Consider the following 142439-nt stretch of genomic DNA (forward strand, 5'->3'; position numbering starts at 1 on the left):
ATAAGCTTCTGTGATTTGGGGATGGTTTGTTATTGCAGCATACTTTAGCTTACATAGACTGATTCTGTGGGGAAATGTAATTTGACCAAGTGCCCAAGAGGAGAGTTGGAAATGCTGATGGTCAGCGCTATTGTCTGCCACAAGGTGCCATTCGAGTGGGACAGTGGAGATGGATAGTAGCTTGCAGACTGAAGGGCGAGGGTTTCCGGCAGACGGAGAAATATCTGCAAGGATTTGGAACTGAGTGGGATGTAGTAAGTGGACAGAATTGGACTGGATAATATTCTGGGATTAGGTGTGGGTGGGAAGGGGAGACTGGTCAGGACAGAGTGCCATTTTATTCTCCCAAGATTGGCTGTTTGGCTTGGTCTCCATGAGATCTGGATTTTAGTTCATTCTTTTTTTTTTTTTTTTTAATATTCATTGTTCAGATTATTACAGATGTTCCTCTCTTCCCCCCCCACCCCCCGCCCCCCATAGCTCCCATCCACCTGGTTCCCACCCCACCCCCTCACCCCCACTTCACTGTCCTCCTCCATAGGTGTAAGATTTTTGTCCAATCTTTTCCCGCACCCCCCACACCCTCTTCCCCCTGAGAATTGTCAGTCCACTCCCTTTCCATGCCCCAGATTCTATTATATTCACCAGTTTATTCTGTTCATCAGATTTTTTATTCATTTGATTTTTAGATTCACTTGTTGATATGTATTTGTTGTCACTTTGTTGTTCATAATGTTTTATCTTTACCTTTTTCTTCTTCTTCCTCTTCTTAAAGAATACCCTTCAGCATTTCATATAATACTGGTTTGGTGGTGATGAACTCCTTTAGCTTTTTCTTGTCTGTGAAGCTCTTTATCTGACCTTCAATTCTAAACGATAGCTTTGCTGGGTAGAGTGATCTTGGTTGTAGGTTCTTGCTATTCATCACTTTGAATATTTCTTGCCACTCCCTTCTGGCCTGCATAGTTTCTGTTGAGAAATCAGCTGACAGTTGTATGGGTACTCCCTTGTAGGTAACTAACTGTTTTTCTCTTGCTGCTTTTAAGATTCTCTTTGTCTTTTGCCCTTGGCATTTTAATTATGATGTATCTTGGTGTGGTCCTCTTTGATTCCTCTTGTTTGGGGTTCTGTGCACTTCCTAGACTTGTAAGTCTATTTTTTTTCACCAGGTGGGGGAAGTTTTCTGTCATTATTTATTCAAATAGGTTTTCAGTATCTTGCTCTCTCTCTTCTGGCACCCCCATACTTTGGATGTTGGTACGCTTGAGGTTGTCCCAGAGGCTCCTTACACTATTTTCATATTTTTTGATTCTTTTTGCTTTTTGCTTTTCTGGTTGGGTGTTTTTTGCTTTCTCGTATTTCAAATCTTTGATTTGATTCTTGGGATCCTCTAGTCTACTGTGGTTTTTTTTTTGTTTGTTTTTTTACAATAGTAAGGATTTGTTTTATTGTGTTTTCCACATAGAGAGAAAGGTTTTTTTAATGAAAAATATTCATCACAAAGACAATCTATTAATTGAACAGTAACAAATTGAATTAAGTCAGTAACAAATAAAATTTCACTTTAAATGAGTCAAGTATCTGCATTTAAGATTTAATTTCACAAACATTCAAGATCAGTGGATTTTGGTAAGAAAAGAGACTAGAAAAAAGAAAAAAGACACCTATTCAACAGCAAGTTATAAAAGTTTTTTTTAAATTGTTTTGGGAAAACACAGTATTGTTACTTAAGAAAAATCTTTTAAGAAAGACTTAAGTGCTTCAAATCAAGTGGGCTTCAGACTAAAAATATTTTAAAATTTGCCAAGAAATTAAAGTTTTAAAAATAGTTTATTGCTTATTCATAGTCTACGGTTGAATCTCTTTATATTATTCTTTATTTCAGTCAGTGTATGCTTAATTTCTGATTGGTCCTTTTCCATTTTTTTGGCATTCTCACTAAGATCCTTGAAGGTCTCACTAAGTTCCTCTGAGGTCTCACTAAGTTCTTCGGAGGTTTCTAGAAGATTCTTGAGTAACCTTATAACTGGTTTTGAACTCTATATCCAGTAGTTTGCTTTCCTCCATTTCTTTAATTCTTGATATGTTTCTTTGTCTCTGCATTTTGGCTGCTTCCCTGAGTTGATAGAGTGGCTTTGTGTGCTAGGTGTCCTATAGGGCCCAGTGGCTCAGCCTCCCCAATCACCTGAGGTGGATTCTCTTGGTGCACCCCTTTGTGGGCTGTGTGCACAGTCTTGTTGTAGTTAAGCCTTGATTGCTGTTGGTATCAGTGGGAGGAATTGACCTCCAGGCCAATTGGCTGTGAGGACCAGCTATGTCTACACTGGAAGATCTGTTGTGCAGGAGACACCCTTATGGGGCAGGACTTGCTTCAGTGGGGCTTTAGTGCTCACTGAGTCTGCCCCTTAAGTGTGTCGTTTATGGATGTGAAGAGTTGTAATCCAGTATGGTCTCACACTGACCACTGGGTACACTGGCTCTTGGATCTCCAAGGAGATGCAAAGTCAGCCACTGCCTGAGGCCACCCAGTAGGAGCTACAGAGAGATCTGCAGATTCCGCCTCTTTGTTTGGGGTTTGGAAGTGCCCAGATGAGGTCCAGCTGTGAAGCAAAGCAGGCTGCTGCTGCCGGCCTTGGGCCTTCTTTTGGAAGCTCTGGGGCTCTCTGACCCAGCTGCACTTTGACAGGTTTTAAGCTGAGAAAGGACATGCCACTCATATGCAAAAGCTGCTGAGCACAGCTTGGTCAAGGTTGTAAATTGGGTGGGGCGGGGTCTCAGGAAATCACCAGGGTGGAGCAAACAGCAATGGCTGCCAGTCAGCCCTGTACTGGAGAGGTCCCCACGTCTCCACATCTGGTGCCCCCATGCAGCAACAATGATAACTGCGAGCACCTCTGAGAGAAAGCTGCCCTCGCGTTCCAGCCCGATGCCAGACAGTCTAGTTCCTCCCCAGATGAGTTTGGGTCCCCAGAGTCTCGCCCGGAACTGGAGTTCAGAGCAATCGGGAGCTTGTATCTCCCTCCCGATTGAAAAAAACAACAGCGCACCAGGTTACCAGCCCGTTCCGTGTGTGCCTCTGCATCTCCGCACCTTCACACCTCCTACCTGTCTCAAAGCACTTTTTTTCTTTCCTTCAAGTTGTAGAACTTCCACTCAGCCAGCTTTCCCGCAATTCTGGATGATAGTTGTTTTGTCTTTTAGTTGTAGTTTTGATGTGGTGGTGAGAGGCAGCAAGTACAGGTGTTTACCTATGCCGCCATCTTGGTTCTTTTCTCTTGAGTTCATTCTTGATTTGGGTGAGGTCCTGCCCCTCTCTGACCTTCAGGTTTCCATCTGACATAATAATATTCACTTTGCAGTATTCTCATGACTGTTCAGTGAGTTTTTTTAACTAGTGACAAAAGCCTGGGCTCTGGAGTCAGTCAGACCTGTGTTTGGACCCCATCTCAGCTTCTTACTGAGAACCTTGGGAATGCTTTTATTTATTTTTTCAATATCTGTGAGCCTCTGATTCCTCATCTGTAAGTAGAGATGATAATTAGCACTTCATGGGTTGTTATGAGGCTTAAAAGAAATAGTGATATTATGCAATGCATAGTAGGAGTTTCATAAATATTCATTAACCCAATCATGGGAATCATAGAAAGGTTGGGCTTGATTTCTCTTTCTTTGATTCTAGACTTGCTACAAACCAGATTGCTTTGATATATTTAAGGCAAAAGAAGGTGGGCATGATGCCTGAAGCTTCATGAACTTAACAGCACAGTCACAGAAAATCTGGGGTATCTCTGCATTTATTCACATAGCTACCCCAGGGTTTCATTCTCCTGGCATTTCTGGTGGGCTTTGAGTGCAGGGGGTGTGTCTGCCCCCATAACAGAGATGAAGATGCTGGGTAGATGCACTCTGAAATAGCAGAGCCTGAGGGCCATGGGTGCAGCTCTGACAGCTCTAAAGCGATTAGGACCCAGAGGCAGCCCCTAGTCTGTGTGGGAGTCAGTGCTCATCCGAGCCCAAGTCCTGTGTTGTGCACAGTAGTGCGGTTGCTCCTAAGGTCACCGCCCTGCGGGAAGCTGCACTTCCTGCCACTGCCACGTCCGTGGTCAGGATGGCTGGCAGCCTGGAACCCCGGGTTACAAAGCAGGAGCCCAGTCACCAGGTACCCATGGAAGCTACTGCTTCTTCTTTTTAAAAAAAATCTTTGAGAAACCGGTTTGGCTCAGTGGATGGAGCGTCGGTCTGCGGACTCAAGGTCCCGGGTTCGATTCCGTCAAGGGCATGTGCCTTGGTTGCGGGCGCATCCCCAGTGGGGGGTGTGCGGGAGGCCGCTGGTCGATGTTTCTCTCTCATCGATGTTTCCCTCTCCCTCTACCTCTCTGTAAAAAAATAAAGTTATATTTAAAAAAAAAATCCCCCTCCCCCCTCCCCATTCCCTTCCCTCTCCCTGGTTCCCATCCCACCCCAGGCTTTCACCACCCTATTGTCTGTGTCTATAAGTAATGCATATATGCATATAAGATCTTTGGTTAATCTCTTTCCATCCCCCCTCCCCTCTCAGATTCATCAGTCTGTTCCATGTTTCCATGGCTCAGATTTTATTTTATTCATCAGTTTATTTTGTTCATTAGATTTCTTGTTCATTTATTTTTGATTTTTTTACTCAATTGTTGATAGATATGTATTTATTGCCATTTTATTGTTCATATTTTTCTCTCTCTTCTTCCTCCTCTTCCTCTTCTTCTTCTTCTTAAAGAAAATCCTTTAACATTTCATGTAATACTGGTTTGATGGTGATGAACTCCTTTAGATATTTCTTGTTTGTGAAGCTCTTTATCTGACTTTCAATTCTAAATGATAACTTTGCTGGGTAGAGTAATCTTGGTTGTAGGTTCTTGCTATTCATCACTTTGAATATTTCTTGCTGGGGTAGGGTGTTAGAAATAAGGCAAGCCACCCCCCGACCCCACCACCCCCGCCCAAGTCAGGAATCCTTGTAGAACACAAAACACACTCGGGAGCCAGGCAGCAAGGCACACACCTTTACTTTTACGTAGAAGGGTACGTACACATGGTCTGGAAGCATGTGCACACCGAGCAAGTAGGCTGCTCGGCTTTATAACCCCTGACATATGTGACCTGTCCCTTACTCTTGATTGGAGCTCAGGTGCACAATCTTTCATGATTGGCTAATTCAAAGGGAGGGGTTGGCCTTTGCTATTTCAAGATGGCGGCCCCCAGGGGAGCTGCAAGCCATGTGATCAACATGGTGGCTTCCAAGTCACGCAGTAAAAAATGGCGACTGTCTAAACTGTTCTTTGACAGAAAAGATGACTTGTTTATTCTCACAAGGGTAATCTTGGTTGTAGGTCCTTGATGTTCATCACTTTGAGTATTTCTTGCCACTCCTTCTGGGCTGCAAAGTTTTTGTTGAGAAATCAGCTGACAATCGTATGGGCATTCCCTTGTAGGTAACTAACTGTTTTTCTCTTGCTGCTTTAAGATTCTCTCTTTGGCATTTTAATTATGATGTGTCTTGGCCTCTTTGTGTTCCTCTTGTTTGGGACTCTCTGCACTTCCTGGACTTGTAAGTCTATTTCTTTCCTCAGGTAGGGGAAGTTTTCTGTCATTATTTCTTCAAATAGGTTTTCAATATCTTGCTCTCTCTCTTCTCTTGGTACGCTTGAAGCTGTCCCAGAGGCTCCTTACACTATCTTCATATTTTTTAAAAAAATATATTTTATTGATTTTTTACAGAGAGGAAGAGAGAGGAATAGAGAGTTAGAAACATCGATGAGAGAGAAACTCAGCTGCCTCTTGCACACTACTGGGGATGTGCCCTCAACCAAGGTACATGCCCTTGACTGGAATTGAACCTGGGGCCCTTCAGTCCGCAGGCCGACGCTATCCACTGAGCCAAACCGGTTAGGGCTATTTTTAACTTTTTTTTAAAAATCCTTACAGAGGATATTTTCCCATTGATTTTAGAGAGTGGAAGAGAGAGGGAAGGACAGAGAGAAATATCAATGTGAGAGAAACTCATTTATTGGTTGTCTCCTGCATGCGCCCTGACCAGGGCCCGGGCTGGGGAGGAGCCTGCAACCAAGGTACATGAATCAAACCTGGGACCCTTCGGTCTGCAGGCCGATGCTCTATCCACAGAGTCAAACTTGCTAGGGCTTATCTTCATATTTTTGGATTCTTTTTTCCCCCTCTGATTGGTTGTTTTTTGCTTCCTCATATTCCAACTCATCTATTTGATTCTCAGAATCCCCTACTTTACTGTTGAATCTCTGTAAATTGTTCCTTATTTCAGTTAGTGTATGCTTAATTTATGACTGTTCCTTTTTCATGCCGTTGACATTCTCATTAAGATCTTTAAAAGTCTCTTTAAGTCCATTGATGATCTCATTAAGTCCTTTGAAGCTCTCATTAAGATCCTTAAGTGACCTTATAAGGTTTTGAACTCTGTATCTTAGTTCCCTCCTTTAAATTAAAAAAATATTTATTGATTTCAGAGAGGAAGGGAGAGGGAGAGAGAGATAGAAACATCATGATGAGAGAGAATCATCGATCTACTGCCTCCTGCATGCCTCCTCCTGGGAATGGAGCCTGCAACTTGGGCATGTGCACTGACTGGGAATCAAACCGTGACCTCCTGGTTCATGTGTTGACACTCCACTACTGAGCCACACTGGCCTGGCTGCCTATTATTTTGAAAGGCACCGGCTATACCTGGAGTCACCTGTTATGTTAAGCAGATCAGATGGGGTCTCAGTAGGCGGAACTCCTGTTGTTGTCCTAGAGAGCCCAGGGCCCACGAGCCACACTGTCCACCCCTGCAGACCTGGCCATTCTAGTTCCCCAGGACCCTGCTGTCCACTACGGTAACCACATCACCTCTGGGGGGAGTGCTGTTACTTGGCCTCTATGATGCTCCAGGACCTCATCTCATTTTTCCTGTTGAAAACAGAGTGTCCATTTCAAGGGCAGGATTTCCCTCTTTATCTCTGGCTGACAAGGTGCTTTTAGAAGATGCTGATGTTCCCTTCACTGATGTGATTCTCAATACAATTCTCAGTCTTTGGAGAAGCTGTGTTCTCTGACCTTCATGGTTAGGTGGTGAGCGAGCTGTTTGAATATTCTTTCTAAATCTCTGGGTTCCTTCCTCTAGATGTCGAGGGAATTTATGGCATTTATTTACCCATGCCGCCACTGAGTTCAGGTTCAGGTGATGGACTGAACAAACATTTAGAACCACTTCCAGATGTTTGAGCTCGTGCCTAGGGGGCAGAATGTGGGTAAGAACTCATGAATAATTTGGTCTGATCTTTTTTTTTTTTTTTTTTTTGATTTGACTTGCTTTTTATTTTTTTTATTTTTATTTTTTTTAAATTTCTTTATTGATTAAGGTGTCACATATTTGTCCTCATCCCCCCATTCCCATCCCACCCCTCTCCCCACGCATGCCCCAATCCACTGTTGAACTTAACCGTTGGATAGTCTTATATGCATGCATACAGGTCCTTTGGTTGAACTCTCCCCCTCCCCCCCCCCTCCCCCTACCCTCCCCTATCCTCCCTCTGAGGCCCGATAGTCCGATCGATGCCTCCTTGCTTCTGGTTCTGTTCTTGTTCCTCAGTCTATGTTGTTCATCATTTCCCCTAGATGAGCGAGATCATATGTCACTAGATATATACTAATAAGAACTGAATGTGAGACGAGCAATAATAGTTATGCTGACAGGCAAATGAATCAATCTGTAGCGAGCTTCCCCCTGGACCAACAGTTCTTTTGAGACCCAATTTCAATGTCCAGTAGTTCCTTATGTGTACATGTCAGCACTGACCCCTCAGCTCTGGATGGTGGACAAATGGTGGTAATGGAGGTCCGACTCCCTCTGGTTTGGTCTCGGCCGAACCCAGGGGCACGGCGTCACCCGGACTAAGGGGCACGTGGCCTCACCCATACCCAAGGGGCGCGTGGTCTCACCCGGGCCTGGGACCCAGCCTCACCCGGATGGATCCAGGGGCGCACGGCCTCACCCGGACCCAGGATCTGGCTTCACCCGTACCCAGGGACGCTTGGCCTCTCCCAGACCCAGGGGCACGTGGCCTCACCCGGGCTTAGTTGCACAAGGCCTCACCTGGATCCAGGGACACATGGTCTCTCCCGTTCCCAGGGATGCTTGGCCTCTCCCAGACCCAGGGCCACTTGGGCTCACCCGGGCCTAGGTGCACGAGGCCTCATCCGGATCCAGGGACGCATGGTCTCACCTGGACCCAGGGACGCTTGGCCTCTCCCAGACCCAGGGGCACGTGGCCTCACCCAGGCCTAGGTGCACGAGGCCTCACCCGGATCCAGGGACACATGGTCTCACCCGGACCCAGGGACGCTTAGCCTCTCCCAGACCCAGGGGCACGTGGCCTCACCCGGGCCTAGGTGCACGAGGCCTCATCCGGATCCAGGGACACATGGTCGCACCCGGACCCAGGGACGCTTGGCCTCTCCCAGACCCAGGGCCACTTGGGCTCACCCGGGCCTAGGTGCACGAGGCCTCACCCGGATCCAGGGACACATGGTCTCACCCGGACCCAGGGACGCTTGGCCTCTCCCAGACCCAGGGCCACTTGGGCTCACCCGGGCCTGGGACCCAGCCTCACCCGGATGGATCCAGGGGCGCACGGCCTCACCCGGACCCAGGGACGCTTAGCCTCTCCCAGACCCAGGGGCACGTGGCCTCACCCGGGCCTAGGTGCACGAGGCCTCATCCGGATCCAGGGACGCATGGTCTCACCTGGACCCAGGGACGCTTGGCCTCTCCCAGACCCAGGGGCACGTGGCCTCACCCGGGCCTAGGTGCACGAGGCCTCACCTGGATCCAGGGACACATGGTCTCACCCGGACCCAGGGACGCTTAGCCTCTCCCAGACCCAGGGGCACGTGGCCTCACCCGGGCCTAGGTGCACGAGGCCTCATCCGGATCCAGGGACACATGGTCGCACCCGGACCCAGGGACGCTTGGCCTCTCCCAGACCCAGGGCCACGTGGGCTCACCCGGGTCTAGGTGTACGAGGCCTCACCCGGATCCAGGGACACATGGTCTCACCCGGATCCAGGGACGCTTGGCCTCTCCCAGACCCAGGGCCACTTGGGCTCACCCGGGCCTAGGTGCACGAGGCCTCATCCGGATCCAGGGACGCATGGTCTCACCCGGACCCAGGGACGCTTGGCCTCTCCCAGACCCAGGGGCACGTGGCCTCACCCGGGCCTGGGACCCAGCCTCACCCGGATGGATCCAGGGGCGCACGGCCTCACCCGGACCCAGGATCTGGCTTCACCCGTACCCAGGGACACTTGGCCTCTCCCAGACCCAGGGGCACGTGGCCTCACCCGGGCTTAGTTGCACAAGGCCTCACCTGGATCCAGGGACACATGGTCTCTCCCGTTCCCAGGGATGCTTGGCCTCTCCCAGCCCCAGGGCCACTTGGGCTCACCCGGGCCTAGGTGCACGAGGCCTCATCCGGATCCAGGGACGCATGGTCTCACCTGGACCCAGGGACGCTTGGCCTCTCCCAGACCCAGGGGCACGTGGCCTCACCCGGGCCTAGGTGCACGAGGCCTCACCCGGATCCAGGGACACATGGTCTCACCCGGACCCAGGGACGCTTAGCCTCTCCCAGACCCAGGGGCACGTGGCCTCACCCGGGCCTAGGTGCACGAGGCCTCATCCGGATCCAGGGACACATGGTCGCACCCGGACCCAGGGACGCTTGGCCTCTCCCAGACCCAGGGCCACTTGGGCTCACCCGGGTCTAGGTGCACGAGGCCTCATCCGGATCCAGGGACGCATGGTCTCACCTGGACCCAGGGACGCTTGGCCTCTCCCAGACCCAGGGGCACGTGGCCTCACCCGGGCCTAGGTGCACGAGGCCTCACCCGGATCCAGGGACACATGGTCTCACCCGGACCCAGGGACGCTTAGCCTCTCCCAGACCCAGGGGCACGTGGCCTCACCCGGGCCTAGGTGCACGAGGCCTCATCCGGATCCAGGGACACATGGTCTCACCCGGACCCAGGGACGCTTGGCCTCTTCCAGACCCAGGGCCACTTGGGCTCACCCGGGCCTAGGTGCACGAGGCCTCACCCGGATCCAGGGACACATGGTCTCACCCGGACCCAGGGACGCTTGGCCTCTCCCAGACCCAGGGGCACGTGGCCTCACCCGGGCCTAGGTGCACGAGGCCTCATCCAGCTCCAGGGACACATGGTCGCACCCGGACCCAGGGACGCTTGGCCTCTCCCAGACCCAGGGCCACTTGGGCTCACCCGGGCCTAGGTGCATGCGACCTCACCCGGATCCAGGGACACATGGTCTCACCCGGACCCAGGGACGCTTGGCCTCTCAGACCCAAGGGCACGTGACCTCACCCAGGCCTAGGTGCACGAGGTCTCACCCGGATCCAGGGACACATGGTCTCGCCTGGACCCAGGGGTGTGTGGGCTCTCCCAGACCCAGGGGCGCTTGGCCTCGCCCGGGCACGGGATCCAGCGTCATCCGGGTCCAGGGGCACATGGCCTCACCCGGACCCGGAGTCCGGCCTCACCTGGACCCAGGGGCATGTGGCCTCACCTAGACCCAGGGACGTGAGGCCTCACTTATACCCAGAGGCGTGTGACCACACCCGAGCCCAGAGGCGCGCAACCCCGCCCGCACCCGGGTCTCAGCGGAGCCCCGTCTTCCCGATCCCAATTCCTGCCGGTCAATCCCCCCTCAGCAATTCCCCTGGCCATCCTTCCAGAGCTCCAGTATGGCTGCTGCAGAACTCGTCGGGCGGCGGCTCGGCGAAGCTCCGGTGCGCCCGGTGCAGGGTGGTGGGCCGGTCTGGCGTCGCTGCGTCGGCCCTTGGGTCTGCATCGGTGGCCGGTCGCCGAGCATGCGCACCTGGCCGCTTCCGGGGCGTTGAGATTCTTGACGGACTCAGAGGTCAGCAAGCGCGGAGTCTCCCACCCCATGTCTCATAGGGGCTCGTCTGTCCGTGCTTGGCTGCCAGTGGAGCCGTCCCCTCAGCCGGAGACCGCCGGGGGAACTGCGCCGAGCACGTTCTAGGCCGCTGTTGTATCGCCTGAGCCATAGTTCTTTTGTGTCGCCTGAGCCGTAGTTCTTAAAGTGTGGTCTTTGGGTCACCGGCATCAGCATCATCCCACATACCCCTCTTTTATTCTAGTTGTAGAGCATCTACTCAGCCAGCCCTATGGTGGTCTTGGATGGTGTCTGCTCTGCTCTCTTGTTGTAGTCTCAAAGTTGTTGTGGTAGGCAACAATCAGGCTTCCGCCCTATGCCTCCATCTTGGTCCTCCTTTGTATAGTTAAGTCTTGATTGTTGTTGGTGTCACTGGGGGGCTCTCTTTGTCTATAAAGGAAGAGTTGCTGTGCAGGATACACGTTTATGGGCCGGGTCTTGGTGCAGCAAAGCTTTGGCGCTCACTGAATATTCCTGTTGAATGTGTCCCTTATGCACGTGGTTGAAATCTGGTGTCATCTCCCACAGACCACTAGATGCCCTCGTTTCTGGGTCTCCAATGGGGTGTAGATCAGCTACTGCCTTAGGCACTCAGCAAGGATTACAGCAAAAACTGTAGTTTCTTCCTCCTGTCTGAGTGGCCCTGGAGCAGTCCGACTAGAACAGCAGTTCATCTGGTCCGCTGCCAGAGGGCAGGCCACCCACATGCATAAGCCGTTGCTTGGGGCGCAGGTGTGCCTGCAAGACTTGCGGGGCAGGTCTTCCAAACGTGCGGGGCGGGTCCCAGGGCAGGGCGGGGTCTCAGAGCGCCAACAGGCCATGGTGCGGCGAGCCGCGATGACTGTGAGTCTGGTCCTTCTGCCTTCCACGTATCTAAGTCCCCTCGTTCCGCACTCCAGCGCAGCAAACACTGATTGCTGGGCGCACCTCCGCAAGAGTCCCGCCTCTCCCCGCAGGCATCTGGGTCTCCCGCGGTTCGCCAGAAGATGGATTTCAGGGTGATGGAGAGCTAATCTCCCCTAGGTTTGGAACAAAAGCCCCTTTCCCCCGCCACCAGCCAGACCCATGCGCCTCCACACCTCATCCCCTCCGGTTTCGCTGGGTGCGAGGCAACAGAACAGCCTTTAACCTCCGCCACCATCTTTTTCAAACTTCCCAATTTGTACTTCTTAATCCCTTCATTTCAGTCAACTCTACTGAGGTCTAGCGCTGCCGGGAGGTGCACGGAAAGGGCGCCCGGGCCTCCGTCTGGTGCGCGCGTCCCGCGGAACCAGGCGCGCGAGGGCCGTGCGGCGGGGACGGGCGCTGGGCGGCCGCCGAGCTCCAGGCACCGCCATCGCCGCGTTCCGGGCGTCGCCGCCGCGGCGTCCCCCCAATTTGTACTTCTTAATCCCTTGAATTCAGTCAACTCTACTGAAGTCTAGCGCCACTGGGAGGTGCACGGAGAGGGCGCCCGGGCCTCCGTCCGGTGTGCGGGGCGCGCGGCCCGCGGCACCAGGCGCGAGGGGGCTGCGCGGCGGGGACGGGTGCTGGGAGGCCGCCGGGCTCCGGGCTCCGCCACTGCGGCGGCATCCCCAGCGTCCCGGGCCGGGCGGCCTGCGGGGGCGGCGGGGTTGCGAAAGTGAGTGAGTTTCCCAGGGTTTCGCCCGGAATGGGGTTCAGTGCAATCGGAGCCGGCGCTCAGCGCACTCCGGAGCCTTTATCTCCTTCCTGCCAGTGAACGCCGGCCAGGTCATCAGCCGCCCCTTCCTCTCCGGTTCCATCCTCCCCGCAGGCGCGTGTGCTCGTGTCTCCGCCCGTTTCTCCATACCTCAGGCTTTTACGGCTTCCCCGACTGTCCCCGTGGCCTTCTCCTTCCCCCCAGCTGTGGGCATTTCAGTCCACCAACTTTCCTGTGGTTCTGGACGATGTCCGTTCTGACCTCTAGTTGTATTTTTGAAATTGTTGTGCCCGGCTGCAGGTTAGGTGTTTAACCTATGGCGCCATCTTGGTTCCCTCTTAATTTGGTCTGATCTTAAATGATGTTCCTCCCTTCCAGGTCTAACACCTCAGAGTTCATTCCCACACAGATTCTATAGGTTTTCTTCATGTGAAGTAGCTAAAACCTTTAGATTATATTGGCATATCAGTTTTCCTTCCTAGAGTCTGACTTGGTAATTGGGGTGCTCTGGGGGTTCTGTTAAAGACCCTGAGGCAGTGTGTGTGTGGGGGGTGGTCTATGAAGAGAGGGACTATTGCTTGTACCCTGGACAAGTTTATGATAGGGATCTTTAAACAGTGGGGAACAGCCTCATTAGTCCAGGACTGAAGGTTACTTATGCTGACAAGGGATTCATAATGTGTCTGTGGGTTTAGGGTGCTCTGACACTTCTAAATCTTCCCATATGTCTTTATTATAATTCTCAGGATGCTGTCTTTCAAAGTCAATCCTTCAACTTTCACATGAGATCAGAGGCCTGATATAGCTATGTAATTTCAGTAAGTGTACTGCTGTGTGACTATATATACCAGTGATGGCGAACCTATGACACGCGTGTCAGCACTGACATGCGTAGCCATTTCTGATGACACGCGGCCGCATGCCGAGGATGAAGCATTTGCTGCTCCTGAGGATGAAACATTTGCGACTAGAGTCTTGGAGTTAGTTTTTTCCTCAAAGTGACACACTACCCGAGTTATGCTCAGTTTTTTGGCGAAGTTTGACACATCAAGCTCAAAAGGTTGCCCATCACTAATATATACTATGTATATGTGAATATAGCTTATATATACATATGCATGTATGTATATGTAAAAAATGAAGATTACATGTATAAGATATAGATGAAGATTATAAGCTATAGAACACTTCCAGCACCCAGAGGCTCCCTCACACCCTCTGCCAGTCACTGGCAGCTACTCAGAGGTCTTAACTCTTCTGAGTACTGTCAGCATAGATTACTTTTCTTGTGTTTGAATTTCATATCAGTGGAGTCTTAATTTGCACTCGGATGTCGAGTGTGACTCGACACTGTTAGCATTAGAATAAAGGAATCGAGAAAAAAGCAAGCGAGTGCAAAGGGTTAAAGTATGTATGTATGTGTCATTATTTTGGGAGTGGCTTTTTTGCTCAACATTAGGTATGTGAGATTCACTCATGTTTTTGCATTTCGCATTAGATCTTTTTTTCATTGCTGTGTCGTGTTCCATGAAATAGACATGAATTTATTTATCAACTAGTGGCCCAGTGCACAAATTCGTGCATGTTGAAAGGAAATTAATTGGAAGAAATATTTTAATATCGCTATTTGCACTTTCTCTATAATAGAAGGAAATTAATTGGAAGAAATATTTTAATATCGCTATTTGCACTTTCTCTATAATAGAAGTGTCACAATCGACAATGACAGATCAAAACACACGTGTGTGATTGGTGCCAGCGAGAGCTTTATAGGTATTGTGCATGCGTGAGTCAACTTAGCCTTTTATATATATATAGAGAGAGAATAAACTTGCTTAATTAGACCTGCTTTCTTTTTTTGTTTAATATTTATTTTTTAAATTTCTTTATTGATTAAGGTATTACATATGTGTCCTTATCCTCCCATTACCCCTCTCCATCCCCCCCACTCATGCCCTCACACCCCTGTTGTCTGTGTCCATTGGTTAAGCTTATATGCATGCATACAAGTCCTTTGGTTGATCTCTCCCCTTTACCGCCACCCTCCCCTACCTTCCTTCTAAGGTTTGATGGTCTGATCGATGTTTCTCTGTCTCTGGATCTGTTTTTGTTCATCTGTTTACGTTGTTCATTGTATTCCATAAATGAGTGAGATCATGTGATATTTATCTTTCTCTGATTGGCTTATTTCACTTAGCATAATGCTCTCCAGTTCCATCCATGCTGTTGCAAATGGTAAGAACTCCTTTTTTTTTTACCTCAGTGTAGTATTCCATTGTGTAGATGTACCACAGTTTTTTAATCCACTCATCTGCTGATGGGCACTTAGGCTGTTTCCAAATCTTAGTTATGGAGAATTGTGCTGCTATGAACATAGGGGTGCATATATCCTTTCTAATTTCTTGGGATATATTCCTAGAAGTGGGATTACTGGGTCAAATGGGAGTTCCATTCTGCACAGTGGCTGCACCAGTCTGCATTCCCACCAGCAGTGCACGAGGGTTCCTTTTTCTCTGCATCCTCACCAGCACTTGTCGTTTATTGATTTGTTGATGATAGCCCTTCTGACATATATAATGTGAGATGGTACCGCATTGTCGTTTTGATTTGCATCTCTCGGATGATTGGTGACTTTGAGCATGTTTTTATATGTCTCTTGGCCTTCCTTCTGTCTTCTTTTGAAAGTATCTATTTAGGTCCATTGCCCATTTTTTGATTGGGTTGTTTATCTTCCTTTTGTTAAGTTGTATGAGTTCCCTGTAAATGTTGGAGATTAAACCCTCATCGGTGATAACATTGGCAAATATGTTCTCCCATGCAGTGGGCTTTCTTGTTGTTTTGTTGATGGTTTCTCTTGCTGTGAAAAAGCTTTTTATTTTGATGTAGTTCCACTTGTTTATTTTCTCTTTAGTTTCCATTGCCCTAGGAGCAGTATCAGTGAAGATGTTGCTTCAGCAAATGTCTGAGATTTTGCTGCCTGTGGATTCCTCTAGTATTTTTATGGTTTCCTGTCTTATGTTTAAGTCCTGTATCCATTTTGGGTTTATTTTTGTGTATAGTGTAAGTTGGTGGTCTAGTTTCATTTTTTTGCATGTATCTGTCCAATTTTCCCGACACCATTTATTGAAGAGACTGTCTTGACTCCATTGTATGTTCATGCCTCCTTTGTCGAATATTAATTGAGCATAGTGCAGTGATGGCGAACCTATGACACGCGTGTCAGCACTGACACGCGTAGCCATTTTTGATGACACGCGGCTGCTGAGGCGGCTGCATGCTGAGGATGAAACATTTGCGAGGATGAAATTTTTTTTTTCATCCTCCCCTATTAGACACTCTGTGCCGGAGGTCTGTAGGCCAAAACAACAGAAGTCTGGCACAGAGAGTCTAGTTCTGGGACTTCCGGTTAAGCCAGGATCTTTGCTCTTACTTCTGCCGGCAGAGCAGGGAGCAGCGGAACGCAGAGGGGGACGCATCTCTGGGGGCCCTGCCATTACCAGTAACCAAATAACAGTTAACCACAGCAACCATTATCTACTGTTCTGGGGTGTCATGGATTTCTAATCCATCATTACTGAGATAAGTGAGGGGGAGGCTGGGAGAGGCAAGGGTTTGTGGCGTGCTATGGGTGCCGTTTCCTGCCATTGGAAATAGCGGCAGCCATTTTAATTCACATAAGGAACACCATCTTGCTCCATAGTGCAGACTCCATTTCACCACTATTACTGTTGTGCATCCTTATTAACCCCTATTTCTGCTTATTAACCCTGCCCTTTCCTAAAAGACAGTTATATGCACCATTTTGTGGTTAGTTAGGCTAGTTAACCCCTAATTGCCTGCAGGCCTAACAAGCTATCTTTAATTCTATCTTCTGTCACTGCCCCCCTGATGGAGAACCCAAAAAATAAAAAACTAAGGTTAAGTAAAGGAAGTGGTAGTAGCAGTGGCTGACCCTTTCAAGAGACATGGACCGAGATGTATGGCTTTATAGAAAAAAAAATGGCAGATCATTTTGCATTCTATGTACTGAAACGGTAGTAAGCAGAACGTGGAAAATAAATAGACATTTTGAAACTAATCATTCCCAGCTCTTGGAAAAAAGTGAGGATGAAAGGAAGGAATACATTTCCAGGCAGCTACACCTTTATAAGAGCCAATCTAATTCCATCCTTAAATTTATGAAAGACTCTACAAATTTAACATCTGCAAGTTTGAGCATTGCTCACTCTATAGCTCAGCATGGAAAAGCACTCAGTGAGGGAGAATTTATTAAAGAAACTCTCCTAAGATGTGCACCAGTTCTATTTCACGATATGCAGAATAAAGATGCAATTATTAAGAGAATATCTGAGTTACCACTCAGTAGAAATATTATAAAAGACCGAGTAATGAGACTGAACACAAACGTACATCATCAATTAAAGAGAGACATACGGAAGTGTAAATATTTTTCGATCTCTCTTGATGAAACTACTGATGTCACATCACATGCTCAGTTGGCCATTATTGGTTGATATTCTGATGGTCTCACAATGAGAGAAGAGTTGATCAAGTTAGTATCAGTGTCAACAAGTAAATCAGGAAGCGAAATATGTAAGGTTGTTATACAAACATTTTGTGACCTAAGTATTGATATCTCTAAAGTTGTGTCAGTGACAACAGATGGGGCACCAAATATGGTGGGGGGAAAAAGTCGGATTTGTCAAATTGTTTACAGAAGCTATTGGACATCCGATTGTGCCTTTTCATTGTATTATCCATCAGGAGGCTTTATGTGCCAAGGCAGGATTCACCGACTTAAACGACTTAATGTCAGTTGTTACAAAAATAGTTAATTTAATAGCTGCTCGCCCCCTTCACAAGCGAGAATTTTCGGCACTTTTACTGGAGGTTGATTCAACCTACAGTGGACTGCTGATGTACAATAATGTAAGATGGCTGAGCCGAGGCAAAGTTCTTGAGCACTTTGTGGAGTGCTTTGAAGAAATTAAGGTATTTCTTGACGATAAGGATCTGGGAAACTTTCCTCAGCTTAATGATGATAAGTGGGTCAACACCCTGATGTTTTTTACAGATCTCTCTGTTCATGTTAATGAACTGAACTAAAGTTACAAGGTTTTGGCAAAAGTATTGACGTTATGTTTGGATACATAAAAGCTTTTGAAAGTAAAGTTAAAATTTTCAAGCGAGATGTAGAAACTAAAACTTATAAGTATTTTCCTCGAGTAACAAAGTATTTTGAGAAGGCCAGTGCAGTGTACAAAATGAAATGGAACTCTTGCATATGAAGTACCAGCATGTTTTAGACTTGTTACTTGACCAGTTTAGTGATAGATTTAGTCAATTTAGAAGTCTAGAACAGACCATGAAAATAATTAAGTATCCTGATGTAGTAGTCTACAGTAGTTTGGAATTAAATGGTTTCCAATGGATGCAAATTGATGATTTGGAGATGCAACTTGCAGAATTTCAAGACAGTATCTGGGCTCAGGTGTTTGTCGACTTGAGGTCAAAGCTTGAGAATCTGGAAAGGTGCTGCTTGGAGAATCAAGAGGAGTGCCACTACGAACAGGAAATTTGGAGTGCCTGGAACCGACTACCAGACACTTTTAGCACCCTGAAAAAGATAGCAATGGCTTTACTCACAATTTTCCCCTCTACATACTTTTGTGAGGCCTTATTCTCAGCATTAAATAATATCAAAACCAACAAAAGAAACAGATTGACAGATGAAGTTAGTAGCGCTTGCTTGGGCCTGAAGTGTACAAAATACCAACCTTCAATTGAAGATTTAGCCAATGAAATTCAGCAACAAAAAAGTCAGTAATAGGCAGGTTAGTTAAAGAATTCCCCCTCCCCCTCACTTATCTTAGTTCATGGCACCCCACACAAGCTAAATAATATCAAGACCAACAAAAGAAACCGACTGACGGATGAACAAAGAAGTCACTAAGCAGGTAAGTTAAATATTTAGTTTTTGGTTTATTAAATACAATTATATATAACAATTATACATTTATGTTATTTAAACTATAAATATCACGAAATAATGTTTTTTCCTCAAAGTGACACACTACCCCAGTTATGCTCAGTTTTTTGGCAAAGTTTGACACACCAAGCTCAAAAGGTTGCCCATCACTGGCATAGTGGTTTGGGTCAATTTCTGGGTTCTCTAGACCTGCTTTATGATTTAGCTAAACTTTTTCTAGCCCAGTGAAGCACTCCAACTTCTTTTTCAGGTAATTGTCAGCAACACAGGAGTAAATATCAACATGAAGCAGGTTATTATTGTAGATCACACAGGGAGAACAAAGGGTAAAATGTTTAACTGCATCAGTGTTTGACTATATTCTGCACAGTGAGAAAACCTGAAGTCATTTTCAAGGTCCACCATTTCTTACTTCTTTTCAGTCTGGTTGTTTCTAAGCTTTCTAAATCTGTTTTCTGGCTAATGAAAAGAAAATTGGATTCCACTGAGTCTCCTATCTACCTACTCCAGGACATCTGAGATGATCAAATGAGATGAGGCACAGGAAAATGCTTCACAGGCATTTGATTAAAGTGTAAAATGTTTGCACCTGGCTATAAAGCAAGTTGTGTTTCTGGGCTGAAGAAACTAAGGAGTCTAGTCGCTAGAGAGAGGAAGCTGGGCGTTGCTACGTGATGTCATTACCCAGTGCCCACAGTGACCATTTCTGGGCTGGGCTGGGTTGTGGGCCGCATTTTGTGCTATGGGGTCTTGGCAGCATTGGCTGTGATTTGGTGGGCTGTCGCTCTGGGGTGGTGTCGGGGCCTGTGTCCCACTTGGGGGAAACTGAGTGTTGGTTTGTTGGTGCCAAGTCCGTGGTGCTGTTACTCTGTAAATGGCCAGTGCGCGTCACGGCAGATTCTGTGTTGAGTGTCTGCCCCCTGGTGGTCAGTGAGTGTCATAGCGACCGGTCGGACAGTTGGACACTTAGCATATTAGCCTTTTATATATATAGATTCTATGGTTGATGGACTTCTGGGTTGTGTCCAATTTGGGATATTGTAAATAGATTTGCTGTGAACATGTCTTTGGTGGACATATTTTTGTTGGGTATATCTTACTTCTCTGGGAATATACTGGGAAGTGGAATTGCTGAGTCATAGGGTAGGTGTATGTTTAGCTTAAGTAAATACTGCGAAAGAGGTTCTCCAAGTGGTCTTAGCAATGGCACTCCCAACAGAAGGAATGGGAGTTCCAGCTGCTTTACATTTTCCAAAGCACTTGGCATTGCCAGCCTCTTTCATCTTAGCCATGCTAGCGAGGATGAGTGGCATCTCACGATGGTTTTATTTTGCATTTCTCTGATGATTAATGATGTTGAGTATCGTTTCATGTGCTTGTTGGTCCTTTGATACCTTTTGTTTGTGGGGTGTGTGTGTGTGTGCGCGTGCGCACACGTGTGTGAAGTAAGTCTATAGTTTAACCAGCATTGTAATGTGACAACTTATATTCTTAAGCTTTGATTTTAGTTTTAGTTATTGGCTTCTTTATCTCTTCAGCTGCAAGGGTGAGGGATTCCTCATAGTTCAATCATAGATAGTTCCTGGTTCTACGGCCATGTCCAGTGTCAATAAATGATGACTCTGAGTTTATTCTTTTATTCTTCTCAATTCTCTCTTACATTTAGATGTCACTCCACCCCCAATACGTGCCTTTCGTGCTATTCTATGTCAGCAAACATTTGATCCCCAAAGCCTGATTTTCTAGGAGATCAGATTATTCCAGATGAGAACAGGTAATAATTATATTAACTACTATTTCACCACAACCCACAGGCTACTGCAGTCACTTTTATAACAAGCTGATCCTTATGCCAGCAAATGAATCTGATAGAGCCAAGGTCACATCCTCACACATCCCTGCTACAAAGGAGTCTGGGAAAGTCCATTTCTTGCTTGCCCAAGGCAGAGGGGAGGGATTGGAGGAGTGGATGTTCATAGATGGTGGGTAGCCACAAGACAGGACAAATATCCACCGTGGAGTCCATATTTTAGTTTTTATGGCAAAAAGTTTAAAAATTGCTGGTGTAGATGATCTCTAAGTTCCTTATCATGCTAACATCATTATTATCATGAACTAGTTTAATGAGTTTTTAACCAATGTCATGAAGGTGTTAGGTATGGGATTCTCATGCATTATCTCATGCACACTCTGTGATCCTAGTAAGTAGGTGCTATTCTTCTTCCACTCTTTGCCTTGGTGTCTCACAGATAATGAAACACCTGTGAGGTACTGTGGACAATATCCCCATCTGCAGATAAAACCAAGCCTCCCAGTGTCAGGAGCCAAGAGTTGGTCAAAGGATTAACTCTGACCTTACTTCAGTAAGTTACTGAAACAGAAACTCACGGAAACTAGGCCCACTTCCTTTTGCCTGAGGACAAAGCATTCCTTCTGTAGCCGCCCTTCAACCGCCACACCCTTTATCTATAGTCAGCACCCTTTACGACCTTAGTCAATTATCTAAGTCAACATGACCCGTTCAGCCCCCACCCCTCCTAGGCATCTCCCCTTCTAGAAACCACATATAAGGAACGCTGTAAAAAATAAAATTTCGAGGCTTGATCAGAAACCCTTTTGTCTTGCCTCCATTCTTTGCGTCCCTTGTCTGTCTCTCATTCTCTTAGGTGCGCCGCCTCGGTACCCCCGTTAGAAGACCCCGCTGGCCGGGGCATCCCAGAGGTGAGACCATCTGCCTGAAGCCTTATACACTTACAAAGAAGCTAGAAGTCAGTCCTATGTGAACCAGTCTGGGGCAGGTGTGGGTGTCTCTAAAAGTCATGGACTTTACCATGTTGTTTGGGATCACAGAGCAGAGGCCTTATCCTGCTCATTCTCGCCCCCTCCCGTCATTGTACTGCTGGAATTGATGAGTCCCCTGCAGGTTAAGGGATTTGTGCCAGATTTCATAATGAGTCCATCTTTTTTAAAAAAAAAATTAAATTAAAATTTTAAAATATATTTTTATTGATTTCAGAGACCAAAGGAGAGGGAGAGAGATAAAAACATCAATGATGAGAGAGAATCATTCATGAGCTGCCTCCTGCACATCCCCTACTAGGGATTGAGCTCGCAACCCAGATATGTGCCCTTGACTGAAATCAAACCCGGAACCCTTCAGCCCGCAGGCAAATGCTCTGTCCACTGAGCAAAACCTGCTAGGGTTGAGTCCTTCCTTCTAATCAAGGCCCTTCCTGTTGCCTCTTCCTGGATTTTTAAATCCCAGAGTCTGCAGATGACGGTCAGGTGGGGCCTTGGCACCTGGTGGGAGGGAAAGGTATGGGAGGCCTCAAGCAGGAAGATGCCAGGAAGGGCTGGCACAAGAGAAGAGGCAGGACAGCAGCAGATTCCTGCGGCTTTAACTCCCAGAAACTGGAAGAGGAGACTCCGGGTCATCACAGAGGTGGGGTGGAAGCCTGCAGGAGGTATCGGTGATGTCACAGGGGCGAGGTGACCTCAAGATGGTGGCTTGATCCTGGGTGTGCCCATATGGAGAGAAAGGGCGGTGAGAATGTGGAGGGACATCAAGTGACTCAGAGGGTCTCCCAGCCACATACTTAAATGTGCAGGGAGCGCAGAGAGACAGCAAAGGGTAAGACCAGCTCTTGCTCAGCCTACGACTGGAGTCTGAGGTCAGGTTCCACTCCCAGCTCCACTCCAGCTTTGCTGATCTGTGAGAAGACCTCTGAGCCCACGGTGTTTCCATCTTTGAGGTGGGAAGGTGAGTGACTGGGTTTCCAGGGTCTCTCTACTCAGATCATCGCTGGCTGACTTCACCCTGAGGGCCTGTTGTATGGGCCACCCACAGAGCTGGGAAATTTGGCTGAGTGGGTCGTGGTAGCCATGGTTTGGCAGGACAGCCTTCACAGGTACTTCACCTGGCCTGAGATCTGAGCTGAGTCTGCTCTTCCCAAAGGGATTTACCTGAAGCCCAAGACACCATAGGTCCTGGTCCCCTGTGCTGGGCCTGAAGAAGCAGGTGATGATTGGCACCACATGAGTCTGGGGGTGGAGTAGGGCCCATGGGTGCAGCCCCAACTGCTGAAACAGAAGGACTGAGGCTGTAGGCGGCCCTCACTTCAGTCTCAGGGGTGGGGGGCCAGCAGCAGATGCAGTGGCTGCTTTAGGGAGCCCAGGTGCCAGTCCCAGCTCAGCTACTGACAACTTGGTGACCGTGGGCAAGTCCTTTCCTCTCTCTGGGTGACTTGTCCACATGTGTAAAGTGGAATGTTGGGCTAGGTGATCCCCTGTAATCTTCAGCCCTATAATCTAAAGATCGTGGGCTCTGCACTTCTCTTTTCTGTGGGTCACATTTCTCATCTGTGAATGGGAACATGTGAGTGAAGGAGCCTGGAAGAGGATGCCAACCACTTAAGGTAAGGGGTCTTTTGTGCATCTCCCTTGATCCCAAACTCTGTCTCTGAAGCAGGCTGGGCCTGGCCAGTGGTCCATCCTAAAGATGGGAAAGTTCACAAGGGCTCCATGGAGCTCTATGTGGCTGCATGGGAGCGCCGAGGACTTACTGTCCTAAGAACTCTGGCTCCACGGGCCAGCAGGGCGGAGGAGGGAGGAGTGTCCTCAGAGCAAGGCCTTTCCAGGATGCTGGGAGTGTCCCTGGCAGAGGGCTCTGATGGACAGTCAGGGACGAGCACCACCCTCAAGGACTCGAAGGAGGAGGAAGGATGCCCGGGAAGCTCGGTGTTGAAGGATCTCATCTCCCTGGGGCCTGAGGAATCTGCCATGGAGGTGGTCTTGAAGAAGATCCGGGAGCTCTCTGATTCGGTGAGTGGAGGGCAAGGTCATGGAGTGGGGAGTGGAGAGGGTGGGTCTCAGTCCCTACTTAGGCGGGGACAACATAAGCCTTTCTGTTTGTGTTTTATGAGTCAGTTAACTAGGTCTTACTGAATAACTGTGACCCTGCGTGGCATGGGATAGTTCTCCTGTCCCCTTCTAGTCCCCCACCAGCTCCTGGGAATTCACCCTGTGCCAAGCGATCCGGGTGAGAGTTGGAGAGTCCTGGCACCCATTTGGTCTATAAAGCTTGTTGCCCTCTTGTCTTCCTGTTGTAGGAGTTAGAAGATCAAGGCTCAAATCCTACCATTGCCATGTAGTTGCTGTTGACCTTGACAAAAAATATTCATATTGTAGTGCACCTGAAACCTCTATAATTTTTTAACCAGTGTCACCCCAATGTATTCAAGAGAAAGGAAAACAATTAAAAGAGATTTTAGAGCCGTAGTTTCCTCTTTTCCTAACTGGGAACACAGTAGTACTTGCTGCATGGAGACACTGTGAGGACTCAATGAAATGACACAATGCCCAGCCTTTCTTGCCTCTCTCTCCGCCTTGGCAGGACCAACGGGACCCCTTCATGGTGGCCGACCTGGGTGTGTTGGCCAGCCGCCATCAGGCCTTCTGCCAGGCCCTGCCAAGGGTCTCGCCCTTCTATGCGGTGAAGTGTAACAGCAGCCCCTGGGTGCTGCGTGTCCTGGCCGCCCTGGGCACCGGCTTCGACTGTGCCAGCCAGGTGAGCCTGGGCCCACTGCCAGTTGCCTCATTCCTAGGCCTGACATTCGTGGGGAAAAAAGCTCATTTGCAGGAGTCCAGAAGTGGGACAGCAGCCCATGAACAGTGGCTGATGTGTGTGGTGCCCAGTTGTTTGTGAAAGAATAAATGAATGAAATAGGAGTGGTCCACCCTCCTCTGGTCTAGGTGAAGAGGGAGGTGAGCCTGAGCTAAGGAGACAAGGAAACACGCGCTTTAATCCACAGACCCTGTTCTGTCCTGGCCCAGCCATTTCACTGGAGCCTATGTTTCTTGATCTTTAAAATGGGTTCAGCCCTAACTGGTTTGGCTCAATGGACAGAGTGTCGGCCTTTGGACTGAAGGGTCCCAGGTTCGATTCCGGTCAAGTGTATGTACCTTGGTTGTGGGCACATCTCCAGTAGGGGGTGTGCAGGAGGCAGCTGATTGATGTTTCTAACTCTCTATTCCTCTCCCTTCCTCTCTGTAAAAATTTAATAAAATATATTTAAAAAAATAAAATGGGTTCAACTCTATGTTCCTTAGAGCAGTTTAGAAGCCTAAATAGCACAATATGTGTCCAGCGCTGGGCCAGATGCACAGTAGGGACTCAGTAGGGGACAGCCCCTCATGCCCGTGGTTCCTGTGCCCAAAAAGCAGGGCAGCAGGGAGGCAGCCCTTTACTCCGGCTTTGCCCCTGGCAGGTGGAGCTGGAGCAGGTGCTGGGCCTGGGCGTGGCCCCCTCACGCATCATCTATGCCCACCCCTGCAAGCCCATCTCCCACCTGCAGTATGCTGCCCGCCAAGGGGTGCAGCTCCTGACCTTCGACAGTGAGGAGGAGCTGACCAAGGTGGCCCAGCACCACCCTGGGGCCAGGTGAGACCAGCAGGGCTGCAGGCAGGTGGGGACAGGGAGGAAGTTCTGGCAACTGCCTTGGGCCTCAGCGAGGAGATGAAGGCTGTTCCGTGGTGACTAGGAGACGCCCAGCAGCAACGAACAAGAATGTGGGTCGGGTGTCCCCGTGCCTCCCCGATGCCCACTCGTGTCAAATAAAGGTTCCCTGTGTCTGCAGAGACGCTGGCAGAGCCTGGCATTAGGAGGTCTGGGGTCAGCAACCTCGTGGAAAAAGCACTCACATAGGATTCAGGAAGAACAGGGCTCATATTTCTCACTTGTTACATAGGTGTGGTCTTGAGAAAGTTATTTAACGTCTGTCATTCTGTGACAGGAGGTCTGCTGAAGGGATGTTTATAATTTTATCCTTTTCCTGATTTTTCTTGTCTGGGCAGAAGTATGGTAAGTAGTGCTGTGTTCCCTCCCTCGACACCTATGGCTGGACAGTCCAGAGGACAGAGGCAGGGTGGAGGGAGGGTAGAGGGAGTTTGGGTGGGGGCAGAAAAGCCTCCAGGCCTGGGTTCATGTGTCTAAGAATGCCTGTCACCCTCACACCCCCTCCCAGGCTGGTCCTCCGACTGTGGACTGAGGACAGCCAGAGCCTCATCCGTATGAGCGCCAAGTTTGGGGCCAGCCTGGAGCTGTGTGGACACTTGCTCAAGTCCGCCCGAGACCTAGGCCTGGCTGTGGTGGGAGCCAGGTAAGAGCACGCACTTTCTCTCCTGCGAGGCAGGGCTCCTGGTCCCCACGCCTGTCCCCGGCCTCTGACTCCCCGGGGGCCCTCGGGTCCGGTGGCTCCGTGTGGTCCTCAGAAGAGGAGGTGGATGTCAGCTGCTGGGAGGGTGGGGCAAGCAAGGCACTGGCCTTGGGTGCAACGTTTAACGGGATGCCGAAAACTTTGTACTCGAGATAAATAATGTTTTAATACAGTATTTAAAAAATTAATGCAGAAAAAATCCATGATGAGAGAATATCAAAATTTCAATCAACACAGAATTGGCATTTCTGATTTTCCTTTTGCTTCTGGGTCCAATTACTCTTTACTAATCTTGTCTTTATTTAAAGTTTTTGTATTTTATTCATCATGGCTATTTTTGCATCAGTGCTTTCTATCCCTTGATGGGGTGTGTGCAGGAGGCAACCAATTGAGGTCTCTTTCTCTCTCACTGGCTCTTCCTCTCTAACATATATATGTGTATTGCATGAAGGTTACTGATGTTGATTGCTCAGTGCTTGGTGCCCCCTTGAATGTTGCACCTGAGGAGCGTCCTCCCTCACCTCACCCCACCTGCCCCTGATTGGGTCCTCTGCCATCCCAGGTGGGTGGTTTGAGATTTGGGGTTCAGATCGCATGCATCCCAAGGAGGAGAAGAACGGGAGCCCCTACCACGAGGCTTTGGGAAGGCCACACAACCACGAGAGCCCCAACTCACGGACTGTCATGTGGTGTGTGTCTCTGGGGTCCCCATGTGCACAGCCACGGCTGTGGTTTCTGTGGGTGCCCACGAGCTCCATGTAGTCACACGTGTCCCCGTGTCTGTGTCCATCTGGTTCACATTGTGCCTGTGTGGCTGTTTCTGAATGTGACCCTCCTCCTGCTGACGCTTGCGTTTCCTCGTGTGTTTCCGCCCCGTCACTGCACCTGCACTCAGCTTCCACGTGGGCTCGGGCTGCCAGGACCCCCACAGCTTCGCACAGGCCATCGCCGACTGCCGGCGCGTGTTCGAGATGGGCCGTGGGGTCGGGCATGACATGAGCCTCCTGGACATTGGAGGGGGCTTCCCCGGAGTGGAGGGCTCTGAGCCAGAGTTTGAGGAGGTAAGAGGGGAGGAGGAGAGGGCGTCTGGGGGTCCCAGCCTGGGCACATTGCACAGAGTGTGTGTTAGTGTACAGGGAGCTCTTGGAACTCAGGCATGTGGCTGCATGTAGCTGGGCTTTGTGTTGGTTGAGAGGTCTGTGACTCTACATGCGTGGCCTGTGTGCATATACGTATGTCTGTGTGTGCTTGTGGTCCTGTGCCTTCTTTAGACGTGTTGGTTACTACCCCTGGTAAGGCTACTGTCAGATAGAGGTGCACTTACTGTGTCCCCCACACCCAGGGGACAGTCCCCCTTTGCTGATCACGTATTGATTTCAATGTTTCCGAGTCAGACCTCATGGTGCTGCAGCCTGGTCACTAGGCTTGTGCCCTCGGGCCCCTCCCCTCTGGGCCACAGTGTTACCTGTTTCCTCCCCTGCTCAATGGGGTGCTGACACCTTCCCACAGAACTGTCAGGGGAATGAAGAGAGAAGATGCAGGGAAAGACCCCGCATAGGAACTGGGTCTGTCCCCACAGATGGCGAGAGTGATCAATGCTGCCCTGGCCCAGGACTTCCCCGAGGGAGCCGGCATTGAAGTCATTGCGGAGCCCGGCCGCTTCTACGCGGCATCTGTCTGCGTGGCCGCTGTCAACATCATCGCCAAGAAGGCTGTGCTGCAGCCTGGTGGGTGGGCCCGGACTGGGCAGGGAGCGCTCTGTCCAGGGGTCCCCAGGCCTTGGGGGCAGGAGGAACAGAGGGTCTGAGTTCCACCCTGGGTTCCTCATTCGGGGGAAACATGCTGTGATTTAGCTACAGGGTAGAACCTGTTAGTAACATTTTTGTGTTGTTCTCAGATAGGCTGGAGGGAGGCATTGGGGGTCTGTTCCCCTGTGTCTGGAGGGCAAGTCTGAGGGCACAGCCTCCACTCCCTGTGTGCACCTTACTGTTCCCAAGAAAGCATTTTCTAACAGGTGTGGAATTTTTATAACAAAAAATATAGTCAGTAAATACTAATTTTACAGCACATACATGAAGGAAATATTATCGGTATCATGGCCTGGAGGTTAAGGGTGACATTTCTGGGTAACAGTAAATGATATCGAGGTCACCATATCATGGGAGTTTTTGATTGTTATTTGGGGGACAGAGTCTGGTGGGGTTGCTGTCCTCACAAAGGGACTAAGTAGAAACTCAAGTTCCTGATGAGCTAGAATAGACTCACCCTCTGGGTTAGTGCTCTTTACTTGGAAATTTTATGACCATCATATAACTATTTCTAAGTAATTTTTATTTTATATTTTAAAAATATTTTTATTGATTTTAGAGAGGAAGGGAGAGGGAGAGAGAGACAGAAACATCAGTGATGAGGGAGAATCACTGACTGGCTGACTCCTGCACATCTCATACTGGGGATCGAGTTTGCAACTTGGGCATGTGCCCTGACCAGGAATCGAAACATGACCTCCTGGTCATAGGTTCGTGCTCAGCCACTGAGCCACGCCAGCCAGGCTCTAATTCATTTTAATCTGTTCCTTATCCTTGTGCAAATGCCCTACCCACATCTTTGTAATCCTAAAGGCACAAAGGGTCTCATTAGAGAATATTGTGATTTGGGGATATGATCTTAGCCATCATTTAACAAAGGCCAGAGGTATACATATTATGGCTTACTATGTCTTCACAATAGCATGAGCTGCCAGTGATTAAGGATCTATTATGTGAGAAACTATTGTTTTACCCAATTTCTGCTCAGCCCTCCTGTGAGGCAGTTTGGGGTCATTCCCATTTTACAGGCAGAGATCTTGAGGCTCAGAGAGAGGAAGTGGTTGTCCGAGGCAGCAAAGCTAGTTCGTGCACAGCGGCGCCAGGTCTGTCCGACTGAGAGGCTGGTGCCCTTGTATTTGCAGACATGCCAGCAGAGCGGAGTGCCAGCCTCAGGGCTGCCATGACTAACACATGACCAACTGGTTTAGGGACAAGTGGGGCTGTGGGCGCAGGAGGCAGGGTCAGTGCTGGCAGCTGAGAGAGAGCGGAGGACAGGAGTGGCTCACATCAGGGAGAAGAAGATGGGGGTGGGAGTAGCCTTGGAGAGAAAAAAACAAATAATCAGAAATATCTGGGCATCTAAATGCTCAAGTGGTTGTAATGGCCCCAGTGCCCATGGAAACCAGTGGAAAGATTAAGGAAATCATTGTCTAAGGACGGACCAGGAGTGATTGTTCAGAAACTGGCTGGTAGGAGTTTATGTCCTAGGACCTGGGGCTATAGGTGAGCATCAGCTCAATGTACATCAGAGTGTGATGGAGCTGGGGAGAAGCCGCCTTGTATTCATGAGGCATCAACAGAGGCAGAGTATTTAGAGGGAAGGAGGTGACAATTACGCTGCTCTCTGACTGTGAGAGCCAGGCACTGTTTAAGATGTAGCTGGGATCTGCTTTAATCAGATAATAGGAGACATAGAGACACAGAAATAACTGCGTTCAGTAAGAAGATTTTACTCATAGTTCCCTGGATTGAGGAGTCATGGCAGGCACCCTGGGCCACAGGGGGAAGCATCGGGTAGGTCAGGAGGCAGGAGAAGGGGCTGGCAGTGGTGAGAGGCTTCACTTTGTTTCGCTGGTGGTCTTGATCCGGCGTTTAATAGGGCTCAGGAAACCTGGAGGAGGGGCTGTGCGTAAATTAAATAAGAGTCCAGAGATGAAACATAATTTTGAAAGGCATTTGGGGAGTCAGAGAAGACTTAGCTAAAAGGAACTAAGTTCTCCTTGTTTCAGGACCATTTGCTTTTTATTTTTTAACCTTTTGCACTCGGATGTCGAGGGTGACTCGACACGGTTAGCATTAGAATAAAGGAATCGAGAAAAAAGCAAACGAGTGCAAAGGGTTAAAAAAATATTTTTATTGATTTTTTTACAGAGAGGAAGGGAGAGGGATAGAGAACTAGAAACATCGAAGAGAGAGAAACATCCATCAGCTGCCTCCTGCACACCTCCTGCTGGGGATGTGCCCACAACCAAGGTACATGCCCCTGACTAGAATCGAACCTGGGACCTTTCAGTCCACAGGTCAATGCTCTATCCACTGAGCAAAACCAGTTACGGCCCTTGCTTTTTATTAACACAAATTGTCCTAAGGCAAGGTGGAGATATACACATCAAAGGGTAGGGTTAGGTACAGAATCCATTGTCAGATTGGGAAATTACCTCAGGCTGGTCAGGTGTTTGGCCAGGAGGAGGCAATAACATGTAGATTAAGATGCCCTGAGCTGTCTGGCAGCAAGCAATCATGCTTTTCAGGTTTGGGGAAATGCCTTTAGCCATTCCCAACAGGCAATAACATATGTGACTCAGCCCTTGTTGAGTCCCCAAGTTCCATCAACCTTTTGATAAAACTCTTGCAATTATGACATGCTGGAATTGGCTTCTAGCAACTTTGGTTTTCCAGGGAAGGCATGAAGGAGGAAGGCAAAACTAAGTAGGCAGGTTTGGGGTTGGCTACTTTGAGTAATTTCCATGGGCTGTGGGCTGTAAGGACAGCCCCTAATTGCCTGGTCCCTGGCCCCAGGATAGTTAGCGGAGGGTAGTGGTTCACCCTGTGAGAGCTTAATCAAGCAGGGGCTTGGCAGGTGCAGACCCTGGTCTGGCTGGTCCGCATGTGCAGGTGCCCTTGCAGGGCTGTGTCTTCCTGCCTAGGAAGTAGGCAGCCCTGGCAGGAATGGTGTCTCCAGGGTCAGCAAGGCCCCAGATGCCAGAGTATCAGTATAAAGAAAACAGAAAATATGAGTTACCCCAGCGGCCCTTTGAGGAGGGAAATGGACCAATTAGCACACCCCTAACAGCACCCTTAGGGCATCATGTCATAAAAAGGCATTTTGCTCTGGGTTTTGCCTCACACTGTAAGTTCAGGGAACCTGGTCAAGGTGAGGACAGAGGACCTGGGTCCTGACCTGGGGACGAATCCCAGCCCTGCCACATTGTCCTGTAACTTCTGCAAGAGTCAGTTCCTCAACATTACAGTAGTGTTCCATGTCCCTACTCAGAGTGTCATTAGGACAGTGGTCGGCAAACTCATTAGTCAACAGAACCAAATATCAACAGTACAACGATTGAAATTTCTTTTGAGAGCCAAATTTTTAATTTTAAACTTCTTCTAAAGCCACTTCTTCAAAATAGACTCACCCAGGCTGTGTTTTTTTGTGGAAGAGCCACACTCAAGGGGCCAAAGAGCCGCATGTGGCTCACGAGCCTCAGTTTGCCGACCACGGCATTAGGAGAATGAAATAATTTGATTTTTGTAGACAGGTTGGAAAAATGTCTGGGCCCTTGCTCATGGCTACTTGCGTTATTCTTAGTGGCAGTAGCAGCCCCAGCACTGTGATGGGGTGCAGGTGGGGCAGAGGAGCAGTGGGAATCTAGAGAACAGGCCTGATTCTTGGAGGGCATCAGGGAAGGGTTATTCAGTGCTGAGCAGAGGGTCTGGGCTGGTCCTAAGGGTGCTGGACTCAGTGTTGATGGTCAGCGGTGAGACCTGGCTGAGCACAGTCCTGTCCTCTCCCCTCTCCCAGGAGGCCACCGGAAACTGCTGTACTATCTCAACGACGGCCACTATGGCACCTTTCGCGTCTTCCACAGGGAGCGTTTCCCCAGGATGCCAATTGTGGTGAAGGTAAGGAGGCCCAGACCCTGATAGCACTGAGATCGGACCTCTTCCCTGTGAGGCAGGGATCCCTCTGCGAGGTGCAGAGCGCAGGGTCTTAGATTACACATGGCGTTGCAGATTGTCATACCATGTGCGTGTGCAAGGATGTGCACAGGCATGCTGTTTGTATTTGCATGTGCACTTCCGTGTGTGTGCATTTTTGTGTATGAGCATGATGGATGAGCAAGGACATTGGCAGAGGTAGGGGCAGTGGGTACCTGTGCAGGTAGGTGGTGGACAGGTACATAGTCCTGTGTGGGTGTGTAAGCACATTGGTTTGCCTCTGGGTTTCCATGTGATCTCTCTGTATGCACTGTGTGTGTGTGTGTGTGTGTGTGTGTGTGTGTGTGTGTGTGTGTGTGTGTGTGTATATGTGTGTGTTACCAGAATCCTTGAATGTTGGATGCAGAAGTTCTAGGAAATGGAGGTTCTCCAAGTTGCTTCACAGTAGACTCATCTGGGAAGCTTCCAAAGACCCCGATGCCTAGGAGAAGGCCCAGACGATTGAAATCAAGCCTCTCATGGGTTGATATGTGTCATTAATTTTTGGTTAAAACTCCTCCAATGTGACTCCAATGTGCAGTTGATTTAAGGCCCAGTATTTTGAGTGATTATTGACTTTGCTTTTATAGATGGGAAACGGAGGACCCCTGTGTGTCTGGCTTTGAGAATTGGCAGGGCTAGAATGTGTCACTTGAGCTCATATAAGCTCCATGAGGGCCGGGTCAAGAGCAGTGCCTGGCACATAGGGACTGGTAGGTGTGAGTGACTGCCAGTGTCCTTGCTGTGCCTGGGGGTGCTCTGCTGGCCGAGGGCATGGGCTGGGAGGGTGGGTGGGGGCAGGAGCTCTTCCTTCTCTGATCGCCCACCCCTGTGTCCCTGCAGGAGCTCTGCTCAAAGCCGCCCCTCTTCCCCTGCATCCTTTATGGTCCCACGTGCGATGCCTTTGACACGTTCTTCAACGAGGAGGTGCAGCTGCCCGAGCTGGATGTGGGTGACTGGCTCATCTTCCCCTCCATGGGCGCCTATAGTTCAGTCATGAGCTCCACCTTCAATGGCTTCCTGCCTGCCTCCATCTGCTACATCATGGGACCTGAGCTCAGGTATCTGAGGAGAGCTCAAGGATCTGAACTTGGCACAGGGAGCTGATGGCTAAGATCTGGGTTCCCAGCTCCAGGAAATACCATACTCCCCGACTGGCCCCAGAAAAGATCCAACTGACATACACTGCCTATGGTGTGACCCGTTACACCCATTACCCATATAAGTCCAAGGCAGGCCACCTGGGCAGCCGTGACAGCTCTGACGTTTAGACACTTCTGTGTACACAAGTTGACATTTTTAAGGCCCCTGTAACCCTTAATTCTTGGCCAAGTCCCCACTGTACTCTGACCATTTGTGGCTGTTCCCCACTTCCCTCATTCAAAATCACTTCCCTGCCAACCTCAAGCTCCCTCACAGGCTCTGCCCAAGGGGCTCCTGTTAGCCCAAGCTAGGGTTCACTCCCCGGGGTGATGGGGGCTTCTAGAACACCCCTTTACTGGTACAACCTTTCCACAGGAGCCTGCTGTAGACAGCGCCTTAAGCTGGGACATGGCAGAATGGAAGGGTTCCAGACACTTGGTATGCTGACCTGGGAAAGCTTGGGGCGGAGGTGGGGGTGGGTTGGGGAAAGTAACGTGGGAAGCAGAGGTTTGGTTGCCTCTGAAATGATGAGGCAACTTTTCAAGTTCAAAAGCACTTTTTTCCACCAATGTTGGCCTGAAACACAGGCAAACCCTTCTGGGCAGATGACTCCACCCTTGTGCTTCTCACCCCCTGACTCCAGGGGGTGAGAAACTGGTGTTATTACAACACGTGCCCCCTGAAGGCCATGGCCTGGAGCATGAAGCAACGTGCCTTGGCTAGTACCTTGAGATTCTTAAAAAATATATATTTAAAAAATTGATTTTTAGAGAGAGGAAGGGAAAGAGAGAGAGAAACATTGACGTGGAGGGGAACATCATGCCCCTTACTAGGGATCAAGTCAGTCCACAACCCAGGCATGTGCCCTGACCAGGAATGGAACCAGCAACCTTTCGGTGCTCGGGAAAATGCCCAACCAACTGAGCCACACTGGCCAGGATTCATCCCTCTTTTTATCCAGTTAGTGACCCCTGTGTTGTTCCAGAAATGTTCATGTGAACTATAGGCACCCATTCTAGTGCCAAGAACACCGGCTCTGGAGTCAGACCTGTAGCGAATCCAGGCTCCACCACAAACTGGCAGTGTGGTCAGAGCCTCAGTTTCTCCATCAATGGCATGAGAATGATATTAGTTAGTACCCTCCTGGCATGACTGTTGAGGGGATTAAGTCAGATAATGCAAAGCCTCATTCAGGTCAGTTCATGCCCAGAACCCTGCCTCAGGTTGGCCTTGATCCTGGATCTTTCATACACAGAGACCACTCCCTTCCCCCTTGGTCTGGGCATCCTCAGGGAGCATGTATTGCATCTAGCCATACAGGTATTGGGCCAGGCATGTGGGTGACTGTCCTGGTGTTGGCCTTAAGAAATCCTCAGTTTGAAACGTGGGAGGACAAGGAATGGGAATATCCAACTCCAAAATAAGACAGGTACTACTGTGTGTCTCCCAGGTTTAGAAACAATATTTGGGAAGTTCTGAGCTGAGAAAAGAAAACGTGTCCTACAGGCAAGGACATTGGCAGAGGTAGGGGCAGTGGGTCCCAGAGGCCAAAGCCACTCACCTCCTGTGTCCTGCATCCTTTTTAGCTTCACCTGATGTGACTTCTCCAATCCTCAGCTCCTGCAAATGGTCCTCATCATCCACTAGAATCAGCCCACCAATCTCACTGCTGCCTCCACACTCAGCTAAGACCAGGGGTATTCTCCAGCATCCTTGTGCTAAAGACATCTCAGGCCCAGACATCTGAGGAGAAAGGATGGGCTGCAGATGCCGCCCAAGGAAGCCAGAGGGCTCCAGCAGCCTTCAGATCCTGTGTTACTCATTCCTCTACTCCCAGATTCTGAAATTGGGGCTAGAAACAACCACACTTATCCCCTCAGAGGTGTCTGGAAGAGCAAATATGAGTCGGTTTTAGGTAAAAATAAAGTTACATTCATATGCAAGAATTGCTGGAGTGTTTTGTGCTCTGCTCTATAGGTGTTGCTCTGTGGCATTTTGGATATCAACTCATCTATCCATTCATTCATGAATCCATTCATCCATCCATTGATCATTCATCAGTCTTTCCATTCTTTCATCCATTGATCCATCTGTCCATCCATCCATCCATCCATCCATCCATCCATCCATCCATCCATTGACCATCAATTGATCCATTCATCCAACTGTGCATCCATCCATAAAATAAAATGTGAGGGCCTAGTCTGTGATGGTGTTATTCTAGGCAAGGTTATGCATGATGAATAAGATGTGCAGAACCTATTCTCATGGAGCTTACCTTCCATTTTCTTCCATTGGAAAAATCAGAGCAGGAGCAAACATATAAATGATAAAATAAAGTGGAAGCAACAAGTATTGTAAAGAAAAATTAAAGCAGGGAAAAGGGATATGGAAGGATAGAGGATTATGCATTTTTATGAAAAACATATTTTCATTGATTTTAGAGAGTGAGGAAGGGAGAAGGAGAGAAAGAGAGAGAAACATCCCCATCAATCAGTTGCCTACAGTATGGGTTCAAACCCAAGACCTGGATATGTGTCCTGATTGGGAATTGAACATGGGACTCTTTGGTGGATGGGATGATGCTCCAACCAAGTGAGCAACACCAGCCAGGGTGAGGATGGTGCTATTTTAGGTAGAAGGTCAGTGAGGTCTCTGAGGGTTTGGGATGTGAGCAGAGACAAAAGGGAGCTGTGTGGTTAGCTGGGGGCAAGGTGACTTGTGTGGATGTGTGCTGGGGTCTTTCTCAGCATCTACTAGCATTCAGAAATCTGGAGAAAGGGCTGTGATGCAAATTAATAAAGAGGCTAGAGAAGAAATATGATTTTGGGAGGCATGGGGGGAAAGCCAGGGGAGGCTTAGCTTTAGTAACTAAGCTCCCTGAATCTCCAGACTCAAAGCTTTTTATTCCCACATTTTTCCCTATAGCAAAGCAGATATACATATCAAAGGTAAGGTTTGAAAAACAGTAAAATATAAATAGGTTGGGGGAAATGCCTACAGCTGTCCAGCAGCAGGTATTAACATGCAGATTTTCAGCCCTGCTGAAGCCCCAAGATCCATCAACCTTTTGATGAACTTTTTGCATTTATGACCTGCTGGAATTTGCCTTCAGTATATCCCCCTTCTTTGGTTTAATAAATTTAACAAGAATGTATGTTATTTGCAGAGCTAGGGTCCTTTTAAGATTTTTAAATTCAATGGAAAGGATAGAGTTCTATCATATTCTTATAAATTGCTGCCAGGCATCAAAGGAATCGATCTGCAGTAAGCTTCTTTCTGGGCCAACAGTCCTGTGAGTCCCCTTTCCAATGCCCAACAATTTTTTATGGGTTCCCTTTCCAATCACTGTCCCCTGTGACATGACAGTTGCAGGAAGGCAGCCATTGTCTTCACTATCAGAGAAGTGTAAACAAGGATCCCAGAATGCTGGTGAACCTTGAGCCCCTGGCAAGGGCCAGAGCTATGCACCAATGTTTAGTCCAGACTATGAGGGAGAGATGAAAGTTATATTAGAATGCAATCATATTATGCAAATTACTCCAGGACAAAGAATTGCTCAGATACTACTTTTACCTTATGTTCAGCAAGGCCAGGCTATAAATAGGAAAAGAGGAATGCAAGGATTTGGAAGCTCAGACATCTATTGGATACAGAAAATTAGCAAAACCCATCCTATGATTAATTTAAGAATAGAAGGAAAGCTATTTAAAGGTTTAGTAGACACTGGAGCAGATGTCAGTGTTATCAGCAAAGAATTCTGGCCTCCAAGTTGGTCCATGGTAGAAGCTATGGGCTCAATTAGGAGGGTGGGAGTTCCTGCTGACACACAACGTAGTGCTGCAGTGCTAAGGTGGCAAGATGAGGAAGGACAGACAGGATGGTTTCAGCCCTACCTAGTCTTTGGAATTGCAATCAATCTATGGGGCTTGGATGTTTTAGAAGGTTTACAAGCTTGTATTATTAGTGGCAAAGGGCAGCAGTTAATAACTCAGATGGGATATCAGACTGGTCAAGACTTAGGAAAAAATAATCGTGGAATTAAAATGCCCATCCAAGCCAAAGGAAACCCAGGAAGATGAAGATTAAGATATCAACCCTTTTAGGAGTGGTTCCTGCTCAGTCTCCTCACTCCCATGCTGATCCTATACAATGGAAAGATGATAGACCTATATGGGTGGATCAATGGCCATTAACCAAGGAGAAATTAGGTCATATTCATGAATTAATACAGGAACAAATAGAAGCTGGTCACATAGAGCCTTCCAATAGCCCTTGGAATATGCCTATATTTACTATACCTAAGAAGGTGGCAGGAATATAGCGATTGTTACATGATCTTAGAGTGGTTAACACTACTATGCATACCATGGGAGCTTTACAGCCTGGACTCCCAGTGCCTTCGCAAATCCCTCTAGATTGGTCTTTTATAGTGGTAGATCTTAAGGATTGTTTTTTCACCATTCCCTTGGCACCTCAAGATAAACAAAGATTTGCCTTTTCAGTGCTATCTATGAATAACAGAAAACCCATGAAAAGATATCAATGGAAAGTTTTGCCTCAAGGAATGGCCAATAGTCCCACCTTGTGTCAAAAATATGTAGCTCAAGCTGTTCAGCCTTTAAGGGACAAATATTCCCGATGTTACATTATTCATTACATGGATGACTTGCTCTTAGCGAGTCAACGGGAAGAGCAGAGTTTAGCAATGTTTTCCCAATTAGAAAAGGAGCTCCCTAAATCGGGCTTAAAAATTGCTCCAGAAAAGGTACAGAAAGAGACACCTTTCAAATATCTGGGAACCATAATTGAAGACCAATGCATTAGGCCCCAAAAGGTGGAAATAAGAAAAGATTGCCTTAAAACTTTAAATGACTTTCAGAAATTATCAGGGGACATTAACTGGTTAAGACCTTATCTGAAATCTCTACAGGAGAAATGACAAATTTGTTTAATATACTTAGTGGTGACTCTAATCTTTCCTCACCCTGAACATTGGCAGATGAAGCTAGAAAGAAGTAGCTAAGAATTGAGCAGGCAATCTCCTTAGCCCAAGTAGCATGGGTACAGCCTGAATTGCCTTTATTGGGACAGATTAACCATACTGCAAATAGTCCCACTGGAGTCATCTTCCAACATGAAAACTCTCCTGCTATTATTGAATGGGTCCACCTAGGGCATCAGTCCTCTAAAACTGCTGTTACATATCTAGAACTTATGGCTCAGTTGATATTTCAGATTAGAAAGCGCTGCAGGCAGCTTAGAGGAGAAGAACCAATATGCATCTATCTTCCCCTCATTGGGAAGCAATTAGAAATGTTATTTCAAACAGACTTAAATTGGCAAATTGGACTAAGTGGATATTCAGGCAAACTTAGCTGTCACCTATTAAAAGACAAATTACTACAATTTTTATATTATACCCCCATTAATATGCCAAAAAATACTAGGCAGGAACCTATCCCTGGAGTATTAACTGTTTTTACTGATGGATCTTTTAATGGGAAAGTTGCCTATCATACAATGAATTCAGACCGAGTCATACTGACCATCATACTTCTGTACAAAGAATTGAATTAGAAGCTATTAAGGCTGCATTGCAGGATTTCCAAGAGCCTCAACATTATCTCTGATTCCTCTTACACTGCGGGACTAGTGAACAGAATTGAAACTGCTCATCCAAAATGGCCCAGTGACCAAAGTTTATTTTTACTATTTAAACAAGTTCAGCAGATTGTGCAAGAGAGACAACACCCTTTTTATATCACTCACATCAGGGCTCACAGTGTATTACCTGGCCTGCTCACAAATGGAAATGCACATGCTGATCAATTGGTTGCTTTATTAAAAGAGGTCTAGAGTCTCATCAGCTTTTACATCAGCCTGCCAAAATGTTGTCCAAACAATTCTCAATCTCTCGACAGCAGGCAAAACAGATTATCAAGGAATGTTCCATTTGCATGTTATATCTACCTCAAGGGCCTAACATAGGAATCAACCCTAGAGGTTTGCTAAGGGACCACTTCTGGCAAATGGATGTGACACATTATACTCCCTTTGGACGTCTTGGAGCATTGCATGTCTCTGTAGACACCTTTTCAAAAGTCTTATGTGCTACTGCATCTACAGGGGAAATAGCAAAACAGGTTAATAATCATTGCCTAGTTGCTTTTGCTGTCATGGGTTTTCCAAAAATTATTAAAACTGATAATGGGCCTGCTTACACAAGCTTTTATTTCCAGTAATTTTGTAAAAAGTGGAAAATTCAGCACATTACAGGAATACCATATAATTCGCAGGGACAGGCAATTATAGAGCATCAACACCAAAGGTTAAAATCCCAACTCAAAAAATAAAAAGGAGGGATTATGGAGAAATCACCTGTAAGTAGACTACACCAAGCCTTAATTACTTAAATTTTTTTCACTTGTGATGCTGATGGCAAGACACCATGGAAATACACTGGTGTCAGAATACACTGGTGTCAGACCAAAGGAAAATGGTCTGGCTAAATGGAAAGATCCTGAGTCTGGGTTATGGAAAGGCCCCAACCCCCTCTTAACATTTGGTCGAGGGTATGCTTGTATATTTCCAGAAAATTTCTCCAAGCCCATTTGGGTTCCCGCAAGAAATGTAAAACTTCGACATGGATCCAAGGGAAGAACTGGCCAGGTTAATGAGGACCCTGCACCTGGAGCCATGCCTTACAGCTGCAGACAATCGACTAACTCAGCCGCAGATAGCAGCAGCTCCAAACAACCCACTGAAGATAAGGAGTGGGAGGAGGATGAGGCTGGAGGTCACCTGGGGCATAGTGAAGAAGTCGGTCTAGAAAGCTGAGCCAATTTGTGAGGAGACCAGAACCCCAAGAATGCCTGAGAATGTCTTTCTTGCCATGCTAGCAGTAATCAGCTGTACAGTAATGCTACTGGGGGCAAATGGGGAAGATTTTTGGACATATGTTTTTAACTCACCATTGGTAAGACCCCTTATGTGGGCTGATCCCCTGCCTAATTTAGTCATCAATAACACCAAACACCTTGGTCACCTAGAAGGACCACAGTTGGGGCAAAAAGTATATGGGCAAAGTATAATTACCTGGGTGTTGCCACTCAGTTTCCCTTTTGTATGACACAGAATCAAACCACTGCTCCTTTGTGTGTAAAATTAAGGAGGGACTTTTGGCTAACATGGACACCAAAGGAAGGGGAAGAAAAAGCCCAAATATGTCTACTATCACTCCTTGCTCCGGGGAGAGGTGCAGAAAATGTAACTTTACTAAGACTAAGCAATTATGTAAAAAGTCTTATGAATGGCACCCGACTGAGGAAGAAATTAATTGGCAAGACTGTTATAGTGATTACTAGAGGCCCGGTGCATGAAATTTGTGCATGGGGGGGGGGCGGTGTCTCTCAGCCCAGCCTGCTCCCTCTCCAATCTGGGACCCCTTGAGGGATGTCCAACCGCCTAAACGGGCAGTTGGACATCCCTCTCACAGTCCAGGACTGCTGGCTCCAAACCGCTCGCCTGCCTCTGCCTGATTGCCCCTAACTGCTTCTGCCTACCAGCCTGACCACACCCTAACCACTCCACTGCCAGGCTGATCGACGCCTAACTGCTCCCCGGCCGGGCTGATTGCCTCTAACTGTCCTCCCCTGCAGGCCTGGTCACCCCTAACTGCCCTGCCCTGCTGGCCCAGTCACCCCTAACTGCCCTGCCCTGCTGGCGTGGTCACCCCTAACTGCCCTCCTCTGCCAGCCTGGTCACCCCTAACTGCCCTCCCTGCTGGCCTGATTGCCCACAACTGCCCTCCTCTGTTGTCCTGGGTCCCCCCCAACTGCCCTCCCCTACTGGCCTGGTCACCCCTAACTGCCCTGCCCTGCAGGCCTGCCCCCCCCAACTGGCCTCCCCTGCAGGCCTGCCCCCCTCAACTGCTCTCCCCTGTAGTCTTATTCCACCCCAACTGCCCTTCTCTGCTGGCCTGGTCACCCCTAACTGCCTTCCCCTGCAGGCTTGGTACCCCCCAACTGCCCTCCCCTGCAGGCCTGGTCCCCCCAGCTGCCCTCCTCTGCCAGCCTGGTCACCCACAACTGCCCACAACTGTTCTCCCCTGCCAGCCATCTTGTGGAGGCCATCTTGTGTCCACATGGGGGCAGCCATCTTGTGTCTTGGAGTGACAGTCAATTTGCATATTACTAGTTTATTAGGTAGGATCTTACCACAAGCAAACTTAATAACAGTTTTTCCTTTGTGGATTGGAGCCCCTATGGGTCTGCATATTGTAACAATCGCACCCTAAAATGGAAGGGGAACACATCTTATCTATATGTTGAAGCTAATCACCCCATCTCATGGCGTGGAGGAGGATTTGTCGGATCTCAATTACAACATGACAATTAGCCCCTACAAAATACACAATGGAAATTAGCTGCTGCACTTGCACATATTAATGGTATAGTTTTAATTATAGCTCAGATAATTCCATTCGTGCCTTATGGGAACTCCCAATAAGACAGTATTTGCCACTGCCTGTGTATTTGATTCTTTGTACTCCTCTCAGGCCCCATCCAGATGCACCTTAATGTTACAAGCCATCTGTATGAGGTGTCATGCACAGGCTGCACATTGTCCCATTGTATTAATTCTACATTCCAAAAGGATTCCCTCATGATTTTAAAACAACCAGCTTTCGCTTGGGTTCCTACTAACCTAACCGAGCCTTGGGAATCTCATCAAACCTACCAACTGTTACATGATCTGGTAAAAATCTTAAAAAGACAAAAAAGATTTCTTGGAACGTTAATTGCAGGAATCTTTGCCCTTGTAATGGTACTCACTTCTGTGGGCGTTGCTGCTTCATCCATGCTACAAACTATTCAAACTTCTCAGTTTGGACAAGTTAAGGAAAATGTAACTGAGACCTTGTCTATACAAAAAAGAATTGACAGCCAGTTTGAGATTGAATTGTCGGCATTAAAGCCTACAGTTTTGTGGATGGGTGATAAAATCCGCAGCCTAGAACAAAGAATATCCTTGCAGTGTCATTATAATTTTTCCCAGATTTGTGTTACCCCCGTTCCCTATAATAGTACCTTGCACCCTTGGGAATCAATAAAAAATCACCTTCTTGGTGCTTGGGGTAAAGGTAACACAACCCTTGATATTTCAGTATTACAACAGCCTATTGTACAATTATCCCAGGCAAACTTGCAAACTAATTCCTTAGATGCCTGGCAACAATTTAAAAAGGACATGAAAGAATTTAACCCCTTCCACTGCATCTCATTACATTTGCCTCTCAGCATAACCACTATTACTTGTCTCATTTTTGTTCTCATATGTTTATTTCTAGTCTGCAGATGCGGAATGAAGGGTCTGAAAAGGACTCGAACACTTCAGGCGGCATTCACTTTTCAAGAATTCCTAAAGAAAAGAAACGAGGGAGATGCAGGAAGCCACTCATTGTCTTCACTATCAGAGAAGTGTAAACAAGGATCCCAGAATCCTGGTGAACCTTGAGCCCCTGGCAAGGGCCAGAGCTATGCACTGATTGTTTAATCCAGACAATGGGGGCTCAAGCTATTTCCTGACCAAATAGTCTCAGAGTAAATCTTTCTAATATTTACTGACCTTTCAGATAGTCTGTCTGTTACCACAATTACCTGCCTGACTAAGGGCTAGATGTGTATCCAAAATTGAATAAAAGGATGGCGAGGCCTGGGCACCAGTGGAAGTCCTTTCTCTTGCATTGGGCTTGCCCTCCTGGCCCCCAATATTTCCAAATTATTATTTATTGTCTCGTCTCTTTCATTTGCGTGCAGCTTCTTTTCCAGATCCTGAACCCTGAACCACGTGGGACATGGGTCTTCACAGACAGCAATGATATTCCAGTTCCGGATGGTGGACAAACAGAATGGCAATGTAGGTCCGACTTTGACCTTCTTTGGCTTTGTCCTGGGCAACCTGCAGCAACGCACAGCTGCTGACTGCTAGCATGGCAAGGCGTCTTTATCATCCTCCCTCTCTGGACTGTTTCTCCTCTGTCTGCTCAGCGTGTTGTCTGGGGCCACTGCCATCTGTGGCTGGAGTGGTCTGGTCAATTCCTTTGTTGGGTCCATTTTTGCAGGAATCCACATGGGCTTGGAGGAGTTTTCTGGAAATATATAAGCACATTCTTGTCCAAAGATTATAAAAGAAATCCTTTCTATAAACTAGACTTGGGATCCCTTCATTTTGCCCAAACTATTTTCCTTTGGCTTACTCTGACACCATGTGTATCTTGCCATCAGCATTACAAGTGAAAAAAATTCCAAAGTAAAAAATTTAAGTAAGTAAAGCTTGATGGAATTTACTTTACAGGTATTTCTTCACTATCCCTTCTTTTTTGTTTTAAATAATATCAAGTGTTGGAGAGTGGGAATTTTTGAGCATTCCAGAGAGGCCGTGGACTATGCCCCAGATAGAGTTGTCAGTGCTGACATTAGGTCAGGCCTTGAGATACGGTCTCATGTCCCCTTCCCAGCACGTAGCCTTCTTTCATAGAACACTGTCAGCTTTCTGAAGAACAGGATGACCCTGTGAATAACATGGTCGTCATTGGCATGATCCTGACGTTGCTTGGGAAAAACTGTTTTGTCTTGGGTTACTTGTTCTGCAAAAACCGGATGTGGTTAATGTGCTTAAAAGCGGTCCTACACAAAGGGTTGCTGCTGCTCTCTGGTCTCCCTGCGTGGAGAATGGCAGAGCAGTCGCCGGGTCGTCCGGCTGCCCGGCTAATAAAGGCTCCCTAAATTTTAATTTGGTCTGGGCTCCAGTGGTCATTCACTCGCATCCGCTCCACAACACAAGAGGCTTTTGGAAATCCTGTAATGCAGCCTTGATAGCTTTTAATTCAATTCTTAGTATCTTACCTTATAATAGACAAATATGCAAATTGACCGCACCTTCGCTACGCCCAAGCCACACCCACCAACCAAGCCACACTCACCAACTACGCCCACCAGAAAACCGTAGCAGGGACGTTGGGGTGTGGCGGAGCCCAAGGCCGGGAAAGCCCCCCGAGGCTTTCCCAGCCTTGGGCACCAGCGGGGAGCCTGCACCCATCGCAGGAAACCACTGGGGGTTGGCTCCTGCGATCGGTAGCAGGGACGCTGGGTGTGGCCGAGCCCAAGGCCACCGCCCGGGGCCAAGCCCCGACCCTGAAAGAAGGCAGAAGGCGGTGGCCACAGCCAAGGCCTGGGTCCCCGGTGCCGGCAGAAAACTGGTGCAGGCAGCCAGGTGAATGAAGGTCTATTGCACGAATCTTCGTGCAAACGGGCTACTAGTAGAAGTATAACTGTTTTGGATTCATTGCATGTTAAGCAGCTTTATTATGAGATAAACAATCAGTAAAAAATTAGTTAATGTTCCAGGAATGGTTTCCTGCCCAGTACAACTAAGTTCCTCTGAATATTCACTTATTTCAATTTGCCAGTTTAGAGCAATCTGAAATAAGGCTCATTATCTAACTTTATTTGTTCTTGGACACTAATTGAATTTCTGCTATCAGTCTTTGAGTATACCCACATAGGGAGGCAAAAACACAAATTACTTACTTTTCTTTTTGAGGCCTAATACACTTACTTTGAATCACAGTTTTCCAGACGTTTGAAGGAAACCTCTCCTTATTTCCTTCCAGAGTAATTTCTGGACTAGAGAGTTTCTTTTTTCTTTCTTCTACACCAATGCAACCTAAATGGTTGCTTTTCAGATGCTGGCTGATACTGCTGCCTACATATTAAGTGATTCTCTATTTATGGTGACTACTAATGATTAGATTTAATGTTTGAATAATAACCCCCAGTTTACCCTGTAAATATAGCACACTAGATTTCAAAATTTCTCCTTTTTATAATTTATTTTTAAACAGTATTATTTTTTGCCAGTGCTCATTTGCATACACAGAGGGATTATGGGAGGTTTCAGTAACTTTAAGCAAATTTTCACTTTGGCTTTTGTTAAACCTAATTGCTTATAAAGATATTGGCTTCTTTATATAACTTAACTTACATGAGACCTTGATTATATTTTTAAAAGTGAATTTATTAAGTAATTAAAGTCTGCACCTCCATTGAACAAGAAAACTTAGATATTTGGCCTAGCTACACTAATAAAAGAGTAAGATGCAAATTGACCGCACCTTTGTGACACCCACAAGCCAATCAGGAGTGAGTATGCAAATTAATCCAACCAAGATGGTGGTTAATTTGCATACACAGGCAAGGGTGGGGCGGGCAGGATGCTTGCATTGTTGTTCTGTACCGCCCTAGCCGCTCTGGGGCTCTGGGCAGCATAGGAAGGCAGAAAGGCGGCTCCAGGCCTGAGCGGAAATGCGGCTCTGGCTGAAACGAAGGCGGTGCTGGCTGCCAGGGGAAGGAAGGCCCATTCTTGCATGAATCTTTGTGCATCGGGCCTCTAGATAAGTATAAATGACTTCCCACCACAGCCTATTTAAAGTGCAGGCTACCAGGGCTTTTGTTTTTTAAATTCTGCTGCTGAAAAATTTGGCTTTACTTAAGAAATATTTAGTAACTTGTCCTGCCCTCCTTAAAAACCTTTATAATATTTAAAATATATGTATATAAATAAAATATAGTTATTAATTTTTATTTGATAAAGCTTTCCACATGATTTCAAGTATATTAGATTGGCCTATTTAAAAATATATTTTTTAATGAAGATAGAATAAATTTTTTGAATCACTCCAGGGCCCTTGGAGTGCTCCAAAAGCCATCCCTCAGTTAAACTTTTTCACTCGGATGTCGAGTGTGACTCGACACGGTTAGCATTAGAATAAAGGAATTGAGAAAAAAAGCAAGCGAGTGCAAAGGGTTAAAGTCTTGAAATTTAACTTGGAATTAGCATCATATATATATATATATATATACACATATATATATATATACACTATAGATTATATTATATACTTTTTATAATTATTCTAAAAGATATCAATTAAATTTAAACTGGTTTTTATATTAAAAATCAGACTATAGAATTAATTTTTTTTTAATTAGACCTAGGTTGAAATTTTACCACATGGACTATAATATATTTTGAATTACTAATTTTTCTAGAAAAAACACAAGAATTATTTTATCAAAAATAAATTTCTATACTTTATGCATTTTGTTACCATAACTATGTAATTTCTCCCAACTTAATTTGAACTTTAAACTCTTAAGAAGTCTTAAATTTTAGCTAGCAAATTAAATACTTAGCATTTCTCAGATTAATAATAATTTCACATATTTAATTAATAGATTCAATTCTATCCTCTATATTTTTCATGAGGCAAATTCAGATTAACATTTCTGTATTGTCATTTCAAAATACCTAGATATTTAATAAGTTTTAAACCATTTAATTCAGCAAACTCCAAAGTTTTAAGTTGCCAAACGACTTTGGAAGCAAGCCTGTAGCTACTTGAATGTAAAATCACCACATTCTTTCTGCTGGAGGAAATGTGACTAGCCCAGCCCCCTCCTTCAACAAGGAGCATAACTAGTTTTCCCTGGGGATGCTTAGATCTTTATTATTAATATATTATTTATCTATATTTCAACAATTTTGAGATTTTAAAGCCAATTATTATTATCCAAGGCGTAATATGCCATTTACTTTGGCATATTCTGTAACAGAGATAATTTATTGACTTTCTGGCAGCCTTATTGTTAACTTTGGCTCTCCACTCCCACATCCTGCTTGCTTTGGGAAATTTAGCAACTGACCTGGCTGCCCATGTTTCCTTTCTTAATGAATTAAAGGTATGCCACAATACAAATTAGGTATTTTGCAATTTGAACAAGAACCCACATAGTTAAAGATGACAATGGCACTCATTTTCCTTGAGCCTGATTTTAAAAAGTGCCTTTTGACATTTCAATTTCTTTATCCTTGAGCATACAAGCTAAAAATTTACAATGATATTTTTGCCATTGAAGCAAATTCTTCCCCATTATAGTCTGGCTTAAAACAAAAGACTTTCTTGCCCACCTTGGTTGGTGACCTCCAAGGCTTGGTACAAGCTTTACATGCAGTAAATCTCCCCACCTTTACCAGTGATTAACTTCTTTTCATCGCTCTGGCGAATCTTCTTCTTCAGATATCCTTGTCTCGGGAGTTATTAATGCCGGGTCTTTCTCAGCATTTACTAGGGTTCAGGAACCTGGAGAAAGGGCAGTGACATAAATTAATAAAGAGGCTTGGGAAGAAATATGAATTTGGGTGGCATGGGGAAAAGCCAGGGGAGGCTTAGCTTTAATAACTAAGCTCCCCGAATCTTTGGACTCAAAGCTTTTATTCCCACATTTTTCCCTATAGCAAAGCAGATATACATATCAAATGTAAGGTTTGGTAAACAGTAAAGAATAAATAGTCTGTGGGAAATGCCTACAGCTGTCCAGCAGCAGGTAATAATATGCATATTTTCAGCCCTGCTGAAGCCCCAAGGTTCATCACCTTTTGATGAACTTTTTGCATTTATGACCTGCTGGAATTAGCCTCCAGCAGATGAGCAGAGTGAGTGAGAGAAGGTATTGATTGGGAAATGAGGAAGGGGAAGGGTCCAAGGGCTAATGTTCTCAAACCTCCTGGTGACTCAGGGCTTTGACTATTCTGAGATGGTGGAAAGGCTCCACAAGGTTTGAGGAAGTGAGTGCAGAGAGAGAATGCGGAGAACTCGATGGGCTCCTGTCAACCTTGCAAATGCTGGGTGGTCGTGGTGAAGGTAGTGAGAAGGACCAGGCTCAGCACAGGCTGTAAAAGTAGAGTCAGGAAAATTTGCTGAGGGTTTAGATGTGGGGTCTGAGCAGAGAGGAGTCAGGAAGGACTCCATGGCTTTTGGTCAGAGCAATCCACAAATGAGGATGCTGGGGTTGAGGGGAGAAGCAGCTTAGGGGGGTTCATATTGAGAGCTCAGTTTGGACCAGTAGGTTTGAGAAGCTTATTCAACTGTCAAATAGAGTCAGATGTGAGCAAGTGGTCAGACATGAACATGGCAGAGAGACATGAACATGGAAGAGAGGTATGAACATGGGAGAGAGTTATAAACATGGGGGGGATATATGGACATGGGAGAGAGGTAAGAACATGGGAGAGAGGTATGAACATGAGAGAGACAAATGGACATGGGAGACATGAACACGGGAGAGAGGTGTGGACATGGGAGAGACATATGGACATGGGAGAGTGGTATGGACATGTAAGAGAGGTATGAACATGGGACAGAGATATGAACATGGGAGAGAGGTATGGATATGGGACAGAGGTATGGACATGGGAGATAGAAATGAACATGGGAGATAAATATGAACATGGGAGAGAGACTTGAACATAGGAGAAACATGAACTAGGAGAGAGGTATGGACATGGGTGTCAATCCCACTGGATGGACCTTACATCTCTGGGGCTGCTCAGTTTAGCCAGGAAGTGAGAGTCCATACAAAATTATGAGTCATGGAATCTAAGAGAAGAAATGATTCTAGAAGGAAGGAATTCAATGTGTGATGGTGGGTGGGCACTGAGATTGCCAATGGGAAAATGCAGGCCATTGGTGATCTTCAGCATGGCGTTTCAATGCCAAGGAAGATTGGTGAAAGTGGGATCCATAAAGGAAGGTGGGAGGAATGGGAAGTGTGAGGTGCTCATGGGGAGAACATATATGAAGGTAGTGAGGTGATGGGAGGAGCCTGAGAATATGACCTGTCAAAAGAAGACCTGTTCTGTTGTGAAGTAGACAGTGAGGGGATCCGTGACACAAACCGAGGCAAGAACCGACATTGGGGACAAGAGTAGGAAGACCTTGTCAGTCATGTGAGGAATTCCAAATGATTGAAAGAACTTTAAAGGGAATGGACCATGTTCACATGTGCTCTTAGAAGAGGTCACTGTGACTGCAATGCAGAGTGGATTGAAGGGCAGACCAGAGAGACTCAACTGAAGTAGATGACTGGGGAAATACATGAGGAAAATGGGAATTGGGATGTGTATTGGAGAGTGAGAATGAGCTGGGGAGAAGGATGAATCTGAATTTCTTGGTTTATGCACTTGGCAGTAACTTTCACTGAGATGGAAAAGCTGGCAGAGGTCATATTGGAGGTAAAGGTCATGAGTACAGTTTGGGACATGTAGATAAAATGAATGCAAAGTGCCTGACATTATTTTTAGCTCTTTAACATAGTTATCCTGTTATTATCTGTTTAACAAGCCCCAGTCTTTCTTCCAGGTCTAGTTCAAGAGGAACACTACCAGCTTCCCCAAGGAGAGTGTGTCTTCCCTCCCGAGTATTTTATGAGATGTATAAAACATTACTCATCAGTTCACTAGGAGATTCTGATTGCCTCTCTGCCTGCCCCACGGTGTGCCTAGCACAGAATAGATGCTCTCATAATGTGTGTAGGTGGATTAACATGACGAGTGCTTCTCTCCATGGTCTTGCTCTCTTTGGTTTCATCACAAAAGTGTTGACAGCAGCCAGCTGTCCTTCCTCCTGATCTCAGGATTTCCATGGCCTGTGAGGCCTGCTGTGGCAGAGCTGCCAGCCCGAAGCTGGAGCAGGGGCGGCTCAGCCATTATTTCCTGCCTCAGGGCAGATTGAAATCCAGTGTGTTCTGTGCTTGCCATGGAGAGTTATGTCATAGAGACAAGCATGTTTTGCATTTTTCCAGAAGGCAGAGGTCTTTCCCCTTCCCAGGGAGGCAAGCTCCAGACACCTGCTTGGACTCTACAGAAGACCTTCCAAGCTGGGAAGGAGACCTAGAAATACCAGCCAGAGGCCTCGTTTCTATCTGTGAAAATGGAAGGTGTTGGGGCACCTTGGGGTACTTAATGGCAAATGTAGTGTCTGAAGCTTCCTTCCCAAGTGTCATTAGGCTTCACTGGGTCTCAAGGGCGCCTCCACAGGTCAAACCTGGAGTCCTGTTGTGGAGCCCCTTCCAGAAGTCAGACCACTGGCATCACTACCACCATCATGAGTTAAAACACGCGAGGCTCCCAGCTGGTGTGGTTCCCTTGGTTGAGCAACCCAAAGGTTGCCGGTTCCATTCTGGTCAGGGCACGTGCTTGGGTTGGGGTTTAATCCCCAGTTGGGGAGTATAGAAGGCAACGATAGATGTTTCACTCTCACATTGATGTTTCTCTCTCTCTCTCTCTCTCTCTCTCTCTCTCTCTCTCTCTTTCTCTCTCAGCTTCCTCTCTCTAGGTATGTCCTTGAGTGAGGATTAAAAAAAAAGGACCTACGTGGTATTTATGATGTGTCAACAAGTGTCCCACGGGTTCTGCATGTGGCATCTTATTTGACCTTCACAATATCCCAATGAAGCAGCTGCTATTTAGACCTCGATTCTCAAATCCAAACCAGGTCAGTGTGTTTCACACAGCGCCATAAGAGCACAGGCCCTGCAGTCAGGCCTGGGGTCCAAATCGGCTTGGTATCAGTGGTGTGTCTTGAGCAGATCATTTGTCCTGTTTTGATTTCAATTTCCTCATCCACAAAATGGGGACAAGTCCTTCTTGGGGTGAAACTGGGAGAGCACACTCTGCTCCACGGGCGGCCTCAGGCAGGAGGGAGCGGGATGGTGCCTCTGTCTCCAGCCCCCTTGCAGGGTCACTTCAGGTAACGGAGTCACTGCACAAGGGCACTCATGGGCCCCAGCCTGAGGGTGTTCCTGTTCTGCTGCCTGTCAAAGGAGCCTAAAGCATTTCCTGGTCTGTGACCAGGACTCATGTTGTGACCTGGGGCATGTTTCATAACTTCTGAGGTGCAGAGGCGGTCACCAGGACAATAAAATCTAAAGGGAGAGCTAGGTAGGGTCCTGTGAGCCTGTCTGCAGACTTCCGAAGAGCCACCAGGGGCAAGAGGATGTGTGAAGAGAACAAAGCTCTGTAAGCCATCTATGACTACCTTTAGCCTTTAAGTTTTAAGACTTTCAAATCTGAACGCTGCCTGGTATGGTTAAGGTTCATTAAAGACAGACTCCTGAGCACCTGCGCTTCCCCTTAGTTTTGCCCCAGAAGCCATCGCTTTAAACTGTCAGGGTCCCTGTGGTGTTTACCTCATATTTCCAGATAACAAGTCTGTGGTGCTATTTCACGACTTACTGCTTTCAATAGGAACTTGAGTTCTTTTATATTTCTCTATTCAGTCTTTCCTATATAGTTTATCGCAATATTGGTTATATCTGTTGTCACTGCTTACTGTGTTATGAAATATTTTTCTTGTCCTTGCCTATTATTTTGAAAGGCACCTGCTATACCTGGAGGCACCTGTTGTGTTAAGCAGATCAGATGGGGCCTCAGTAGGCGGAACTCCTGTTGTTGTCCTAGAGAGCCCAGGGTCCACGAGCCACACTGTCCATCCCTGCAGACCTGGCCATTCTAATTCCCCAGGACCCTGCTGTCCACTACAGTAACTTCATCACCTCTGTGGGGAGTGCTGTTACTTGGCCTCTATGATGCTCCAGGACCTCATCTCATCTTTCCCAGTGAAAACAGAGCGTCCATTTCAAGGGCAGGATTTCCCTCTTTATCTCTGGCTGACACGGTGCTTTTTGAAGACGCCGATGTTCCCTTCACTGATGTGATTCTCAATACAATTCTCAGTCTTTGGAGAAGCTGTGTTCTCTGACCTTCATGGTTAGGTGGTGAGCGAGCTGTTTGAATATTCTTTCTAAATCTCTGGGTTCCTTCCTCTAGATGTCGAGGGAATTTATGGCATTTATTTATCCATGCCGCCACTGAGTTCAGGTTCAGGTGATGGACTGAACAAACATTTGGAAGCACTTCCAGACGTTTGAGCTCCTGCCTAGGGGGCAGAATATGGGTAAGAACTCATGAATAATTTGGTCTGATCTTAAATGATGTTCCTCCCTTCCAGGTCTAACACCTCACAGTTCATTCCCACACAGATTCTATGGGTTTTCTTCATGTGAAGTAGCTAAAACCTTTAGATTATATTGGCATATCAGTTTTCCTTCCTAGGGTCTGACTTGGTAATTGGGGTACTCTGGGGGTTCTGTTAAAGACCCTGAGGCAGTGTGTGTGTGTGTGGGGGGGACTATTGCTATGAAGAGAGGGACTATTGCTTGTACCCTGGACAAGTTTATGATAGGGATCTTTAAACAGTGGGGAATGGCCTCGTCAACCAGGACTGAAGGTTACTTATGCTGACAAGGGATTCATAATGGGTCTGTGGGTTTAAGATACTCTGAGACTTCTAAATCTTCCCATATGTCTTTATTACAATTCTTAGGATGCTGTCTTTCAAAGTCAATCCTTCAACTTTCATATGAGATCAGAGGCCTGATATAACTATGTAATTTCAGTAAGTGTACAGCTATGTGACTATATATACTATATATATGTATGCATGTATGTATATGTAAAAAGATGAAGATTACATATATAAGATATAGATGAAGATTATAAGCTATAGAACACTTGCAGCACCCAGAGGCTCCCTCACACCCTCTCCCAGTCACTGGCAGCTACTCAGAGGTCTTGACTCTTCTGAATACTGTCAGCATAGATTACTTTTCTTGTGTTTGAATTTCATATCAATGGAGTCTTAAAGTATGTATGTATGTGTCATTATTTTGGGCCTGGCTTTTTTGTTCAACATTAGGTATGTGAGATTCACTTTTTTTTTTAGGTCTTTTTTCATTGCTATGTAGTATTCCATGAAATAGACATGAATTTATTTATCAATTGTATGGTTGATGGACTTCTGGATTGTGTCCAATTGGGGATATTGCAAATAGACTTGCTGTGAACATGTCTTTGGTGGATATATTTTTGTTGGGTGTACTTACTTCTCTGGGTATGAACTCAGAGGGGAATTGCTGAGTCATAGGGTAGGTGTACGTTTAGCTTAAGTAAATACTGCCAAAGAGGTTCTGCAGTAGTCTTTGCGGAAGGTATGGGAGTTCCAGCTGCTTTACATCTTCCTAAGCACTTGGCATTGCCAGCCTCTTTCTTTTTTTTTTTTCTTTCGACATTTTTTTATTGAGGTATTATATGTGTACATATCTTACCATTGCCCCCCCACCCCCCACCCATACATGCCCTCACCCCCCAGAGTTTTGCGTCCATTGTTTCTGCTTATATGCATGCATACAAGTCCTTCGTTTGATTTCTTATCTCCCCCACCTCTCCCTAACTTTCCCCCTGTAATTTGAAAGTGTGTTTGATGCTTTACTGTCTCTGTATCTGTCTTTTTGTTCAAGTTTATAATGTTCTTTATTATCCATAAATGAGTGAGATCATGTGGTATTTTTCTTTCATTGACTGGCTTATTTCACTTAGCATAATGTTCTCCAATTCCATCCAGGTTGCTGTAAATGATGAGAATTCCTTCTTTTTTTATGGCAGCATAGTATTCCATTGTGTAGATGTACCACAGTTTTCTGATCCAGTCATCTGCTGATGGGCACCTAGGCTGTTTCCAGATCTTAGCTATTGTAAATTGTGCTGCTATGAACATAGTGGTGCATATATCCTTTCTGATTGGTGTTTCTAGTTTCTTTGGATATATTCCCAGGAGTGGGATTACTGGGTCAAATGGGAGTTCCATTTTCAGTTTTTTGAGGAAACTCCATACTGTTCTCCACAGTGGCTGCACCAGTCTGCATTCCCACCAGCAGTGCACGAGGGTTCCTTTTTCTCCGCATCCTCGCCAACACTTGTCGTTTGTTGATTTGTTGATGATAGCCATTCTGACAGGTGTGAGATGGTACCTCATTGTTGCTTTGATTTGCATCTCTCAGATAATAAGTGACTTTGAACATGTTTTCATGTGTCTCTTGGCCTTCCTTCTGTCTTCTTTTGAAAATATTCTGTTTAGGTCTGTTGCCCATTTTTTTATTGGATCATTTATCTTCCTTTTATTAAGTTGCATAAGCTGCCTGTAGATGTTGGAGATTAAACCTTTATCAGTGGTAGCATTTGCAAATATGTTCTCCCATGCAGTGGGCTTTCTTGTTGTTTTGTTGATGGTTTCTTTTGCTGTAAAAAAGCTTTTTATTTTGATGTAGTCCCATTTGTTAATTTTCTCTTTAGCTTCCATTGCCCTAGGGGCAGTATCGGTGAAGAAGTTCTTTTGGCATATGTCTGAGATTTTATTGCCTGTGGATTCCTCTAGTATTTTTATGGTTTCCCGTCTTATGTTTAAGTCCTGTATCCATTTTGAGTTTATTTTTGTGTATGGTGTAAGTTGGTGATCTAGTTTCATTTTTTTGCATGTATCTGTCCAATTTTCCCAACACCATTTATTGAAGAGACTGTCTTGACTCCATTGTATGTTCATGCCTCCTTTGTCAAATATTAATTGAGCATAGTGGTTTGGGTCGATATCTGGATTCTCTATTCTGTTCCATTGATCAATATGTCTGTTCTTGTGCCAGTACCAGGCTGTTTTGAGAACAGTGGCTTTGTAATACAGCTTGAAATCTGGTATTGAGATCCCACCTACTTTATTCTTCTTTCTCAGGATTGCTGTGGCTATTCGGGGTCTTTTTTTTATTCCAGATGAATTTTTGGAGAGTTCTTTCTAGGTCTGTGAAATATGCTGTTGGTATTTTGATGGGGAGTGCATTGAATCTGTAGATTGCTTTGGGTAGTATGGACATTTTAATGATGTTGATTCTACCAATCCATGAACATGGTATGTTCTTCCATCTGTTTACGTCTTCCTCTATCTCTTTTTTCAGTGTCCTGTAGTTTTCTGTGTATAGGTCTTTTACCTCCTTAGTTAAGTTTATTCCTAGGTATCTTAATTTTTTTGGTGCGATGGTAAATGGGATTGCTTTTTTAGTCTCTCTTTCTGTAAGTTCATTATTGGTGTATAGAAATGCCATAGATTTCTTGGCGTTAATTTTGTATCCCGCTACATTGCCGAATTCATTTATTAAGTCTATTAGTTTTTTTATGGAATCTTTTGGGTTTTTTATGTACAATATCATATCATCTGCAAATAAGGACAACTTCACTTCTTCTTTTCCAATTTGGATGCCTCTTATTTCTTCTTCTTGCCTAATTGCGATAGCTAATACTTCCAGTACTATGTCAAACAGGAGTGGTGAGAGTGGGCATCCCTGTCTTGTTCCTGTTCTTAGGGGAAATGGTTTTAGTTTTTGCCCATTGAGTATGATGTTTGCTGTGGGTTTATCATATATGGCTTTTATTATGTTGAGGTATGCTCCTTCTATTCCCACCTTGTTGAGAGTTTTTATCAAGAAAGGGTGTTGGATTTTGTCAAATGCTTTTTCTGCATCTATTGATATGACTATGTGATTTTTATCTCTCAATTTGTTTATGTGATGTATCACGTTTATTGATTTGCGGATATTGTACCATCCTTGCATTCCTGGGATAAATCCTACTTGGTCATTATGTATGATCTTTCTGATGTATTGCTGGAGCCGATTTGCTAGGATTTTGTTGAGGATTTTGGTATCTATGTTCATGAGGGATATTGGTCTGTAATTCTCTTTCATTGAGTTGTCTTTATCTGGTTTTGGTATTAGGGTGATGCTGGCTTCATAGAAGGAGCCTGGAAGTGTTCCTTCCTCTTGAATTTTTTGGAATAGTCTGAGGAGGATAGGTTTTAGTTCTTCCTTGAAAGTTTGGTAAAACTCTCCTGTGAAGCCGTCTGGCCCCGGGCTTTTGTTTGCTGGAAGCTTTTTGATGACTGCTTCAATTTCTTCCATAGTTACTGGCATGTTGAGCTGTTTAGATTCTTCCTGATTGAGTTTTGGAAGGTTGTATTTTTCTAGGAATATGTCGATTTCCTCCAGGTTGTCCAGTTTGTTGGAATAGAGTTGTTCGTAGTATTTTGTAACAATCCTTTGTATTTCGTCGGGGTCTGTTGTTATTTCACCTCTTTCATTTCTGATTTTGTTTATTTGGGTCCTCTCTCTTTGCTTCTTGGTGAGCCTGGCTAGAGGTTCATCAATCTTGTTTACCCTTTCAAAGAACCAGCTCTTGGTTTTGTTGATCTTTTGTATTGTTTCTTTGGTCTCTATGTCGTTTATCTCCGCTCTGATCTTTATTATTTCTTTCCTTCTGCTTACACTGGGCTTATCTTGTTGCTCTCTCTCTAACTCTTTGAGTTGTTGGGTTAGGTAATTTATTACCATTGTTTCTTGTTTTTTGCAGTAGGCTTGTAGAGCTATGAACTTCCCTCTCAGGACTGCTTTCGCTGTGTCCCATAGATTTTGGATTGTTGTGTTTTCATTGTCATTTGTTGCCATGATGTTTTTTATTTCTTCCTTGATGTCTTTGGTAACCCAGTCATGGTTTAATAGCATGCTGTTTAGCCTCCATGTGTTTGATTTCTTTGGGTTGTTTTTATTGTAGTTGATTTCCAGTTTTATGCCACTGTGATCTGAGAAGATACTTGATATGATTTCTATCTTCTTGAATTTGGAGAGACTTTGCCTATGTCCTAACATATGGTCTATCTTTGAAAATGACCCATGTGCACTTGAGAAGAATGTATATTCTGTGGCTTTGGGGTGAAATGTTCTGAAGATGTCGATTAATTCCATCTGGTCTAGTGAGTCATTTAGGATTGATGTTTCTTTGCTGATTTTTTGTTTAGAGGATTTGTCCAATGGTGATAGTGGGGTATTGAAGTCTCCTACTATGATTGTATTGCTGTCAATCTCTCCTTTGATATCTTCCAGGAGTTTTTTAATGTATCTTGGTGCTCCTGTATTGGGTGCATATATGTTTACCAGAGTTATTTCTTCTTGTTGGATTTCTCCCTTTAGTATTATGAAGTGGCCTTCATTATCTCTTGTTATGTCCTTCACTTTGATATCTAATTTGTCAGATATAAGTATTGCTACCCCAGCTTTTTTTTCATTTCCATTCGCCTGGAAAACCTTTTTCCAGCCCTTTACTCTCAGTCTGTATGTGTCCTTTTTTTTGAGGTGGGTTTCCTGTAGACAGCAGATATATGGGTTTTTTTTTTTTTCTTATCCAATCTGTTACCCTGTGTCTTTTGATTGGGGCATTCAATCCATTTACATTTAAAGTTATTATTGATAGGTACTTATTTGTCGCCATTTTTATTCTATACCCCTGTGTTCCTTCTTTGCTTCCTCTTTCTTTCTTTCTTTCTTCTTTCTTTCTTTCTTTCTTTCTTTCTTTCTTTCTTTCTTTCTTTCTTTCTTTTTTCTTTTACAGCAGACCCTTTAGCATTTCTTTCATTGCTGGTTTGGTGGTGATAAACTCCCTTAGTCCTTTTTTGTCTGTAAAGCTCCTGATTTCACCTTCAATTTTGATTGATAGCCTTGCTGGGTACAGTATTCTTGGATTTAGACCCTTCCTTTGCATGACTTTGTATATTTCATTCTATTCCCTTCTGGCCTGATGAGTTTCTGTTGAGAAATCAGTTGCTAGTCTGATGGGGTTCCTTTGTATGTAACTGTCTGTCTCTCTCTGGCCGCTTTTAAGATTCTTACTTTGTCGTTGGTGTTTGCCAACTTAATTATAATGTGCCTTGGCGTTGGTCTTTTGGGGTTCATTTTGCTTGGAACTCTGTGAGCTTCTTGGATTTGTGTGGGTTTTTTCTTCCCTATATCAGGGAAGTTTTCTGTTATTATTTCTTCAAACAGGTTTTCTATTCCTTGCTCAGTTTCCTTTCCTTCTGGTACCCCTATTATCCTGATGTTGTTTTGTTTTGTGTTGTCCCGAAGTTCCCTTAGGCTCTCCTCATGCTTTCTAATTTTTGTTTCTAGAAGCTGTTGTAATTGGGTATTTTTTTCCATCTTGTCTTCTAGCTCACTTATGCAGTCCTCTGCTTCTTCTAGTCTACTCTTGATGCTTTCTATTGAGTTCTTTACAGCAGCGATGTCATTTTTCATTTCCTCTTGGTTCTTACTCATATTGTCGAATTTGTCTTCCATTCTTTTCTGCCACCTTATGACCATTTCTCTGAATTCTTTCTCTGATAGGTTGTTTGCCTCTAATTCGTTTACTTCCTTTTCTGGTGACGCCTGCTTTTCTTTCCTATGGGGGCTATTTCTTTGTCTCCCCATGGTCTCTCTTCTCTGGATGTCTGGTTATATAGATCTCTCTCTCTGGCGTTGATTTAAAGGTACAAAATACAACACAACCAAGCACAACAGACAAGGCACTGAACAGAATTGTATTCACAATATTAATAACCTCCAATAAAGGTAACCACCAGAGAAAGACAAATTAGGGAATAGGAGTGGAAGAGGGAGAGTAAAAGGAAAGACCAAAAAAAAAAAAAAAAAAAAAGAGAGTGTGAATCTGAACTTGGGAAAAGAGCAGAAAGAGAAAAAAAAAAGAAAAGAAAAAAAGTAAGAGAGACAAGAACGATACTAAGAGAGAAAAGGGGAACAAACTATATATATGGGGAGTAAACTCCACTAGAACAACCACTATTCCCAGCAAATTCCAGCAACACGAGCCTGGAGATTAATACAAACTGCAACACCAACTAATACCAAGTGAGGCAAGGGAAAACAAAAGTAAAAAACAAACAGAAACAAAGCAAACAAAAGAACCAACCAGACAAACAAAAAGAATAATCAAAACAATCTCATAAAAAAGCATAAAAATTCAATCTAATCAACATTCAAGCAAACAACAACAAAAGGCCAGAGAGAAAAATAATTTTTTTAAGGTAGCGTAGAGAGAGGTTTGTATGGATTTGGAGCAGGGGGTTGAGAATTAGATATATAAGTAGGGTGAAATTTTAGCAGAGGGTAAACTGAAAAAGTAGGGAAAATCTAAAGCCAGAAAGGGTTAAGATAGATAGGAGATCAAAAGGTGAAAGGTTAGGAGGAGAGTGATGGCATAATGTTAGCGTTGAGATAGGGTAAAACGATTGTAAGGGAAAGATGCAAATAGAATGTAGGACACTAATCCCAAAATAAAAGAAAGAGAAAATCAAATGACATTAAAAAAAAAGTAAAATAATAGTAATAATAATGCTGATTCAAAATAAAAATGTAATAATTAAAAAGGTGAAAATCGAGTGAGGAAAAAGAAAAAAATTTAGTTTCTTAAGTAAAAGATGCAAAAAATGAAAATAAAAAAATGAGAATAAAAAATTAAAAAAATGAAAAAAGAATTTAAAATTAAAAAATAGGAAGACTAAAATGTGCAGTAGCGGCTGTCATTCACTTCCTCTATTATTCTGTTTGGTATGCCTGTTTCCCAGTCTGGGCGGTATTTCAGTTCAGCTTCATTCCATGGCTCCACGGCCTGCTTTTTAAGCCGGCCGTGCCTTAATTTCTCGTATTTATTTTTGATTACACCAGAGACAATTAGCGTTTCCGCCCCTGGGTGGCAGTGTTTCTGAATTGACTTCAGGGCCTCTCTAGCTTTTTTTTTTTTTCCCCCCTCTATGGCACTCACTACTGGTTTGTGGAGGTGTGCGCCTCAAAGCTTGTGAGCTGCCTCTCCGATGGTCACACCAAGCTCTGCTCCCCAGGTTCCGAAAAAACAACTTCCCCCTGCAGTCTTTCAGGGTTTTTCCACCTGGGTTTTCCTATGTATTGGGCTTAGTAATCAGAGTCGGAAAGAGCCCAAGTGTGCGGACAGTGGGTCTGTGCGCCAGACTTAGGATCCTGCACTCCTTTGAAAATTCTTAGTCTGACCCTCCTCGTCAGATTAAAATGAGTTGCTTTTAAGAGGTCACTTCTGTTAGCAGCTCAGAGGACCCCCTTCCACATTCACGGATCACGGCAGTTCCAACTGCCGCCGATTTTTCTAGGCACAGACCTCCCGGTTCCTGCCGGTCCTGCGGCTCGCGCGCTTCCCTCACCCAGCGCTTCCCTCACCCACCACGGGGATTAGAAACCGCAGCTTATTTCAGGCGAAATCTGACCTTTCCGTGGTGCAGTGAAGAGTTCCTTTGAATCCGAATGTTTGCGCCGATAGGGGACTGGTGTTCTGGTGCTCACAGCTGTTCAGTGTTTGCAGTTGTCTCGGAAAGTCAGGTTTCCAATAAAATCCTCCTTTCCTTGCAAGATGGCGAGGCGCCCGGTGAGCCCGCAGCTCCGGGAGGGGACCCAGCCCCTGTGGGTGCTGCACGGTCAGGGGAACACTGCCCAGCACTCCCCCGCCTTCTCCTGGAGTTTAGCTGTCCCTTGGCTTGCCAACATATACTCCCCCTGCGATCCTCTGCTTCTCCTACTCTCCGCCCCAGGACCAGCCTCCAAACAGGACTCTATTCGGTCGCCATTTTTTTCTCCTCTCTGCCAGCCTCTTTCATCTTAGCCATGCTAGCGAGGATGAGTGGCATATCATGATGGACTTATTTTGCATTTCTCTGATGACTAATGATGTTTACTATTGCTTCATGTGCTTGTTGGTCATTTGATATCTTTTGTTTGTGGGGTGTGTGTGTGTGTGTGTGTGTGTGTGTGTGTGTGTGAAGTAAGGCTGTAGTTTAACCAGCATTATAATGTGACAACGTATATTCTTAAGCTTTGATTTTAGTTTTAGTTATTGGCTTCTGTATCTCTTCAACTGCAAGAGGTAAGGGATTCCTCATAGTTCAGTCATAGATAGTTCCTGGTTCTCTGATCATGTGTTATGCCAATAAATGATGACTCTGAGATTATTCTTTTATTCCTCTAGATTCTCTCTTACATTTAGATGTCACTCCACCCCCAATACATGCTTTTCGTGCCATTCTATGTCAGCAAACATTTGATCCCCAAAGCCTGATTTTCTAGATCAGATTATTCCAGATGACAACAGGTAATAATTATATTAACTACTATTTCACCACGACCCACATGCTGCTGCAGTCCCTTTTATAACCAGCTGATCCTCATGCAGGGAAATAAATCTGATAGAATCCAGGTCACATCCTCACACAGCCTGGCTACAAAGAAGTCTGGGAAGGTCCATTTTTTGCTTGCCTATGGCAGAGGGGAGGGATTGGAGTAGGGAGGTGTTCATAGATGGTGGGCAGCCACAGACAGGACAAATATCAACTGTGGGGACCATATTTTAGTTTTTAAGGCAAAAAGTTTACAAATTGCTGGTGTAGATGATCTCTAAGTTCCTTATAATGCTAACATCATTATTATCATAAGCTAGTTAAATGAGTTCTTTTAAAAAAATCTTTATTGTCAAGAGTGTTACATAGGTCTCCCTTTTTTTCCTCATTAGCCCCTCCACCCTGTCCCCACCCTGCCCCAGGCTTTTACCACCCTATTGTTTGTGTCCTCAGGTAATGCCTATATGCATATAAGTTTTTTTAGTTACCTCTTCCCACCCCCTCTCCCCGATTCCTGATGGGATTCATTTGTCTATTCCATGTTTCCATACCTCTGGTTCTATTTTATTCATCAGTTTATTTTGTTCATTAGATTTCTTGTTCATTTATTTTAATTTATTTATTTATTTAAAATATTTTTTATTGATTTCAGAGAGGAAGGGAGAGGGGGGGAGAGAGAGAGAGAGAGAGAGAGAGAGAGAGAGAGAGAGAGAGAAACATCAACCACGAGAGAATCATTGATTGGCTGCCTCCTGCATGCCCCCTTCTGGGGATTGAACCCGCAACCTGGGCATGTGCCCTTGACCAGAATCAAACTGGGACCCTTCAGTTTGTAGGCTGATGCTCTATCCACTGAGCCAAACCAGCTAGAGCAATATTTTAATTTTTAGATCCAATTGTTTGTAGATATGTATTTATAGCCATTTTATTGTTCATATTTTCAACTCTTTTCTTTTTCTTCTCCTCCTCCTCTTCTTTTTTTTTCCAAACTTAAATTTCTTTATTGATTAAGGTGTCACAAATTTGTCCTCATCCCCCCATTCCCATCCCACACCCCTCCCCACAGATGCCCCAACCCCCTGTTGAACTTAACCATTGGTTAGGCTCATATGCATGTACACAAGTCCTTTGGTTGATCTCTCCCCCCTTCCCCCACCCTCCCTTATCCTCTTTATGAGGCCCGATAGTCCGATCGATGCCTCCTTGTTTCTGGTTCTGTTCTTGTTCATCAGTCTATGTTGTTCATCATTTCCCCTAGATGAGCGAGATCATGTGTCACTAGAGATATCAGAACTGAATGTGAGACGAGCAATAATAGTTATGCTGACAGGCAAATGAATCAGTCTGTAGTGAGTTTCTTTCTGGACCAACAGTTCTTTTGAGACCCAATTTCAATGTCCACCAGTTCCTTATGTGCACATGTCGGCACTGACCCCTCAGCTCTGGATGGTGGACAAATGGTGGTAATGCAGGTCCAGCTCCCTCTGGTTTGGTCTCGCCCAGACCCAGGGGCACGGCTTCACCCGGACTCAGGGGCACGTGGCCACACCTGGACCCAGGGGCACGTGGCCTCACCTGGACCCAGGTGTGTGCGGCCTCACCCAGACCCGGGACCCAGCCTCAACCAGATCCAGGGGCACACGGCCTCACCCAGACCCGGGATCCAGCTTCACCCGGACGCAGGGGTGCGTGGCCTCTCCCAGACCCAGGGGCGCAAGGCCTCACCCGGACCCGGGATCCAGCTTCACCCGGACCCAGGGGCGCGTGGCCTCACCCAGACCCAGGGGCGCGTGGGCTCACCCGGGCCCGGGACCCAGCCTCACCCGGATCCAGGGGCACACGGCCTCGCCCGGACCCAGGATTCAGCTTCACCCGGACCCAGGGGTGCATGGCCTCATCCGGACCAAGGGGCGCGTGGCCTCTCCCAGACCCAGGGGCGCGCGGCCTCACCCGGGCCCGGGACCCAGCCTCACCCGGATCCAGGGGCACATGGCCTCACCCGGACCCGGGATCCAGCTTCACCCAGACCCAGGGGCGCGTGGCCTCACCTGGATCCAGGGGCACACGGCCTCACCTGGACCCAGGGGCGCGAGGCCTCAACTGGGCCCGGGACCCAGTCTCACCCGGATCCAGGGGCACATGGCCTAACCCGGACCCGGGATCCAGCTTCACCTGGACCCAGAGGCGCGTGGCCTCACCCGAACCCAGGGGCGTGTGGCCTCACCCGGATCCAGGGGTGCATGGCCTCACCCGGACCCGGGATCCGGCTTCACCCGGACCCAGGGGCGCGTGGCCTCATCTGGACCCAGGGGCGTGTGGCCTCACCCAGACTCAGGGGCGTGTGGCCTCACCCGGATCCAGGGGCACACGGCCTCACCTGGACCTGGGATCCAGCTTCACCTGGACCCAGGGGTGCATGGCCTCACCCGGACCTAGGCGTGCGCAGCCTCACCCGGACCCGGGACCCAGCCTCATGCGGATCCAGGGGCACATGGCCTCACCTGGACCCGGGATCCAGCTTCACCCAGACCCAGGGGCGTGTGGCCTTACCCGGATCCAGGGGCACACGGCCTCACCCTGACCCGGGACCCAGCCTTACCCAGACCCAGGGGTGTGAGGCCTCACCTAGACCCAGGGGCGTGTGACCACACCCAATCCCAGGGCCGTGCAGCCTCGCCTGGACCCAGGGGCGCGTGGCCTCACCCGGACCCTGGGGCGCGTGGCCTCTCCCAGACCCAGGGTCGCGTGGCCTCACCCGGGTCCAGGGGCGCATGGCCCCACCTGGACCCAGGAACCAGCCTCACCCGGACCTAGGGGCGCATAGCCTCATCCTGACCTAGGGGGGCAGCTCCACCCAGGCCCTGGACCCAGCCTCACCCGGACCCAGGAGCGTGCGGCCTCACCCGGATCCAGGGGCACACGGCCTCGCCCAGATCCGGAACCCAGCCCCACCCTGACCCAGTTCCCAGCCCACCTGGACCCAGGGACGCACGGCCCCCCCCGGACCTGGGTCCCAGCGGGGTTTCGTCTTCTTGATCCCAATTCCAGTTGGTCAATTCCCTCTCAGCAATTCCCTCGGCCATTTTGTCAGAGCTCCAGGGCAGCTGCCGCAGAACTCGTTGGGCGGCGGGCTCGGCGAAGCTCTGGTGTGCCCGGTGTGCGGCGGCGGGCTGGTCCTGTGTCGCTGCGTCGGCCCTTGGGTCTGCAGCGGTGGCCGGTCGCTGAGCGTGCGCACCTGGCCGCTTCCGGGGCGCTGAGACTCCTGAAGGACTCAGAGGTCAGCAAGCGCGGAGTCTCCCACCCCATGTCTCCCAGGGGCTCGTCTGTCCGTGCTCGGCAGCGAGTGGAGCCGTCCCCTCAGCCGGAGACCGCCGGGGGAACTGCGCCGAGCACGTTCCAGGCCGCAATTGTGTCGCCTGAGCCGTAGTTCTCAAAATGTGGTCTTTGGGTCACCGGCATCAGCATCATCCCGAGTACCCCTCTCTTTTATTCTAGTTGTAGAGCATCTGCTCAGCCAGCCCTCCAGTGGTTCTGGATGGTGTCTGCTCTGCTCTCCCATCATAGTCTCAAAATTGTTGTGGTAGGCAACAATCAGGCTTCCGCCCTATGCCTCCATCTTGGTCCTCCTTTGTATAGTTAAGTCTTGATTGTTGTTGGTGTCACTGGGAGGAATTGTCCTCCAGGCCAATTGGCTGTGAGGACCCTCTTTGTCTATAAAGGAAGAGTTGCTGTGCAGGAGACACGCCCATGGGCCGGGTCCCGGCGCAGCAAGGCCCTGGCGCTCACCGGGTCTGCCTCTTGAATGTGTCCCCCATGCGAGTGGTTGAAATCTGGTGTCATCTCACACCGACCACTAGTTGCCCTCGTTTCTGGGTCTCCAATGGAGTGTAGGTCAGCTACTGCCTGAGGCCACTCAGCAGGGATTACAGCAAAAACTGCAGTTTCCTCCTCCTGTCTGAGCGGCCCTGGAGCAGTCCGACTAGAACCACAGTTCATCTGGTCAAGCTGCCACAGGGCAGGCCACCCACATGCAAAAGCCACTGCTTGGAGCCCAGGTGGGCCTGCAAGACTTGCAGGGCGGGTCTGCAAAATGTGCGGGGTGGGTCCCAGGGCGGGGCGGGGTCTTAGGGCGCCACCAGGCCATGGCGTGGCGAACCGCAATGGCTGCAAGTCTGCTTTTTCTGCTTTCCACGTTTCCAAGCCCCCTCGTTCCGCACTCCAGTGCAGCAAACACTGATTGCTGGGCGCACCTCCGCAAGGAAGTTACTCCCACTTTCCAACACGAAGGCCAAGAGTCCAGCCTCTCCCCGCAGGCGTCTGGGTCTCCCGCGCGTCCCCAGAAGCTGGATTTCAGGGTGATGGGGAGCTAATCTCCCCTAGGGTTGGAAAAAAAGCCGCACGACCCATGCGCCTCTGCACCTCATCCCCTCCGAGTTCGCTCTTTCCTCTTCCCTCTTAGCTGTAAATCCACCATTCAGCCAACTCTCCTGTGGTTCTGGGTGGCAGACGCTCTGTCCTCCAGTTGTATTTTTGAAATTGCTGTGCGCGGCACAGTTCATTTGTTTATCCTTGCCGCCTTCTTGGTTCTCCTCTGTCAAAATGTCCAAAGGACTTGAATGTAAGATGGGAAATCCTAAGAATCCTCCAAGTCGGTGTTGGCAGCCTCCGGGGCCCCGAGGATCTCACTGGGCAGCTTGGCCAGGTCAGTGACGCGGATGGGCCCCTCCTGCAGAAAGATAGTCTCTTCCTTCATCGAGAGCCACTGCGCTGAGTCCGCGGCCACCGCCACAGAAGCTGCCGTGGCGCCCATGAACCCATTGCCCCGGCTGCGGTGCTGACTGAGAGGAGCAGCCGCCCCGTCTGGGGAGACGCGAGCAGGAGTCGCCACGCTCACCAGTCCATCTTTTAGTTGTATTTCCAAAACTGCCATGCGAGGCAACAGATCAGCCGTTCACCTCCGCCGCCATCTTGGCTCCTCTCTCCTCCTCCTCCTCTTGTTCCTCCTCCTCCTCCTCCTCTTACTCCTCCTCTTCCTCCTCTTTTTCCTCCTCCTTCTTCTTTTTCTTAAAGAAGACCCTTCAACATTTCATGTGATACTCGTTTGACAATGATCAGTTCCTTTAGCTTTTTCTTATCTGTGAAGCTCTTTATCTGACCTTCAATTCTAAATGATAGCTTTGCTGGGTAGAGTAATCTTGGTTGTAGGTCCTTGCTATTCATCACTTTGAATACTTCTTGCTGCTCCCTTTTGGCCTGCAACGTATCTGTTGAGAAATCAGCTGATAGTCGTATGGGTGCTTCCTAGTAAGTAAGTAACTGTTTTTCTCTTGCTGCTTTTAAGATTCTCTCTTTGTCTTTAACCTTTGGCATTTTAATTATGATGTGTCTTGGTGTGGGCCTCTGCACTTCCTGGACTTATAAGTCTATTTTTTCACCAAGTAAGGGAAGTTTTCTGTCATTATTTCTTCAAATAGGTTTTCAATATATTGCTCTCACTCTTCTCCTTCTGGCACCTCCATGATGCAAATGTTGGTATGTTTAAAGTTGTCCCAGAGGCTCCTTACACCATCTTCATATCTTTTTTTTATCTTTACTTATTTTTGCTGTTCTGGTTGGGTGTTTTTTGCTTCTCCATAATCCAAATTGCTGATTTAATTCTTGGAATCCTCTACTCTACTGTTGATTCCCTGTAAATGATTCTTTTTTTTTTAAATTTCTTTATTGATTAAGGTGTCACATATTTGTCCTCATCCCCCCATTCCCATCCCACACCCCTCCCCACGGATGCCCCCACCCCCCTGTTGTCCTTAACCATTGGTTAGGCTCGTATGCATGCACACAAGTCCTTTGGTTGATCTCTCCCCCCTACCCCACCCTCTCCTACGCTCCTTCTGAGGCCCGACAGTTTGATCGATGCCTCCTTGTTTCTGGGTCTGTTCTTGTTCATCAGTCTATGTTCATCATTTCCCCTAGATGAGTGAGATCATGTGTTACTAGAAATATACTTATAAGAACTGAATGTGAGACGAGCAATAATAGTTATGCTGTCAGGCAAATGAATCAGTCTGTAGTAAGTTTCTTTCTGGACCAACAGTTCTTTTGAGACCCAATTTCAATGTCCACCAGTTCCTTATGTGTACATGTCGTCACTGACCCCTCAGCTCTGGATGGTGGTAATGCAGGTCCAACTCCTCTGGTTTGGTCTCGCCCGGACGCAGGGGCACGGCTTCACCCGGACTCAGGGGCGCGTGGCCTAACCAGGACCCAGGGGCGCGGCCTCACCCGGACCTGGGACCCAGCCTCACCCAGATCCAGGGGCGCATGGCCTCACCTGGACACGGGACCCAGCCTCACCTGAATCTAGGGGTGCATGGCCTCACCCGGAACCAGGACCCAGCCTCACCCGGACCCGGGGCTGCGCGGCCTTATACGGACCCAGGACCCAGCCTCACCCGGATGTAAATGATTCTTAATTTCAGTTCATGTGTCCTCCATATCTGACTGGTCCTTTTTAATGTCTTTAATGTTTTCACTAATTTCCTTGAAATTCTTACTAAGATCCTTGAAATTCTCACCAAGTCCCTTGAAGCTCTCATTGAAATCCTTGAGCATCCTTATAACCATTGTTTTGAACTCTGTATCTAGTAGTTTGCTTGCATCCATTTCATTTAGTTCTTTTTCTGGAGATTTTTTCTTTTCTTTCACTTGTGATGTGTTTTTTTTGTTTCCATATTTTGGCTGTTTCCCTGGGTTTGTTTCTATGATTAGGTAGAGCTGCTATGTCTCCTGGAATTGGTAGAATGGCCTTGTATAGTAGGTATCCTGTAGTTCCCAGTGGTTCAGCCTCCCCCATCACCTGAGCTGGGTACTCTAGGTGTGCCCCTTTGTGGCTGTGTGTACTGTGTTGTTGTAGTTGAGCCTTGATTGCTGTTAGCATCGCTGGGAGGAATTGACCTCCAGGCCAATTAGCTGTGAGTTCCAGCTGTGACTACAGTGGAAGAGCTGCCATGCAGGAGACACTCCTATGGAGCGGGACTTGCTTTAGTGGGGCTTTGGTGCTCTGAGTCTGCCCCTTGAGTGTGTTGCTCATGGGTATGTAGAATTATAATCTGGCATGGTCTGAAGCTCTCTATTGGGTACACTGGTTCTGGGGCCCCTCTGGAGGTTCAAAGTCAGCCACTGCCTGTGCCCTGCCTGGGGCCACTTAGCCTGAGCTATAGAGTGATCAGCAGATGGCTGCTACTTGAATTGGGTTTAGAAGTACCTAGAAGAGGCCAAGCTGTGAAGCAAGGCAGGCCACTGCCAGTGCCGGACATGGGGCCTCTTATTGAGTGGTGTGGGGCTTGCTGACACCAGCTGCTGCTTGCTTGAGAGATTTTAAGGAGGTCTGAAGCCTGAGCCAGGACAGGCCATTCATATGGAAAAGACTCTGCAGACCCTTGGGTGGGGCTGCAAACTGGGTAGGGTTGCAAATTGGGTGGGGCAGCGTCTCAGGGAATCACCAGGGTAGAGTGAACAGTGTGAGCCAGATTGATGGAAACTCAGATAGGGCGCCTATCAGTCAGCTCTTCAGCAGGGGAGGCCTCAGCATAGGAACAATGACCCCTTCTAGCACTTTTGTAGAGGAGAAAGTTGTCCTGGAGTTCTTGTCCTGATGCCAGACAATTTAGTTACTCCCCATATGTCCCTGGATCCTTTCAAGCTGCTGCCCCAGCACTGGAGCTCAGAGGAAGTGAGTTCGAGTAATTCTGTGTGCCAGACCTTTAAGAGGAACTACCTGGATCTTCAACAGCCTCCATGTCACTCAGCTACAATCCCAGCTTGTCACAGGGAGATCTCATCACAGCACTGGAATCCTGGGCTGAGGGGACAGGCAATTCATATGGAAAAGGGACTGGGACCCTTTGCTCCTCATGGGAGGCATCTGCAGCCAAGATATCCCTCCCAATTAAACACACACCACACATGGGTGTCGGACCAGCCTGTTTCACGCCTCTACCCTTCCTACCAGTATTGATGTGCTTCTTTAATTCTCTAGTTGTAGGACTTCCATTCAGCCAGAGGACAGGCGGTCCTGAGTGATGGTTGTTCTGTATTTTAGTTGCAATTTTGATGTGGTTGTGAGAGGCAGTGAGTCCTGGCATTTACCTAGGCTGCCAACTTGGTTTTCTCTCTCAGTTTATTGAGTTCTTAACCAGTAATATGAAGGTGCTAGATATGAGATTTACATGCATTATCTCATGCATTCTATGTGATCCTAGAAAATAGATTCTATTATTATCCTGCCTCTCTGTGCCTTGGTTTTATAACCTGTAAGATAATTGCAACTATATCCATAAGGTTTTGTGAGTGTTAAATGGTTTCATTCATGGCAGGGCGCTTGGTAGTAAGCACTAAATAATGACATTATATTCACCACCACCCTGACCAAAATCCTCCTAAAGCTAATTTGCATCCCCAAATGCTTTGTCGAGTTCAGGGGATGAACTGCCCCCTCCTCAAGCTGCCACAGAGGTAGAAGGGCTGAGGGCCTGCGTTCTGTGTCCCTGAGATCTTTATCACCTCCCCATCCTGGCCTGGGCTGAAGGGCTGTCAGAGAAGCCTTGGGGCAGGCCCAGAGACTCAGCCTGATGCTTGATCATGGGTTGACCAACAAGTCAGAGTAAGACCTCAGCCACCCATATGGAGAGAAATGGCAGTGAGAATGTGTGGGTGTGACTGGACACCAAGTGACTCAGAGGGCTCACTTTCCAATCAGAGTCTCCCAGGCAGCTATTGAAATGTGCAGGGAGGGCAGAGACACAGCACTAAGAGAGACCAGCTGGAGTCTGAGGTCAGGTTCCACTCCCAGCTCCACTCCAGCTTTGTTGATCTGTCAGAAGACCTCTGAGCCCACGGTGTTTCCATCTTTGAGGTGGGAAGGTGGGTGACTTGGTTTCAAGGGTCTTCTACTCTGATCATCGCTGGCTGACTTCACCCTGAGTGTCTCTTGTATGGGCCACCCACAGGGCTGGGAAGTTTTGGCTGAGTGGGTCGTGGTAGCCATGGTTTGGCGGGACAGCCTTCACAGGTACTTCACCTGGCCTGAGATCTGAGCTGAGTCTGCTCTTCCCAAAGAGATTTACCTGAAGCCCAAGACACCATAGGTCCTGGTCCCCTGTGCTGGGCCTGAAGAAGCAGGTGATGATTGGCACCACATGTGTCTGGGGGTGGAGTAGGGCCCATGGGTGCAGCCCCAACTGCTGAAACAGAAGGACTGAGGCTGTAGGCGGCCCTCACTTCAGTCTCAGGGGTGGGGGGACAGCAGCAGATGCAGTGGCTGCTTTAGGCAGCCCAGATACCAGTCCCAGCTCAGCTACTGACCACTTGGTGACCGTGGGCAAGTCCTTTCCTCTCTCTGGGTGACTTGTCCACATGTGTAAAGTGGAATGTTGGGCTAGGTGATCCCCTGTAATCTTCAGCCCTATAATCTAAAGATCGTGGGCTCTGCACTTCTCTTTTCTGTGGGTCACATTTCTCATCTGTGAATGGGAACATGTGAGTGAAGGAGCCTGGAAGAGGATGCCAACCACCTAAGGTAAGGGGTCTTTTGAGCATCTCCCTTGATCCCAAACTAGGTCTCTGAAGCAGGCTGGGCCTGGCCAGTGGTCCATCCTAAAGATGGGAAAGTTCACAAGGGCTCCATGGAGCTCTATGTGGCTGCATGGGAGCGCCGAGGACTTACTGGCCTAGGAACACTGGCTCCACGGTCCAGCAGTGTGCTGGGAGGAGGAGGGAGGAGTGTCCTCAGAGCAAGGCCTTTCCAGGATGCTGGGAGTGTCCCTGGCAGAGGGCTCTGATGGACAGTCAGGGACGAGCACCACCCTCAAGGACTCGAAGGAGGAGGAAGGATGCCCGGGAAGCTCGGTGTTGAAGGATCTCATCCCCCTGGGGCCTGAGGAATCTGCCATGGAGGTGGTCTTGAAGAAGATCCGGGAGCTCTCTGATTCGGTGAGTGGAGGGCAAGGTCATGGAGTGGGGAGTGGAGAGGGTGGGTCTCAGTCCCTACTTAGGCGGGGACAACATAAGCCTTTCTGTTTGTGTTTATAAGTCAGTTTACTAGGTCTTACTGAATAGCTGTGTCCCCTGGGTGGCATGGGATAGTTCTCCTGTCCCCTTCTAGTCCCCCACCAGCTCCTGGGAATTCACCCTGTGCCAAGCGATCCGGGTGAGGGTTGGAGAGTCCTGGCGCCCATTTGGTCTATAAAGCTTGTTGCCCTCTTGTCTTCCTGTTGTAGGAGTTAGAAGATCAAGGCTCAAATCCTTCCATTGCCATGTAGTTGCTGTTGACCTTGACAAAAAGATTCATATTGTAGTGCACCTGAAACCTCTATAATTTTTTAACCAGTGTCACCCCAATGTATTCAAGAGAAAGGAAAACAATTAAAAGAGATTTTAGAGCCGTAGTTTCCTCTTTTCCTAACTGGGAACACAGTAGTACTTGCCGCATGGAGACACTGTGAGGACTCAATGAAATGACACAATGCCCAGCCTTTCTTGCCTCTCTCTCCGCCTTGGCAGGACCAACGGGACCCCTTCATGGTGGCCGACCTGGGTGTGTTGGCCAGCCGCCATCAGGCCTTCTGCCAGGCCCTGCCAAGGGTCTCGCCCTTCTATGCGGTGAAGTGTAACAGCAGCCCCTGGGTGCTGCGTGTCCTGGCCGCCCTGGGCACCGGCTTCGACTGTGCCAGCCAGGTGAGCCTGGGCCCACTGCCAGTTGCCTCTTTCCTAGGCCTGACATTCGTGGGGAAAAAAGCTCATTTGCAGGAGTCCAGAAGTGGGACAGCAGCCCATGAACAGTGGCTGATGTGTGTGGTGCCCAGTTGTTTGTGAAAGAATAAATGAATGAACTAGGAGTGGTCCACCTTCCTCTGGTCTAGGTGACGAGGGAGGTGAGCCTGAGCTAAGGAGTGAAGGGAACACGTGCTTTAACCCACAGACCCTGTTCTGTCCTGGCCCAGCCATTTCACTGGAGCCTATGTTTCTTGGTCTTTAAAATGGGTTCAGCCCTAACTGGTTTGGCTCAATGGATAGAGTGTCGGCCTTTGGACTGAAGGGTCCCAGGTTCAATTCCGGTCAAGTGTATGTACCTTGGTTGTAGGCACGTCCCCAGTAGGGGGTGTGCAGGAGGCAGCTGATTTATGTTTCGCTCTATTCGATGTTTCTAACTCTATTCCTCTCCCTTCCTCTCTGTAAAAAATCAATAAAATATATTTATAAAAATAAAATGGGTTCAACTCTATGTTCCTTAGAGCAGTTTAGAAGCCTAAATAGCACAATATGTGCCCAGCGCTGGGCCAGATGCACAGTAGGGGCTCAGTAGGGGACAGCCCCTCATGCCCGTGGTTCCTGTGCCCAAAAAGCAGGGCAGCAGGGAGGCAGCCCTTTACTCCGACTTTGCCCCTGGCAGGTGGAGCTGGAGCAGGTGCTGGGCCTGGGCGTGGCCCCCTCACGCATCATCTATGCCCACCCCTGCAAGCCCATCTCCCACCTGCAGTATGCTGCCCGCCATGGGGTGCAGCTCCTGACCTTCGACAGTGAGGAGGAGCTGACCAAGGTGGCCCAGCACCACCCTGGGGCCAGGTGAGACCAGCAGGGCTGCAGGCAGGTGGGGACAGGGAGGAAGTTCTGGCAACTGCCTTGGGCCTCAGCGAGGAGATGGAGGCTGTTCCGTGGTGACTAGGAGACGCCCAAGCAGCAACGAACAAGAATGTGGTTCGGGTGTCCCCGTGCCTCCCCGGTGCCCACTCGTGTCAAATAAAGGTTCCCTGTGTCTGCAGAGACGCTGGCAGAGCCTGGCATTAGGAGGTCTGTGGTCAGCAACCTTGTGGAAAAAGCACTCACATAGGATTCAGGAAGAACAGGGCTCACATTTCTCACTTGTTACATAGGTGTGGTCTTGAGAAAGTTATTTAACGTCTGTCATTCTGTGACAGGAGGTCTGCTGAAGGAATGTTTATAATTTTATCCTTTCCCTGATTTTTCTTGTCTGGGCAGAAGTATGGTAAATAGTGCTGTGTTCCCTCCCTCGACACCTATGGCTGGACAGTCCAGAGGACAGAGGCAGGGTGGAGGGAGGGTGGAGGGAGTTTAGGTGGGGGCAGAAAAGCCTCCAGGCCTGGGTTCATGTGTCTAAGAATGCCTGTCACCCTCACACCCCCTCCCAGGCTGGTCCTCCGACTGTGGACTGAGGACAGCCAGAGCCTCGTCCCTCTGAGCGCCAAGTTTGGGGCCAGCCTGGAGCTGTGTGGACACTTGCTCAAGTCCGCCCGAGACCTAGGCCTGGCTGTGGTGGGAGCCAGGTACGAGCACGACTTTCTCTCCTGCGAGGCAGGGCTCCTGGTCCCCACGCCTGTCCCCGGCCTCTGACTCACCGGGGGCCCTCGGGTCCGGTGGCTCCGTGTGGTCCTCAGAAGAGGAGGTGGATGTCAGCTGCTGGGAGGGTGGGGCAAGCAAGGCACTGGCCTTGGGTGCAACGTTTAACGGGATGCCGAAAACTTTGTACTCGAGATAAATAATCTTTTAATACAGTATTTAAAAAATTAATGCAGAAAAAATCCATGATGAGAGAATATCAAAATTTTCAATCAAGACAGGATTGGCATTTCTGATTTTCCTTTTGCTTCTGGGTCCAATTACTCTTTACTAATCTTGTCTTTATTTAAAGTTTTTGTATTTTATTCATCATGGCTATATTTGCATCAGTGCTTTCTATCCCTTGATGGGGTGTGTGCAGGAGGCAACCAATTGAGGTCTCTCTCTCTCTCTCTCCCACTTACTCGCTCTTGCTCTCTCTAACATATATGTGTATTGCATGAAGGTTACTGATGTTGATTGCTCAGTGCTTGGTGCCCCCTTGAATGTTGCACCTGAGGAGCGTCCTCCCTCACCTCACCCCACCTGCCCCTGATTGGGTCCTCTGCCCTCCCAGGTGGGTGGTTTGAGATTTGGGGTTCAGATCGCATGCATCCCAAGGAGGAGAAGAACGGGAGCCCCTACCACGAGGCTTTGGGAGAGGTGAAGGCCACACAACCACGAGAGCCCCAACTCACGGACTGTCATGTGGTGTGTGTCTCTGGGGTCCCCATGTGCACAGCCAAGGCTGTGGTTTCTGTGGGTGCCCACGAGCTCCATGTAGTCACACGTGTCCCCGTGTCTGTGTCCGTCTGGTTCACATTGTGCCTGTGTGGCTGTTTCCAAATGTGACCCTCCTCCTGCTGACACTTGCGTTTCCTCGTGTGTTTCCGCCCCGTCACTGCACCTGCACTCAGCTTCCACGTGGGCTCGGGCTGCCAGGACCCCCACAGCTTCGCACAGGCCATCGCCGACTGCCGGCGCGTGTTCGAGATGGGCCGTGGGGTCGGGCATGACATGAGCCTCCTGGACATTGGAGGGGGCTTCCCCGGAGTGGAGGGCTCTGAGCCGGAGTTTGAGGAGGTAAGAGGGGAGGAGGAGAGGGCGTCTGGGGGTCCCAGCCTGGCTTCATTGCACAGAGTGTGTGTTAGTGTACAGGGAGCTCTTGAAACTCAGGCATGTGCCTGCATGTAGCTGGGCTTTGTGTTGGTTGAGAGGTCTGTGACTCTACATGCGTGGCCTGTGTGCATATACGTATGTCTGTGCGTGCTCGTGGTCCTGTGCCTTCTTTAGACGTGTTGGTTACTACCCCTGGTAAGGCTACTGTCAGATAGAGGTGCACTTACTGTGTCCCCCACACCCAGGGGACAGTCCCCCTTTGCTGATCACGTATTGATTTCAATGTTTCCGAGTCAGACCTCATGGTGCTGCAGCCTGGTCACTAGGCTTGTGCCCTCGGGCCCCTCCCCTCTGGGCCACAGTGTTACCTGTTTCCTCCCCTGCTCAATGGGGTGCTGACACTTTCCCACAGAGCTGTCAGGGGAATGAAGAGAGAAGACACAGGGAAAGACCCCGCATAGGAACTGGGTCTGTCCCCACAGATGGCGAGAGTGATCAATGCTGCCCTGGCCCAGGACTTCCCCGAGGGAGCCGGCATTGAAGTCATTGCGGAGCCCGGCCGCTTCTATGCGGCATCTGTCTGCGTGGCCGCTGTCAACATCATCGCCAAGAAGGCTGTGCTGCAGCCTGGTGGGTGGGCCCGGACTGGGCAGGGAGCGCTCTGTCCAGGGGTCCCCAGGCCTTGGGGGCAGGAGGAACAGAGGGTCTGAGTTCCACCCTGGGTTCCTCATTCGGGGGAAACATGCTGTGATTTAGCTACAGGGTAGAACCTGTTAGTAACATTATTGTGTTGTTCTCAGATAGGCTGGAGGGAGGCATTGGGGGTCTGTTCCCCTGTGTCTGGAGGGCAAGTCTGAGGGCACAGCCTCCACTCCCTGTGTGCACCTTACTGTTCCCAAGAAAGCATTTTCTAACAGGTGTGGAATTTTTATAACAAAAAATATAGTCAGTAAATACTAATTTTACAGCACATACATGAAGGAAATATTATCGGTATCATGGCCTGGAGGTTAAGGGTGACATTTCTGGGTAACAGTAAATGATATTGAGGTCACCATATCATGGGAGTTTTTGATTGTTATTTGGGGGACGGAGTCAGGTGGGGTTGCTGTCCTCACAAAGGGTCTAAGTAGAAACTCAAGTTCCTGATGAGCTAGAATAGACTCACCCTCTGGGTTAGTGCCCTTTACTTGGAAATTTTATGACCATCATATAACTATTTCTAAGTAATTTTTATTTTATATTTAAAAAATATTTTTATTGATTTTAGAGAGGAAGGGAGAGGGAGAGAGAGACAGAAACATCAGTGATGAGGGAGAATCACTGACTGGCTGACTCCTGCACATCTCATACTGGGGATCGAGTTTGCAACTTGGGCATGTGCCCTGACCAGGAATCGAAACATGACCTCCTGGTCATAGGTTCGTGCTCAGCCACTGAGCCACGCCAGCCAGGCTCTAATTCATTTTAATCTGTTCCTTATCCTTTGTGCAAATGCCCTACCCACATCTTTGTAATCCTAAAGGCACAAAGGGTCTCATTAGAGAATATTGTGATTTGGGACTATGATCTTAGCCATCATTTAACAAAGGTCTGAGGTATACATATTATGTCTTACTATTTGTCTTCACAATAGCATGAGCTGCCAGTGATTAAGATCTGTTATGTGAGAAATTGCTATTTACCCAATTTCTGCTCAGCCCTCCTGTGAGGCAGTTTGGGGTCATTCCCATTTTACAGGCAGAGATCTTGAGGCTCAGAGAGAGGAAGTGGTTGTCCGAGGCAGCAAAGCTAGTTCGTGCACAGCGGCGCCAGGTCTGTCCGACTGAGAGGCTGGTGCCCTTGTATTTGCAGACATGCCAGCAGAGCAGAGTGCCAGCCTCAGGGCTGCCATGACTAACACATGACCAACTGGTTTAGGGACAAGTGGGGCTGTGGGCGCAGGAGGCAGGGTCAGTGCTGGCACTTGAGAGAGAGCGGAGGACAGGAGTGGCTCACATCAGGGAGAAGAAGATGGGGGTGGGAGTAGCCTTGGAGAGAAAAACAAATAATCAGAAATATCTGGGCATCTAAATGCTCAAGTGGTTGTAATGGCCCCAGTGCCCATGGAAACCAGTGGAAAGATTAAGGAAATCATTGTCTAAGGACGGACCAGGAGTGATTGTTCAGAAACTGGCTGGTAGTATTCATGTCCTAGGACCTGGGGCTGTAGGTGAGCATCAGCTCAATGTACATTGAGTGTGATGGAGCTGGGGAGAAGCCGCCATGTACTCATGAGGCATCAACAGAGGCAGAGTATTTAGAGGGAAGGAGGTGACAATTACTCTGCTGACTGTGAGAGTCGGGCACTGTTTAAGATGTAGCTGGGATCTGCTTTAATCAGATAATAGGAGACATAGAGACACAGAAATAACTGCGTTCAGTAAGAAGATTTTACTCATAGTTCCCTGGATTGAGGAGTCATGGCAGGCACCCTGGGCCACAGGGGGAAGTATCAGGTAGGTCAGGAGGCAGGAGAAGGGGCTGGCAGTGGTGAGAGGCTTCACTTTGTTTCGCTGGTGGTCTTGATCCGGCGTTTAATAGGGCTCAGGAAACCTGGAGGAGGGGCTGTGCGTAAATTAAATAAGAGTCCAGAGATGAAACATAATTTTGAAAGGCATTTGGGGAGTCAGAGAAGACTTAGCTAAAAGGAACTAAGTTCTCCTTGTTTCAGGACCATTTGCTTTTTATTTTTTAACCTTTTGCACTCGGATGTCGAGAGTGACTCGACACGGTTAGCATTAGAATAAAGGAATCAAGAAAAAAGCAAGCAAGTGCAAAGCGTTAAAAATATATTTGTATTGATTTTTTACAGAGAGGAAGGGAGAGGGATAGAGAACTAGAAACATCGATGAGAGAGAAACATCGATCAGCTGCTTCCTGCACACCTCCTGCTGGGGATGTGCCCACAACCAAGGTACATGCCCCTGACTAGAATTGAACCTGGGACCTTTCAGTCCACAGGTCGATGCTCTATCCACTGAGCAAAACCAGTTACGGCCCTTGCTTTTTATTAACACAAATTGTCCTAAGGCAAGGTGGAGATATACAAATCAAAGGGTAGGGTTTGGTACAGAATTCATTGTCAGATTGGGAAATTACCTCAGGCTGGTCAGGTGTTTGGCCAGGAGGAGGCAATAACATGTAGATTAAGATGCCCTGAGCTGTCTGGCAGCAAGCAATCATGCTTTTCAGGTTTGGGGAAATGCCTTTAGTCATTCCCAACAGGCAATAACATATGTGACTCAGCCCTTGTTGAGTCCCCAAGTTCCATCAACCTTTTGATAAAACTCTTGCAGTTATGACATGCTGGAATTGGCTTCTAGCAACTTTGGTTTTCCAGGGAAGGCATGAAGGAGGAAGGCAAAACTAAGTAGGCAGGTTCGGGGTTGGCTACTTTGAGTAATTTCCATGGGCTGTGGGCTGTAAGGACAGCCCCTAATTGCCTGGTCCCTGGCCCCAGGATAGTTAGCGGAGGGTAGTGGTTCACCCTGTGAGAGCTTAATCAAGCAGGGGCTTGGCAGGTGCAGACCCTGGTCTGGCTGGTCCGCATGTGCAGGTGCCCTTGCAGGGCTGTGTCTTCCTGCCTAGGAAGTAGGCAGCCCTGGCAGGAATGGTGTCTCCAGGGTCAGCAAGGCCCCAGATGCCAGAGTATCAGTATAAAGAAAACAGAAAATATGAGTTACCCCGGCGGCCCTTTGAGGAGGGAAATGAACCTATTAGCACACCCCTAACAGCACCCTTAGGGCATCATGTCATAAAAAGGCATTTTGCTCTGGGTTTTGCCTCACACTGTAAGTTCAGGGGACCTGGTCAAGGTGAGGACAGAGGACCTGGGTCCTGACCTGGGGACGAATCCCAACCCTGCCACATTGTCCTGTAACTTCTGGCAAGAGTCAGGTTCCTCAACATTACAGTAGTGTTCCATGTCCCTACTCAGAGTGTCATTAGGACAGTGGTCGGCAAACTCATTAGTCAACAGAACCAAATATCAACAGTACAACGATTGAAATTTCTTTTGAGAGCCCAATTTTTAATTTTAAACTTCTTCTAACGCCACTTCTTCAAAATAGACTCACCCAGGCTGTGGTTTTTTGTGGAAGAGTCACACTCAAGGGGCCAAAGAGCCGCATGTGGCTCACGAGCCGCAGTTTGCCGACCACGGTGTTAGGAGAATGAAATAATTTGACTTTTGTAGACAGGTTGGAAAAATGCCTGGGTCCTTCCTTGCTCATGGCTACTTGCGTTATTCTTAGTGGCAGTAGCAGCCCCAGCACTGTGATGGGATGCAGGTGGGGCAGAGGAGCAGTGGGAATCTAGAGAACAGGCCTGATTCTTGCAGGGGGTCAGGGAAGGGTTATTCAGTGCTGGGCAGAGGGTCTGGGCCGGTCCTAAGGGTGCTGGACTCAGTGTTGATGGTCAGCGGTGAGACCTGGCTGAGCACAGTCCTGTCCTCTCCCCTCTCCCAGGAGGCCACCGGAAACTGCTGTACTATCTCAATGACGGCCACTATGGCAGCTTTCGCGTCTTCCACAGGGAGCGTTTCCCCAGGATGCCAATTGTGGTGAAGGTAAGGAGGCCCAGACCCTGATAGCACTGAGATCGGACCTCTTCCCTGTGAGGCAGGGATCCCTCTGGGAGGTGCAGAGCACAGGGACTTAGATTACACATGGCGTTGCAGATTGTCATACCATGTGCGTGTGCAAGGATGTGCACAGGCATGCTGTTTGTATTTGCATGTGCACTTCCGTGTGTGTGCATTTTTGTGTATGAGCATGATGACTGAGCAAGGACATTGGCAGAGGTAGGGGCAGTGGGTACCTGTGCAGGTAGGTGGTGGACAGGTACATAGTCCTGTGTGAGTGTGTGCACACATCTGTTTGCCTCTGGGTCTCCATCTGATCTCTCTGTATGCACTGTGTGTGTGTGTGTGTGTGTGTGTGTGTGTATGTGTGTGTATATGTGTGTGTTACCAGAATCCTTGAATGTTGGGGATGCAGAAGTTCTAGGAAATGGAGGTTCTCCAAGTTGCTTCACAGTAGACTCATCTGGGAAGCTTCCAAAGACCCCGATGCCTAGGAGAAGGCCCAGACGATTGAAATCAAGCCTCTCATGGGTTGATATGTGTCATCAATTTTTTGTTAAAACTCCTCCAATGTGACTCCAATGTGCAGTTGATTTAAGGCCCAGTATTTTGAGTGATTATTGACTTTGCTTTTATAGATGGGAAACGGAGGACCCCTGTGTGTCTGGCTTTGAGAATTGGCAGGGCTAGAATGTACCACTTGAGCGCATATAAGCTCCATGACGGCCGGGTCAAGAGCAGTGCCGGGCACATAGGGACTGGTTGGTGTGAGTGACTGCCAGTGTCCTTGCTGTGCCTGGGGGTGCTCTGTTGGTTGAGGGCATGGGATGGGATGGGAGGTGGGGGCAGGAGCTCTTCTCTGATTGCTCACCTGTTTCCCTGCAGGAGTTCTGCTCGAAGCCGCCCCTCTTCCCCTGCATCCTTTATGGTCCCACGTGTGCTGCCTTTGACACATTCTTCAATGAGGAGGTGCAGCTGCCCGAGCTGGACGTGGGTGACTGGCTCATCTTCCCCTCCATGGGCGCCTATAGTTCAGTCATGAGCTCCACCTTCAATGGCTTCCTGCCTGCCTCCATCTGCTACATCATGGGACCTGAGCTCAGGTATCTGAGGAGAGCTCAAGGATCTGAACTTGGCACAGGGAGCTGATGGCTAAGATCTGGGTTCCCAGCTCCAGGAAATACCATACTCCCCGACTGGCCCCAGAAAAGATCCAACTGACATACAATGCCTATGTTGTGACCTGTTACACCCATTACCCATATAAGTCCAAGGCAGGCCACCTGGGCAGCCGTGACAGCTCTGACGTTTAGACACTTCTGTGTACACAAGTTGACATCCTTAAGGCCCCTGTAACCCTTAATTCTTGGCCAAGTTGCTCACTCTACTCTGACCATTTGTGGCTGTTCCCCACTTCCCTCATTCAAAATCACTTCCCTGCCAACCTCAAGCTCCCTCACAGGCTCTGCCCAAGGGGCTCCTGTTAGCCCAAGCTAGGGTTCACTCCCCGGGGTGATGGGGGCTTCTAGAACACCCCTTTACTGGTACAACCTTTCCACAGGAGCCTGCTGTAGACAGCGCCTTAAGCTGGGACATGGCAGAATGGAAGGGTTCCAGACACTTGGTATGCTGACCTGGGAAAGCTTGGGGCGGAGGTGGGGGTGGGTTGGGGAAAGTAACGTGGGAAGCAGAGGTTTGGTTGCCTCTGAAATGATGAGGCAACTTTTCAAGTTCAAAAGCACTTTTTTCCACCAATATTGGCCTGAAACACAGGCAAACCCTTCTGGGCAGATGACTCCACCCTTGTGCTTCTCACCCCCTGACTCCTGCAGTGGGGCAGGCTTGAGAAACTGGTGTTATTACAACACGTGCCCCCTGAAGGCCATGGCCTGGAGCGTGAAGCAACGTGCCTTGGCTAGTACCTTGAGATTCTTAAAAATATATATATTTAAAAATTGATTTTTAGAGAGAGGAAGGGAAAGAGGGAGACAAACATTGACGTGGAGGGGAACATCAATTGGCTATCTTCTGCATGCCCCTTACTGGGGATCAAGTCAGTCCACAACCCAGGCATGTGCCCTGACCAGGAATGGAACCAGCAACCTTTCGGTGCTCTGGAAAATGCCCAACCAACTGAGCCACACTGGCCAGGATTCATCCCTCCTTTTATCCAGTTAGTGACCCCTGTGTTGTTCCAGAAATGTTCATGTGAACTATAGGCACCCATTCTAGTGCCAAGAACACCGGCTCTGGAGTCAGACCTGTAGCGAATCCAGGCTCCACCACAAACTGGCAGTGTGGTCAGAACCTCAGTTTCTCCATCAATGGCATGAGAATGATATTAGTTAGTACCCTCCTGGCATGACTGTTGAGGGGATTAAGTCAGATAATGCAAAGCCTCATTCAGGTCAGTTCATGCCCAGAACCCTGCCTCAGGTTGGCCTTGATCCTGGATCTTTCATACACAGAGACCACTCCCTTCCCCCTTGGTCTGGGCATCCTCAGGGAGCCTGTATTGCATCTAGCCATACAGGTATTGGGCAGGGCATGTGGGTGACTGTCCTGGTGTTGGCCTTAAGAAATCCTCAGTTTGAAACGTGGGAGGACAAGGAATGGGAATGTCCAACTCCAAAATAAGACAGGTACTACTGTGTGTCTCCCAGGTTTAGAAACAATATTTGGGAAGTTCTGAGCTGAGAAAAGAAAACGTGTCCTACAGGCAAGGACATTGGCAGAGGTAGGGGCAGTGGGTCCCAGAGGCCAAAGCCACTCACCTCCTGTGTCCTGCATCCTTTTTAGCTTCACCTGATGTGACTTCTCCAATCCTCAGCTCCTGCAAATGGTCCTCATCATCCACTAGAATCAGCCCACCAATCTCACTGCTGCCTCCACACTCAGCTAAGACCAGGGGTATTCTCCAGCATCCTTGTGCTAAAGACATCTCAGTCCCAGACATCTGAAGAGAAAGGATGGGCTGCAGATGCCGCCCAAGGAAGGCAGAGGGCTCCAGCAGCCTTCAGATCCTGTGTTACTCATTCCTCTACTCCAAGATTCTGAAATTGGGGCTAGAAACAACCACACTTATCCCCTCAGAGGTGTCTGGAAGAGCAAATATGAGTCGGTTTTAGGTAAAAATAAAGTTACATTCATATGCAAGAATTGCTGGAGTGTTTTGTGCTCTGCTCTATAGGTGTTGCCCTGTGGCATTTTGGATATCAACTCATCTATCCATTCATTCATGAATCCATTCATCCATCCATTGATCATTCATCAGTCTTTCCATCCTTTCATCCATTGATCCATCTGTCCATCCATCCATCCATCCATCCATCCATCCATCCATCCATCCATTGACCATCAATTGATCCATTCATCCAACTGTGCATCCATCCATAAAATAAAATGTGAGGGCCTAGTCTGTGATGGTGTTATTCTAGGCAAGGTTATGCATGATGAATAAGATGTGCAGAACCTATCCTCATGGAGCTTACCTTCCATTGAAAAATCAGAGCAGGAGCAAATATATAAATGATAAAATAAAGTGGAAGCAACAAGTATTGTAAAGAAAAATTAAAGCAGGGCAAAGATATATGGAAGGATAAATGATGGTGCATTTTTATAAAAAACATGTTTTCATTGACTTTAGAGAGTGAGGAAGGGAGAAGGAGAGAAAGAGAGAGAAACATCCCCATCAATCAGTTGCCTACAGTATGGGTTCAAACCCAAGACCTGGATATGTGTCCTGATTGGGAATTGAACATGGGACTCTTTGGTGGATGGGATGATGCTCCAACCAAGTGAGCAACACCAGCCAGGGTGAGGATGGTGCTATTTTAGGTAGAAGGTCAGTGAGGTCTCTGAGGGTTTGGGATGTGAGCAGAGACAAAAGGGAGCTGTGTGGTTATCTGGGGGCAAGGTGACCTGTGTGGATGAGTGCTGGGGCCTTTCTCAGCATCTACTAGCGTTCAGAAATCTGGAGAAAGGGCTGTGATGCAAATTAATAAAGAGGCTAGAGAAGTAATATGAATTTGGGAGGCATGGGGGAAAGCCATGGGAGGCTTAGCTTTAGTAACTAAGCTCCCTGAATCTCCAGACTCAAAGCTTTTTATTCCCACATTTTTCCCTATAGCAAAGCAGATATACATATCAAAGGTAAGGTTTGAAAAACAGTAAAATATAAATAGGTTGGGGGAAATGCCTACAGCTGTCCAGCAGCAGGTATTAACATGCAGATTTTCAGCCCTGCTGAAGCCCCAAGATCCATCAACCTTTTGATGAACTTCTTGCATTTATGACCTGCTGGAATTAGCCTTCAGTATATCCCCCTTCTTTGGTTTAATAAATTTAACAAGAATGTATGTTATTTGCAGAGCTAGGGTCCTTTTAAGATTTTTAAATTCAATGGAAAGGATAGAGTTCTGTCTTGTTCTTTTAAATTGCTGCCAGGCATCAAAGGAATCAGTCTGCAGTAAACTTCTTTCTGGGCCAACAGTCCTTTGAGTCCCCTTTCCAACGCCCAACAGTTTTTTATGGGTTCCCTTTCCAATCACTGTCCCCTGTGACATGACAGTTGCAGGAAGCCACCCATTGTCTTCACTATCAGAGAAGTATAAACAAGGATACCGGAATGCTGGTGAACCTTGCGAACCTGGCAAGGGCCAGAGCTATGCACCAATGTTTAGTCCAGACTATGAGGGAGAGATGAAAGTTATATTAGAATGCAATCATATTATGCAAATTACTCCAGGACAAAGAATTGCCCAGATACTACTTTTACCTTATGTTCTGCAAGGCCAGGCTATAAATAGGAAAAGGGGAATGCAAGGATTTGGAAGCTCAGACATCTATTGGATACAGAAAATTAGCAAAACCCATCCTATGATTAATTTAACAATATAAGGAAAGCTATTTAAAGGTTTAGTAGACACTGGAGCAGATGTCAGTGTTATCAGCAAAGAATTCTGGCCTCCAAGTTGGTCCATGATAGAAGCTATGGGCTCAATTAGGGGGTGGGAGTTCCTGATAACACACAACGTAGTGCTGCAGTGCTAAGGTGGCAAGATGAGGAAGGACAGACAGGATGGTTTCAGCCCTACCTAGTCTTTGGAATTGCAATCAATCGATGGGGCTGGGATGTTTTACAAGGTTTACAGCTTGTATTATTAGCAGCAAAGGGCAGCAGTTAATAACTCAGATGGGATATCAGACTGGTCAAGACTTAGGAAAAAATAATCTTGAAATTAAACTGCCCATGCAAGCCAAAGGAAACCCAGGAAGATGAAGAATAGGATATCAACCCTTTTAAGAGTGGTTCCTGCTCAGTCTCCTCACTCCCATGCTGATCCTATACAATGGAAAGATGATAGACCTATATGGGTGGATCAATGGCCATTAACCAAGGAGAAATTAGGTCATATTCGTGAATTAATACAGGAACAAATAGAAGCTGGTCACATAGAGCCTTCCAATAGCCCTTGGAATATGCCTATATTTACTATACCTAAGAAGGTGGCAGGAATATAGCGATTGTTACATGATCTTAGAGCAGTTAACGCTACTATGCATACCATGGGAGCTATACAGCCTGGACTCTCAGTGCCGTTGCAAATCCCTCTAGATTGGTCTCTTATAGTAGTATATCTTAAGGATTGTTTTTTCACCATTCCCTTGGCACCTCAAGATAAACAAAGATTTGCCTTTTTAGTGCTATTATGAATAACAGAAAACCCATGAAAAGATATCAATGGAAAGTTTTGCCTCAAGGAATGGCCAATAGTCCCACCTTGTGTCAAAAATATGTAACTCAAGCTGTTCAGCCTTTAAGGGACAAATATTCCCGATGTTACATTATTCATTACATGGATGACTTGCTCTTAGCGAGTCTACGCGAAGAGCAGAGTTTGGCAATGTTTTCCCAATTAGAAAAGGAGCTCCCTAAATCGGGCTTAAAAATTGCTCCAGAAAAGGTACAGAAAGAGACACCTTTCAAATATCTGGGAACCATAATTGAAGACCAATGCATTAGGCCCCAAAAGGTGGAAATAAGAAAAGATTGCCTTAAAACTTTAAATGACTTTCAGAAATTATCAGGGGACATTAACTGGTTAAGACCTTATCTGAAATCTCTACAGGAGAAATGACAAATTTGTTTAATATACTTAGCGGTGACTCTCATCTTTCCTCACCCTGAACATTGGCAGATGAAGCTAGAAAGAAGTAGCTAAGAATTAAGCAGGCAATCTCCTTAGCCCAAGTAGCATGGGTACAGCCTGAATTGCCTTTATTGGGACAGATTAACCATACTGCAAATAGTCCCACTGGAGTCATCTTCCAACATGAAAACTCTCCTGCTATTATTGAATGGGTCCACCTAGGGCATCAGTCCTCTAAAACTGCTGTTACATATGTAGAACTTATGGCTCAGTTGATATTTCAGATTAGAAAGCGCTGCAGGCAGCTTAGAGGAGAAGAACCAATATGCATCTATCTTCCCCTCATTGGGAAGCAATTAGAAATGTTATTTCAAACAGACTTAAATTGGCAAATTGGACTAAGTGGATATTCAGGCAAACTTAGCTGTCACCTATTAAAAGACAAATTACTACAATTTTTATATTATACCCCCATTAATATGCCAAAAAATACTAGGCAGGAACCTATCCCTGGAGTATTAACTGTTTTTACTGATGGATCTTTTAATGGGAAAGTTGCCTATCATACAATGAATTCAGACCGAGTCATACTGACCATCATACTTCTGTACAAAGAATTGAATTAGAAGCTATTAAGGCTGCATTGCAGGATTTCCAAGAGCCTCAACATTATCTCTGATTCCTCTTACACTGCGGGACTAGTGAACAGAATTGAAACTGCTCATCCAAAATGGCCCAGTGACCAAAGTTTATTTTTACTATTTAAACAAGTTCAGCAGATTGTGCAACAGAGACAACACCCTTTTTATATCACTCACATCAGGGCTCACAGTGTATTACCTGGCCTGCTCACAAATGGAAATGCACATGCTGATCAATTGGTTGCTTTATTAAAAGAGGTCTAGAGTCTCATCAGCTTTTACATCAGCCTGCCAAAATGTTGCCCAAACAATTCTCAATCTCTCGACAGCAGGCAAAACAGATTATCAAGGAATGTTCCATTTGCATGTTATATCTACCTCAAGGGCCTAACATAGGAATCAACCCTAGAGGTTTGCTAAGGGACCACTTCTGGCAAATGGATGTGACACATTATACTCCCTTTGGACGTCTTGGAGCATTGCATGTCTCTGTAGACACCTTTTCAAAAGTCTTATGTGCTACTGCATCTACAGGGGAAATAGCAAAACAGGTTAATAATCATTGCCTAGTTGCTTTTGCTGTCATGGGAATTCCAAAAATTATTAAAACTGATAATGGGCCTGCTTACACAAGCTGTCATTTCCAGTAATTTTGTAAAAAGTGGAAAATTCAGCACATTACAGGAATATCATATTATTCGCAGGGATAGGCAATTATAGAGTGTCAACACCAAAGGTTAAAATCCCAACTTGAAAAACAAAAAGGAGGGATTATGGAGAAATCACCTGTAAGTAGACTACACCAAGCCTTAATTACTTTAAATTTTTTCACTTGTGATGCCGATGGCAAGACACCATGGAAATACACTGGTGTCAGAATAAGCCAAAGGAAAATGGTCTGGTTAAATGGAAAGATCCTGAGTCTGGGTTATGGAAGAGCCCCGATCCCCTCTTAACATTTGGTCGAGGGTACACTTGTATATTTCCAGAAAATTTCTCCAAGCCCACGCAAGAAATATAAAACTTCGACATGGATCCAAGGGAAGAACTGGCCAGGTTAATGAGGACCCTGCACCTGGAGCCATGCCTTACAGCTGCAGACAATCGACTAACCCAGCCGCAGATAGCAGCAGCTCCAAACAACCCACTGAAGATAAGGAGTGGGAGGAGGATGAGGCTGGAGGTCACCTGGGGCATAGTGAAGAAGTCGGTCTAGAAAGCTGAGCCAATTTGTGAGGAGACCAGAACCCCAAGAATGCCTGAGAACGTCTTTCTTGCCATGCTAGCAGTAATCAGCTGTGCAGTAATGCTACCGGGGGCAAATGGGGAAGTTTTTTGGACATATGTTTCTAACTCACCATTGGTAAGACCCCTTATGTGGGCTGATCCCCTGCCTAATGTAGTCACCAATAACACCAAACACCTTGGTCACCTAGGAGGACCACAGTTGGGGCAAAAAGTATATGGGCAAAGTATAATTACACAGGGGTTGCCACCCAGAATCAAACCACTGCTCCTTTGTGTGTAAAATTAAAGAGAGACTTTTGGCTAGCATGGACACCAAAGGAAGGGGAAGGAAAAGCCCAAATACATCTACTATCACTCCTTGCTCCGGGGAGAGGTGCAGAAAATGTAACTTTACTAAGACACCCCCCACTAAGCAATTATGTAAAAAGTCTTATGAATGGCACCCCACTGAGGAAGAAATTAATTTGCAAGACTGTTATAGTGATTACTAGAGGCCCGGTGCATGAAATTTGTGCATGGGGGGGGGCTGTCCCTCAGCCCAGCCTGCACCCTCTCCAATCTGGAACCCCTTGAAGGATGTCCAACCGCCTAAATGGGCAGTTGGACATCCCTTTCACAGTCCAGGACTGCTGGCTCCCAACCGCTCGCCTGCCTCTGCCTGATTGCCCCTAACCGCTTCTGCCTACCAGCCTGACCACACCCTAACCACTCCACTGCCAGGCTGATCGACGCCTAACTGCTCCCCGGCTGGGCCGATTGCCGCTAACTTCCCTCCCCTGCCTGTCTGGTCACCCCTAACTGTCCTCCCCTGCTTGCCTGGTCACCCCTCACTGCCCTCCCCTGCAGACCTGGCCCCCCAACTGCCCTCCTCTGCAGTCCTGGTCTCCCCCAACTGCCCTCCTCTGCCAGCCCAGTCACCCCTAACTGCCCTCCCTGCTGGCCTGATCGCCCACAACTGCCCTCCCCTACTGGCCTGGTCACCCCTAACTGTCCTCCCCTGCAGGCCTGGCCCCCCCAACCGCCCTCCCCTGCAGGCCTATCCCCCTCGACTGCTCTCCCCTATAGTCCTGTTCCCCCCAACTGCCCTCCCCTGCTGACCTAGTCACCCCAACTGCCCTTCTCTGCTGGCCCGGTCACCCCTAACTGCCCTCCCTGCTTGCCTGATTGGCTACACCTGCCTTCCCCTGCAGGCCTGGTACCCCCCAACTGCCCTCCCCTGCAGGCTTGGTACCCCCGCTAGCTGCTCTCCTCTGCCAGCCTGGTCACCCACAACTGCCCACAACTGCTCTCCCCTGCCAGCCATCTTGTGGCGGCCATCTTGTGTCCACATGGGGGCAGCCATCTTGTGTTTTGGAGTGACAGTCAATTTGCATATTACTAGTTTATTAGATAGGATCCTACCACAAGCAAACTTAATAACAGTTTTTCCTTTGTGGATTGGAGCCCCTATGGGTCTGCATATTGTAACAATCACACCCTAAAATGGAAGCGGAACGCATCTTATCTATATGTTGAAGCTAATCACCCCATCTCATGGCATGGAGGAGGATTTGTCGGATCTCAATTACAACATGACAATTAGCCCCTACAAAATACACAATGGAAATTAGCTGCTGCACTTGCACATATTAATGGTATAGTTTTAATTATAGCTCAGATAATTCCATTCGTGCCTTATGGGAACTCCCAATAAGACAGTATTTGCCACCGCCTGTGTGTTTGATCTATTTGTACTCCCCTCAGGCCCCATCCAGATGCACCTTAATGTTACAAGCCATCTGTATGAGGTGTCATGCACAGGCTGCACATTGTCCCATTGTATTAATTCTACATTCCAAAAGGATTCCCTCATGATTTTAAAACAACCAGCTTTCGCTTGGGTTCCTACTAACCTAACCGAGCGTTGAGAATCTCATCAAACTTACCAACTGTTACATGATCTGGTAAAAATCGTAAAAAGACAAAAAAGATTTCTTGGAACGTTAATTGCAGGAATCTTTGCCCTTGTAATGGTACTCACTTCTGTGGGCGTTGCTGCTTCATCCATGCTACAAACTATTCAAACTTCTCAGTTTGGACAAGTTAAGGAAAATGTAACTGAGACCTTGTCTATACAAGAAAGAATTGACAGCCAGTTTGAGATTGAATTGTCGGCATTAAAGCCTACAGTTTTGTGGATGGGTGATAAAATCCGCAGCCTAGAACAAAGAATATCCTTGCAGTGTCATTATAATTTTTCCCAGATTTGTGTTACCCCCGTTCCCTATAATAGTACCTTGCACCCTTGGGAATCAATAAAAAATCACCTTCTTGGTGCTTGGGGTAAAGGTAACACAACCCTTGATATTTCAGAATTACAACAGCCTCTTGTACAATTATCCCAGGCAAACTTGCAAACTAATTCCTTAGATGCCTGGCACCAATTTAAAAAGGACATGAAAGAATTTAACCCCTTCCACTGCATCTCATTACATTTGCCTCTCAGCATAACCACTATTACTTGTCTCATTTTTGTTCTCATATGTTTATTTCTAGTCTGCAGATGCAGAATGAAGGGTCTGAAAAGGACTCGAACCCTTCAGGCGGCATTCACTTTTCAAGAATTCCTAAAGAAAAGAAACGAGGGAGATGCAGGAAGCCACTCATTGTCTTCACTATCTGTCCCAATTTCTCCTTCAGGGACGTAAGCACAGGTTACCAAGGGTGCCTCAGCTAGTCTCTAAACTGACACGTACTACCCAAGGTACTTACTTAATATTGACCGAGCATAAATTACACAGGAGACAGACATGCAATGCACGAATCACACACGGTTTATTTACCAGAGTCCTGGTGGTTTCCAGACCTCGGCAGGCCACCCGGGGATCCGCGCCGACAGACACACACACTGGACGTTGGACGTTGCAGCTGCAGCTCGGCGTCTTGCTTGAGGCCTCAGTTTCCGGCTCACTGTCTGGACTCACAGTCCACGGCAGAGCTTGGGCAGATTGCAGGAAGGGGGGTGGAGAGTGACCGTCTGTGGAGGAGCAGAGCAGCCTCTCTGATCTTCCTCTGGTGCTTCCTCTTTTTATGTGCCTAGATGGGCGTCTTCAGTGTGTCTTATCAGCGGGTCCCAGGAGCCTTGCATATCTGGTTTTACATATGGGGAACAGATCACTTTACTTTTTTTTTCTGCATACAGGCCACTCAGGGGTGTTTAATCAACCTGTTTACATTACATTTAATACTTCTTAACATCATATTTTAATATCACACTGTAATTCCACACTTTGATACTTATTCTATATTATTCTTATCATTATTACTATAACACTATCAGAGAAGTGTAAACAAGGATCCCAGAATCCTGGTGAACCTTGAGCCCCTGGCAAGGGCCAGAGCTATGCACTGATTGTTTAATCCAGACAATGGGGGCTCAAGCTATTTCCTGACCAAATAGTCTCAGAGTAAATCTTTCTAATATTTACTGACCTTTCAGATAGTCTGTCTGTTACCACAATTACCTGCCTGACTAAGGGCTAGATGTGTATCCAAAATTGAATAAAAGGATGGCGAGGCCTGGGCACCAGTGGAAGTCCTTTCTCTTGCATTGGGCTTGCCCGCCTGGCCCCCAATATTTCCAAATTATTATTTATTGTCTCGTCTCTTTCATTTGCGTGCAGCTCCTTTTCCAGATCCTGAACCCTGAACCACGTGGGACAGGGGTCTTCACAGACAGCAGTGATATTCCAGTTCTGGATGGTGGACAAACGGAATGGCAATGCAGGTCCGACTTTGACCTTCTTTGGCTTTGTCCTGGGCAACCTGCAGCAATGCACAGCTGCTGACTGCTAGCATGGCAAGGCGTCTTTATCATCCTCCCTCTCTGGACTGTTTCTCCTCTGTCTGCTCAGCGTGTTGTTTGGGGCCACTGCCATCTGTGGCTGGAGTGGTCTGGTCAATTCCTCTCTTGGGTCCATTTTTGCAGGAATCCACATGGGCTTGGAGGAGTTTTCAGGAAATATATAAGCTTATTCTTGTCCAAAGATTAAAAAAGAAATCCTTTCTGTAAACTAGACTTGGGATCCCTTCATTTTGCCCAAACTATTTTCCTTTGGCTTACTCTGACACCATATGTGTCTTGCCATCAGCATTACAAGTGAAAAAAATTCTAAAGTAAAAAAATTAAGTAATTAAAGCTTGATGTAATTTACTTACAGGATATTTCTTCACTATGCCTTCTTTTTTGTTTTAAGTAATATCAAGAGGCTTTTGGAAATCCTGTAATGCAGCCTTGATAGCTTTTAATTTAATTCTTAGTATAGAAATATAACTGTTTTGGATTCATTGCATGTTAAGCAGCTTTATTATGAGATAAACAATCAGTAAAAAATTAGTTAATGTTCTAGGAATGGTTTCCTGCCCAGTACAACTAAGTTCCTCTGAATATTCACTTATTTCAATTTGCCAGTTTAGAGCAATCTGAAATAAGGCTCATTATCTAACTTTATTTGTTCTTGGACACTAATTGAATTTCTGCTATCAGTCTTTGAGTATACCCACATAGGGAGGCAAAAACACAAATTACTTACTTTTCTTTTTGAGGCCTAATACATTGACTTTGAATCACAGTTTTCCAGACGTTTGAAGGAAACCTCTCCTTATTTCCTTCCAGAGTAATTTCTGGACTAGAGAGTTTCTTTTTTCTTTCTTCTACACCAATGTAACCTACATGGTTGCTTTTAAGATGCTGGCTGATACTGCTGCCTACATATTAAGTGATTCTCTATTTATGGTGACTACTAATGATTAGATTTAATGTTTGAATAATAACCCCCAGTTTACCCTGTAAATATTAGCACACTAGATTTCAAAATTTCTCCTTTTTATAATTTATTTTTAAACAGCATTCTTTTTTGCCAGTGCTCATTTGCATACACAGAGGGATTATGGGAGGTTTCAGTAACTTTAAGCAAATAAAGATATTGGCTTCTTTATATAACTTAATTTACATGAGGCCTTGATTATATTTTTAAAAGTGAATTTATTAACTAATTAAAGTCTGCACCTCCATTGAAAAAGAAAACTTAGATATTTGGCCTATCTACACTAATAAAAGAGTAAAATGCAAATTGACCGCACCTTTGTGACACCCACCAGCCAATCAGGAGTGAGTATGCAAATTAACCCAACCAAGATGGTGGTTAATTTGCATACACAGGCAAGGGGGGGGGGGCGGGCAGGATGCTTGCGTTGTCGTTCTGTACCGCCCTAGCTGCTCTGGGCCTCTGGGCAGCATGGGAAGGCAAAAGGCGGCTCCGGGCCTGAGCGGAAATGCGGCTCTGGCTGAAACGAAGGCGGTGCTGGCCGCCAGGGGAAGGAAGGCCCATTCTTGCATGAATCTTTGTGCATCGGGCCTCTAGATAAGTATAAATGACTTCCCACCCCCAGGCTATTTAAAGTGCAGGCTACCAGGGCTTTTGTTTTTAAAATTCTGTTGCTGAAAAATTTGGGTTTACTCAAGAAATATTTAGTAACTTGTCCTGCCCTCCTTAAAAACCTTTATAATATTTAAAATATATGTATATAAATAAAATATAGTTATTAATTTTTATTTGATAAAGCTTTCCACATGATTTCAAGTATATTAGATTGGCCTATTTAAAAATATTTCTTTTAATGAAGATAGAATAAATTTTTTGAATCACTCCAGGGCCCTTGGAGTGCTCCAAAAGCCATCCCTCGGTTAACCTTTTGCACTCGGATGTCGAGTGTGACTCGACACGGTTAGCATTAGAATAAAGGAATTGAGAAAAAAGAAAGCGAGTGCAAAGGGTTAAAGTCTTGAAATTTAACTTGGAATTACCATCATATAGATATAAAAAGTATACAATATAATCTATAATATATATAATATATATGTATATATATTATATATATTATAGATTATATTATATACTTTTTGTAATTATTCTAAAAGATATCAATTAAATTTAAATTGGTTTTTATATTAAAAATTTGGTTCAGACTATAGAATTAATTCTTTTTCTTTAATTAGACCTAGGTTGAAATTTTACCAAATGGACTATAATATATTTTAAATTACTAATTTTTCTAGAAAAAAAACCAAGAATTATTTAATCAAAAATACACTTCTATACTTTATGCATTTTGTTACCATAACTATATAATTTCTCCCAACTTAATTTGAACTTTAAACTCTTTTTTTTTTTTTTTTTTTTTTTTAAATATATTTTATTGATTTTTTACGGAGAGGAAGGGAGAGGGATAGAGAGTTAGAAACATCGATGGGAGAGAAACATCAATCAGCTGCCTCCTGCACACCTCCCACTGGGGATGTGCCCGCAACCAAGGTACATGCCCTTGACTGGAATCGAACCTGGGACCCTTCAGTCCGCAGGCCGACACTCTATCCACTGAGCCAAACCAGTCAGGGCTAAACTTTAAACTCTTAAGAAGCCTTAAATTTTAGCTGGCAAGTTAAATACTTAGCATTTCTCAGATTAATAATAACTTCACATATTTAATTAATAGATTCAATTCTATCTTCTAGATTTTTCATGAGGCAAATTCAGATTAATATTTCAATATTGTCATTACAAAATACCTAGATATTTAATAAGTTCTAAACCATTTAATTCAGCAAACTCCAAAGTTATATATATATATATATTATTGATTTTTTACAGAGAGGAAGAGAGAGGGATAGAGAGTTAGAAACATCAATGAGAGAGAAACATCGATCAGCCGCCTCCTGCACACCCCCCACTGGGGATGTGCCCGCAGCCAAGGTACATGCCCTTGACTGGAATCGAACCTGGGACCCTTGAGTCCGCAGGCCGACGCTCTATCCACTGAGCCAAACTGGTTTCGGTCAAACTCCAAAGTTTTAAGTTGCCAAATGACTTTGGAAGCAAGCCTGTAGCTACTTGAATGTAAAATCACCACATTCTTTCTGCTGGAGGAAATGTGACTAGCCCAGCCCCCTCCTTCAACAAGGAGCATAACTAGTTTTCCCTGGGGATGCTTAGATCTTTATTATTAATATATTATTTATCTATATTTCAACAATTTTGAGATTTTAAAGCCAATTATTATTATCCAAGGCATTTACTTTGGCAAATTCTGTAACAGAGATAATTTATTGACTTTCTGGCAGCCTTATTGTTAACTTTGGCTCTCCACTCCCACATCCTGCTTGCTTTGGGAAATTTAGCAACTGACCTGGCTGCCCATGTTTCCTTTCTTAATGAATTAAAGGCATGCCACAATACAAATTAGGTATTTTGCAATTTGAACAAGAACCCACATAGATAAAGATGACAATGGCACTCATTTTCCTTGAGCCTGATTTTAAAAAGTGCCTTTTGACATTTCAATTTCTTTATCCTTGAGCATACAAGCTAAAAATTTACAATGATATTTTTGCCATTGAAGCAAATTCTTCCCCATTATAGTCTGGCTTAAAACAAAAGACTTTCTTGCCCACCTTGGTTGGTGACCTCCAAGGCTTGGTACAAGCTTTACATGCAGTAAATCTCCCCACCTTTACCAGTGATTAACTTCTTTTCATCGCTCTGGCGAATCTTCTTCTCCAGATATCCTTGTCTCGGAAGTTATTAATGCTGGGTCTTTTTCAGCATTTACTAGGGTTCGGGAACCTGGAGAAAGGGCAGTGACATAAATTAATAAAGAGGCTTGAGAAGAAATATGAATTTGGGTGGCATGGGGAAAAGCCAGGGGAGGCTTAGCTTTAATAACTAAGCTCCCCGAATCTCTGGACTCAAAGCTTTTATTCCCACATTTTGCCCTATAGCAAAGCAGATATACATATCAACGGTAAGGTTTGGTAAACAGTAAAGTATAAATAGTCTGTGGGAAATGCCTACAGCTGTCCAGCAGCAGGTAATAATATGCATATTTTCAGCCCTGCTGAAGCCCCAAGGTTCATCAACCTTTTGATGAACTTCTTGCATTTATGACCTGCTGGAATTAGCCTCCAGCAGATGAGCAGAGTGAGTGAGAGAAGGTATTGATTGGGAAATGAGGAAGGGGAAGGGTCCAAGGGCTAATGTTCTCAAACCTCCTGGTGAGTCAGGGCTTTGACTGTTCTGAGATGATGGAAAGGCTCCAGAAGGTTTGAGGAGGTGAGTGCAGTGGGAGAATGCGGAGAACTCGATGGGCTCCTGTCAACCTTGCAAATGCTGGGTGGTCGTGGTGCAGGTAGTGAGAAGGACCAGGCTCAGCACAGGCTGTAAAGGTCGAGTCAGGAGAATTTGCTGAGGGGTTAGATGTGGGGTCTGAGCAGAGAGGAGTCAGGAAGAACTCCATGGCTTTTGGTCAGAGCAATCCACAAATGAGGATGCTGGGGTTGTGGGGAGAAGCAGTTTAGGGGGGTTCAAATCGAGAGCTCAGTTTGGACCAGTAGGTTTGAGAAGCTTATTCAACTGTCAAATGGAGTCAGATGTGAGCAAGTGGTCAGACATGAACATGGCAGAGAGACATGAACATGGAAGAGAGGTATGAACATGGGAGAGAGTTATGAACATGGGGGAGATATATGGACATGGGAGAGTAGTAAGAACATGGGAGAGAGGTATGAACATGAGAGAGACAAATGGACATGGGAGACATGAACACGGGAGAGAGGTATGGACATGGAACAGAGGTATGAACATGGGAGGGAGGTATGAACATGGGAGAGACATATGGACATGGGAGAGTGGTATGGACATGGGAGACATGAACCTGGGAGACATGAACATGGGAGAGAGGTATGGACATGTAAGAGAGGTATGAACATGGGACAGAGGTATGGACATGGGAGAGAGGTATGAACATGGGACAGAGGTATGGACATGGGAGATAGAAATGAACATGGGAGAGAGATATGAACATGGGAGAGAGACTTGAACATAGGAGAAACATGAACTAGGAGAGAGGTATGGACATGGGTGTCAATCCCACTGGATGGACCTTACATCTCTGGCGCTGCTCAGTTCAGCCAGGAAGTGAGAGTCCATACAAAATTATGAGTCATGGAAACTAAGAGAAGAAATGATTCTAGAAGGAAGGAATTCAACTGTGTCATGGTGGGTGGGCACTGAGATTGCCAATGGGAAAATGTAGGCCATTGGTGATCTTCAGCATGGCGTTTCAATGCCAAGGAAGATTGGTGAAAGTGAGATCCATAAAGGAAGGTGGGAGGAATGGGAAGTGTGAGGTGCTCATGGGGAGAACATATATGAAGGTAGTGAGGTGATGGGAGGAGCCTGAGAATATGACCTGTTAAAAGAAGACCTGTTCCGTTGTGAAGTAGACAGTGAGGGGATCCGTGACACAAACCGAGGCAAGAACCGACATTGGGGACAAGAGGAGGATGACCTTGTCAGTCATGTGAGGAATTCCAAATGATTGAAAGAACTTTAAAGGGAATGGATCATGTTCACATGTGCTCTTAGAAGAGGTCACTGTGACTGCAATGCAGAGTGGATTGAAGGGCAGACCAGAGAGACTCAACTGAAGTGGATGACTGGGGAAATATATGAGGAAAATGGGAATTGGGATGTGTATCGAAGAGTGAGAATGAGCTGGGGAGAAGGATGAATCTGAATTTCTTGGTTTATGCACTTGGCAGTAACTTTCACTGAGATGGAAAAGCTGGCAGAGGTCATATTGGAGGTAAAGGTCATGAGTACAGTTTGGGACATGTAGATAAAATGAATGCAAAGTGCCTGACATTATTTTTAGCTCTTTAACATAGTTATCCTGTTATTATCTGTTTAACAAGCCCCAGTCTTTCTTCCAGGTCTAGTTCAAGAGGAACACTACCAGCTTCCCCAAGGAGAGTGTGTCTTCCCTCCCGAGTATTTTATGAGATGTATAAAACATTACTCATCAGTTCACTAGGAGATTCTGATTGCCTCTCTGCCTGCCCCACGGTGTGCCTAGCACAGAATAGATGCTCTCATAATGTGTGTAGGTGGATTAACATGACGAGTGCTTCTCTCCATGGTCTTGCTCTCTTTGGTTTCATCACAAAAGTGTTGACAGCAGCCAGCTGTCCTTCCTCCTGATCTCAGGATTTCCATGGCCTGTGAGGCCTGCTGTGGCAGAGCTGCCAGCCCGAAGCTGGAGCAGGGGCGGCTCAGCCATTATTTCCTGCCTCAGGGCAGATTGAAATCCAGTGTGTTCTGTGCTTCCCCTGTGGCTCCCAGAGGTAATCATCTTGCCATGGAGAATTATGTCATAGAGACAGGCATGTTTTGCATGTTCCCAGAAGGCAGAGGTCTTTCCCCTTCCCAGGGAGGCAAGCTCCAGACACCTGCTTGGACTCTACAGAAGACCTTCCAAGCTGGGAAGGAGACCTAGAAATGTCAGCCAGAGGCCTCGTTTCTATCTGTGAAAATGGAAGGAGTTAGGGCACCTTGGGTACTTAATGGCAAATGTAGTGTCTGAAGCTTCCTTCCCAAGTGTCATTAGGCTTCACTGGGTCTCAAGGGCGCCTCCACAGGTCAAACCTGGAGCCCTGTTGTGGAGCCTCTTCCAGAAGTCAGACCACTGGCATCACTACCACCATCATGAGTTAAAACATGTGAGGCTCCCAGCTGGTGTGGTTCCCTGGGTTGAGCAACCCAAAGGTTGCCGGTTCCATTCTGGTCAGGGCACGTGCTTGGGTTGGGGTTTAATCCCCAGTTGGGGAGTATAGAAGACAACCGATAGATGTTTCACTCTCACATTGATGTTTCTCTCTTTCAGCTTCCTGTCTCTAGGTATGTCCTTGGGTGAGGATTAAAAAAAAAGGACTTACGTGGTATTTATGATGTGTCAACAAGTGTCCCACGGGTTCTGCATGTGGCATCTTATTTGACCTTCACAATATCCCAATGAAGCAGCTGCTATTTAGACCTCGATTCTCAAATCCAAACCAGGTCAGTGTGTTTCACGCAGCGCCATAAGAGCACAGGCCCTGCAGTCAGGCCTGGGGTCCAAATCGGCTTGGTATCAGTGGTGTGTCTTGAGCAGATCATTTGTCCTGTTTTGACTTCAATTTCCTCATCCACAAAATGGGGACAAGTCCTTCTTGGGGTGAAACCGGGAGAGCACACTCTGCTCCACGGGCGGCCTCAGGCAGGAGGGAGTGGGATGGTGCCTCTGTCTCCAGCCCCCTTGCAGGGTCACTTCAGGTAACGGAGTCACTGCACAAGGGCACTCATGGGCCCCAGCCTGAGGGTGTTCCTGTTCTGCTGCCTGTCAAAGGAGCCTAAAGCATTTCCTGGTCTGTGACCAGGACTCACGTTGTCACCTGGGGCATGTTTTATAACTTCCGAGGTGCAGAGGTGGTCACCAGGACAGTAAAATCTAAACGCATTGGGCTTACGGGAGAGCTAGGTAGGGTCCTGTGAGCCTGTCTGCAGACTTCCGAAGAGCCACCAGGGGCAAGAGGATGTGTGAAGAGAACAAAGCTCTGTAAGCCATCTATGACTACCTTTAGCCTTTAAGTTTTAAGACTTTCAAATCTGAACGCTGCCTGGTATGGTTAAGGTTCATTAAAGACAGACTCCTGAGCACCTGCGCTTCCCCTTAGTTTTGCCCCAGAAGCCATCGCTTTAAACTGTCAGGGTCCCTGTGGTGTTTACCTCATATTTCCAGATAACAAGTCTGTGGTGCTATTTCACGACTTACTGCTTTCAATAGGAACTTTAGTTCTTTTATATCTCTCTATTCAGTCTTTCCTATATAGTTTATCACAATTTCGGTTATATCTGTTGTCACTGCTTACTGTGTTATGAAATATTTTTCTTGTCCTTGCCTATTATTTTGAAAGGCACCGGCTATACCTGGAGTCACCTGTTGTGTTAAGCAGATCAGATGGGGCCTCAGTAGGCGGAACTCCTGTTGTTGTCCTAGAGAGCCCAGGGCCCACGAGCCACACTGTCCATCCCTGCAGACCTGGCCATTCTAATTCCACCAGAGCCCTGCTGTCCACTACGGTAACCGCATCACATCTGTGGGGACTGCTGTTACTTGGCCTCTATGATGCTCCAGGACCTCATCTCATCTTTCCCAGTGAAAACAGAGCGTCCATTTCAAGGGCAGGATTTCCCTCTTTATCTCTGGCTGACACGGTGCTTTTTGAAGACGCCGATGTTCCCTTCACTGATGTGATTCTCAATACAATTCTCAGTCTTTGGAGAAGCTGTGTTCTCTGACCTTCATGGTTAGGTGGTGAGCGAGCTGTTTGAATATTCTTTCTAAATCTCTGGGTTCCTTCCTCTAGATGTCGAGGGAATTTATGGCATTTATTTATCCATGCCGCCACTGAGTTCAGGTTCAGGTGATGGACTGAACAAACATTTAGAACCACTTCCAGATGTTTGAGCTCCTGCCTAGAGGTCAGAATATGGGTAAGAACTCATGAATAATTTGGTCTGATCTTAAATGATGTTCCTCCTTTCCAGGCCTAACACCTCACAGTTCATTCCCACACAGATTCTATGGGTTTTCTTCATGTGAAGTAGCTAAAACCTTTAGATTATATTGGCATATCAGTTTTCCTTCCTAGAGTCTGACTTGGTAATTGGGGTGCTCTGGGGGTTTTGTTAAAGACCCTGAGGCAGGCGGGGGGGGGTGGTCTATGAAGAGAGGGACTATTGCTTGTACCCTGGACAAGTTTATGATAGGGATCTTTAAACAGTGGGGAATGGCCTCGTCAACCAGGACTGAAGGTTACTTATGCTGACAAGGGATTCATAATGGGTCTGTGGGTTTAAGATACTCTGAGACTTCTAAATCTTCCCATATGTCTTTATTACAATTCTTAGGATGCTGTCTTTCAAAGTCAATCCTTCAACTTTCATATGAGATCAGAGGCCTGATATAACTATGTAATTTCAGTAAGTGTACAGCTATGTGACTATATATACTATATATATGTGAATATAGCATATATATATACATATATATATGTATGCATGTATGTATATGTAAAAAGATGAAGATTACATATATAAGATATAGATGAAGATTATAAGCTATAGAACACTTGCAGCACCCAGAGGCTCCCTCACACCCTCTCCCAGTCACTGGCAGCTACTCAGAGGTCTTGACTCTTCTGAATACTGTCAGCATAGATTACTTTTCTTGTGTTTGAATTTCATATCAATGGAGTCTTAAAGTATGTATGTATGTGTCATTATTTTGGGCCTGGCTTTTTTGTTCAACATTAGGTATGTGAGATTCACTCTTTTTTTTTTTTTTAGGTCTTTTTTCATTGCTATGTAGTATTCCATGAAATAGACATGAATTTATTTATCAATTGTATGGTTGATGGACTTCTGGATTATGTCCAATTGGGAATATTGCAAATAGACTTGCTGTGAACATGTCTTTGGTGGATATATTTTTGTTGGGTGTACTTACTTCTCTGGGTATGAACTCAGAGGGGAATTGCTGAGTCATAGGGTAGGTGTATGTTTAGCTTAAGTAAATACTGCCAAAGAGGTTCTGCAGTAGTCTTGGCAGAAGGAATGGGAGTTCCAGCTGCTCTACATCTTCCTAAGCACTTGGCATTGCCAGCCTCTTTCATCTTAGCCATGCTAGCAAGGATGAGTGGCATATCATGATGGACTTATTTTGCATTTCTCTGATGACTAATGATGTTTACTATTGCTTCATGTGCTTGTTGGTCATTTGATATCTTTTGTTTGTGGGGTGTGTGTGTGTGTGTGAAGTAAGGCTGTAGTTTAACCAGCATTATAATGTGACAACTTATATTCTTAAGCTTTGATTTTAGTTTTAGTTATTGGCTTCTGTATCTCTTCAACTGCAAGAGGTAAGGGATTCCTCATAGTTCAGTCATAGATAGTTCCTGGTTCTCTGATCATGTGTTATGCCAATAAATGATGACTCTGAGCTTATTCTTTTATTCCTCTAAATTCTCTCTTACATTTAGATGTCACTCCACCCCAATACATGTTTTTTGTGCCATTCTATGTCAGCAAACATTTGATCCCCAAAGCCTGATTTTCTAGATCAGATTATTCCAGATGACAACAGGTAATAATTATAATAACTACTATTTCACCACGACCCACATGCTGCTGCAGTCCCTTTTATAACCAGCTGATCCTCATGCAGGCAAATAAATCTGATAGAACCCAGGTCACATCCTCACACAGCCTGGCTACAAAGAAGTCTGGGAAGGTCCATTTTTTGCTTGCCCATGGCAGAGGGGAGGGATTGGAGTAGGGAGGTGTTCATAGATGGTGGGCAGCCACAAGACAGGACAAATATCAATTGTGCGGTCCATATTTTAGTTTTTAAGGCAAAAAGTTTACAAATTGCTGGTGTAGATGATCTCTAAGTTCCTTATAATGCTAAGATCATTATTATCATAAGCTAGTTAAATGAGTTCTTTTAAAAAAATCTTTATTGTCAAGAGTATTACATAGGTCTCCCTTTTTTTCCTCATTAGCCCCTCCACCCTGTTCCCACCCTGCCCCAGGCTTTTACCACCCTATTGTTTGTGTCCTCAGGTAATGCCTATATGCATATAAGTTTTTTTTAGTTACCTCTTCCCACCCCCTTTCCCCGTTTCCTGATGGGATTCATTTGTCTATTCCATGTTTCCATACCTCTGGTTCTATTTTATTCATCAGTTTATTTTGTTCATTAGATTTCTTGTTCATTTATTTTAATTTAATTTATTTATTTAAAAATATTTTTTATTGATTTCAGAGAGGAAGGGAGAGGGGGGAGAGAGAGAGAGAGAGACAGAGAGAGAGAGAGAGAGAGAGAGAGAGAGAGAGAGAGAGAGAGAAACATCAACCATGAGAGAATCATTGATTGGCTGCCTCCTGCATGCCCCCTTCTGGGGATCGAACCCGCAACCTGGGCATGTGCCCTTGACCAGAATCAAACTGGGACCCTTCAGTTTGTAGGCTGATGCTCTATCCACTGAGCCAAACCAGCTAGAGCAATATTTTAATTTTTAGATCCAATTGTTGGTAGATATGTATTTATAGCCATTTTATTGTTCATATTTTCATCTCTTTTCTTTTCTTGTCCTCCTCCTCTTCTTGTTCCTCCTCCTCCTCCTTCTCCTCTTCCGCCTCCTCCTCCTCCTCCTCCTCCTCCTTTTTTTCCTCTTCCTTCTTCTTCTTTTTCTTAAAGAAGACCTTTCAACATTTCATGTAATACTCGTTTGACGGTGATGAGTTCCTTTAGCTTTTTCTTATCTGTGAAGCTCTTTATCTGACCTTCAATTCTAAATGACAGCTTTGCTGGGTAGAGTAATCTTGGTTGTAGGTCCTTGCTATTCATCACTTTGAATACTTCTTGCTGCTCCCTTTTGGCCTGCAACATATCTGTTGAGAAATCAGCTGATAGTCGTATGGGTGCTTCCTAGTAAGTAAGTAACTGTTTTTCTCTTGCTGCTTTTAAGATTCTCTCTTTGTCTTTAACCTTTGGCATTTTAATTATGATGTGTCTTGGTGTGGGCCTCTGCACTTCCTGGACTTATAAGTCTATTTTTTCACCAAGTAAGGGAAGTTTTCTGTCATTATTTCTTCAAATAGGTTTTCAATATATTGCTCTCACTCTTCTCCTTCTGGCACCTCCATGATGCAAATGTTGGTATGTTTAAAGTTGTCCCAGAGGCTCCTTACACCATCTTCATATTTTTTTTATCTTTACTTATTTTTGCTGTTCTGGTTGGGTGTTTTTTGCTTCTCCATAATCCAAATTGCTGATTTAATTCTTGGAATCCTCTACTCTACTGTTGATTCCCTGTAAATGATTCTTTTTTTTTAATTTCTTTATTGATTAAGGTGTCACATATTTGTCCTCATCCCCCCATTCCCATCCCCCACCCCTCACCACGGATGCCCCTACCCCCTTGTTGTCCTGCGCGACCTCATCCGGACCCAGGACCCAGCCTCACCCGGATGTAAATGATTCTTAATTTCAGTTCATGTGTCCTCCATATCTGACTAGTCCTTTTTTATGTCTTTAATGTTTTCACTAATTTCCTTGAAATTCTTACTAAGATCCTTGAAATTCTCACTAAGCCCCTTGAAGCTCTCATTAAGATCCTTGAGCATCCTTATAACCATTGTTTTGAACTCTGTATCTAGTAGTTTGCTTGCATCCATTTCATTTAGTTCTTTTTCTGGAGATTTCTTCTTTTCTTTCATTTGTGATGTGTTTTTTTTGTTTCCATATTTTGGCTGTTTCCCTGTGTTTGTTTCTATGATTAGGTAGAGCTGCTATGTCTCCTGGAATTGGTAGAATGGCCTTGTATAGTAGGTATCCTGTAGTTCCCAGTGGTTCAGCCTCCCCCATCACCTGAGCTGGGTACTCTAGGTGTGCCCCTTTGTGGGCTGTGTGTACTGTGTTGCTGTAGTTGAGCCTTGATTGCTGTTAGCATCGCTGGGAGGAATTGACCTCCAGGCCAATTAGCTGTGAGTTCCAGCTGTGACTACAGTGGAAGAGCTGCCATGCAGGAGACACTCCTATGGAGCGGGACTTGCTTTAGTGGGGCTTTGGTGCTCTGAGTCTGCCCCTTGAGTGTGTTGCTCATGGGTATGTAGAATTATAATCTGGCATGGTCTGAAGCTCTCTATTGGGTACACTGGTTCTGGGGCCCCTCTGGAGGTTCAAAGTCAGCCACTGCCTGTGCCCTGCCTGGGGCCACTTAGCCAGAGCTATAGAGTGATCAGCAGATGGCTGCTACTTGTATTGGGTTTAGAAGTACCTAGAAGAGGCCAAGCTGTGAAGCAAGGCAGGCCGATGCTAGTGCCGGACATGGGGCCTCTTACTGAGTGGTGTGGGGCTTGCTGACACCAGCTGCTGCTTGCTTGAGAGATTTTAAGGAGGTCTGAAGCCTGAGCCAGGACAGGCCATTCATATGGAAAAGACTCTGCAGACCCTTGGGTGGGGCTGCAAACTGGGTAGGGTTGCAAATTGGGTGGGGCAGGGTCTCAGGGAATCACCAGGGTAGAGTGAACAGTGTGAGCCAGATTGATGGAAACTCAGATAGGGCGCCTATCAGTCAGCTCTTTAGCAGGGGAGGCCTCAGCATAGGAACAATGACCCCTTCTAGCACTTTTGTAGAGGAGAAAGTTGTCCTGGAGTTCTTGTCCTGATGCCAGACAATTTAGTTACTCCCCATATGTCCCTGGATCCTTTCAAGCTGCTGCCCCAGCACTGGAGCTCAGAGGAAGTGAGTTCGAGTAATTCTGTGTGCCAGACCTTTAAGAGGAACTACCTGGATCTTCAACAGCCTCCATGTCACTCAGCTACAATCCCAGCTTGTCACAGGGAGATCTCATCACAGCACTGGAATCCTGGGCTGAGGGGACAGGCAATTCATATGGAAAAGGGACTGGGACCCTTTGTTCCTCATGGGAGGCATCTGCAGCCAAGATATCCCTCCCAATTAAACACACACCACACATGGGTGTCGGACCAGCCTGTTTCACGCCTCTACCCTTCCTACCAGTATTGATGTGCTTCTTTAAATCTCTAGTTGTAGGACTTCCATTCAGCCAGAGGACAGGCGGTCCTGAGTGATGGTTGTTCTGTATTTTAGTTGCAATTTTGATGTGGTTGTGAGAGGCAGCGAGTTCTGGCATTTACCTAGGCTGCCAACTTGGTTTTCTCTCTCAGTTTATTGAGTTCTTAACCAGTAATATGAAGGTGCTAGATATGAGATTTACATGCATTATCTCATGCATTCTATGTGATCCTAGTAAATAGATTCTATTATTATCCTGCCTCTCTGTGCCTTGGTTTCATAACCTGTAAGATAATTGCAACTATATCCATAAGGTTTTGTGAGTGTTAAATGGTTTCATACATGGCAGGGCACTTGGTAGTGAATAAGCACTAAATAATGACATTATATTCACCACCACCCTGACCAAAATCCTCCTAAAGCTAATTTGCATCCCCAAATGCTTTGTCGAGTTCAGGGGATGAACTGCCCCCTCCTCAAGCTGCCACACAGGTAGAAGGGCAGAGGGCCTGGGTTCTGTGTCCCTGAGATCTTTATCACCTCCCCATCCTGGCCTGGGCTGAACAGCCTGATGCTTGATCATGGGTTGACCAACAAGTCAGAGTAAGACCTCAGCCACCCATATGGAGAGAAATGGCAGTGAGAATGTGTGGGTGTGACTGGACACCAAGTGACTCAGAGGGCTCACTTTCCAATCAGAGTCTCCCAGCCAGCTATTTAAATGTGCAGGGAGGGCAGAGACAGCACTAAGAGAGAGGAGCTGGAGTCTGAGGTCAGGTTCCACTCCCAGCTCCACTCCAGCTTTGTTGATCTGTCAGAAGACCTCTGAGCCCACGGTGTTTCTATCTTGGAGGTGGGAAGGTGGGTGACTTGGTTTCAAGGGTCTTCTACTCTGATCATCGCTGGCTGACTTCACCCTGAGGGTCTCCTGTATGTGCCACCCACAGGGCTGGGAAGTTTTGGCTGAGTGGGTCGTGGTAGCCATGGTTTGGCGGGACAGCCTTCACAGGTACTTCACCTGGCCTGAGATCTGAGCTGAGTCTGCTCTTCCCAAAGAGATTTACCTGAAACCCAAGACACCATAGGTCCTGGTCCCCTGTGCTGGGCCTGAAGAAGCAGGTGATGATTGGCACCACATGTGTCTGGGGGTGGAGTAGGGCCCATGGGTGCAGCCCCAACTGCTGAAACAGAAGGACTGAGGCTGTAGGCGGCCCTCACTTCAGTCTCAGGGGTGGGGAGCCAGCAGCAGATGCAGTGGCTGCTTTAGGCAGCCCAGATCCCAGTCCCAGCTCAGCTACTGACCACTTGGTGACCGTGGGCAAGTCTTTTCCTCTCTCTGGGTGACTTGTCCACATGTGTAAAGTGGAATGTTGGGCTAGGTGATCCCCTGTAATCTTCAGCCCTATAATCTAAAGATCGTGGGCTCTGCACTTCTCTTTTCTGTGGGTCACATTTCTCATCTGTGAATGGGAACATGTGAGTGAAGGAGCCTGGAAGAGGATGCCAACCACCTAAGGTAAGGGGTCTTTTGAGCATCTCCCTTGATCCCAAACTAGGTCTCTGAAGCAGGCTGGGCCTGGCCAGTGGTCCATCCTAAAGATGAGAATGTTCACAAGGGCGCCATGGAGCTCTATGTGGCTGCATGGGAGCGCCGAGGACTTACTGGCCTAGGACCAGCAGTGTACTGGGAGGAGGAGGGAGGAGTGTCCTCAGAGCAAGGCCTTTCCAGGATGCTGGGAGTGTCCCTTGCAGAGGGCTCTGATGGACAGTCAGGGACGAGCACCACCCTCAAGGACTCTAAGGAGAAGGAAGGATGCCCGGGAAGCTCGGTCTTGAAGGATCTCATCCCCCTGGGGCCTGAGGAATCTGCCATGAAGGTGGTCTTGAAGAAGATCCGGGAGCTCTCTGATTCGGTGAGGGGAGAGGAGGGTGGGGAGGGCAAGGTCATGGAGTGGGGAGTGGAGAGGGTGGGTCTCAGTCCCTACTTAGGCGGGGACAACATAAGCCTTTCTGTTTGTGTTTTATGAGGCAGTTTACTAGGTCTTACTGAATAGCTGTGTCCCTGGGTGGCAGGGGATAGTTCTCCTGACCCCTTCTAGTCCCCCACCAGCTCCTGGGAATTCACCCTGTGCCAAGCGATCCGGGTGAGGGTTGGAGAGTCCTGGCGCCCATTTGGTCTGTAAAGCTTGTTGCCCTCTTGTCTTCCTGTAGTAGGAGTGAGAAGATCAAGGCTCAAATCCTACCATTGCCATGTAGTTGCTGTTGACCTTGACAAAAAGATTCATATTGTAGTGCACCTGAAACCTCTATAATTTTTTAACCAGTGTCACCCCAATGTATTCAAGAGAAAGGAAAACAATTAAAAGACATTTTAGAGCCGTAGTTTCCTCTTTTCCTAACTGGGAACACAGTAGTACTTGCTGCATGGAGACACTGTGAGGACTCAATGAAATGACACAATGCCCAGCCTTTCTTGCCTCTCTCTCCGCCTTGGCAGGACCAACGGGACCCCTTCATGGTGGCCGACCTGGGTGTGTTGGCCAGCCGCCATCAGGCCTTCTGCCAGGCCCTGCCAAGGGTCTCGCCCTTCTATGCGGTGAAGTGTAACAGCAGCCCCTGGGTGCTGCGTGTCCTGGCCGCCCTGGGCACCGGCTTCGACTGTGCCAGCCAGGTGAGCCTGGGCCCACTGCCAGTTGCCTCATTCCTAGGCCTGACATTCGTGGGGAAAAAAGCTCATTTGCAGGAGTCCAGAAGTGGGACAGCAGCCCATGAACAGTGGCTGATGTGTGTGGTGCCCAGTTGTTTGTGAAAGAATGAATGAATGAACTAGGAGTGGTCCACCCTCCTCTGGTCTAGGTGACGAGGGCAGTGAGCCTGAGCTAAGGAGTGAAGGAAACACGCGCTTTAAACCACAGACCCTGTTCTGTCCTGGCCCAGCCATTTCACTGGAGCCTATGTTTCTTGGTCTTTAAAATGGGTTCAACTCTATGTTCCTTAGAGCAGTCTAGAAGCTTAAATAGCACAATATGTGCCCAGCGCTGGGCCAGATGCACAGTAGGGGCTCAGTAGGGGACAGCCCCTCATGCCCGTGGTTCCTGTGCCCAAAAAGCAGGGCAGCAGGGAGGCAGCCCTTTACTCCGGCTTTGCCCCTGGCAGGTGGAGCTGGAGCAGGTGCTGGGCCTGGGCGTGGCCCCCTCACGCATCATCTATGCCCACCCCTGCAAGCCCATCTCCCACCTGCAGTATGCTGCCCGCCAAGGGGTGCAGCTCCTGACCTTCGACAGTGAGGAGGAGCTGACCAAGGTGGCCCAGCACCACCCTGGGGCCAGGTGAGACCAGCAGGGCTGCAGGCAGGTGGGGACAGGGAGGAAGTTCTGGCAACTGCCTTGGGCCTCAGCGAGGAGATGAAGGCTGTTCTGTGGTGACTAGGAGACGCCCATCAGCAACTGACAAGAATGTGGGTCGGGTGTCCCCGTGCCTCCCCGGTGCCCACTCGTGTCAAATAAAGGTTCCCTGTGTCTGCAGAGACGCTGGCAGAGCCTGGCATTAGGAGGTCTGGAGTCAGCAACCTCGTGGAAAAAGCACTCACATAGGATTCAGGAAGAACAGGGCTCACATTTCTGACTCACTTGTCATATCTGTGCTCCTGGGAAAGTTATTTACCGTCTGTGATCCTGTGACAGGAGGTCTGCTGAAGGGATGCTTATAATTTTACTTGAGGCCTGGTGCATGAAATTCATGCAGGGGGGGTGTCCCTCAGACCGGCCTGCACCCTTTCCAATCTTGGACCCCTCGGGGGACATCCCTCTCCCAATTCTGGACCACTGGCTCCTAACCGCTTGCCTGCCTGCCTGCCTGATCGCCCCTTACTGCCTCTGCCTGCTGGCCTGATCACCCCTAATTGCCCTCCCCTGCCGGCCTGATAGCCCCCTAACTGCCCTCCCCTGCTGGCCTAATCACCCCCTAACTGCTCTCCCCTGCCGGCCTGATCACCACTAACCACCTCTGCCTTGTCCCTTGCCACCGTGGCTTTGTCTGGAAAATATATGATCTAATTAGCATATTACCCTTTTATTAGTATATATCCTTTCCCTGCTTTTTCTTGTCTGGGCAGAAGTATGTAAGTAGTGGTCTGTTCCCTCCCTGGACCTCCAGGGCTGGACAGTCCAGAGGACCGAGGCAGGGTGGAGGGAGGGTAGAGGGAGTTTGGGTGGGGGCAGAAAAGCATCCAGGCCTGGGTTCATGTGTCTAAGAATGCCTGTCACCCTCACACCCCCTCCCAGGCTGGTCCTCCGACTGTGGACTGAGGACAGCAAGAGCACATTCCCTCTGAGCGCCAAGTTTGGGGCCAGCCTGGAGCTGTGTGGACACTTGCTCAAGTCCGCCCGAGACCTAGGCCTGGCTGTGGTGGGAGCCAGGTAAGAGCACGCACTTTCTCTCCTGCGAGGCAGGGCTCCTGGTCCCCACGCCTGTCCCCGGCCTCTGACTCCCCGGGGGCCCTCGGGTCTGGTGGCTCCGTGTGGTCCTCAGAAGAGGAGGTGGATGTCAGCTGCTGGGAGGGTGGGGCAAGCAAGGCACTGGCCTTGGGTGCAACGTTTAACGGGATGCCGAAAACTTTGTACTCGAGATAAATAATGTTTTAACACAGTATTTAAAAAATTAATGCAGAAAAAATCCATGATGAGAGAATATCAAATTCTAAATCAAAACAGGATTGGCATTTCTGATTTTCCTTTTGCTTCTGGGTCCAATTACTCTTTACTAATCTTGTCTTTATTTAAAGTTTCTGTTTGTTTGTTTTTTAATATAGTTTTATTGATTTCAGAAAGGAAGGAAGAGGGGGAGAGAGAGAGAAACATCCATGATGAGAGAGAATCATGGATTGGCTGCTTCCTGAAAGTCCCCCACTGGGGATCCAGCCCACAACCTGGGCATGTGCCCTTGACTGGAATTGAACCTCGGACCTTTCAGTTCACAGGCCAACACTCTATCTTCTGAGCCAAACTGGCTAGGGCTAAAGTTTTTGTATTTTATTCATCATGGCTATTTTTGCATCAGTGCTTTCTATCCCTTGATGGGGTGTGTGCAGGAGGCAACCAAATTGAGATCTCTCTGTCTCTCACTGGCTCTTCCTCTCTAACATATATATGTGTATTGCATGGAGGTTACTGATGTTGATTGCTCAGTGCTTTGGTGCCCCCTTGAATGTTGCACCTGAGGAGCATCCTCCCTCACCTCACCCTACCTGCCCCTGATCATCCTCTGCCCTCCCAGGTGGGTGGTTTGAGATTTGGGGTTCAGATCGCATGCATCCCAAGGAGGAGAAGAAACAAAGACTTTGGGAGGGGTGCCTAAGAGAAGTGAAGGCATACAACCACGAGAGCCCCAACTCACGGACTGTCATGTTTTGTGTGTCTCTGGTGTCCCCATGTGCACAGCCAAGGCTGTGGTTTCTGTGGGTGCCCACGAGTCCATGTAGTCACACGTGTCCCTGTGTCTGTGTCCGTCTGGTTCACATTGTGCCTGTGTGGCTGTTTCTGAATGTGACCCTCCTCCTGCTGACGCTTGCGTTTCCTCGTGTGTTTCCGCCCCGTCACTGCACCTGCACTCAGCTTCCACGTGGGCTCGGGCTGCCAGGACCCCCACAGCTTCGCACAGGCCATCGCCGACTGCCGGCGCGTGTTCGAGATGGGCCGTGGGGTCGGGCATGACATGAGCCTCCTGGACATTGGAGGGGGCTTCCCCGGAGTGGAGGGCTCTGAGCCAGAGTTTGAGGAGGTAAGAGGGGAGGAGGAGAGGGCGTCTGGGGGTTCCAGCCTGGGTTCATTGCACAGAGTGTGTGTTAGTGTACAGGGAGCTCTTGGAACTCAGGCATGTGGCTGCATGTAGCTGGGCTTTGTGTTGGTTGAGAGGTCTGTGACTCTACATGCGTATGTCTGCATGTGCATGTGGTCCTGTGCCTTCTTTAGACGTGTTGGTTACCGTCAGATAGAGGTGCACTTACTGTGTCCCCCACACCCAGGGGACAGTCCCCCTTTGCTGATCACGTATTGATTTCAATGTTTCCGAGTCAGACCTCATGGTGCTGCAGCCTGGTCACTAGGCTTGTGCCCTCGGGCTCCTCCCCTCTGGGCCACAGTGTTACCTGTTTCCTCCCCTGCTCAAGGGGGTGCTGACACCTTCCCACAGAGCTGTCAGGGGAATGAAGAGAGAAGACGCAGGGAAAGACCCCGCATAGGAACTGGGTCTGTCCCCACAGATGGCGAGAGTGATCAATGCTGCCCTGGCCCAGGACTTCCCCGAGGGAGCCGGCATTGAAGTCATTGCGGAGCCCGGCCGCTTCTACGCGGCATCTGTCTGTGTGGCCGCTGTCAACATCATCGCCAAGAAGGCTGTGCTGCAGCCTGGTGGGTGGGCCCGGACTGGGCAGGGAGCGCTCTGTCCAGGGGTCCCCAGGCCTTGGGGGCAGGAGGAACAGAGGGTCTGAGTTCCACCCTGGGTTCCTCATTCGGGGGAAACATGCTGTGATTTAGCTACAGGGTAGAACCTGTTAGTAACATTTTTGTGTTGTTCTCAGATAGGCTGGAGGGAGGCATTGGGGGTCTGTTCCCCTGTGTCTGGAGGGGAAGTCTGAGGGCACAGCCTCCACTCCCGGTGTGCATCTTATTGTTTCCAAGCGAGCATTTTCTAACAGGTGCGGAGTTTTATAACAAAAAATATAGTCAGTAAATACTAATTTTACAACAAATACATGAAGGACATATTGTCGGTATCATGGCCTGGAGGTTAAGGGTGACATTTGTAGGGTAACAGTAAATGATATTGAGGTCACCATCTCAGGAGAGTTTTTGATTGTTTGTTATGTCGGGGATGGAGTCGGGTGGGGTTGCTGTCCTCACAAAGGGACTAAGTAGAAACTCAAGTTCATGTTGAGCTACAATAGACTCACCCTCTGGGTTAGTGCCCTTTACTCTGAAATTTTATGACCATCATATAACTGTTTCTAAATAATTTTATTTTATTTTTAAAATATATTTTTATTGATTTCAGAGAGGAAGGGAGAGGGAGAGAGGGAGACAGAAACATCAGTGATGAGGGAGAATCACTGACTGGCTGACTCCTGCACATCCCACACTGGGGATCGAGTTTGCAACTTGGGCATGTGCCCTGACCAGGAATCGAACCATGACTTCCTGGTCATCGGTTCATGCTCAGCCACTGAGCCATGCTAGCTGGGCTCTAATTCATTTTAACCTGTTTCCTTATCCTTTGGACAAATGCCCTACCCACACCTTTGTAAACCTAAAGGCACGTGGGTCCACTAATTTCATTTCCTCACAAAGCGTCTCATTAGAGAATATTGTGATTTGGGGATATGATTTCAGCCATCATTTAACAAAGGCCAGAGGTATACATATTATGGCTTACTATGTCTTCACAATAGCATGAGCTGCCAGTGATTAAGGATCTATTATGTGAGAAACTATTGTTTTACCCAATTTCTGCTCAGCCCTCCTGTGAGGCAGTTTGGGGTCATTCCCATTTTACAGGCAGAGATCTTGAGGCTCAGAGAGAGGAAGTGATTGTCCGAGGCAGCAAAGCTAGTTCGTGCACAGCGGCGCCAGGTCTGTCCGACTGAGAGGCTGGTGCCCTTGTATTTGCAGACATGCCAGCAGAGCGGAGTGCCAGCCTCAGGGCTGCCATGACTAACCCATGACCATCTGGTTTAGGGACAAGTGGGGCTGTGGGCGCAGGAGGCAGGGTCAGTGCTGGCAGCTGAGAGAGAGCGGAGGACAGGAGTGGCTCACACCAGGGAGAAGAAGATGGGGGTGGGAGGGAGCCTTGGAGAGAAAACCAAATAATCAGAAATATCTGGGCATCTAAATGCTCAAGAGGTTGGCATGGCCCCAGTGCCCACGGAAACCAGTGGAAAGATTAAGGAAATCATTGTCTAAGGACGGACCAGGAGTGGTTGTTCAGAAACTGGCTGGTAGTATTCATGTCCTAGGACCTGGGGCTGTAGGTGAGCATCAGCTCAATGTACATCGGAGTGTGATGGAGCTGGGGAGAAGCCGCCATGTACTCATGAGGCATCAACAGAGGCAGAGTATTTAGAGGAAAGGTGACAAAATTGCTGCTCTCTGACTGTGAGAGCCGGGCAATGTTTAAGATGTAGCTGGGATCTGCTTTAATCAGATAACAGGAGACATACAGACACAGAAATGACTGCCTTCAATAAGAAGATTTTACTCATAGTTCCCTGGATTGAGGAGTCATGGCAGGCACCCTGGGCCACAGGGGGAAGCATCGGGTAGGTCAGGAGGCAGGAGAAGGGGCTGGCAGTGGTGAGAGGCTTCACTTTGTTTCGCTGGTGGTCTTGATCCGGCGTTTAATAGGGCTCAGGAAACCTGGAGGAGGGGCTGTGCGTAAATTAAATAAGAGTCCAGAGATGAAACATAATTTTGAAAGGCATTTGGGGAGTCAGAGAAGACTTAGCTAAAAGGAACTAAGTTCTCCTTGTCTCAGGACCCCTTGCTTTTTATTTTTATTTTATTTTTTTAAAAAAATATTTTTATTGATTTTTTACAGAGAGGAAGGGAGAAGGATAGAGAGTTAGAAATATTGATGAGAGAGAAGCATCCATCAGCTGCCTCCTGCACACCTCCCTACTGGGGATGTGCCCACAACCAAGGTACATGCCCCTGACTGGAATCGAACCTGGGACCTTTCAGTCCACAGGCCTACGCTCTATCCACTGAGCCAAACCAGTTAGGGCCCCTTGCTTTTTATTAACACAAATTGTCCTAAGGCAAGGTGGAGATATACAAATCAAAGGTTAGGGTTAGGTACAGAATCCATTGTCAGATTGGAGAATTACCCCCAGCCGTTCAGGTGTTTGGCCAGGAGGAGGCAATAACATGTAGGTTAAGATGCCCTGAGCTGTCTGGCAGCAAGCAATCATGCTTTTCAGGTTTGGGGAAATGCCTTTAGTCATTCCCAACAGGCAATAACATATGTGACTCAGCCCTTGTTGAGTCCCCAAGTTCCATCAACCTTTCAATGAAACTCTTGCAATTATGACATGCTGGAATTGGCTTCTAGCAACTTTGGTTTTCCAGGGAAGGCATGAAGGAGGCAGGCAAAACTAAGTAGGCAGGTTCGGGGTTGGCTACTTTGAGTAATTTCCATGGGCTGTGGGCTGTAAGGACAGCCCCTAATTGCCTGGTCCCTGGCCCCAGGATAGTTAGCGGAGGGTAGTGGTTCACCCTGTGAGAGCTTAATCAAGCAGGGGCTTGGCAGGTGCAGACCCTGGTCTGGCTGGTCCGCATGTGCAGGTGCCCTTGCAGGGCTGTGTCTTCCTGCCTAGGAAGTAGGCAGCCCTGGCAGGAATGGTGTCTCCAGGGTCAGCAAGGCCCCAGATGCCAGAGCATCAAGATAAAGAAAAGAGAAAATATGAGTTACCCCAGCGGCCCTTTGAGGAGGGAAATGGACCAATTAGCACACCCCTAACAGCACCCTTAGGGCATCATGTCATAAAAAGGCATTTTGCTCTGGGTTTTGCCTCACACTGTAAGTTCAGGGAACCTGGTCAAGGTGAGGACAGAGGACCTGGGTCCTGACCTGGGGATGAATCCCAGCCCTGCCACATTGTCCTGTAACTTCTGGCAAGAGTCAGGTTCCTCAACTGTACAGTAGTGTTTCATGTCCCTACTCAGAGTATCATTAGGAGAATGAAATAATTTGATTTTTGTAGACAGGTTGGAAAAATTTCTGGGCCCTTGCTCATGGCTACTTACGTTATTCTTAGTGGCAGTAGCAGCCCCAGCACTGTGATGGGGTGCAGGTGGGGCAGAGGAGCAGTGGGAATCTAGAGAACAGGGGATCTGGGAAGGGTTATCCAGTGCTGGGCAGAGGGTCTGGGCCGGTCCTAAGGGTGCTGGACTCAGTGCTGATGGTCATTGGTGAGACCTGGCTGAGCACAGTCCTGTCCTCTCCCCTCTCCCAGGAGGCCACCGGAAACTGCTGTACTATCTCAATGACGGCCACTATGGCAGCTTTCGCGTCTTCCACAGGGAGCGTTTCCCCAGGATGCCAATTGTGGTGAAGGTAAGGAGGCCCAGACCCTGATAGCACTGAGATCGGACCTCTTCCCTGTGAGGCAGGGATCCCTCTGGGAGGTGCAGAGCACAGGGACTTAGATTACACATGGCGTTGCATTGTCATACCATGTGCGTGTGCAAGGATGTGCACAGGCATGCTGTTTGTATTTGCATGTGAACTTCCGTGTGTGTGCATTTTTGTGTATGAGCATGATGACTGACACCTATGCAGGTAGGTGGTGGACAGGTACATAGTCCTGTGTGGGTGTGTGCACACATCTGTTTGCCTCTGGGTTTCCATGTGATCTCTCTGTATGCACTGTGTGTGTGTGTGTGTGTGTGTGTGTGGTGTGTGTGTGTGTGTTACCAGAATCCTTGAATGTTGGGGATGCAGAACTCCTAGGAAATGGAGGTTCTCCAACTTGCATCACAGTAGACTCATCTGGGAAGCTTCCAAATATGCCGATGCCTAGGCAAAGGCCCAGACGATTGAAATCAGGCCTCTCATGGGTTGATATGTGGCATCAATCCTTTGTTAAACCTCCTCCAATGTGACTCCAATGTGCAGCTGAGTTTGACCCAGTATTTTGAGTGATTAATGACTAAAATCTTTTGCTTTTATAGATGGGAAACAGAGGCCACCTGTGTGTCTGGCCTTGAGAATTGGCAGGGCTAGAATGTACCACTTGAGCGCATATAAGCTCCATGAGGGCCGGGTCAAGAGCAGTGCCTGGCACATAGGGACTGGTTGGTGTGAGTGACTGCCAGTGTCCTTGCTGTGCCTGGGGGTGCTCTGTTGGTTGAGGGCATGGGATGGGAGGGTGGGTGGGGGCAGGAGCTCTTCTCTGATCACCCACCCCTGTGTCCCTGCAGGAGCTCTGCTCGAAGCCGCCCCTCTTCCCCTGCATCCTTTATGGTCCCACGTGCGATGCCTTTGACACGTTCTTCAACGAGGAGGTGCAGCTGCCCGAGCTGGACGTGGGTGACTGGCTCATCTTCCCCTCCATGGGCGCCTATAGTTCAGTCATGAGCTCCACCTTCAATGGCTTCCTGCCTGCCTCCATCTGCTACATCATGGGACCTGAGCTCAGGTATCTGAGGAGAGCTCAGGATCTGAACTTGGCACAGGGAGCTGATGGCTAAGATCTGGGTTCCCATGGTCCAGGAAATACCATACTCCCCGACTGGCCCCAGAAAAGATCCAACTGACATACACTGCCTATGGTGTGACCCGTTACACCCATTACCCATATAAGTCCAAGGCAGGCCACCTGGGCAGCTGTGACAGCTCTGATGTTTAGACACTTCTGTGAACACAAGTTGACATTTTTAAGGACCCTGTAACCCTTAATTCTTGGCCAAGTCCCCACTCTACTCTGACCACTTGTGGCTGTTCCCTGCTTCCCTCATTTGAAGTCACTTCCCTACCAGCCTCAGGCTCCCTCACAGGCTCTGCCCAAGGGGCTCCTGTTAGCCCAATCTAGGGTTCACTCCCCGAGGTGATGGGGGCTTCTAGAACACCCCTTTACTGATACAACCTTTCCACAGGAGCCTGCTGCAGACAGCGCCTTAAGCTGGGACATGGCAGAATGGAAGGGTTCCAAACACTTAGTGCGCCCACCTGGGAAAGCTTGGGGCGGAGGTGGGGGTTGGGGGGAGGGGAAGAATAACGTCGGAAGCAGAGGTTTGGTTGCCTCTGAAATTATGAGGCAACTTTTCAGGTTCAAAATCACTTTTTCCCCCCAATGTTGGCCTGAAACACAGGCAAGCCCTTCTGGGCAGACGACTCCACCCTTGTGCTTCTCACCCCCTGAGCCCTGCAGAAACTTGTATTATTGTAATACATTCCCGCTGAAGGCCATAGCCTGGAGTGTGAAGCAACCTGCCTTGGCCAGTACCTTGAGATTCTTTCAACCCTCCTTTTATTTAAAAATATGTATTTTTTAAAAATTGACTTTTAGAGAGAGGAAGGGAAGGGGAGAGAGACAAACATCAGTGTGAGAGAGGTACATCAATTGGCTATCTTCTGCATGCCCCTTACTGGGGATCAAGTCAGTCCACAACCCAGGCATGTGCCCTGACCAGGAATGGAACCAGCAACCTTTCGGTGCTCTGGAAAATGCCCAACCAACTGAGCCACACTGGCCAGGATTCATCCCTCCTTTTATCCAGTTAGTGACCCCTGTGTTGTTCCAGAAATGTTCATGTGAACTATAGGCACCCATTCTAGTGCCAAGAACACCGGCTCTGGAGTCAGACCTGTAGCGAATCCAGGCTCCACCACAAACTGGCAGTGTGGTCAGAGCCTCAGTTTCTCCATCAATGGCATGAGAATGATATTAGTTACTACCCTCCTGGCATGGCTGTTGAGGGGATTAAGTCAGATAATGCAAAGCCTCATTCAGGTCAGTTCATGTCCAGAACCCTGCCTCAGGTTGGCCTTGATCCTGGACCTTTCCTACACAGAGACCACTCCCTTCCCCCTTGGTCTGGGCATCCTCAGGGAGCATGTATTGCATCTAGCCATACAGGTATTGGGCCAGGCATGTGGGTGACTGTCCTGGCGTTGGCCTTAAGAAATCCCCAGTTTGAAAGTTGGGAGGACAAGGAATGGGAATATCCAACTCCAAAATAAGACAGGTACTACTGTGCGTCTCCCACGTTTAGAAACAATATTTGAGAAGTTCTGAGCTGAGAAAAGAAAACGTGTCCTACAGGCAAGGACATTGGCAGAGGTAGGGGCAGTGGGTCCCAGAGGCCAAAGCCACTCACCTCCTGTGTCCCTGTATCCTTTTTAAGCTTCACCTGATGTGACTTCTCCAATCCTCAGCTCCTGCAAATGGTCCTCGTCATCCACTATAGTCAGCCCCACCAATCTCACTGCCGCCTCCACACTCAGCTAAGACCAGGAGTATTCTCCAGCATCCTTGTGCTAAAGACATCTCAGGCCCAGACATCTGAGGAGAAAGGATGGGCTGCAGATGCCGCCCAAGGAAGCCAGAGGGCTCCAGCAGCCTTCAGATCCTGTGTTACTCATTCCTCTACTCCAAGATTCTGAAATTGGGGCTAGAAACAACCACACTTATCCCCTCAGAGGTGTCTGGAAGAGCAAATATGAGTCGGTTTTAGGTAAAAATAAAGTTACATTCATATGCAAGAATTGCTGGAGTGTTTTGTGCTCTGCTCTATAGGTGTTGCCCTGTGGCATTTTGGATATCAACGCATCTACCCATTCATTCATGAATCCATTCATCCATCCATTGATCATTCATCAGTTTTTCCATCCTTTCATCCATTGATCCATCTGTCTATCCATCCATCTATCCATCCATCCATCCATCCATCCATCCATCCATCCTCTGACCATTAATTGATCCATTCATCCAACTGTGCATCCATCCATAAAATAAAATGTGAGGGCCTAGTCTGTGATGGTGTTATTCTAGGCAAGGTTATACATGATGAATAAGATGGGCAGAACCTATCCTCATGGAGCTTACCTTCCATTGGAAAAATCAGAGCAGGAGCAAACATATAAATGATAAAATAAAGTGGAAGCAACAAGTATTGTAAAGAAAAATTAAAGCAGGGCAAAGGTATATGGAAGGATAGAGGATGGTGCATTTTTTTAAAAACATGTTTTCATTGATTTTAAAGAGTGAGGAAGGGAGAGGTAGAGAAAGAGAGAGAAACATCCACATCAATCAGTTGCCTACAGTATGGGATTGAACCTGAGACCTGGATATGTGCCCTGACTGGGAATTGAACATGGGACTCTTTGGTGGATGGGGTGATGCTCCAAACCAAGTGTGCAACACCAGCCAGGGTGAGGATGGTGCTATTTTAGGTAGAAGGTCAGTGAGGTCTCTGAGGGCTTGGGATGTGAGCAGAGACAAAAGGGAGCTGTGTGGTTAGCTGGGGGCCAGGTGACCTGTGTGGATGAGTGCTGGGGTCTTTCTCAGCATCTACTAGGGTTCAGAAATCTGGAGAAAGGGCTGTGACACAAATTAATAAAGAGGCTAGAGAAGTAATATGAATTTGGGAGGCATGGGGGAAAACCAGGGGAGGCTTAGCTTTAGTAACTAAGCTCCCTGAATCTCCAGACTCAAAGCTTTTTATTCCCACATTTTCCCCTATAGCAAAGCAGATATACATATCAAAGGTAAGGTTTGGTAAATAGTAAAGTATAAATAGGTTGGGGGAAATGCCTACAGCTGTCCAGCAGCAGGTATTAACATGCAGATTTTCAACCCTGCTGAAGCCCTAAGATCCATCAACCTTTTGATGACCTTCTTGCATTTATGACCTGCTGGAATTAGCCTCCAGTATATCCCCCTTCTTTGGTTTAATAAATTTAAGAAGAATGTATGTTATTTGCAGAGCTCGGGTCCTTTTAAGATTTTTAAATTCAATGGAAAGGATAGAGTTCTGTCATGTTCTTTTAAATTGCTGCCAGGCATAAAGGAATCAGTCTTCAGTAAGCTTCTTTCTGGGCCAACAGTCCTTTGAGTCCCCTTTCCAATGCCCAACAGTTTTTTATGGGTTCCCTTTCCAATCACTGTCCCCTGTGACATGACAGCTGCAGGAAGCCACCCATTGTCTTCACTATCAGAGAAGTGTTAACAAGGATCCCAGAATGAAACGCTGGTGAACCTTGAGCCCCTGGCAAGGGCCAGAGCTATGCACCAATTGTTTAGTCCAGACTATGAGGGAGAGATGAAAGTTATATTAGAATGCAATCATATTATGCAAATTACTCCAGGACAAAGAATTGCCCAGATACTACTTTTACCTTATGTTCTGCAAGGCCTAGCTATAAATAGGAAAAGAGGAATACAAGGATTTGGAAGCTCAGACATCTATTGGATACAGAAAATTAGCAAAACCCATCCTATGATTAATTTAAGAATAGAAGGAAAGCTATTTAAAGGTTTAGTAGACACTGGAGCAGATGTCAGTGTTATCAGCAAAGAATTCTGGCCTCCAAGTTGGTCCATGGTAGAAGCTATAGGCTCAATTAGGGGGGTGAGAGTTCCTGATAACACACAACGTAGTGCTGCAGTGCTAAGGTGGCAAGATGAGGAAGGACAGACAGGATGGTTTCAGCCCTACCTAGTCTTTGGAATTGCAATCAATTTATGGCACCAGGATGTTTTAGAAGGTTTACAAGCTTGTATTATTAGCAGCAAAGGACAGCATTTAATAACTCAGATGGGATATCAGACTGGTCAAGACTTAGGAAAAAATAATCTTGAAATTAAAATGCCCATCCAAGCCAAAGGAAACCCAGGAAGATGAAGATTAGGATATCATCCTTTTTAGGAGTGGTTTCTGCTCAGTCTTCTCACCCCCATGCTTATCATATACAATGGAAAGATGATAGACCTATATGGGTGGATCAATGGCCATTAACCAAGGAGAAATTAGGTCATATTCATGAATTAATACAGGAACAAATAGAAGCTGGTCACATAGAGCCTTCCAATAGCCCTTGGAATATGCCTATATTTACTATACCTAAGAAGGTGGCAGGAAAATAGCAATTGTTACATGATCTTATAGCGGTTAATGCTACTATGCATACCATGGGAGCTTTACAGCCTGGACTCCCAGTGCCTTAGCAAATCCCTCTAGATTGGTCTTTTATAGTGGTAGATCTTAAGGATTGTTTTTTCACCATTCCCTTGGCACCTCAAGATAAACAAAGATTTACCTTTTCAGTGCCATCTATTAATAACATAGAACCTATGAAAAGATATCAATGGAAAGTATTGCCTCAAGGAATGGCCAATAGCCCGACCTTGTGTCAAAAATATGTAGCTCAAGCTGTTCAGCCTTTAAGGGACAAATATTCCTGATGTTACATTATTCATTACATGGATGACTTGCTCTTAGCAAGTCCACGTGTAGAGCAGACTTTGGCAATGTTTTCCCAATTAGAAAAGGAGCTCCCTAAATAGGGCTTAAAAATTGCTCCAGAAAAGGTACAGAAAGAAACGCCTTTCAAATATCTGGGAACCATAATTGAAAACCAATGCATTAGGCCCCAAAAGGTGGAAATAAGAAAAGATTGCCTTAAAACTTTAAATGACTTTCAGAAATTATGAGGGGACATTAACTGGTTAAGACCTTATCTGAAAATCTCTACAGGAGAAATGACAAATTTATTTAATATACTTAGGGGTGACTCTAATCTTTCCTGCCCCCGAACATTGACAGATGAAGCTAGAAAGGAGTTTCTAAGAATTGAGCAGGTGATCTCCTTAGCCCAAGTAGCATAGGTACAGCCTGAATTGCCTTTATTGGGACAGATTAACCCCACTGCAAATAGTCCCACTGCAGTCATCTTCCAACATGAAAACTCTCCTGCTATTATTGAATGGGTCCACCTAGGGCATCAGTCCTCTAAAACTGCTGTTACATATGTAGAACTTATGGCTCAGTTGATATTTCAGATTAGAAAGCGCTGCAGGCAGCTTAGAGGAGAAGAACCAATATGCATCTATCTTCCCCTCACTGGGAAGCAATTAGAAATGTTATTTCACACAGACTTAAATTGGCAAATTGGACTAAGTGGATATTCAGGCGAACTTATTTGTTACCTGTTAAAAGACAAATTACTACAATTTTTATATTATACTCCCATTAATATACCAAAAAATACTAGGCAGGAACCTATCCCTGGAGCATTAACTGTTTTTACTGATGGATCATTTAATGGGAAAGTCGCCTATCATACAATGAATTCAGACCGAGTCATACTGACCATCATACTTCTGTACAAAGAATTGAATTAGAAGCTATTAAGGCTGCATTGCAGGATTTCCAAGAGCCTCAACATTATCTCTGATTCCTCTTACACTGTGGGACTAGTGAACAGAATTGAAACTGCTCATCCAAAATGGCCCAGTGACCAAAGTTTATTTTTATTATTTAAACAAGTTCAGCAGATTGTGCAACAGAGACCACACCCTTTTTATATCACTCACATCAGGGCTCACAGTGTATTACCTGGCCTGCTCACAAAAGGAAATGCACATGCTGATCAATTGGTTGCTTTATTAAAAGAGGTCTCAGTGTCTCATCAGCTTTTACATCAGCCTGCCAAAATGTTGTCCAAACAATTCTCAATCTCTCGGCAGCAGGCAAAACAGATTATCAGGGAATGTCCCACTTGCATGTTATATTTACCTCAAGGGCCTAACACAGGAATCAACCCTAGAGGTTTGCTAAGGGACCATATCTGGCAAATGGATGTGACACATTATACTCCCTTTGTACGTCTTGGAGCATTGCATGTCTCTGTAGACACCTTTTCAAAAGTCTTATGGGCTACTGCATCTACAGGGGAAATGGCAAAACAGGTTAATAAACTTTGCCTAGCGGCTTATGCCGTCATGGGATTTCCAAAAATTATTAAAACTGATAATGGGCCTGCTTACACAAGCTGTCATTTCCAGTAATTTTGTAAAAAGTGGAAAATTCAGCACATTACAGGAATACCATATAATTCGCAGGGACAGGCAATTATAGAGCGTCAACACCAAAGGTTAAAATCCCAACTTGAAAAACAAAAAGGGGGGATTATGGAGAAATCACCTGTAAGTAGACTACACCAAGCCTTAATTACTTAAATTTTTTTCACTAGTGATGCTGATGGCAAGACACCCATGGAAATACACTGGTGTCAGAATAAGCCAAAGGAAAATGGTCTGGTTAAATGGAAAGATCCTGAGTCTGGGTTATGGAAGGGCCCCAATCCCCACTTAACATTTGGTCGAGGGTACATTTGTATATTTCCAGAAAATTTCTCCAAGCCTTGTGGTTTCCTGCAAGAAATATAAAACTTCAACATGGATCCAAGTGAAGAACTGGCCAGGTTAATGAGGACCACGCCTTACAGCTGCAGACAATCGACTAACCCAGCCAAAGATAGCAGCAGCTCCAAACAACCCACTGAAGATAAGGAGTGGGAGGAGGATGAGGCTGGAGGTCACTTGGGGCATGGTGAAGAAGACGGTTCAGAAAGCTGAGAGAATTTGTGAGGAGACCAGAACCCCAAGAATGCCTGAAAGCATTTTTCTTGCCATGCTAGCAGTAATCAGCTGTGCAGTAATGCTACCAGGGCCAAATGGGGAAGTTTTTTGGACTTATGTTTCTGACTCACCATGGGTAAGACCCCTTATGTGGGCTGATCCCCCGCCTAATGTAATCACCAATAACACCAAACACCTTGGTCACCCAGGAGGACCATGGGTGGGGCAAGGAAGTATATGGGCAAAGTATAATTACATGGGTGTCGCCACTCAGCTTCCCTTTTGTACGACACAGAATCAAACCACTGCTCCTTTGTGTGTAAAATTAAAGAGAGACTTTTTTCTAGAATGGACACCAAAGGAAGGGGAAGAAAATGCCCAAATATGTCTACTATCACTCCTTGCTCCGGGGAGAGGTGCAGAAAATGTAACTTTACTAAGACACCCCCCACTAAGCAATTAAGTAAAAAGTCTTATGAATGGCACCCCACCGAGGAAGAAATTAATTGGCAAGACTGTTATAGTGATTACTAGAGGCCCGGTGCATGAAATTCATGCACGGGTGGGGGGGGCGGTGTCCCTCAGCCCAGCCTGCACCCTCTCCAATCTGGAACCCCTTGAAGGATGTCCAACCGCCTAAACGGGCAGTTGAACATCCCTCCCTCAATCCAAGACTGCTGGCTCCCAACCGCTCGCCTGCCTCTGCCTGATTGCCCTTAACTGCTTCTGCCTGCCAGCCTGATTACCCTTTAACCACTCCACTGCCAGCCTGATCGATGCCTAACTGCTCCCCGGCCGGGCTGATTGGCCCTAACTGCCCTCTCCTGCAGGCTGGTCACCCCTAACTGCCCTCCCCTGCCAGTCTGGTCACCCCAAACTGTCCTCCCCTGCAGGCCTGGTTGCTCCCAACTGCCCTCCCCTGCTGACCCAGTCACCCCTAACTGCCCTCCCCTGCTGGCCTGGTCACCCCTAACTGCCCTCCCCTGCAGGCCTGGTACCCCCCAACTGCCCTCCTCTGCCAGCCTGGTCACCCTGAACTGCCCAAAACTGCCCTCCCCTGCCAGCCATCTTGTGGCGGCTATCTTGTGTCTACATGGGGGCAGCCATGTTTGACCACATGGGGTGGCCATCTTGTGTCTTGGAGTGACAGTCAATTTGCATATTACTATTTTATTATATAGGATCCTACCACAAGCAAACTTAATAACAGTTTTTCCTTTGTGGATTGGAGCCCTTACGGGTCTGATACTGTAACAATCGCACCCTAAAATGGAAGGGGAACGCATCTTATCTATATGTTGAAGCTAATCACCCCATCTCATGGCGTAGAGGAGGATTTGTTGGATCTCAATTACAACATGGCAATTGGCCCCTACAAAATACACAATGGAAATTAGCTGCTGCACTTGCACATATTAAATGGTATAGTTTTAATTATAGCTCAGATCATTCCATTTGTACGTTATGAGGAATTCCCATTAAGACAGTATTTGCCACCGCCTGTGTGTTTGATCTGTTTGTACTCCTCTCAGGCCCCATCCAGATGCACCTTAATGTTACAAGCCATCTGTATGAGGTTTCATGCACAGGCTGCACATTGTCCCATTGTATTAATTTTACATTCCAAAAGGATTCCCTCATGATTTTAAAACAACCTGCTTTCGCTTGGGTTCCTACTAACCTAACCGAGCCTTGGGAATCTCATCAAACCTACCAACTGTTACATGATCTGGTAAAAATCTTAAAAAGACAAAAAAGATTTCTTGGAATGTTAATTGCAGGAATCTTTGCCCTTGTAATGGTACTCACTTCTGTGGGTGTTGCTACTTCATCCATGGTACAAACTATTCAAACTTCTCAGTTTGGACAAGTTAAGGAAAATGTAACTGAGACCTTGTCTATACAATAAAGAATTTACAGCCAGTTTGAGATTGAATTGTCGGCATTGAAGCCTACAGTTAGGTGGATGGGTGACTAGACTAGAGAGTTTCTTTTAAAAACCTTTTTTCTTTCTTTTACACCAATGCAACCTAAATGGTTGCTTTTCAGATGCTGGCTGATACTACAGCCTACATATTAAGTGATTCTCTATGGTGACTACTAATGATTAGATTTAATGCTTGAATAATAACCCCCAGTTTACCCTGTAAATATTAGCAGACTAGATTTCAAAATTTCTCCATTTTATAATTTATTTTTAAACAGCATTCTTTTTTGCCAGTGCTCATTTACATACACAGTGGGATTATGGGAGGTTTCAGTAACTTTAAGCAAATTTTCACTTTGGCTTTTGTTAAACCTAATTGCTTATAAAGATAATGGCTTCTTTATATAACTTAATTTATATGAGACTTTGATTATATTTTAAAAAGCAAATTTATTAAGTAATTAAAGTCTGCACCTCCATTGAAAAAGAAAACTTATATATTTGACCTATCTATACTATAAAAGAGTAAGATGCAAATTGACCTACCTTCGTGACACCCACCAGCCAATCAGGAGTGAGTATGCAAATTAACCCAATAAAGATTGTGCGTTAATTTGGATACACAGGTGACGGAAGGGCAGTGGGGGGGACGCTTGCACTGCCCCAGCCGCTCCGGGCCTCTGGGCAGCAGGGGAAGGTGGAAAGGCGGCTTTGGGCTTGAGCGGAAAGGCGGCTCCAGCTGAAGCGAAGGCAGTGCTGGCAGCCAGGGGAAGGAAGGCCCATTCTTGCACGAATCTTCGTGCATCGGGCCTCTAGTGAAGTATAAATGATGTCCCACCCCCCAGCCTATTTTTTTCAATTTAATAAATCTTTATTGTTCAGATTATTACAATTGTTTCTCCTTTTTTCCCCCCATAGCTCCTCTCCACCTGGTTCCCACTCCACCCTCTGCCCTTACCTCCCCCTCACTGTCCTCATCCATAGGTGTACAATTTTTGTTCAGTCTCTTCCCGTACCCCCGACACCCTTTTCCCCCTGAGAATTATCAATCCACTCCCATTCTATGCCCCTGATTCTATTATATTCAGCAGTTTATTCTGTTTCTCAGATTTTTAATTCACTTGATTTTTAGATTCACTTGTTGATAGATATGTATTTGTTGTTCATAATTTTTATATTTACTTTTTTCTTCTTCTTCCTCTTCTTAAAGAATACCTTTCAGCATTTCATATAATACTAGTTTGGTGGTGATGAACTCCTTTAGCTTTTTCTTATCTGTGAAGCTCTTTATCTGCCCTTCAATTCTGAATGATAACTTTGCTGGGTAGAGTAATCTTGGTTGTAGGTTCTTGCTATTCATCACTTTGAATATTTCTTTCCACTCCCATCTGGCCTGCCACCGAGTTCAGGTTCAGGTGATGGACTGAACAAACATTTAGAACCACTTCCAGATGTTTGAGCTCGTGCCTAGAGGGCAGAATGTGGGTAAGAACTCATGAATAATTCGGTCTGATCTTAAATGATGTTCCTCTATTCCAGGTCTAACACCTCAGAGTTCATTCCCACACAGATTCTATAGGTTTTCTTCATGTGAAGTAGCTAAAACATTTAGATTATATTGGCATATCAGTTTTCCTTCCTAGGGTCTGAGTTGGTAATTGGGGTGCTCTCGTAGTTCTGTTAAAGACCCTGAGGCAGTGTGGGGCGGGGGTCTATGAAGAGAGTGACTATTGCTTGTACCCTGGATAAGTTTATGATAGGGATCTTTAAACAGTGGGGAATGGCCTCATCAACCAGGACTGAAGGTTACTTATGCTGACAAGGGATTCATAATGGGTGTGTGGGTTTAAGATACTCTGAGCCTTCTAAATCTTCCCATATGTCTTTATTACAATTCTTAGGATGCTGTCTTTCAAAGTCAATCCTTCAACTTTCATATGAGATCAGAGGCCTGATATAACTATGTAATTTCAGTAAGTGTACAGCTATGTGACTATATATACTCTATATATGTGAATATAGCTTATATATACATATGCATGTATGTATATGTAAAAAGATAAAGATTACATATGTAAGATATAGATGAAGATTATAAGCTATGGAACACTTCCAGCACCCAGAGACTCCCTCACACCCTCTCCCAATCACTGGCAGCTACTCAGAGGTCTTGACTCTTCTGAATACTGTCAGCATAGATTACTTTTCTTGTGTTTGAATTTCATATCAATGGAGTCTTAAAGTATGTATGTATGTGTCATTATTTTGGGCCTGGCTTTTTTGTTCAACATTAGGTATGTGAGATTCACTCTTTTTTTTTAGGTCTTTTTTCATTGCTATGTAGTATTCCATGAAATAGACATGAATTTATTTATCAATTGTATGGTTGATGGACTTCTGGATTGTGTTCAATTGGGGATATTGCAAATAGACTTGCTGTGATCATGTCTTTGGTGGATATATTTTTGTTGGGTGTACTTACTTCTCTGGGTATGAACTCAGAGGGGAATTGCTGAGTCATAGGGTAGGTGTATGTTTAGCTTAAGTAAATACTGCCAAAGAGGTTCTGCAGTAGTCTTGGCAGAAGGAATGGGAGTTCCAGCTGCTCTACATCTTCCAAAGCACTTGGCATTGCCAGCCTCTTTCATCTTAGCCATGCTAGCAAGGATGAGTGGCATATCATGATGGACTTATTTTGCATTTCTCTGATGACTAATGATGTTTACTATTGCTTCCTGTGCTTGTTGGTCCTTTGATACCTTTTGTTTGTGGGGTGTGTGTGTGTGTGCGCGCACACGTGTGCGAAGTAAGGCTGTAGTTTAACCAGCATTATAATGTGACAACTTATATTCTTAAGCTTTGATTTTAGTTTTAGTTATTGGCTTCTTTATCTCTTCAACTGCAAGAGGTAAGGGATTCCTCATAGTTCAGTCATAGATAGTTCCTGGTTCTCTGATCATGTGTTGTGCCAATAAATGATGACTCTGAGCTTATTCTTTTATTCCTCTAAATTCTCTCTTACATTTAGATGTCACTCCACCCCAATACGTGTTTTTCGTGCCATTCTATGTCAGCAAACATTTGATCCCCAAAGCCTGATTTTCTAGATCAGATTATTCCAGATGACAACAGGTAATAATTATATTAACTAGTATTTCACCATGACCCACATGCTGCTGCAGTCCCTTTTATAACCAGCTGATCCTCATGCAGGCAAATAAATCTGATAGAACCCTGGTCACATCCTCACACAGCCTGGCTACAAAGAAGTCTGGGAAGGTCCATTTTTTGCTTGCCCATGGCAGAGGGGAGGGATTGGAGTAGGGAGGTGTTCATAGATGGTGGGCAGCCACAGACAGGACAAATATCAACTGTGGGGACCATATTTTAGTTTTTAAGGCAAAAAGTTTACAAATTGCTGGTGTAGATGATCTCTAAGTTCCTTATAATGCTAAGATCATTATTATCATAAGCTAGTTAAATGAGTTCTTAAAAAATGTTTATTGTCAAGAGTATTACATAGGTCTCCTTTTTTCCCCCCATTAGCCCCTCCACCCTGTTCCCACCCTGCCCCAGGCTTTTACCACCCTATTGTTTGTATCCTCAGGTAATGCCTATATGCATATATGTTTTTTTAGTTACCTCTTCCCACCCCCTCTCCCCGCTTCCTGATGGGATTCATTTGTCTATTCCATGTTTCCATACCTCTGGTTCTATTTTATTCATCAGTTTATTTTGTTCATTAGATTTCTTGTTCATTTATTTTAATTTTATTTATTTATTTAAAAATATTTTTTATTGATTTCAGAGAGGAGGGGAGAGGGGGGGAGAGAGAGAGAGAGAGAGAGAGAGAGAGAGAGAGAGAGAGAGAGAGAGAGAAACATCAACCATGAGAGAATCATTGATTGGCTGCCTCCTGCATGCCCCCTTCTGGGGATCGAACCCACAACCTGGGCGTGTGCCCTTGACCAGAATCAAACTGGGACCCTTCAGTTTGTAGGCTGATGCTCTATCCACTGAGCCAAACCAGCTAGGGCAATATTTTAACTTTTAGATTCAATTGTTGGTAGATATGTATTTATAGCCATTTTATTGTTCATATTTTTGTCTCTTTTCTTTTTCTTCTCCTCCTCCTCCTCTGCCTGTTCCTCCTCCTCCTCTCCCGCCTCCGCCTCCTCCTCCTCCTCCTCCTCTTTTTCCTCCTCCTTCTTCTTCTTTTTCTTAAAGAAGACCCTTCAACATTTCATGTAATACTGGTTTGACGGTGATGAGTTCCTTTAGCTTTTTCTTATCTGTGAAGCTCTTTATCTGACCTTCAATTCTAAATGATAGCTTTGCTGGGTAGAGTAATCTTGGTTGTAGGTCCTTGCTATTCATCACTTTGAATACTTCTTGCTGCTCCCTTTTGGCCTGCAACGTTTCTGTTGAGAAATCAGCTGACAGTCGTATGGGTGTTTCCTAGTAAGTAACTGTTTTTCTCTTGCTGCTTTTAAGATTCTCTCTTTGTCTTTAACCTTTGGCATTTTAATTATGATGTGTCTTGGTGTGGGCCTCTGCACTTCCTGGACTTATAAGTATATTTTTTTTTCACCAAGTAAAGTAAGTTTTCTGTCATTATTTCTTCAAATAGGTTTTCAATATATTGCTCTCACTCTTCTCCTTCTGGCACCTCCGTGATGCAAATGTTGGTATGTTTAAAGTTGTCCCAGAGGCTCCTTACACTATCTTCATATTTTTTTATCTTTATTTATTTTTGCTGTTCTAGTTGGGTGTTTTTTGCTTCTCCATAATCCAAATTGCTGACTTAATTCTTGGAATCCTCTACTCTACTGTTGATTCCCTGTAAATGATTCTTTTTTTTTAATTTCTTTATTGATTAAGGTGTCACATATTTGTCCTCATCCCCCCATTCCCATCCCCCACCCCTCCCCACGGATGCCCCTACCATCTTGTTGTCCTGCGCGACCTCATCCGGACCCAGGACCCAGCCTCACCCGGATGTAAATGATTCTTAATTTCAGTTCATGTGTCCTCCATATCTGACTAGTCCTTTTTTATGTCTTTAATGTTTTCACTAATTTCCTTGAAATTCTTACTAAGATCCTTGAAATTCTCACTAAGCCCCTTGAAGCTCTCATTAAGATCCTTGAGCATCCTTATAACCATTGTTTTGAATTCTGTATCTAGTAATTTGCTTGCATCCATTTCATTTAGTTCTTTTTCTGGAGATTTCTTTTTTTTTTAATTTCTTTATTGATTAAGGTATCACATATTTGTCCTCATCCTTTCTGGAGATTTCTTCTTTTCTTTCATTTGTGATGTGTTTTTTTGTTTCCATATTTTGGCTGTTTCCCTGGGTTTGTTTCTATGATTAGGTAGAGCTGCTATGTCTCCTGGAATTGGTAGAATGGCCTTGTATAGTAGGTATCCTGTAGTTCCCAGTGGTTCAGCCTCCCCCATCACCTGAGCTGGGTACTCTAGGTGTGCCCCTTTGTGGGCTGTGTGTACTGTGTTGCTGTAGTTGAGCCTTGATTGCTGTTAGCATCGCTGGGAGGAATTGACCTCCAGGCCAATTGGCTGTGAGTTCCAGCTATGACTACAGTGGAAGAGCTGCCATGCAGGAGACACTCCTATGGAGTGGGACTTGCTTCAGTGGGGCTTTGGTGCTCTGAGTCTGCCCCTTGAGTGTGTTGCTCATGGATATGTAGAATTGTAATCTGGCATGGTCTGAAGCTCTCTATTGGGTGCACTGGCCTGGGGCCCCTCTGGAGGTTCAAAGTCAGCCACTGCCTGTGCCCTGCCTGGGGCCACCTAGCCAGAGCTTCAGAGTGATCAGCAGATGGCTGCTACTTGTATTGGGTTTAGAAGTACCTAGAAGAGGCCAAGCTGTGAAGCAAGGCAGGCCACTGCCAGTGCCGGACATGGGGCCTCTTATTGAGTGGTGTGGGGCTTGCTGACACCAGCTGCTGCTTGCTTGAGAGATTTTAAGGAGGTCTGAAGCCTGAGCCAGGACAGGCCATTCATATGGAAAAGACTCTGCAGACCCTTGGGTGGGGCTGCAAACTGGGTAGGGTTGCAAATTGGGTGGGACAGGGTCTCAGGGAATCACCAGGGTAGAGTGAACAGTGTGAGCCAGATTGATGGAAACTCAGATAGGGCGCCTATCAGTCAGCTCTTTAGCAGGGGAGGCCTCAGCATAGGAACAATGACCCCTTCTAGCACTCTTGTCTAGGAGAAAGTTGTCCAGGAGTTCTTGTCCTGATGCCAGACAATTTAGTTTCTCCCCATATGTCCCTGGATCCTTTCAAGCTGCTGCCCCAGCACTGGAGCTCAGAGGAAGTGAGTTCGAGTAATTCTGTGTGCCAGCCCTTTAAGAGGAACTGCCTGGGTCTTCAGCAGCCTCCATGTCACTCAGCTACAATCCCAGCTTGTCACAGGGAGATCTCATCACAGCACTGGAATCCTGGGCTGAGGGAACAGGCTATTCATATGGAAAATGGGCTGGGACACTTTGCTCCTCACAAGAGGCCTCTGCAGTCAAGATATCCCTCCCAATTAAACACACACCACACATGGGTGTCGGACTAGCCCGTTTCACGCCTCTACCCTTCCTACCAGTATTGATGTGCTTCTTTAATTCTCTAGTTGTAGGACTTCCATTCAGCCAGAGGTCAGGTGGTCCTGAATGATGGTTGTTCTGTATTTTAGTTGCAATTTTGATGTGGTTGTGAGAGGCAGCGAGTCCTGGCATTTACCTAGGCTGCCAACTTGGTTTTCTCTCTCAGTTTAATGAGTTCTTAACCAGTAATATGAAGGTGCTAGATATGAGATTTACATGCATTATCTCATGCACTCTCTGTGATCCTAGTAAATAGATTCTATTATTATCCTGCCTCTCTGTGCCTTGGTTTCATTACCTGTAAGATAATTGCAACTATATCCATAAGGTTTTGTGAGTGTTAAATGGTTTAATACATGGCAGGGTGCTGGGTAGTGAGTAAGCACTAAATAACAAGATTATATTCACCACCACCCTGACCAAAATTCTCCCAAAGCTAATTGGTATCCCCAAATGCTTTGTTCAGATCAGGGGATGAACTGCCTCCCTCCTCAAGCTGCCACAGAGGTAGAAGGGCTGAGGGCCTGGGTTCTGTGTCCCTGAGATCTTTTTTTTTTTAATTTCTTTATTGATTAAGGTGTCACATATTTGTCCTCATCCCCCCATTCCCATCCCACACCCCTCCCCACGGATGCCCCAACCCTCTGTTGAACTTAACCATTGGTTAGGCTCATATGCATGCACACAAGTCCTTTGGTTGATCTCTCCCCCCTCCCCCCACCCTCCCCTATCCTCCCTCTGAGGCCCGCTAGTCCGATCGATGCCTCCTTGTTTCTGGTTCTGTTCTTGTTCATCAGTCTATGTTGTTCATCATTTCCCCTAGATGAGCGAGATCATGTGTCACTAGAGATATACTTATAAGAACTGAATGTGAGACGAGCAATAATAGTTATGCTGACAGGCAAATGAATCAGTCTGTAGTGAGTTTCTTTCTGGACCAACAGTTCTTTTGAGACCCAATTTTTTTTTTTTTTTTTTTTTGCCAGTTAGTTAGGAGTCATCTTTATTGTGCGCAGGTTCAGAGCAGATTACCTCTGTCAAATACTCCCTCCTGTGTCTGTGAACAAACTCAGGAGGGAGTATTTCCTTTTTTTTTTTAAATGTTTTAATTTCTTTATTGATTAAGGTGTCACATATTTGTCCTCATCCCCGCATTCCCATCCCACACTCCTCCCCACGGATGCCCCAACCCCCTGTTGAACTTAACCGTTGGTTAGGCTCATATGCATGCACACTAGTCCTTTGGTTGATCTCTCCCCCCTCCTCCCAACCTCCCCTATCCTCCCTCTGAGGCCCGATAGTCCGATCGATGCCTCCTTGTTTCTGGTTCTGTTCTTGTTCCTCAGTCTATGTTGTTCATCATGCCCCTAGATGAGCGAGATCATATGTCACTAGATATATACTTATAAGAACTGAATGTGAGACAAGCAATAATAGTTATGCTGACAGGCAAATGAATCAGTCTGTAGTGAGTTTCTTTCTGGACCAACAGTTCTTTTGAGACCCAATTTCAATGTCCACCAGTTCCTTATGTGTACATGTCGGCACTGACCCCTCAGCTCTGGATGGTGGACAAATGGTGGTAATGCAGGTCCGACTCCCTCTGGTTTGGTCTCGGCTGGACCCAGGGGCACGGCTTCACCCGGACTAAGGGGAACGTGGCCTCACCCAGACCCAAGGGGCGCGTGGCCTCACCCGGGCCCGGGACCCAGCCTCACCCGGATGGATCCAGGGGCACACGGCCTCACCCGGACCCAGGATCCGGCTTCACCCATACCCAGGGGCGCAAGGCCTCACCTGGACCCAGGGGCACATGGCCTCACCCGGGCCCAGGGACCCAGCCTCATCCGGGTCCAGTGGCGTGTGGTCTCACCTGGACCCAGGGGCGCGTGGCCTCACCCGGGCCCAGGGACCCAGCCTCACCCGGGACCATGGGCGCAAGGCCTCACCCGGACCCAGGGGCACATGGCCTCACCCGGGCCCAGGGACCCAGCCTCACCCGTACCCAGGGGCGCAAGGCCTCACCCGGACCCAGGGGCACATGGCCTCACCCGGGCCCAGGGACCCAGCTTCACCCGTACCCAGGGGCGCAAGGCCTCACCCGGACCCAGGGGCACATGGCCTCACCCGGGTCCAGGGACCCAGCCTCATCCGGGTCCAGTGGCGCGTTTGAGACCCAATTTTAATGTCCACCAGTTCCTTATGTGTACATGTCAGCACTGACCCCTCAGCTCTGGATGGTGGACAAATGGTGGTAATGCAGGTCCGACTCCCTCTGGTTTGGTCTCAGCCGGACCCAGAGGCACGGCTTCACCCGGACTCAGGGGCATGTGGCCTCACCCGGACCCAGGTGCGCGCGGCCTCACCCGGACCTGGGACCCAGCCTCACCCGGATCCAGGGGCACACGGCCTCACCTGGACCCAGGGGTGCGTGGCCTCAACCGGGCCTGGGACCCAGTCTCACCCGGATCCAGGGGCACATGGCCTCACCCCGACCCGGGATCCAGCTTCACCTAGACCCAGGGGTGCGTGGCCTCACCCGGGCCCGGGACCCAGCCTCATCCAGATCCAGGGGCACACAGCCTAACCCGGACCCGGGATCCGGCTTCACCTGGACCCAGGGGCGCGTGGCCTCACCCGGGCCCGGGACCCAGCCTCATCCAGATCCAGGGGCACACAGCCTAACCCGGACCCGGGATCCAGCTTCACCCAGACCCAGGGGCACACGGCCTCACCCGGACCAAGAGGCGCGTGGCCTCACCTGGACCCGGGATCTGGCTACACCCGGACCAAGAGGCGCGTGGCCTCACCCGGACCCAGGGGCGCGTGGCCTCACCCGGATCCAGGGGCGCATGGCCTCACCCGGGCCCGGGACCCAGCCTCACCCTGACCCAGGGGCGCGGCCTCACCCGGACCCGGGACCCAGCCTTACCCAGACCCAGGGGCGTGAGGCCTCACCTAGACCCAGGGGCGTGTGACCACACCCGAGCCCAGGGGCACGCAGCCTCACCCGGACCCGGGACCCAGCCTCTCCCGGAGCCAGGGGCGTATGGCCTCACCCGAACCCGGGATCCAGCTTCACCCGGACCCAGGGGCACGTGGCCTCTCCCAGACTCAGAGTCGCGTGGCCTCACCCAGGTCCAGGGGTGCACGGCCCCACCCGGACCCAGGATCCAGCCTCACCCAGACCTAGGGGCGCATAGCCTCACCCTGACCCAGGGGGGCGGTCCCACCCGGGCCCTGGACCCAGCCTCACCCGGACCCAGGAGCGTGTGGCCTTACCTGGATCCAGGGGCATGTGGCCTCGCCCGGACCCGGAACCCAGCCTCACCCTGTCCCAGTTCCCAGCCTCACCCGGACCCAGGGGCGCACGGCCTCACCCGGACCCGGGTCCCAGCGGGGTTTCGTCTTCTTGATCCCAATTCCTGTTGGTCAATTCCCTCTCAGCAATTCCTTCGGCCATTTTCTCAGAGCTCCAGGGCGGCTGCCGCAGAACTCGTTGGGCGGCGGGCTCGGCGAAGCTCCGGTGTGCCCGGTGCGCGGCGGCGGGCTGGTCCGGTGTCGCTGCGTCGGCCCTTGGGTCTGCAGCGGTGGCCGGTCGCTGAGCGTGCGCACCTGGCCGCTTCCAGGGCGTTGAGATTCTTGAAGGACTCAGAGGTCAGCAAGCGCGGAGTCTCCCACCCCATGTCTCCCAGGGGCTCATCTGTCCGTGCTCGGCAGCGAGTGGAGCTGTCCCCTCAGCCGGAGACCGCCGGGGGAACTGCGCCGAGCACGTTCCAGGCCGCCATTGTGTCGCCTGAGCCGTAGTTCTTAAAGTGTGGTCTTTGGGTCACCGGCATCAGCATCATCCCGCGTACCCCTCTCTTTTATTCTAGGTGTAGAGCATCTGCTCAGCCAGCCCTCCGGTGGTTCTGGATCCCCTGAGATCTTTATCACCTCCCCATCCTGGCCTGGGCTGAAGGGCTGTCAGAGAAGCCTTGGGACAGGCCCAGAGACTCAGCCTGATGCTTGATCATGGGTTGACCAACAAGTCAGAGTAAGACCTCAGCCACCCATATGGAGAGAAATGGCAGTGAGAATGTGTGGGTGTGACGGGACACCAAGTGACTCAGAGGGCTCACTTTCCAATCAGAGTCTCCCAGGCAGCTATTTAAATGTGCAGGGAGGGCAGAGACAGCACTAAGAGAGAGGAGCTGGAGTCTGAGGTCAGGTTCCACTCCCAGCTCCACTCCAGCTTTGCTGATCTGTCAGAAGACCTCTGAGCCCACGGTGTTTCTATCTTGGAGGTGGGAAGGTGAGTGATTGGGTTTCCAGGGTCTCTCTACTCAGATCATCGCTGGCTGACTTCACCCTGAGGGCCTGTTGTATGGGCCACCCACAGGGCTGGGAAGTTTTGGCTGAGTGGGTCGTGGTAGCCATGGTTTGGCGGGACAGCCTTCACAGGTACTTCACCTGGCCTGAGATCTGAGCTGAGTTCTGCTCTTCCCAAAGGGATTTACCTGAAACCCAAGACACCATAGGTCCTGGTCCCCTGTGCTGGGCCTGAAGAAGCAGGTGATGATTGGCACCACATGTGTCTGGGGGTGGAGTAGGGCCCATGGGTGCAGCCCCAACTGCTGAAACAGAAGGACTGAGGCTGTAGGCGGCCCTCACTTCAGTCTCAGGGGTGGGGGGCCAGCAGCAGATGCAGTGGCTGCTTTAGGGAGCCCAGATCCCAGTCCCAGCTCAGCTACTGACCACTTGGTGACCGTGGGCAAGTCCTTTCCTCTCTCTGGGTGACTTGTCCACATGTGTAAAGTGAAATGTTGGGCTAGGTGATCCCCTGTAATCTTCAGCCCTATAATCTAAAGATCGTGGGCTCTGCACTTCTCTTTTCTGTGGGTCACATTTCTCATCTGTGAATGGGAACATGTGAGTGAAGAAGCCTGGAAGAGGATGCCAACCACCTATGGTAGGGGGTCTTTTGAGCATCTCCCTTGATCCCAAACTAGGTCTCTGAGGCAGGCTGGGCCTGGCCAGTGGTCCATCCTAAAGATGGGAAAGTTCACAAGGGCTCCATGGAGCTCTATGTGGCTGCATGGGAGCGCCGAGGACTTACTGGCCTAGGAACACTGGCTCCACGGGCCAGCAGTGTGCTGGGAGGAGGAGGGAGGAGTGTCCTCAGAGCAAGGCCTTTCCAGGATGCTGGGAGTGTCCCTGGCAGAGGGCTCTGATGGACAGTCAGGGACGAGCACCACCCTCAAGGACTCGAAGGAGAAGGAAGTATGCCCTGGAAGCTCGGTGTTGAAGGATCTCATCCCCCTGGGGCCTGAGGAATCTGCCATGGAGGTGGTCTTGAAGAAGATCCGGGAGCTCTCTGATTCGGTGAGGGGAGAGGAGGGAGGGGAGGGCAAGGTCATGGAGTGGGGAGTGGAGAGGGTGGGTCTCAGTCCCTACTTAGGCGGGGACAACATAAGCCTTTCTGTTTGTGTTTTATGAGTCAGTTTACTAGGTCTTACTGAATAGCTGTGTCCCCTGGGTGGCATGGGATAGTTCTCCTGTCCCCTTCTAGTCCCCCACCAGCTCCTGGGAATTCACCCTGTGCCAAGCGATCCGGGTGAGGGTTGGAGAGTCCTGGCGCCCATTTGGTCTATAAAGCTTGTTGCCCTCTTGTCTTCCTGTTGTAGGAGTTAGAAGATCAAGGCTCAAATCCTTCCATTGCCATGTAGTTGCTATTGACCTTGACAGGAAGACTCACATTTTAGTGTACCTGACACCTGTATAATTCTGTTAACCAGTGTCACCCCAATAAGTTCAATAAACAGGAAACATTTTTAAAAAGAGAAAAGAGATTTTAGAGCCGTAGTTTCCTCTTTTCCTAACTGGGAACACAGTAGTACTTGCCGCATGGAGACACTGTGAGGACTCAATGAAATGACACAATGCCCAGCCTTTCTTGCCTCTCTCTCCGCCTTGGCAGGACCAACGGGACCCCTTCATGGTGGCCGACCTGGGTGTGTTGGCCAGCCGCCATCAGGCCTTCTGCCAGGCCCTGCCAAGGGTCTCGCCCTTCTATGCGGTGAAGTGTAACAGCAGCCCCTGGGTGCTGCGTGTCCTGGCCGCCCTGGGCACCGGCTTCGACTGTGCCAGCCAGGTGAGCCTGGGCCCACTGCCAGTTGCCTCATTCCTAGGCCTGACATTCCTAGGGAAAAAAGCTCATTTGCAGGAGTCCAGAAGTGGGACAGCAGCCCATGAACAGTGGCTGATGTGTGTGGTGCCCAGTTGTTTGTGAAAGAATAAATGAATAAACCAGGAGTGGTCCACCCTCCTCTGGTCTAGGTGACGAGGGCAGTGAGCCTGAGCTAAGGAGTGAAGGAAACACGCGCTTTAATCCACAGACCCTGTTCTGTCCTGGCCCAGCCATTTCACTGGAGCCTATGTTTCTTGGTCTTTAAAATGGGTTCAGCCCTAACTGGTTTGGCTCAGTGGATAGAGTGTCGGCCTTTGGACTGAAGGGTCCCAGGTTCGATTCCGGTCAAGTGTATGTACCTTGGTTGCGGGCACATCCCCAGTAGGGGGTGTGCAGGAGGCAGCTGATTGATGTTTCTCTCTCATCGATGTTTCTAACTCTCTATCCCTCTCCCTTTCTCTCTGTAAAAAATCAATAAAATATATTTTTAAAAAATAAAATGAGTTCAACTCTATGTTCCTTAGAGCGGTCTAGAAGCTTAAATAGCACAATATGTGCCCAGCGCTGGGCCAGATGCACAGTAGGGCCTCAGTAGGGGATAGCTCCTCATGCCCGTGGTTCCTGTGCCCAAAAAGCAGTGCAGCAGGGAGACAGCCCCTTACTCCGGCTTTGCCCCTGGCAGGTGGAGCTGGAGCAGGTGCTGGGCCTGGGCGTGGCCCCCTCACGCATCATCTATGCCCACCCCTGCAAGCCCATCTCCCACCTGCAGTATGCTGCCCGCCAAGGGGTGCAGCTCCTGACCTTCGACAGTGAGGAGGAGCTGACCAAGGTGGCCCAGCACCACCCTGGGGCCAGGTGAGACCAGCAGGGCTGCAGGCAGGTGGGGACAGGGAGGAAGTTCTGGCAACTGCCTTGGGCCTCAGCGAGGAGATGAAGGCTGTTCTGTGGTGACTAGGAGACGCCCAGCAGCAACGAACAAGAATGTGGGTCAGGTGTCCCCGTGCCTCCCCGGTGCCCACTCGTGTCAAATAAAGGTTCCCTGTGTCTGCAGAGACGCTGGCAGAGCCTGGCATTAGGAGGTCTGGGGTCAGCAACATCGTGGAAAAAGCACTCACATAGGATTCAGGAAGACTAGGGCTCACATTTCTGACTTACTTGTCACATCTGTGTGTTCTAGAGAAAGTTATTTAACATCTGTGATCCTGTGACAGGAGGTCTGCTGAAAGGATGTTTATAATTTTACTTGAGGCCTGGTGCATGAAATTCATGTGTGGGGGGGTGTCCCTCAGCCCATCCTGCACCCTTTCCAATCTTGGACCCCTCGGGGGACATCCCTCTCCCAATTCCTGACCACTGGCTCCTAACCACTTGCCTGCCTGCCTGCCCGATTGCTCCTTACTGCCTTTGCCTGCTGGCCTGATCACCCCTAACTGCTCTCCCCTGCCGGCCTGATCACCACTAACCACCTCTGCCTTGGCCCCTGCCACTGTGACTTTGTCCAGAAGGATGTCCGGAAGATGTCTGGTCCAATTAGCATATTACTCTTTTATTAGTATAGATCCGTGGTCGGCAAACTGTGGCTCAAGAGCCACATGCGGCTCTTTGGCTCCTTGAGTATGGCTCTTCCACAAAATACCACGGCCTGGGCGAGTCTATTTTGAAGAAGTGGCATTAGAAGAAGTTTAAGTTTAAAAAACTTGGCTCTCAAAAGAAATTTCAATCATTGTACTGTTGATATTTGGCTCTGTTGACTAATGAGTTTGCCAACCACAGGTATAGATTCTTTCCCTGCTTTTCCTTGTCTGGGCAGAAGTATGTAAGTAGTGCTGTGTTCCCTCCCTGGACCTCCAGGGTTGGACAGTCCAGAGGACCGAGGCAGGGTGGACGGAGGGTGGAGGGAGTTCGGGTGGGGGCACAAAAGCATCCAGGCCTGGGTTCATGTGTCTAAGAATGCCTGTCACCCTCACACCCCCTCCCAGGCTGGTCCTCCGACTGTGGACTGAGGACAGCAAGAGCACATTCCCTCTGAGCGCCAAGTTTGGGGCCAGCCTGGAGCTGTGTGGACACTTGCTCAAGTCCGCCCGAGACCTAGGCCTGGCTGTGGTGGGAGCCAGGTAAGAGCACGCACTTTCTCTCCTGCGAGGCAGGGCTCCTGGTCCCCACGCCTGTCCCCGGCCTCTGACTCACCGGGGGCCCTCGGGTCCGGTGGCTCCGTGTGGTCCTCAGAAGAGGAGGTGGATGTCAGCTGCTGGGAGGGTGGGGCAAGCAAGGCACTGGCCTTGGGTGCAACGTTTAACGGGATGCCGAAAACTTTGTACTCGAGATAAATAATGTTTTAATACAGTATTTAAAAAATTAATGCAGAAAAAATCCATGATGAGAGAATATCAAATTCTAAATCAAAACAGGATTGGCATTTCTGACTTTTCTTTTTCCCTCTGGGTCCAATTACTCTTAACTAATCTTGTCTTTATTTAAAGTATCTGCTTGTTTGTTTTTTAATATAGTTTTATTGATTTCAGAAAGGAAGGAAGAGGGGGAGAGAGAGAGAAACATCCATGATGAGAGAGAATCATGGATTGGCTGCTTCCTGCAAGTCCCCCACTGGGGATCCAGCCCACAACCTGGGCATGTGCCCTTGACTGGAATTGAACCTCGGACCTTTCAGTTCGCAGGCCAACACTCTATCCTCTGAGCCATACTGGCTAGGGCTAAAGTTTTTGTATTTTATTCATCATGGCTATTTTTGCATCAGTGCTTTCTATCCCTTGATGGGGTGTGTGCAGGAGGCAACCAAATTGAGATCTCTCTGTCTCTCACTGGCTCTTCCTCTCTAACATATATATGTGTATTGCATGAAGGTTGCTGATGTTGATTGCTCAGTGCTTGGTGCCCCCTTGAATGTTGCAACTGAGGAGCGTCCTTCCTCACCTCACCCCACCTGCCCCTGATTGGGTCCTCTGCCCTCCCAGGTGGGTGGTTTGAGATTTGGGGTTCAGATCGCATGCATCCCAAGGAGGAGAAGAACGGGAGCCCCTACTATGAGGCTTTGGGAGAGGTGAAGGCCACACAACCACGAGAGCCCCAACTCACGGACTGTCATGTGGTGTGTGTCTCTGGGGTCCCCATGTGCACAGCCAAGGCTGTGGTTTCTGTGGGTGCCCATGAGCTCCATGTAGTCACACGTGTCCCCATGTCTGTGTCCGTCTGGTTCACATTGTGCCTGTGTGGCTGTTTCCAAATGTGACCCTCCTCCTGCTGACGCTTGCGTTTTCTCATGTGTTTCCGCCCCGTCACTGCACCTGCACTCAGCTTCCACGTGGGCTCGGGCTGCCAGGACCCCCACAGCTTCGCACAGGCCATCGCCGACTGCCGGCGCGTGTTCGAGATGGGCCATGGGGTCGGGCATGACATGAGCCTCCTGGACATTGGAGGGGGCTTCCCCGGAGTGGAGGGCTCTGAGCCGGAGTTTGAGGAGGTAAGAGGGGAGGAGGAGAGGGCGTCTGGGGGTCCCAGCCTGGGCACATTGCACAGAGTGTGTGTTAGTGTACAGGGAGCTCTTGGAACTCAGGCATGTGGCTGCATGTAGCTGGGCTTTGTGTTGGTTGAGAGGTCTGTGACTCTACATGCGTGGCCTGTGCGCATATACGTGTGTGTGCGCGCGCATGCAGTTCTGTGCCTTCTTTAGACGTGTTGGTTACTACCCCTGGTAAGGCTACCGTCAGATAGAGGTGTACTTACTGTGTCCCCCACACCCAGGGGACAGTCCCCCTTTGCTGATCACGTATTGATTTCAATGTTTCCGAGTCAGACCTCATGGTGCTGCAGCCTGGTCACTAGGCTTGTGCCCTCGGGCCCCTCCCCTCTGGGCCACAGTGTTACCTGTTTCCTCCCCTGCTCAAGGGGGTGCTGACACCTTCCCACAGAGCTGTCAGGGGAATGAAGAGAGAAGACGCAGGGAAAGACCCCGCATAGGAACTGGGTCTGTCCCCACAGATGGCGAGAGTGATCAATGCTGCCCTGGCCCAGGACTTCCCCGAGGGAGCCGGCATTGAAGTCATTGCGGAGCCCGGCCGCTTCTACGCGGCATCTGTCTGCGTGGCCGCTGTCAACATCATCGCCAAGAAGGCTGTGCTGCAGCCTGGTGGGTGGGCCAGGGAGCGCTCTGTCCAGGGGTCCCCAGGCCTTGGGGGCAGGAGGAACAGAGGGTCTGAGTTCCACCCTGGGTTCCTCATTCGGGGGAAACATGCTGTGATTTAGCTACAGGGTAGAACCTGTTAGTAACATTTTTGTGTTGTTCTCAGATAGGCTGGAGGGAGGCATTGGGGGTCTGTTCCCCTGTGTCTGGAGGGGAAGTCTGAGGGCACAGCCTCCACTCCCTGTGTGCACCTTACTGTTCCCAAGAAAGCATTTTCTAACAGGTGTGGAATTTTTATAACAAAAAATATAGTCAGTAAATACTAATTTTACAGCACATACATGAAGGAAATATTATCGGTATCATGGCCTGGAGGTTAAGGGTGACATTTGTAGGGTAACAGTAAATGATATCGAGGTCACCATCTCAGGAGAGGTTTTGATTGTTATTTGGGGGACGGAGTCAGGTGGGGTTGCTGTCCTCACAAAGGGTCTAAGTAGAAACTCAAGTTCATGATGAGCTAGAATAGACTCACCCTCTGGGTTAGTGCCCTTTACTTGGAAATTTTATGACCATCATATAACTATTTCTAAGTAATTTTTATTTTATATTTTAAAAATATTTTTATTGATTTTAGAGAGGAAGGGAGAGGGAGAGAGAGACAGAAACATCAGTGATGAGGGAGAATCACTGACTGGCTGACTCCTGCACATCTCATACTGGGGATCGAGTTTGCAACTTGGGCATGTGCCCTGACCAGGAATTGAAACATGACCTCCTGGTCATAGGTTCGTGCTCAGTCACTGAGCCACGCCAGCCAGGCTCTAATTCATTTTAATCTGTTCCTTATCCTTTGTACAAATGCCCTACCCACATCTTTGTAATCCTAAAGGCACAAAGGGTCTCATTAGAGAATATTGTGATTTGGGGATATGATCTTAGCCATCATTTAACAAAGGTCTGAGGTATACAGATTATGGCTTACTATGTTTGTCTTCACAATAGCATGAGTTGCCAGTGATTAAGGATCTATTATGTGAGAAATTACTGTTTTACCCAATTTCTGCTCAGCCCTCCTGTGAGGCAGTTTGGGGTCATTCCCATTTTACAGGCAGAGATCTTGAGGCTCAGAGAGAGGAAG

The 142439-nt window shown here is 47.4% G+C and overlaps 4 protein-coding genes across 7 annotated transcripts in view; all 4 read left to right on the forward strand.

Moving 5' to 3' along the window:
- The first annotated feature begins 22626 nt into the window (after positions 1 to 22626).
- LOC129150228 (antizyme inhibitor 2-like) lies at positions 22627 to 34749 on the forward strand. The gene is made up of 11 exons (XM_054720876.1): positions 22627 to 22687; positions 23307 to 23490; positions 24062 to 24235; positions 24936 to 25108; positions 25692 to 25826; positions 26779 to 26944; positions 27463 to 27610; positions 31491 to 31591; positions 32510 to 32727; positions 33185 to 33247; positions 34396 to 34749. Exons 2-10 carry the CDS (start codon positions 23308 to 23310, stop codon positions 33195 to 33197), a joined length of 1311 nt encoding a protein of 436 aa, XP_054576851.1. The 5' UTR covers positions 22627 to 22687; position 23307; the 3' UTR covers positions 33198 to 33247; positions 34396 to 34749.
- Positions 34750 to 50638: 15889 nt separating this feature from the next.
- LOC129150303 (antizyme inhibitor 2-like) lies at positions 50639 to 81902 on the forward strand. 3 transcript variants are annotated; one of them, XM_054721295.1, is made up of 12 exons: positions 50691 to 50731; positions 51542 to 51668; positions 70421 to 70604; positions 71175 to 71348; positions 72064 to 72236; positions 72821 to 72955; positions 73925 to 74090; positions 74609 to 74756; positions 78635 to 78735; positions 79636 to 79853; positions 80312 to 80374; positions 81550 to 81902. In XM_054721295.1, exons 3-11 carry the CDS (start codon positions 70422 to 70424, stop codon positions 80322 to 80324), a joined length of 1311 nt encoding a protein of 436 aa, XP_054577270.1. In that variant the 5' UTR covers positions 50691 to 50731; positions 51542 to 51668; position 70421; the 3' UTR covers positions 80325 to 80374; positions 81550 to 81902. The 3 variants fall into 3 exon arrangements, with proteins under 3 accessions (XP_054577269.1, XP_054577270.1, XP_054577271.1); XM_054721294.1 differs by lacking the exon at positions 51542 to 51668 and having other exon boundaries at positions 50639 to 50731; XM_054721296.1 differs by lacking the exons at positions 50691 to 50731; positions 51542 to 51668 and adding an exon at positions 69439 to 69536.
- A 16301-nt stretch (positions 81903 to 98203) lies between these two features.
- On the forward strand, positions 98204 to 117563 carry LOC114229894 (antizyme inhibitor 2-like). 2 transcript variants are annotated; one of them, XM_054721382.1, is made up of 10 exons: positions 98204 to 98260; positions 106039 to 106222; positions 106807 to 106980; positions 107466 to 107638; positions 108593 to 108727; positions 109922 to 110087; positions 110569 to 110716; positions 114316 to 114416; positions 115283 to 115500; positions 117240 to 117563. In XM_054721382.1, the coding sequence occupies exons 1-10, from the start codon at positions 98238 to 98240 to the stop codon at positions 117310 to 117312; spliced, it is 1395 nt and encodes a 464-aa protein (XP_054577357.1). In that variant the 5' UTR covers positions 98204 to 98237; the 3' UTR covers positions 117313 to 117563. The 2 variants fall into 2 exon arrangements, with proteins under 2 accessions (XP_054577357.1, XP_054577358.1); XM_054721383.1 differs by lacking the exon at positions 106039 to 106222 and having other exon boundaries at positions 98213 to 98260.
- Positions 117564 to 135402: 17839 nt separating this feature from the next.
- LOC114228200 (antizyme inhibitor 2-like) overlaps positions 135403 to 142439 on the forward strand; it is a 9713-nt gene continuing 2676 nt past the window's right edge. Inside the window, exons 1-7 of the mRNA XM_054720713.1 lie at positions 135403 to 135434; positions 136172 to 136355; positions 136951 to 137124; positions 137843 to 138015; positions 139140 to 139274; positions 140473 to 140638; positions 141157 to 141304. Coding sequence (XP_054576688.1) covers positions 135409 to 135434; positions 136172 to 136355; positions 136951 to 137124; positions 137843 to 138015; positions 139140 to 139274; positions 140473 to 140638; positions 141157 to 141304 — 1006 coding nt within the window. The 5' untranslated portion in view covers positions 135403 to 135408. The remainder of the gene's footprint in view (positions 135435 to 136171; positions 136356 to 136950; positions 137125 to 137842; positions 138016 to 139139; positions 139275 to 140472; positions 140639 to 141156; positions 141305 to 142439) is intronic.

Source organism: Eptesicus fuscus, chromosome 9 (assembly GCF_027574615.1).
Source record: "Eptesicus fuscus isolate TK198812 chromosome 9, DD_ASM_mEF_20220401, whole genome shotgun sequence".
NCBI classification, from domain to species: Eukaryota; Metazoa; Chordata; class Mammalia; order Chiroptera; family Vespertilionidae; genus Eptesicus; species Eptesicus fuscus.

Coding starts and splice junctions, on each gene's coding strand:
- LOC114229894 (XM_054721382.1), top strand. CDS start 98,238: ATGTGTGAAGAGAACAAAGCTCT. Junction 98,261..106,038: donor TGTGAAGAGAACAAAGCTCT/GTAAGCCATCTA, acceptor AGGCCTTTCCAG/GATGCTGGGAGTGTCCCTTG. Junction 114,417..115,282: donor GGATGCCAATTGTGGTGAAG/GTAAGGAGGCCC, acceptor GTGTCCCTGCAG/GAGCTCTGCTCGAAGCCGCC.
- LOC129150228 (XM_054720876.1), top strand. CDS start 23,308: ATGCTGGGAGTGTCCCTGGCAGAGGGCTCTGATGGACAGTCAGGGACG. Junction 24,236..24,935: donor GCTTCGACTGTGCCAGCCAG/GTGAGCCTGGGC, acceptor TGCCCCTGGCAG/GTGGAGCTGGAGCAGGTGCT. Junction 31,592..32,509: donor GGATGCCAATTGTGGTGAAG/GTAAGGAGGCCC, acceptor GTGTCCCTGCAG/GAGCTCTGCTCAAAGCCGCC.
- LOC129150303 (XM_054721294.1), top strand. CDS start 50,709: ATGTGTGAAGAGAACAAAGCTCT. Junction 70,605..71,174: donor TCCGGGAGCTCTCTGATTCG/GTGAGTGGAGGG, acceptor CCGCCTTGGCAG/GACCAACGGGACCCCTTCAT. Junction 71,349..72,063: donor GCTTCGACTGTGCCAGCCAG/GTGAGCCTGGGC, acceptor TGCCCCTGGCAG/GTGGAGCTGGAGCAGGTGCT.